The sequence below is a fragment of the Numenius arquata genome, chromosome 8 (assembly GCF_964106895.1).
Source record: "Numenius arquata chromosome 8, bNumArq3.hap1.1, whole genome shotgun sequence".
Classification (NCBI taxonomy): Eukaryota; Metazoa; Chordata; class Aves; order Charadriiformes; family Scolopacidae; genus Numenius; species Numenius arquata.
This window is the reverse complement of record NC_133583.1, coordinates 11630321-11774499: the sequence shown is the minus strand read 5'-3', so window position 1 is coordinate 11774499 and position 144179 is coordinate 11630321. Positions and strand designations below refer to the sequence as shown.

Here is a 144179-nt window from a genome sequence, read left to right as displayed (position 1 = left end):
GTTCATATCTATGGTGTCATCACAAATTCTTGGTTCACTGAAGTCCAGACTTGGTATACTTGCCTCAGAATTTAAACACAGACATACACCCATACACAAAGTGCCAGGCAACAGAAAGCCTGCCTGGCACATTTCACACGTGGTTTTGGGATCTTAGAAGAAATAGAACACGTGCAGATGACATGTCACCAAAGACATGTGTCAGATTATGATGCCTTTACTCATGCACCTTGCTATATACCTGACTTCATTTGATTTTATGGTTCAAAGCAGTATATTAAGTTACAAAGGCATCAGACTCTTGCCCTGCTAATGCAGTGTCAGTCATTTTAGGATTGCTTTTTTATTGATGAAAACGTTGAGTCAGAAATTACCGCCGCTTTCTCTTGTCATTAGTCTTTATATCCAGAGTCCAATGTAACATCAGTTACAAATACAGAAGTCTGATGATCAAGATACTAGTCAAGGAAAAAAGGAAAATTACCTGAGGTTTTAAGTGCTGCTCTCAGTGGTTGCTACACTGCATAGGCAACATTATTTACTGCATTACAGGGTATGAAGGGCTTTGGCCTGCTCTTACACTTGCTCTTTCAGATTCAGATAGGGAATCATCTTATCTCCTCCTTTTGTGCATATGAATGGTCACTGCAAACAGGCCCATTGAGGTATGGGTAAACTGAACCAGGAGCCTGTTCTGTGCTACATTTTGCCCTTGCTGAAAGAAAGGTCACCCACAATGTTAATTCCACAGTAGGCAAAATTTAATGATCATCATAGCGTGGCATATTCCTACTGTTGTTATAGTGAACCTAGTAAAAATGCTCACAAGGCTTCTCCTGGCTGTAGCTGTCATTAACAAGGATTTCCTCTTGCAAAACATTGTGGTTTTCCACTAAGGAATTCCCTAAGGAACAGTGTCAATATAGCAATGGTATGCGTGACATGATCCTGCAGGTGGTCAACATCTAAAAGAAGTAAAAATGTCTTAGTTGTTTTTATGGCTATTTCACAGTAGTGAAAAATGAAATTAGATTAGATGGGATTGGATTAGATTATATTATTTTTGTTCTGGCCTATATTCTGGGGGATTTCTCAGAGCTTGAAATCACATTATGAATCCATTCTTCCAAGTAGAAAGAGCTGGAGCAGAATTTCCTAGAGTGCAAATTGTGTTGATTCTTTCCTTTTGGGTCCTTCCTCTGAATTTGCTTAGGGAGTGTTTTGGGAAAGTTCTGCTGAGCTCTGGCCAGGCTCATTGAGGCAGGGACTGCCTGCATGTCCCCTGCCTTCACATCACCCTCACAGCCCAAGACTAGGCCATAATTCAACAAACACCACTGAATACTCACTAGACTTTTTCTAACTGTGTCATTTTCAGGTGTTGAAGTGTCCACTAATACCAAAGATGCTTCAGTAGGTTGCTGTGGGAATCAGATCCAACTAAACACAGTACCTTCACGTTTCTGCCACTGGTCCACCCTTTGAGTCAAAGAAAACAGCTGAAATGCTGAGCAAGGAGAATTGGGTCCTCTCATTTATCTATGGCACAGAGCAGTTAAAACCATAGCTGCCCAAGATGAGGAAGAATGCTTCAAAGTACCAGTGCAGCCCTGGGAGCTGTTTCACAGCAAATATCTTCATTAAAGCATGGTCATTAATCAAGGATTTCCATTTCTGGTGGTTCTCATTGCTTGGTTTTTAGCTCACAGATGTTCTTCAGAATGGTGAAGTTCTTCTCTTCCCCTGCACAATTATCCTACTTGGTCACCATTTGGAGACAAACTGTATTAGTGGAGGGCAGAACTTGGACTGCCATGCCAGAATTTTGCATTTGCAACTTTTCTGCAAGCAGATTTCTTTGGTTTAACCCTCAGGTCAGACATCAAGCTGATATATATAGAAATGACTTTCCATGGACCCAACTAAAATGAATCCGAGTGTCCAGTGAGAGAATTATTGTTTGCGACTGATTGCACTCAGAGTTGCAACACAAGGGAGAATGGTTTTTTTGCTTTTTTGCTTTTTTTGTCTCCTTGTCGCCTTTGGAAATTTCGCAACCTTCAGTTAGCCAGACTCTGAGTCTGAGCTGAGGATCTTGCAACACTGGTTTACCAATGCCACTGAAAAACAAATCTGCACAGCGTCATAACTTTCATTGATCCACCAGGTTGGATCCAAGCTGATAGCAGCTCAGATGAGATCTCAGGAAAATAAAAATCAGGCTTGTTGATTCAAACTGACATGGAATTGCAGCCTGGCAGCACAAAAGCCTTCTGCTTAGCAAACAGACTGCATGGCCCAAGACTTCATTCAGGACAAACTCTGACACAGTACAGTAAGGCAGCCACCTTCTAGGGAAGGGCTTTTCTGGTCCAGGACTTTCTCTTCAAAGTCACACCTCTGTTCAGAGTAGCCAAGAGTCCAGTGGCCAGATGACTGCACGTTGCCAGGAACATATCTCTGCACTGCCTGATTGATACAAGGGACTTAAACCTGGGGAACAGTTGTCGGATGTTGTCGTATGGGCAAGGGAGCAGAAAAGCTACATACTACAGTATACTAGTATGTATATTGAAAACAAGCACGCTACTGTATCTCACACTGAGTCTCACGGACCCATGAATCTGGTTGCTGCAGGATGTTATGGAGTCCAAAGGCATAACTGTTCAAAAAGAGGATCAGCCCACAGCTGATCTCTGGTATTAACCTGAAGACCCACAATGAACTTCTGGTTTAGAAGATCCCCTAGATGCTGCTGGCTGTAACTGGAAGGACAGAATTTATCTATACCTGTTTCTTTTTCTCTTTCTGCAAGTAACCACCACTAGCCACTATCAGTGAGAGGAGCTAAGGCCCTGATCTTAGGCAGTATGGTTAACTTTAAGTTACAGTCTAGACTTTCGCCAGTGAATCAGACTTTCCTGAAATTACTTCCACACCAGGTGCTACAGGTAGTTACCATGCTGCAACCATGAGTTTTCCCTTCATAACGTAGCAACATGTGCCAGATTTTATATGCACCTGTGTTCTATAGTCAGTGTGCCTCAGGAATGAAGACTGTACAGATGTTACTGATTTTCTTTATTGCTTCTCCAATGGATTTGCTCCATAATCCAACATTGATTTGTGTTTGAATAGTCAATGGAGCCTAGAGCACCTACTGCTCTCACTTCATGGCAATAGAGCTGCAGTGTGTTCACTGCATGTTTGTTAATATTTCCCCCCCTGCAACTTCACCAATGACACAGTGCAATGGAACTTTGCGCAGGTGGCCTGTATAGATGTGTGAGTGCATTGCACAAGCACAGGGTGCCTGGGGAATGCTCTGAACCCCCAGCCTGCTGCAGGTCTCCAGGCAAATGTGTTTTCCAGCAGATTTATGCAGAAACAGAGAATCATTATGGGCTTAGTCCTGCCTGGGACTGAGAGTTTGAGCCTGAATCTAAGAAAGGGCTTAAGCATGTGAGTCTTTTTGCAGGATTCTTGCTAAAATTTAAGCATGCTTGTACGTGCTCTTGTTGGAGCTAGACCAGAAAACTCAAACCAGCACCTCAAAGCACAAAGACACACAGCTGCAGGGCAAAAATCTAGACAATGGGAATTTTTGCTGTTGACCACAATGTTATCAGAACAAGATTAAATATCTATCATCACCTAAGGGCTCTCCTGATGCTGCCAGCACAATCAGAAGGATGGAAGCAGTGGTTGCAGCCTCTAGGAGAGATTCAGCAGCTCCTAAGGAATAGCCAGTGTCCCTCACACTCTGTCCCTCCCTCATAGCAGCAATATCCAACGTAGCCTTGCAGGGCAGGGCAGCTGTCAGACAGCCACTGTAGGAAATCGTCTACCTTTCTCATACCAAAAGCCAACCCTACGAGCACTGCCTTCCAGTCTTCCATTGGATTGGTAACTAGGGATTTACATTACATTTTCTAGCACTTCATTCCATCATACCCATCGTCTCCTTTGCTGAACAAGACACATCAGCAGTAGGTTTCATCCTTGCTCATCCCTCATATTCCATGTCATCCAGGACCAGGAACACCTTCAGAGTGCCAGAAATCATGACTGCAGCATCTAAAAAGACAAAGTTGAGGACTCCTCTTCCTTGAGGAAGCCAAAATGGCCGCATCACAAGGAGAGAGATGCTTGGGACCTGCAGGGCACAGCCAGAAGAGGCACTGCACACTTGCTATAGTGCAGGGTCTTTGAAAGGTATAGCACAGGGCCAGGGACCCAGATGCCACCCAACCAGATAACCCCATATAATCAAGGGTCACTAGTTCTGCTCATGCCAAATGAGAAGAACTTTAGAAATGCTCTCATTAATGCTTTTGGCATATGGGACCTGTGGGCTGTTGGTTTTGTTTGCATTTTCCTCTTTATTTGTTTTCTGTTATTACATTACTGTAATCCTCCCTTCATGTACTTTGCCTGGATCTGTCCCATGGTCTTGTTAGTGATGTCACAGGCAGGGTATGACCACTTGTGACAGCACATGCAAAAATAACCCTTCAGAAGAAAAGGAAGCCACTGGAAGGACTTCCAGGAAGCAAGAATCCTGCTTCTGTGTGAAAAGACCCATGTCAATAAACCATTAAAGAGGGAGAAAAATGAGGAGCGTAAGGAATGCATCAAGCATTAGATTTTCCTTTACATCTCATCCGAGGCTCAACAGAGAGACAGGGATCAGGGACCTCACATTGGCTTCATCTCCTTCATCCTGTATTCTTGACAGGAGCAAGTGAGAACGTGAGGACTGAGCTTTCCTGGAACCTCTTCCGCTTTTCCTGGAAATTAGTCTTTAGTCACATGATAGTGTTTTGCTGCTCTTTAGGAATTCCAGATCCTGAATGAGGCAGACTGTAAACAAGGAAACCTGATACCTCAGGGACAGAAGGAGAGAGAGAACAAGATGTCCATAGACACACTGGAGTGCGTTCAAGCATTGCTATGTGTTCTGTGGTTTGTTTATAAATGTGCCTGTCTCTGGGTGTACACACACACGTATATATATACTCCTACAGAGTACATACTATCATTTTTTATCCCAGATCACCCAAAGCAGCCCAGAGAGAGTCTGTCATAAACAAAGTGAGGTTCTCCAGGACAGGCACTGCTCTCTCAGCCCAGGGCTAACCACAGCCCTGTCTTTGCATCTGAAGCTCTGTGGTTTCAAACACAGCTATTTTCTGGCACAAGGCAGGGATCGCAAGGCCTTGTTTGTGGGTGCAAGCAGGTACATGAGCACCCACAAGCTGCTGCTCAATACCAGCCTCTCTTGGCTGGCTGGTTATTAAAACCCTGTCTGGCTTTTAAGGAACGTAGCTGAGTTTGTGGCTGCTGGGGATGAGACATCGTGTGGGTGCTGTAGAGCAGAGAGAATTTTTTGAGCAAATAAGCAGCGTGGTTGAAAAAGAAATGGGACAGATTCCTCAAAAGGCATTAGGAGAAAAAAGGAAACTTGGAGAATCAGGGGTAGCAGCTGGATGGGTACACCACACCACTGAGACCCTTGCCCAGAGGGAAAAAGATAACTACAGGAGAAGCCTGAACCTTTACACTAGAGCATGCTCTTTCTCCTCCCAGTCAGATGCAGTGTGCAGTCCTATGCCAAACACTCACATTAACTCCAAAAAGCTCCTTAGTCCTAAAACATTTTTAGTCTTAACATTAAACATTTACCTCTTATCAGAAAATTACCCTTAAGCCTAATACAGCTGGAACTCATCCATAAACAGGGTCAAAAATGGCTTTTTCTCCCTCCATTTATAATAGAAAACTTTTAGACAGTTGGAGACAAACCTTTGCTATCAAATCCTCCCCAAGTGAGTTAATTTGTTGCCATCTGCAAAATGTTGATCAAGAAGCCCCGTTTGCTTAATTCTTTTTTGGAGGCACAACTCTCTGTGGTACTGTAAGAGGAACATGCACAATCATAGCAACCAGGCCATTAATTAAAGCCTTATAAAACCCCAACTGAAATTACTGGAAGGATTCCCATTGATCCATTAGATTTTGGATAAGGTTTGAAATACAGCAATTGAGCTGAAAAGTGCATAGAGACCTCTTCCTTCTCTTGCCGGATTTTTCCTGTTATTGGTATTTTTCTTTCTTTGTCCAATGCCAATAGGGATCAATGATCAAAATCTCTGCCAGAAAGAAAAGGTGGTTTGTTTTGTGCATGGTGTCTGCAGCATTGGTGCTGAGGCTTGGTTTGAGCTGCTGGGTGCTGTCTCCCTGTCTCCCTAGTGCTGTGGTATCTCCAAGGTCTTGCAATACCAACTCAGCTGTGACTAACAGTACTGACCAGTGACATGGGCATAGCACAATCTCACAGAGTAAGGAAGGGGCCTTACTGGAAATTTTGCCATACTGTACTGAAATGGGCTGAGCTTTACTGTAGATGACGACCTCAGAGGATTTAGCTGAACAACTTCTCATAACAAAACTGCTTTTTCATGCTGCACATGGAGCCACTGTCCAGAGCCATTCACAGCATCTTTCCTCTGTCCCCTCTCCATTGTTACACACTGGTTTAGCCCAGAAAGCACCAGGACCAAAATAGTGGAGTGGTGTAAATATTGAAACTACTGGAAAGAAAAAATCTCACTCATCTCAAGGACTATGGCAATATAGCTTGTCGGTTAGACAGCTGCTAGGGACTCTTTTTTCTACCCTGAGCTAAGCACCTGCCAGATCATTTTTGTGCTGCAGTGTTACTTTCTGTAAAGTAGAACTGATTATTATTATTATTATATGTCATTAATACAACTTGTACCCAGCCTAAGAGGCCTGATAAATACTGGAAAAATCATGAGGAAATACACATAGAGTTGCAACACAATGTTAATACTCATCATATAATTGAAAACTTCAGCTCTCCCGCCAAATCAATGGGGCTATGACGTTCCTGCTGTTCCCTCCTGGCTGAGTACAGCTACACAAACACACCATCGCAACTTTGCCATCCTGCAAGGAACTGCCTATCTGCAGTTGGATATACCCTCAGATAAATGTCAGCGCACTTCCTTGGCCATGCAAGCTGCTTTCTGCCATCTGCAGTGTTATAGTGGGCAGCTGGGCTGTTACTGGGGAGGAACAGACAAGCCAGAAATCAGCCCCAATTTATCTCAGGCCAACTTTTTCATGCAGCCATAGCCTGGAGCTGCCGCAAGACACTTTTGGGCCCAAGTTTTCATCTCTGGATCCTCAGGAGATAATTCTAATGGGCTGAAACATCTCAGAGGAAGATTTAAAAAGCCAGCCAACAGTGATATTTTTCGCCAATCAGCAAAATCTTTTCCTGACAATCCACCAGTGTGTGGATGCCTGATGGTTTATATCCCTTCTGATATTTCCTCTTCTATCACTTAAAACTGTGAATTCTCTCATTAGTCATACTGTACCACTTCCAGCACATCATTTAATCTTCATCAAAACAGCATTTAAACAAAGATTAACCTATTTGAAATGTGGCTGCTGTCGTCACTTCCCTCTGTGCTGTATTTATTCACTGCTCTATTCTTTTTTGGGGTAATCGTGCCAGGTAGCTTTTGATGAGTAACATATTGTTCGCATGTTACTGTCACATAGCCAACAAAGCCCCAAAGACGCCATCAAAAGCAAAAAAAAAAAAAAAAAAGACCACTGCACGACACTGAAATAAGCTTTTCTGCATGAGAGTGCGCACCCTACGCCATCAGACAGCTCTTTTCCATACCATTCTCTCATTCCCTCTTTGGAAAGCATCCTGCTCACTTGCGCAAAAAAGAAAGCACAGATACCCTAGATTTCACTTTAAGGAAGCATAACGTCTCACTCAGAGTCATTTGTGAATGACTAAAAATCCTAATTGCAGGTAAAAGTTGTGAGGGTGCAGAATATTCCTGCTGCAGCTACAGCTACTGTAGAGAGGCAAATTGTGTCTATAGAGGCTAGTGTGAGTGCATGCCCATTTCTTGGCTGAACCATCGTGCACACACCATGGATGTTTGCAAGCATAAGTTAATTTATGCTAAAGTTGCAAATGTGTTTGCAAATGTAAGCACTCGGCTTCAGAAATCTGTTCTTTTGTCTTGCTGTGTAGAAGTGGCCAGCAGAATGCACTGTACGTGCAGCACAGATATCATTTGGATCATTGCTCAATGCCCACAGGGCCAGGGTTAATAAAGCAAAAGGGAACAGAGCACCAAAGCACTGTTGATAACTGTATGTGCACCAGAGACCATTTTATTGGCTTTGTGGAGGAGCCTTCTATCATCTAATTGCTCAATATTCAAAGCAATACTTGATAATGCTTATCCAGAGATCTACGGTTCCAACCAGAAAAATATATAGACTGACAAAAAGGGCAGTGTTGGGAAAGTCACAGCAGGAGTTGCAATGAGAAAGCATCTAGCCAAAGAAAAAAAATCAGTGATTCAGGGATCAAGTGCTATGAGATAAAGGTTGGTCTACGATCTATAATAAAACTCAAACTTTGCATAGCAAGGGTGTAATTCTGGAAGGAATTAAGAGGTCCGCACTCTAATTTCAAGTGGGCTGCATATTATTCCCATCACAAAAGCAGGAATGAAGGTTAAGGGTCTGCCCAACACCATATGGCAGAAGACTAAGCAACTGTGGACCCTAATTATTCCTCCATATGATATCACTTCCTACCAGATCCGATCTTATACAGTGTTCAGCACCTCCAGTTTATACACCTCTGACCATTCTCAGGTTCTTTAAGAAAGCTCTTGGAACTGGTCTGGGATGACCAGAAGTCATTATCAAGCATAAAGGGACACTTTCTCCTTGCTTAGAACAATAGTTCAAACATAATTTGTGAGAACACCAGCAAAGAAAGAACCTGTGATAAGAGGAAGATTTTAAACAGGAGTACAACAAGGAAAAGGAGACTGAATACCTGCTGAATACCCTCATGGGAGAATCGGAAGGAGCAGCCTAAGAGAAGCACCATGCGGGGAGTGTAGAATGAGACAAGACTGGAACAAACAGGTCTGTCAAAACAATTTCAACCATCTCTGAAGTGGAGACCCGGAAGATCCCCACATTCCCTTTACCACACAGGAAGTGATCTGGGGACCTGAACTAAAGGGGACAGGGGAATGAGGAGGAAAGAGAGACACTTGCAAGCTAGATGGCAGGCAGCATGTCCCCCGGAGTCAGGTGCAGCTGGAGAAGAAAGGAACCTGGCCAACCTGGGACCCAGCTGTAATTTTAACAACCAGTGGCAGGCTCGATGCCCAGTCTGAGGGCAGGAGCCTGTATCTTTTCCTCCAACAGCTAGGTCACCTTTCGTTTCTCACCCAGCACCAACAAGGTCTACTTCAGCATGATTTGCTGTCCTGGAGGCATAGAGAAACCAAGCCAAACATTACCAGATCAGAGAGCTTTGGGATGGCCACACAGTCACACTCATGTTAATAGGGGAGCAGTCTTTTACAAAGCGACCTTAAAAGCCACAGGACAGTGGCTGCTTTCTGGAGTCTCCCACTCTCGCTTCTCTCTGGTAAAGGCTCACAGCGGGTCTCAGCTGGCCATCTTGGCTGGGCAGACTTCCCCAAGGGAGGGAGGAGGCAGGACCTGACATGGTTTGTTTTGCACATGTTTTAATCAGCAGAGCAATGCTTCATGAGTACTCTCGTACATGCCAGAAACAATACTCCTACACAGAGTTGTCAGTGATATTAAACAGAGCGAGAAGTCAAGAAGGCCCAACCTCGTATGGGTCAGATCAAGGACCTGATGGCTGGACTCTGACATAGGAGAAGACCTTCTTCTCAATTCAGTTGGACGGACACAGTGAACAGGCTCTGCCCTGTGGTAGAGGAGGGGAGGGGGTGACAGAAACTCCCTCTAGAAGCCATGGCTTTTTATGACAAGCAGTTAAAGGCTGGGATTTTGCACAATTCCTTGAATGCACAAGTGCACATCTTTCCTCTGATGACTTCACATTTGTCCTTCTCAGCAGTGATAGATCTTCATTCCACTGCAGCCCCATGTCTGGCAATAATAGGACAATGCTGAGTTTGGACAACTGTAAGCTTATAATTATGTCTTTCTAAATTCTGTACTATATACATCTATGTATGTATATATATACAGAGATGAAGCTGTGGCTCACCTGTTGATATGCTGTACATCCTCTTTAACAAACAGGGAGAGGAAAATACTACTGAATAAAGAGATGCAGATTGTAGGGTCTTAACCATATCATGTTTCCACCAACAACCAAAGTCCTGTTGCTTTCAGGAAGGTGGTAAGCCAGGTAGTACTTTAGTACCATGGTGATCTGTTCCTAAATAGTCACAGATCAATAGATCCATACCCAAGTATGGATTTTAAACTCCTTTGGGCAAGAAACACTCTTTTTAGTGTCTGTAGTAATATGAAACCCCTTCTGAGCATTATAATAAATCCATTACCACTGATAGCAATTACTGTAATGATCAGTAGCAAACTCCTCTGGCAACAGAAGAATTAGCTGCAGTCTCCCCCAAAATGGTGGCAGGGAATTTCCCAGATATACACCTAGTCATATTCTCCTGTCATTTACCCCATTGGAAGCAGGAAGAGCTGCCAACAAAGCCAATGAACCACAGTCATTGAGTTGGTTGTTTCCCAAGAGTTGATTGCTCCCCAAGACCCGTACCCACCACCAAATCAGACCAAGGTGTGCTGGTGCACAAATGGAGCCTGCCATGGGAAAAAGTCTCACTCCCAGCAGCTTCTTAGGACTGCTGTGGTGAGCACAAGATTTCTCATCTGCGGGTCTGATCTTGCCCAACACAAGCAGTTTAAGCACAGGCTGCTAAAGATCCCCTTGCATGGGCTCATGATCAAGTTGTAATTGCTTAGCTATTGCATCTGTTTGCGTAATTAAAACCAGCTGTCTCTGTCCTGCTTCCATCCAAGAAATAGCTGTGCAAATACATTTTTTACTGTTAATGTAAAGAACAGTTTTGTGGCCTCTGCCCTAATTGGCCCTTCAAAAGTAGCATTGGTGTTTTAATTCATTCCAAGTTCACACAAAAATGTAACCCCCCAAACAGTCAGTTCCTGTCCTTTCCTATTATCCAGCACAAGACCTGAGATGTTTCCCACTTGTATGGATTTATTGCCTAGTAATTATAGTTCATGAAATCCATTCACAGTAAAGTGTGTCCTGGATACTCCAACTCTTCCTGGCAAACCAAATGTTTAACATCATGAGGGGTATAAAAATATAAGCAATTGCGTTTGAGTCACTTTTAAGACAACAGATTAGTTTGCAGGGTCTGGCAGTGTTTATAGCATAAATCACACTTTAGAGATGGGAAAATACTCCTAGATTATCTAGCTCAACTGTTTTTTGCAAGTACGTATTCTCTGCTGCCTTCATCCAAACCTAATTTGAGAAATATCTCTACGTATGAGATTTCCACCACTTCCCTTTGGGATTATCCAACAACTTGACAGAAATCATTATTAGGAAATATATCCTGACATTTAAACCTACAGTTTCCATTGCTCAGTCTAGGCTTTTTACTCCTAACGCTCAGACTTGAGTTAGCATCCCATTCCATTCCCTTCCTTCGGTGTTCACAGCCTCCAGATATTTACAGCTGGTTCAAACATCCTGTCATTGTTCACCATTTGTCCCAGCTAACCAGTATTGGTATAGACAAGGACATTTCTCCAGCCCTGCTTCCCTCCAGGTCAGGAATCACCCTAGAGCCCTTGAGCATGGTTTTGCCAGAAGAAAAAGAAAAGACTGCTAAGGACAGGTCAGCGGCCAAGGCAAACAGTTGCTCTCACACAAGGGAGACATTTCCAGTATTTTGGATTGTTTCACTTTTACTAGGTGTTTTTCCCCCTCTGGTAATGGTTCAATCACCTTTCCCTTAGCTGAACCACTCCTCCGACAAGAAAACAGCAGCAACCAACCGAGACAACTGTTGCAGCTAAAGGCTGCCGCTATTTACTTGCGTATTTTGCTTTCTCACAAAAGTGCATGGTACATTGTGGCCTTGACGCTGAGCGAGGAGAGATCGTGTGTATGGGGCATGTAAAGTACATATTACCCTCCTTGGCAGGAGTCCCTTGGCAGCACCAGCTTAATGCACAGTTCAGCGCCCTGACTTCCTCCTCCCCACCCCACAGCCTTATTTTGCACTGGATACACGCGAGTGCTCTCCCCTCTGCTCGCTCAGTGCCCTTGTGGGGACGTGGTGGAGCAGTGGCCCTGGCTAAAGTCAGTTCAAAATTCCCACCGGCTCCTCCGAGGCCAGGATTTCACTTTAAATGACCGTTCTTCAAAAGCAGTGAAGGATTAAAACTGTGCCACATGAGTGCGCTGGTTAAAATGGAAGACTTGCTAAGCAGTTACAGGGTCCAAAAAGAGTTACAGAGGGTCAAGTTTCCAGTTCAGTGCACCCTGTCAGCTGTCCCGGGGCACTGCCTCACTCGGGAGGAACGGACTTGCCATCCACACACACCAATGAGAATTAAAGACGAGGATTTCCAAAGCCTGCTGCCTCAGAGGCACAAACTCTGTTTGCTATTATGCTGACTGGGAATCAGACTCCTATCAGACCTCAGCCTAGGAAGGCACATGCTCTCCAAGTTCAGTTACCTGGATTTGACAATGTCTGGCATTTTCACAGCACCCACGACAAATCCACTCAACATCACGACCCACGTGGCTCCTGGAAGAGGTGCAAGGTCTGCAGCATGCCGATCCCAAGGAAAAGCCATGCTGGCACATGCAGTCACCGATTTGGTGGCCCATCTGAGTGCAGGGGGATCAGGCACTGACGTGATGCCAGACTGCATTGCTCCCTCTGCATCACTGCTTTTTGGCACAGAGGAAGCTGGCAGCAAGGACATCAGGGAGGGACTGAGATTATTGGAAAGGAAGGCAATGAAGGAGAGAATCCAAGGCAAAGAGAAAAATCTTTCCTCTCCTTTTTAGTCTCTCTGACCTTTTAGGAGGTGGGTACCTACACGTTCAAACCACTTGAATATAAAAAAGGCCGCTTAGGGTGCACATCAGGCAGTTACCTGAGATGCTTTACATACGCACAGATACCTTGCAGCAAGCACTGAACTGTTTCATTGCCAACAATTGAGCCATATTTTAAATGAATGCAGAACACAGGATCTCTTTAAAAGTGTTTGAAACAAGTACCTGGGCCAAACTACACAACCCTTGTCCCTCTTCTATTCTTATTGAGGGCAAAGCTCCTGCACGATCATCTTCCAACAGGCTGTAACCTGCGGCTGGGAGAACAACCCCTTCTGGAGATGAAATGTTTGTAAAACAATGACCTACAGCAATGGTAAAACCAACACAACAGAAAATATCAGGTTCAGCTACTTCTGTGCCCACTTTCCCTGTGTGGAAAAGTCACCAACTGGATGAGGTTAGAGCATAGACAGAGAAGCATCTCAGCCCTTCCTACAAATCCCTGTTCTGAGGCAGCTCCCTTCTTAGTCCCCAAGACTTTTCCCTCCAAGGAGATGAAATGCTGATTTCACCCACTTACAAAAGGGCCCAGGTAAGGCAGGGTGTAAGAAGCAATAGGTTCACATAATGCCACAGAGTCAACATTCAGCTGAGTTCCTGCATACACCTCTCCTGCTGACAGCCTGCTGCAGACCCAGTCCTACAAGTTCAGAACAAGCATGGGCATGTGCCAAATCCCCCCCAATTTGAACAACAGAGACCTGGGCATATGCAGCTCTACAAGGGCAAGAGGTCTTCCTTGATGCCAGCAAGCCAAATGCCCTCACGTTACCTCTGTTCTTAACATATGCTTGGCACACTGGTCATTACTCTGCACATATACCGCAAAATGCCTTTGCAGTAGTGGGATCCCAAATTTATAGGATGGAAAGGACTTAATATAAAAATTCTAGGGCTTGAAAGAACAACTGTTCTGGATGCAAACCTGAATTCAGTGCAAGGTCAGAGCAGTTTTTCTTGTTCAAAATATCAGATCATGACGTAGTTTGTAGCATGAATATGTCAGTCAAAAAGTCTGAAGCTTTCTGACAGACCCTGGCCCATCGCAACGCACAGCTGTCTCCTATGAGAGTGCAGTGTGAAGATCTACGCTGTGTCCTGTCATCTCTGCAAGGTATTTCATCAGTCACCAGGCTGTTCTGCAATGTGCTTAACAGCAAAATTGTGTAAGCTCAAAGAAAGTGAAGGCAAAGAGCAACTTTGGCAATCCCTGCCCAGGACAGTGAAAGTGATGAAGGCTGAGAATGGTCCTGCCGTTCAGTCACATTACAGGTGGTGATTAGATATTTGCAGAGAGTTTTGCAGGTGTTTGCAATCCTGAAACAAGGAAGGAGAGGCTCTGGAAAGAGATACATGTGAGCTCTTTTATTGCATCAAGCTGGTTGACTAACTGCAGCAAACAGTGTAAAGTTTCGTGTCTTGTGCTTTCTGGAGCTGATACCACAAGATAAAATTGTGGTTTATAATACCTTTATCAAAAAAAATGGTAATCAGCACTAATTGTAATCAATGTTTCTTTGCAAAACAACAGCCAAGGAAGGGAGCTGAGCTAAGCCTGAGGGAATGGATTTAATCACCTTCATTGACATTTGGCCTGATTAGTTTAACTGGAACTGGTCTCCTATCTTGTTTAACATAAGAATGTCTTGCCAAGTCACAACCAGTGACTGATCATGAGAACTAATCTTCACAGTAAGTCAGGGATGGGAGAAAAAAAAACCCCAACATCAAACCACATTTGTCTTGCACTTCCACAAAGCTTTCTCCCATTCTGAATGACACTGCAAGAGCTGACAGTGGCTTCCTCCTGCCTGCAGTATTTCAGTGAAATGCCTCATGCTTCTCACTGAGCTCTCTGGAAACTGATACGCTAAGTTAGGTCACACTAGAATGTGAGCTGGGGCCATTGCGTCCTTGATCTTCCTTTCATTCCCCATGTTTGTTTTTTTTTTTCCCATGCTGCTTTCCTACTCTGAGGGATATACACCAAAAGCCATAGTTTCCAGGAGCAGAGGCAATGCATCCAGACAGGAATCACTGCATGCAAGCAGCCTGGACAAAACACGCATGCTGCCCTGAACGGTGCGTGGATTTTTTTTCACATGTTAAACGCACATGAGGATTGTTCCAGTGAAAGGTGCTGAAGTGGCGGAGAGTGAAGTCCTGTATCGATCTCCCTAACAGGCAACACCAATGCAATGTGCCCTGGCCCTGACCCGCATGGCCGGCTGCAGGGGTAGCCACTCGCACTTGAGCACTGGGCCTCCCCATTGAGAAAGCCAGCACAGAGAGCAGGTAATGTCACTGGTCTGATGACCAGGCAGAGGACGTTTTTCTGCTGGGTATGTGCACTTATTCCCATTAGGAGATAGCTATGCTTAACACTGCTAAACATCTCTGAAGCATTTTTATGGCTCATAACCAGGCATTACATCCTACAGAGGAAATCTGCAGGGTGGGTGCTTTTTATAGAAGGGTGGCATTGAGGTCTGCCTCTAGCAATTCACGCAGCAGCATCTTGCCTGCTCCAGGGATGCCAGAGAGCAATACCAGTTTTCTGATCACAGACAACGATGCAACTAGTCCACAGAAAACCTTTCCTTCAATAAAGGTTAAGGCAATTAAAAGCTGACTCAAAGGTTTGGTGATGAGATACAAGGTCTTTTTGCCTCTAGATAACTGGTGCTAATTACGTAAGTTTTATTTTATGTTGCAAAGTCATGACAGCTCAGATTGGGGCACATTTCACTCAGCAACTTTCTCCTCAGACAGGTCATCAGCCAATGAAAGGCCAAAAGCAGTTGCCTTCAGCCAGGCCTCCAGTTTGTGATCTCACCTTCAGGGACAAGGCTTGGCAATACTGGGACAAAGACAGCTCTTCCCTGTTGAGAAGCAAACCATATTCCTGCTGTCCTCCCAACAGCACAGTGGTAAAAGGTGTTTTACAGGCAGTCTTGGAGACAAGATCCCCATAATGAGAGCTTGCAGTCAAAATAAAGTGCCAGAGGAACGAGAGAACAGAAGAGAAAAAGGGAAAAAAGATATAAAGTAACTGGAGTGCACTGATTGGGGTCCTTTGGGATGCTCTGCTGGAGTTTTCCTGGGGACTGACAGATAATCCCAGGGCTTTGACTCTGACAACTTTTGCCAGCAGCATCCTTTGGTCCTAGTAACATCATAATCCTCAAAAGGGGCTGCCGGAGACATTTGGATTCCCTTGTGGCTTATTATAGATTTTAAAGCTGTGGAGGGAGTGGGCGTTTCCCCCATTAAAAAAAAAAATATAATTGTATAACTCCACACCCCCTTGCTTTCTAATGCAACGCACATACAGAATCTCATACATCAACTACAAAGTGTGTATTGTTCCATGTCAGCAGATAAATAATTCACCATCTTAAAGCTTGGAAACGTTTTTCTTAGTTCAGGATTATTGTTCCACTTGATGCATGAAGTTGGCAGCTTTACTTTCTTCTTCCCGAGAGAACTGGATCACTCTAAGACTTGAGTAACTTCCAGACTAATAGCTCACTAAAATTTTTGTGTGTGTATGTGTGCACACACACACATTCCTATGGAAGAAGTTAGGTGGAGAATTGATTTCATTTGTCTTTTATTGTCATTCATTCTTAACTATATACTTTTTTAAAATGATAATAAAAAAAGCCTATGATGTTGCAACTGTTGACTTTTGAATTTCTTCCAGCCATCCTTAAAATCTATGATGCTCTAACAGCCAAAAGTTTCAAGGGAGGAGGAAAGGGCTGTGTGGCTGTTTGAGGGGTTGTTTTCATTTTGCTTTAAAAAAAAAAAACCAACACCAACAAAAAATACCAGAGCGAATTTGTATTAACACACGTCTGACCATGTGTATCGCTGTGCAATCATGGCTGTTCTTTACAGCAGCCTATCCCTTGCTAGACTATTCTAGCAATCAAGGAGACACATGCTTTCTGGCAGGCGTGAACTGGTCTTGTACACCATTTTTCAAATCAAGGGGAAATCCAGATCTCTATTCAATAGCCCCATTTCTGTTTTTCATTAGTGCGGAAAAAAACAAAGATCGATACAGACCCCCATCAAGAGAGCAAATCCCTAATGTGATTATGCTTTTATTCTGGTATTCTTAACAGTAATTAAAATTCTCTTGAAGATAAATGTTTTTCATTGACTTCGGCAGGCTTTGGATGAGAAATAATCTGGAGGTTTTTGACAAAATATTATTGTGATAGAAAATGCAGACTCACTGAAATTGAAACAGTTCCTGGGAATAGCTTTCACAGTGACAGCTCAGTAAAAATGCTGTTATCTCAGGTCCACAATGTACTTTGCAGAACCAGAGCAGGAAGAGAAAATGTGAAGTAGCAAAGTACTGTTGGCCAAGCTGTCCACTCTGATACAGGAGATTCAGAGTCAGGTTCAAATGGGATTTAAGTATATCTCAGCTTCTCCAACAGAATCCAAATTACTGGCACTTTAGCTAGTTTCAATGGGCTGCTTCTGCTCTTCAGTTTGGGAGCTGTCAGTCCATCTCAGCACAGAGGAGAACTATTTTTGAATGTTTCAAGTGTTCCTCAGGATAGGAAAAAACATTTCCTGCCAGCTGTACTTTAAATCAGGCCATAAAGCTTTACATTTACAAACAATTGTGGAACATGACTCAAACAACATGCCCTCTGGGCTGCACGCTACAGACAACAGCAGCTTTGCTATCAGCTTTGATGAGCACTCAGCTATACATCTGTAGCCCTACATTTTATTAAAATATTTATACCTGTGTAAGAGAGAGGGAGCATTCTAATTAGAAAGAAAAATGTGTCTCTCATTCTGGACCTCTGCTTGTATCAGAGATGGAGATGCAATTGCCTAGGCATAGAAAGAATTATTTTTCTTAGAGAGAGAGACAAGTCTTAGAGAGAGAGACAAGTCTAACAACAGCGTTAAGATTAACATTCAGAGAAGTAAACAGAGCTGAGGAGGTTTATACTGCTGCGAAAACAACTGGCCAAAACCTCACCTGACATTAAAGGGCACGTCTGCAGTGAATTCAACAAGGTGATATTGATTTACACCAGCTAAGTCATCCCACAAAGACTTTATAAAATAGGAACAGCATTCAGGGGAAATTTTGAATGCTTTAAGTCTGGGAAAAGTCCAAGAAGAATGGACATTCTGGCCAGAAGTTGTGTTTGAAAGGGACAGAAAAGAAGCAGCTGAGATCCGGCATAGTGCTGTGCACAAGCACAAGCACATGCTTTAACAGGGACAGAGATGAAAGCTGTCCTTCCTATATCACACCTCCGGCACTCCACTGGTACACAGCACACTGCGGGCATGCACATTCACGGGCCAGAATTACATCGTGTACAATGATAACTCCGCAAGAACAAACGAGTCTGTTTGCTTTCTTAAAACAACATCACTGAATGGCTTAGTGCATGTCAGAGGAGGGCACCGAATTTAAAGTTTGTTGGGTTTTTTAATTTTTTTTTTTTTTTTTTTTTTTAACAGCGCGCAAGAGCTGATAGATTGGGATGGGGTTGCGCAAGGATTGCATTAAACCCTATGGTACATTTCCAAGCCTTGTTTGTCTGAACAATTGACTACAAGCACAGACACTTATCAATAAAAGCCTAAGCAAATTTCAGGACAGGATTCTATTTTTTTTTGCTGACTTGAACATCAAGGTCTTCCAGGGCTGCAGTTGCTGTAGCAACAGGAAGGAGCTCATTAAATGATCAACCTGAAGGCCAAAGCTATCAGAGTTGAAATGACCAAAAGTTAATATTTAACCTAAATCCCTTATTTGTTTAAAAACATGCAGCTGACTTAGTATTAGCAGATGCCTTGTGAACCTACTTCAGAAATAGCTATGGAACGATGAGACCACTGAAATTTTCATACATGTCCCAAATAATGTCCAGCTCCTCAGTGGTGCAGGCTGTGACAGCTGCCTCCTACTAGAAATCCTGCAACAATATACTTGGGTAGAGAGTTATTTCCTCTGATCTTTTGTGTCAGACAATCACTTAATATTCATGTGTTTAGGCATGCTGGTTTTAGTGATTTCCACAATCTAACAGCATTCTACACTATTTTGTTTTAAGAGCTAAGGAGAACCAGTGTGATCCATTTTTAGCCTCATTAGATTCTGTCCTTTGGACAACCATTCAAGGGGTGAGCTATGCTTTGCCTTGGGCCCAGCAGGCAGAACCAAACTGAAATAGATTGCTGCAGCAAATTAAGTGACCCATCCCCTACTATTGCTTAAACATGTCTAGCCTCCCTCACGGCTCTTTCAGATGTCTGGCAGGCCACTCTTTCCACAGCTTTCAATATTAACTGCTATTTTTCATCAATGAAATAGCATCTGCGGACAGCCAGGAGGGACCAATTAACTGGGGCTACTTTATGCTTGCCCACCAGTAGAACAAGGCTACTCTAAGGAAGGACCTCATTTGGTCGGCTCCTACTTTACCAGCATAAAGCAACACATCTTCTTCAGTACATGGATGCCAAAGGAGCTCAGCAGACCATTGCTTTCAGTAATTTCCTGTGGCTATGATATGGCCAGACTAGATCCCACATGTCTCCGACAACATCCATCCCAACTGAACAAAGCTTTTAATGAAAACAACTAGGAGGAAAAACACCTCTCTACTTCCTACTACGAATCCTGGCTCAAAGAAGGGTTTTGTCTGCCATGGAAATATTCCTCTGCCTACAGTTTCTTTTGGGGAGATCTCACTGCAGGTAGTAGCTGCTGACACAAAACACTTGGATGCAACCAGAAAGTACTGTGATAGTAATTTGTCAAGTCTGCTCTGTCCCATTACAAAGGCAGAGAATATCTCTAGGAGGGATAGTGGATGGCAAGCCTATTTCACAGGATTTCTGCGGCCTATTCAAGGCTTTTAATACACAGAAGAAGTGACAGTTCACTGCCATTTGTCACATAATTAAACATAATTTTGTGATTCTGATTAAACATCAGCAGATCCCAGGCAGAAAATGCAGGTCACGCGGCCAAATACAGTGACGTACACATTGCTTTCTAATACTTCTGATCCTCCTTCCCCAAACACAGAGTTAAGACCACACCAGTAATTCAAACACACAGGTTTGGCACAGCAATGATCAGCAAAATCACTATGTAAAATAAAGCTGTGAAGCGTGATTATGTTATCCAACAGCTTCATAAAAACAATCTTTATTGCCACTGCTGATGGAGTGGGGGACCCAAAGCTTTATAAGTAAATTAGAGGAGCCAGTCCTGGGTGTAACCACCTGTCATGGGCTCAGATCACTTTTAGTGTGAACCTGACATCTTCTTTTCACCACTACAGCTGGAGGCAGTTAGATGGGAGGCTTTGTCTTAATCCAATGCAAGACTGTTTGTTTAATTATAAAGAAATATCATCCTTAATTGAACTGTTGGGTTTCTTGCAGAGCTAGAAAACAGCATACATAGACCTGGGACACCCACCCACACAGCCCCAGATTTGGTCACACATCTTAACATGCCCTAGTTAAACAGTTCTTTGCTTGGATTTTTTTTTTTTGTTGTTTTATTCTTTTGCCCCTTGTTCAGCGTGTTTCAGCTGACCCTGTGAGGGAGCAAAAATAGTATTGTGACTGGGAGAGCTGTATACCACAGCTTGCAAATAGGATTAGGAAGGCAAGAAAAGGAGCCAACAGGATGGATGCATCCATTTGGGTTCTTTTAGCTACCCCCACCTCACAGCACACAAGTGACACTTGTCATCATGACACCCTGATCTTCCCTTCCCAGAGACCCTACTCCAGGTGCTGGCATGTCCTGGGCATACTCTTCCCCCAGCCTCCTCCTGTGAGCACCTCCTTCGTCCTTTACCCCCACGTTACAGCTCTGCCAGTAAAGGACCATGAATCCAACCAGGAAAGGTTTTCCTTTGAATCACCTCTGCACTGATGCTGTGAAACGACTGCTCTGCAAGTCAGCAGAGATATTTCTGCAAGGTGAGGACTAGAGCATTCACTGAGCCTTTAAGAAGTAAACCCCGGCAAAAAAAAAGGAAAAATAAAATAAAACAAACATACAAAACCACACAACACAAAAAACCAAAACACGTGAAGGCTCAGCTTTGCTGTTGTGCTATCTCCTGACTGCTTTCTGAAGCCAAACTCCAAGGAGGAAGTGCGCTTGGACTTTACACGCATGAAGAGAGGCTGGGAAGGATGCCTGCATGTCCCTTCTCTCAAATACTCCCCCCTGTATGATCTAACTGCAATCTGCAGATCTGCAGCTGTCAGAGAGTCGGCTCTCTCTGTGCTTGGTAATCTGAGGCTCTGCCGGCGAGTGGTAGCTGCTGCCTTGCCTGCCTTCCCAAGGCAACACTTGCTCAGCAAACACAAATATGTTTACTGTGGAAACTTTGTACTTGCCTTACTGCCCTCGCTCTTTGCCAGGTGTTTTTCTTTTTATACCCACAGGAGACGCAGAGCCATGTTCTAATATAGAAGTATAGGTTCATGTGCGTGTGTTATTAATAAACAGGTGGGCAAATCCATTTGCTTACTGCCTTATTTGAGTGATTATTTAGTTATTTTTAAACCTGTTAGACACACAGACTCAAAGCAGCACCATCAGGGACTGGCTATTGTAATATAACCAAGCTACATTCACAGACTGATTTTTGGGCATCCAGCACCAGTCAGTCCTTTTTTCCTCTCACCAATTTTCAGCTGGTGTCACTACTGTCTTCTATGATGTTGCCCTGGGGATAAATCAGGAAGAAATTCAGTGGCCAGGTAGATCAGGACCTCCTCCAAGGGCTGCAGTACAGAATCATGCCTAAGCACCCTCATAGCGTTGCTTAGAGAAGCGTGGTTTTGTACTATCTATAGGTGTGTGTGTATATATATGTATACAGACACGTAAGAAATCATGTTTTTTATCTTCTGGTATAAAAAAGGAGCTTGAGAGATTGCTTTCGTAGCCCCAGCTTCAGGGGAGATCAGAAACAGACTGCATAGCCCCATGAGTAAGGCATACAATGCAGAAGGGAATGAGAAATCAGTGCCAGTGTAAGACAAGAGGCTATAGCCCCCAGTATTTTCCCTTCTTCCCCCACAGGAAGCCTGAGATACACTGGACATGAAGCTCAAACCAACCCTGATCCCACTGAGTTCAGGCTTCTTAGAGATTCTCCCAGCCAAAAGTCATCTTAAAAAACCCACTAATAAAATTTGCAAGTGAAAGAAGATAAAACACAAAACTTCCTTTCCTCTGGGGATGCGGTCCTACCCAGATCCATGAGGACACACCACACAAAGGGGACCTAAAGTGCCACAAAGTCATACAAGAAGAGGCTCATGAGATGGGCCACAAAGCAAGAGCTCCTGAACAGTTACAGGTCAGTCAGGGTCTCCCAAATGGTTTTGCACCAACAAGACTGTTCCTACTGGTTCCTGAGCCCCATCCTCCTCTAAAAATTGCACAGGGCCTCCCTGAGGTGGCTGCCATGGGTTTCATACCCCTCTCGGGATGCAGACACAGCTGAACAGGCACTTTTGCTGTTCCTAGCATCCTCCTGCTACCCTGTTGCAATAAACAGAGTTGCTTGTCAACTTCAGCCAAATAAGCAAGCATAAATGCCAGTAAAAGAAAACATTGCATACATCCCTCATCTGGAAATTATTTTTGTTTGTATTTATGTTCCCACATGTTGTCAGGGTGATGTCTGGGCTCAAGCCCACACGTGGAAAAATCTGGACTGTGCCCTCTACTAGGAAACTCTTTAGCTCAGAGGCTAAACCGTGTTGCTCCTCCTCGCCTCCCAGAAAACAGTCTGTATGCTTGCCTTTATGATTCAGAGCACAACCTTTTTTATCCAGAGAAGAGGAAAATAAAGAATTGACAATAGGTTTATTTTTACACTACGACACTGGAGCAGGAGGAAGCCCTCTCTTCTGTGCCATTAAAAGAAAAAGAACAGTTCCAGAAAGGAGCATGATCCCTTGAGTCCCACTTTGTGGCACAGCCAGATGAATTGAAGCAGGGATCAATCTTACATCCCCCTCAGCAAAACCAAACATGACCAGGATCCCAAGCTCAGACACCTTGGTCAGGGAGCACCCCAGCTTCCTCCCAGCCAAGCACAATTCATCACCACCTGGGCTCAAGCACCAGCAAACGGTCTTCACCAACCAGCCTCAAGCCTCTTTCACCCCTTCAGGGACCCTCTCTCCTCAAACACCACCCCCCACCCAAAACCACAAGAGGTTCAACCATGACAATCACAGCCTCCCTAACACAGTACCTGCTGAAGGTTTATTCCTCAAAGCATCTCACTGCACAGGCCCCTTCCTTGGTTGCTCCCTGGAGGGGTCTGCACCCAAACCATAAGCACCCCATTGCCACCCCACCCACTCAAGCTCCTCCCCCTATGGGAGCCTGGAGATGCCTTCAGGTGAGACCTCTGATTAGACCCAGACCCAGGTGAGAATACCATTTGCCTCCCAGATCAAACCAGCAAGCAAAGTCATTAACCCTGAGTGGGAAGGCTGCTTGAGGACAAGCTGAGGGTGAAGCCATGGCTCTGACAAATTCAGTAAGACTTTAGCCTTTGCTGGCAGAAGTGAGACTAAGGCAAAAAAGGGGCTCTCACCCAGTGGAAATAGTGGACTTTGTCCCATGAAAAATGTCTACAAACATGAAAGAAATCTGTTCCATTGAGTTGCTCGTGCTTTGGTCATAAAAATCACATTTCTGGAGTTGCTGAAAAGTGAAGGAAAGGTCAACTTCAAAGAGAACTGCTTAGGTTTCAATGAAAACACACAATTCTCCTTGAAATTCTCATTTGAGAAAAAGAAAAGAATAAAAATCTTTTACAAAAACTGAAATTCATTTGACAGGAAAGTTTTGACTGGTGGAAGACCTTGAACAAGAAGGAGAGAGGAGGTGCTGACAGCAGAGACAAGTAGGTTATGGAGAGCCCTCCACAGCCTTCGCATCACATTGTCCCATTAAGGTAGATAGAGATGTGGCCTCATGAGGGGTCCTCAATGGCAAACTATGAGAAGATTCCACTCCTCCTTCTCTCTGCATAGCTGCGTGACTGCCCCAAGTCCCCCAACAGCACCTCAGTTAAATAAACCCCCATCCGGCTGTGACATTTTGCACTAGAAACTTTATTTGTTTTTAACATTGGCTCATCCATAGAGTCTTTCTGGTAAAATCACAACATCCTCAGTTCACAAGGGGAGCCTCAGTAGAAAGAAAATGACGAAGGAGCATCACTTCAAAACACCCAACCCTGGCAGGTCCAGGCATGGCATACCCACACTGAGGGTCCAGTCCACAGCTCTGGGAACTGAACCAGCACAGCCAGCATCCCTGGTGACTGCCTGCCACCACACCAGCAATTCTCCTGTCTCCCTTGCTCTCCCACATCTTCTGGTGAACACATTCGTTTTTTTTCTAATGAAAAGGAATTATTTTTTTCTGGGCAGCCAGAAATGTGCTTTATTTGTCCTGCACATCTTGTTAGACTGCCAGCTGACTCAGGCTATCTCTTGCTCTGCGAATATACTGCATCTATGACACAGAGACTCTATTTGTGAGGTTTCTCTGTGGGTTATATATACCTACTTAGTCACTATGAATGACAGGTAAATACCTCTCTCTCAACAGCACATCTCTCTAGCTAGTGACTAGTTATTTGTTAAATCAATAAACTACCTTGAAAGTAGTAACTAGAACTTATCACAGCAAAGAGTAGAGTTTATTAAATCCGGTGCAAGTTATCTAGTTGCAGAAGTTGAATAAAAGATCAGAATAAACAGCAGGGATTACATTGGACTAGATCTTCTGTATTAACTTTCAAAAGGGGCACTCTTACACAATCTAAAATGTTTTGTGTTAATAGATAACAGCTAGATAGCTCGCATACAGTGCATCAGTGGACAGTCATTTTCTTCAAATGTGTTTGAGAAGAGTCCTGATGAGCAGAAAGTATCAAAGTTAAGGAAGCAAAGACTGTAGATAGATGTACAGGAAGGCACTGCAAGGTGCAAGTTGGATTTTAGTGCAAGGAAACCGCTGAGGGTGCTAATCAACCTCCTTTTGATCACACCATAAGGGTGAAGTCTCAAGCAGTGTGGAAGTGCTTTATGGGTTGATAAAGTCAGGAAAAAAAAATCAAGCTGAACTTCTTGCTACTTACTGTGGGAGCCAACATGGTCCCTGTGGAAGATGAAGAACATGAACCCTTCTGCAGAGGTCACCAAGGGCCATTGCAAGGACTCCAAAAGTCACAAGCAGATACAGCCACATTGTTCCCCTACTGCTCTGGGTTCTGCAGCAGCTGCGAGGGCCACAGCACCCCTGCGCCAACACCACTCATGCTCCAGCAGCAAAATGAGCACATTTGTTATTCCTTGTGCTTGACCTCATGCAGGTCTTAAGCCCATCCAGAGGGCTAAAAAGCACCCACTTCTCCAACAGTGTAGTTCGATTAATTGCATCTATACATCAGTGTGTGCACATCCCAAAAATCACATCAAGTGATAAAGCTCTGATTAAGGCCTGGGTCTGAGAAGGAATTGGTACATTTGGGTTTGCTCTACAGCTCTGCCACAAGCTCCCCAAGAATTATTGGTCAAATAATTTAAATCCTTTTTCTGACTTTGCACAATGAAAGTGACAACTGCTCTTCAGGGGGCTTGAAAGGCTTAATTCCCCACTGGAAGCATGTTCTGCTCCTCAGCTGGAAGATGCTAGAGAAGTGCCAAATATTAACATTAATTTAGCACAGCTAATTTGTTTCACTGAGATGAGCATGAAAATGCAGGAGCAAAGGGAGGAAGGTGGCTCCAGCTCTCCCTGGATTCCCGGTCCTCCACCCACCACGGATCTGTCTCAGGGTATCAAGTAACTCACATGAAGTCATCAGGACCAATTCTAATTTGCTAATCATTCCTTTAGGCATGACCCAGATTGATTCGCATTAAACTTTCATGGGTGTCACTGATCTCACGCACAAGCCTGGATTATCTACAAGGCAGCGATACTGAGTGAGGGGTAAATGCTCAGGCAACCAGGCAGTGTTTGACAAGAGCTGTTGCGAGCTTTGGTGCCAAAGAAAATCCACGCTCTCTTGAAGGAAAATGTGTTACTAATGTATGTTTATTTATCAGTTGTTGGAATAGCCTGTGAGGAGACTAAAGGTCCCAGGTGGCAGGTAAATGAACACCCTCCAGTTGTGCTATTAATTCCTAGGGAGCGAGAGGGAGAGTTTACCAGCAAACTTGTCAGCTGTAACTAACTCGATTATCTGAGAGCAGACAGATTGGTCATCACCCCATACTCCCCTTCCAGCCAAAGCTGACCTTCCCCGATAGCATCTGGCACTTCCAGAAGGGACGGGTCTGTACCAGAGGCCATTTCCACATCCGCCGAGGCAGAAAGGTCTCATTTACAGCAAGAGGCTCCTCATGTCAGGCCTGCCCCGGGATGCCCACATCCGTGTCTCAGCTCAATGGTGCCACAGTGTCCTAGTCAGACCTGAGAACCAGCACAGCACAGCCAAGGTCCAGCACAGGCACCAGTCCATGAGACCACTTGCTTCGGCGCTGCCGCCGTCAGTGCAGCCCGGGTGTTTTTCCAGCCGCTCTGGATTCAGGACGGCTGTTCTGACATAACAAAATTTCCAAGCCCTTTGCCCTCCCCAATGCATTATCTGCCACTAGGGACACTCGGGCTGAATGAATTCAGCTCCAGCCAACTCTCTCAGGTCCAGAACATGTTGTCCATGGAAAAACAACGCACACCAGAGAAACAAAAAGTGAGAGACTACCTGGCTGCCGTTTATAGACTTCTCAGAAAAAGTCAGCAGTCAACAGCCAAACTCGAACGTTCACGTCACTCCTTCACTTATGGAAGGCAAGTTTACTAAATGCCTGGATGCTTTTCAGCCCAATAGCCCAATCCCTGTATTTGCAACCATAATGTTGGAATAACTAGCAGGGCTTAAACTGGTGCCCGCTGGACTCAATAGGAAAGGCAGATGCCAGAGGCTTTTTTAGATACAGAACAGTAATTCTTTGTACCTTTCTTTTTGTGGACTCCACCCTCAGTCACATGCAAAACAATTCCTGGATAGATGTTTCCACTGAAGATCTCAGAGTGCCTTGTAATTATTGAGGTTCCCGGTATTTGGGTCATATGGATAAATAACATTTCTGCTTTGGGAAGTGCTAAGACTCACTCGAGGCTACTCCAAGAATCAGCTACAGTCAGGAGAAAAGCGGTATCCTTATACAAGGAAGGGGACCTGTAGGACCAACAGCAAGCAATCTTAGCCTCTTCTCTTTACGTCTGCCAACTGTCCAAGGCACAACCTACGATTAGTGCTCACTAAGCCTCCTGCCATAAAGCTGCTGTTGCTCCGGAGCACTGCAGAGCAGCTGCTCTGATGCTGGCTGTTTGCTCAGACCACCCTCCTCCTGCCCAACAAGCAGAGCCCTTTCTGCGAAAAGAGCCTGTCACTCTATTTGTGCTGGAAAAGACAGAACAGTGCCTGTTACACCATAACTTGCTTCAGTTTGTGTTTTCCGTCCTCCACTCCCTAAAAAAGAATTACAGGCCACATTCACCTCAATTTTCTCTCCCTTTCAGGATGGACATGACTCTAACATGAGCAGGGGAAGAATTAGCAGACATGCACCAGTGCAAAAGGAGAGCTGGCTTTCCCAACAGTTACTTGTCATTCATGTATTTCACTCCCATTTTACCTAACGCCTCAGCTTGCTGCACTTGGCAGAGACGCAAACGCTGTCCTCTGCTCGTGATGGCCAGAGCCTTGTCAGACGTTGCTCTAAACCACAGGATGCTTAAATAGCAAGCTAGGGCTCAGCAAGATGCTGGCCAAGGCATACACACTCCATGGGGCAGGATAGGTGAGCAGATGAAAGCTCTCCACAGCAGACTTCTCCAAGAGCTAAGAAGTTCATCCAGCCTTAGCTTTGTAGATGAAGTACTAAACATGGGGTTTGAGTCAGCCTAATTACAAAACCATTAGAAAAGTGATACTCAGGTAGGGAATGCAGCAAGAGATGAAGGACACGCTCCAGCTCCAGCTAGAGGAAGACCTGCACTGACCTGGCAGAGCAAATCAAAGCTCAGGCCTGTAGAACGCTGAGCACTGAGGAGCTACAAACCTCATGATGTAGGATCATTGACCAGAAGAGTCATTAAGTCCCATCCCTGTAGCTGTATACAAACACACACTAGATGTTCAGGCTAGAAGATTCTTCAAAATATCTATTTTTCACACACTACACACTTTCAAACACCCCCAACCCCCCACAAAAGAAAAACCAAGAACAAAACTTAAACCTATGGGATAAGAGATTGAAAGCCACAAAAACACAGCTGTCCCAGAAGAAATGAGCAAGGGAAGCCAAGGACCCATCAGGATCTGCAGTCCCTGCCTTAGCTGGGAATTTTTTTTTCCCTGGATGAGCCGTGGCAGTCACTGTCCTTGGCTTGTGCTGAAGTCAGTGGGAGCTTAGCACAACTCATTCTTTAAAAGCAATGTCTCTGAATAACAAGCAAGCAAAGCATGGCAGTCACCGGACCGAGTGAATAATGGGCTTCATAGGTGCTGTCAAAAGGGGAGAAGGAAAATCCCAGCTGGCTCCGAACAGCTTTCTCTGTGTGTTGGCAGGTCCTTGGTATTTCTCTCAGACGGGGAGGGCAGGTCTGAGCCGGGAGCCCATGGTACAGCACACGCGGGCTTACATAACCCGGGGGGCCCGGGGTAATCATTAACGCTGGCTTATTGCCACCGGCTTTGAGCTGGAGTCACCTGCTTGTTTGGATTAAACGTATAGTGGCCATTTAGGCAAGGGGAAGGCTCCCAGCAGAAGGATTTAAGTGAAAACAACCCCCCGGAGAGGGCGGGAAGCAGGGGACTGTTGCAAACATGGCAGGGGCTTAATCCAAGCTCTCCTCCAGGCAGCCAGATTTGCCACCTTTCATCACACCACCCTGCTCCATGGGCTGGTTTGCTTCCCATGAGCAGCTCCCCCCAAAACCGCCAGGAGAAAAAGCCCCCCTGTAACACAGGTCAGGGGAGCAGGACCCTTTTTAGGGCATTTTACCTTGGTAATTCCCAAGTGCAACACACCAGCAAGTGAGCTCTCTCATTCCTCTTTCCTTGGCATCCTTTCCAAAAGCCTGACTTTATCTCATGCCCCGTCTTTACCTTTCTTTGCTTATCTGATGTCTCACTTATGTGTCCTATTAGTCTTTGCATTCTATAACCCGCTGTGTGTTAATGATGTGTGGTCTGTGCCACTGGTTGGGGCAAAGGAGATTTGGGACTTCTTGCTTCTGTTCCTGTTTCCCCTCTGTGTTGCTCTGTGGTCTCAGGCACATCACTCCACTGCTCTGCATTTAGCCACAGGTCACAGAAGTCAGGTCACCTTACAGAAATATCACTTTACTCTTCTTCCTTATGCCTAGTGCTTACCTCAAGTACAATCTTCCCAGCTGATGGCTCCTCACCTTTTGTAAGATTGTTCCTCTACCCCTAGCTCTCATGAAGAGACTATGAACAGCCAGAAATTCCCATTAAAACCTTTTAGAAACTTAAAGAGATCTTTCAAGTGTTAGGAACCAGATGACGATCATTAGGTGAAAGGCTCTAACACTGCACACATGTCCATTCACACCTCAGAAACTCAGTTATTTTAAGTCAATGATAATTATGTTTAAGTCATTGGGATTTATCATAGAATCATCTAGGTTGGAAGGGACCTTTAAGATCTTCTAGTCCAACCATCAACCTAATTCTGTTAAAAAAAAAAACAAAACAAAACAAAAAAAACCAAACCAACAACCCATCACTAAACCATGTTACTGAGCACTATGCATAACGATGCCATGCTGTGTTTTGCCGTGCGGAGTTGCTGAAGCAGGGACATAATAAACTAATTTACAGCTGTGGCATCAAAGCACAGAAATATATATTTATCTTCAGGTGGGTAAAGAGTAATCAGGCTTAAGGCGAGGCCATGTTTTTCTCATGAATCAGCACACCCTAGGCAGGCCAGTAATTCCACATAAAATAAACACCAAAATCTTCTTTTCGGAATTTCTACTTTTTTTTGTGACAAATCTCTGAAAACACCATTAATTTTCATGCAGAACTAACTCTCATTTCACAGCAAACGTGGCCCTACTCTTTTTAGCAAAATATTGCAATTTTTACATAAATTTAAATTTCCTTGCAGGTATTAGCCAGAAAAACCCGCATGACCCACACTCAGAACCACACTCAAAAACCATACTTAAAACAGAAAAGAAAAAAGAAGGAAAAAAAAAAAAAAAAGAGTAAGAGAGTAAGTGGAATTTCATGGAAAATATTCCAGGCCAAAGCATAGCTTAGATGTTAGATTTCTGCAGTGCTATGCTCCAACAGCAGGCATTTTGCATTACTCCACTTCGGCTTTAAGTATCGCCTCTTGCAGAAAAATAACAACTTCTGCCCCGAGTGTCTTGCAGGGTGAATTGCCCAATGTTACAGCAATATCAGAACTCCAGACGAGATGGGGAGGAGACTGAGATGCTGGTTTAAGTAAAGCAGCTGGTTTAATGCATGATGTCGATAGGGTGAGAACAGAAGGGAATCGGAGATCCTCTTGGTGCAGGCTTGCTAATTAAAGCACGTACGCGACTATCACTCTTAAAACAGCTGTCCTTAGGACTCTGGTCTTCAGGCTACATCTCAGAAGGTAAAAACAGCCTGGAGTGAACAGAACTTACTCTGCCACATCCCTTGGTCCTCTTGTTGGACTGATAGGGGTTCTCTAGGAAAAATAATCAGGGGGCTGGAGATCCCTGGCTCATCAGCTGGCGTTTTCTGGTGGCAGTTCATCAGGGAGGGACTTTAATCGATAAGTGCCCATTAGTCTCAGAGTGATTCTTGCTGGGAGAAGATCTGGACCCACTGCACCATTGCTCCCATGGAGACTCAGAAGTGATTTTAACACTTAGTAACGTTGCTGGTTTCTTCTTCCAGTGGAGGCCAAGCAACCAAAAGCGCAGTGCAAGAGGTGTCCTGGCTTGCAGATCACAAGAGCATCATGTTCATGCCCCTGTTGTTATGGATGGGAAGCAATGGTTGTTGCAGGACAGGGTGTCTTCTCCTCAGGCCTGAGGCATGCTTTGTACCACAGATCCTTCACATCACTCTTTCAGACATGGGATTTACAGAAGAGCCAACTGAAGCGCCTTGGCACCAAGACCTCCGCCGTGCTGAGCCTCTCTTTCACAACCTAATCCTGTGACTACTGGTCCTATTGCTTGCTCCTTCCATCCAAGGATCACACAAATGTAAATTAAGTCCCATAGTATCACCATGATGCATTATCATCCCCATTTTACAAGAAAGGGAACTGCAGCACATGGCAATTGAGTTCTTTGTCCTCGGTCACACAGTGAGTCACCGTCACAGTCTCAAGCAGCCTCTGAAGCCCTTCCTCCTTCACATAAACTACTAGAGCTTGAATTCCCTTAAAATCTGCTTGCTCTAATGTATTAACCACAGTTTTGCTACAGCTGCAGACCTGTTCCACAGCGGTCGGAAACCACAGAAGGCATTTGGGTCCCAGTATGGCTGCCAGGTGAGGCGTGAGGGCTCCGGCAAAGGGAGAGCTGAAACATCTCGCGCCTCCCAAGAACTTTCTGAGATGAGAAAAACTTCTGACAGCAACTTCAGATCTGTTCCATCATCTCCCTGTTACCCAGCACTTGAAAAGCTATGTCCAGGTGAATCAAAATTTCAAGCGCTAATGTCCTGATTACAGAGCTGGCTACAAAGGAAATTAATGAATAATAATTTCAAGAAGGGATTTAAAATTTCCATTTTCATTTTATTGTCAAAGTAAATATATTTTTATGAAGAACAAAAGAAAATATACAGAATTGTAACTTATGTACACTGGCTTTATAGGTTTTTTGTTTCCAATTTACACAAATTTTGATACGTTATTAAAAGATATTTTATATAGATATGCATCTATGTACAGTTTTATTTACATACATTCATAGGATGTGATATAAACCGGTCAATAGATGATAGTTCATTTATATTAATTTCTAGAGGACAAAAGGAATGCATTCGCTTTAGCTAGACCTGCTGTTCTTGCACAGCGCGGGCCCCTGCTCTGCCTAGCGCAGTTTCCTATCGCAGTTTCCTATTTCCCATTTTGCCAACAAAGAGACAAACAGATGCCGCCTGCAAATGGAAAGGAAATGCAACATCCATTATGAAATCGTTCCTAATTACTGAATTCTATTTTCTTCTAAAGCTTCTTACAATCGCCAGAGTTCAAAAGGAAAAACAAAACAAGAAGAAGAAACACAAACAAAATCGCCTGCTACCATCTGATTATTTGTTTAATTCCCTTCTTTGCCAGCTACCACACAAATTCGTTTCTTTTGGCTACTGTTCTCACCCATTCGCCCACCCTAGCTGCATGGAGCTCTGACATGGCTGTGGGTCAGGAGAGGATTAGCACTGAAGATCACCCTTGGACAGAAGATCTCACGGTGCTGTCCCACCTGGCCTTGATGCCTACCACCCTCCCCTGGGCACAGGTACATCCTACAAGACCCTGCTGCCAGCAGACAAGTGGAGACTTAGCTCCAACCAGCAAGGCGTTGACTTGCAGTGGATGCTCAGGATGCCTGGTGCTCACCAGGACCACTGGGCACCTCCAGGGCTGGCGCTCTGGTTTCTCCCCCAAGCTCACACAAGAGGACAGGAGCAGAGACAGAAACAGAGCTCAGCCATTCCACAAATGGCTTCCTGCTGCTTTACACACTAGACAACAGCTCTTCTGCTAAAGACAGTGGGTGCTGAGAACCAAACTCAAAGGAAAGCAGCGTTTCCTTCGACACGTGTGCATCCTTCCACCCCCACAGCAGCACAGGACAGGAGAAGCATGAACACCGTACGCATTCAGCCGCACCAAAAGGCCCCACTCCAAGCCATTTCATCCAGCCTGAGCTTCTGGGTTTGTTTGGGATATGCCTTTGCTTAAATATATATATATGTATGTATGAATATATATACATAAATATTTATATATAGCCCTAGCCAAGGAAAAGGTTAATGTGAGCCAGAGAAGGCAGAGAGGCGCATTCCAGCACTCTCCATGCCTTACCTCCCCCTGTCCCCAACTCCCACTGTTCCTCCTCCTATGGCCAGCCCCTACAAATCCTTGGCTCAGGCGACCCAAAAACAAAGGAGTTGTTTTCATTTCAAAAGGAATTTGCTGTTTCCAAACTGGACAAATAGAGCAGCTTAATAAAAACTCACAATGAATGGCCTGTACATGAGCAAAGCCCTTAGGAATGCCAGGGCTATAATTAACTAGCAGCAAGCAACTCTTACATTTTCCTGTGCAGCAGAAAACAGCTAAAAATAAAACACTGTAATTTCCAAAAGAAGCAGCAGCAAAGGAGGGAAAGATAGAAGGAAAGGAAAATAATATCCTTAAAAAAAAAAAAAAAAAAAAAAAAAGGAAGAAGCACCCCCCTCCCTTGACCCAAAAAGAACTTCATTCTCAAATCATCTTCAAAGGACCTGGGACACTCAAACATGGTGGTATCAAGTAACAGCATTGACTGTTCTGTGGAGACAAATAAATTATCACTAGAAATATAGTGAGCAAAGTGCTGTCATCGGCTGTTGTAGGATGGCTGGGTGGGAAGGGGAAAGCGGGACCAATCAGTTCACGGAGCGGACGGAGCGGTTGCTTCGTGGGAACCGATGCACCTTGACATGTTTGGACAAGTGGTCACTTCGAGCAAACTTCTTCTCGCAGACGGGACACTGATAGGGTTTCACCCCCGAGTGGGAGCGCCTGTGCCGGGACAGCTCATCTGACCTGGAGAACCTGCAAGAGAAGAGATGCCTTTTCAGGTAAAAGGGTTCTTACACTCTCACAATGGAAAAAAAACGTCCCCTCAGGCCACTGGGAGACTGCTTCTGGCAAAACCCAAATGTACAATATGAAAGGGACACACAACAGGCTGGGTCTGGTCCCAACCAGCAGTCAGCAGTGGCAGTACAAACACACAATTATCAACCTTCTCCCACACCGACTCTGGGCTCAGAGCAACGTATGGAGGCAACGTTTGTACCAACCTTGCCCTAAACCAAATAACATGGGTACAGCTCAACTGAAACAGCGCTGCTCTTGATCCTTCTACCAATCCTCTTCAAAGACTGTCCCGCAACCTCCCTCCTGCAAATTCAAGCAGGGACCATTCTCAAGCAGAGATACCAACAAGCGTCCCACAGGTAAGGTCTGGCCCATGCTCCCACTGACAGGAGCACAACAGACATCCAGTAATTGCACGTAGTTTGAGGTGGGCTCCAAATAACAGACAGACAGAACTACCCAGGAGCTACATGGCTTATCGGACCAAGCTGAAAAATTGGTGCTCCTGCAGGCTAAATAAAGAGTCATTAACATCTCAGTACCAGAGATGCTCAACATTGTAACAGCTGACAACCAGGTGGGCCCCAATGGCCATTAGCATAGTTACTTCATGGGTAAACTGAAATCAAGATTCAGCCTTTAATTACCAAAGTTGTCTCCCAGGGTCATTTCAATTTTAGATATTTCCCACCTTCCATCTCCACCGAAAAATCCCCAAACAGCCACCGTGAATCCCACAGGCTTTACTGAACCCAAATCAGCTAATCCTTTGGTCTTAACAGCAGGCCTGGCTCTATTTCCAGCTTGGACCTGATTGGGAGCCACAGGGTTAATTAATAATGCCACATTAAAACAGCCCCGTCCAGATGGGTACAAAAAATTTGCTGTCTGACAAAGGGCAATTAAGTGTTTTGTTGCCAGAGCAGTAACAAAGGGTGGCACAGAAAGGGAGCTTGCAAGAAACGGTATCAGCTGTTTATTTACAATAAATAAATGAAGTCATGGGCACTAGCTGGATAAATGGGGGAAAGAACATGTAAAAAAATGCGTCCTTCTGGAGCAAAATATCACATCATCAACGGAGCGAATATGCTATTTTTATGAAAGGGGGAAAAACAGGACTGTTGGGCTCCTATGAATAAGTCCTTCATACAAGAAAAATAAATTTCCACAAAAAGGTTTTGATTAGCTCTGATCTCCCACCACCAGTTGAGGAACAGAGCGCAGGCATTGGGAAAGCTGGGAATGGTTTCCACAGTTCCGCAGCTCTTCAGTCCAGCGATGCTACCCAGAGAGCATTCTGCAGCCAGCACAAAGCAGATGCAGATACTCGCTATGGGTAAGATACGGTGTGGACACGTCTTCCAGGAGCATTTCTAATGGATGCTCCTTCATCCATTCTCTTGCTTTCCTGCCTTGTCCTTGCTTTTGTATCCTCATCGTCAAAGAGTCATATTCACCATTAAGAGTAATAGGCAGATGCCCTAATGGAGCCATCAACCTGTTCCTTGCCTGGGACACATCTCCTTCATAAAGGCTGTGACAGGGCTTTCTTGGCACCCCTAATGCCTGCGTATCTGCTTTCTCTAGCAACCCTGGTCCCTCCAGCCATGGCTTCCCAAAACCACAGTCCAGACCAGGGAGCAGCAGGGCCAGGGATTTCTCCCAAGTCCTTAGCAGTAAGTCAGTCCCAGTGCCACATCCCTGGAGGGATGTCCTTGTAGAGTTACAGATGAGTGGGACTAAGCATCTTTCTGGAGAAGGCAGGATACTGTCTGTGCACACTGCCTCAATGGGACACAGCGCCGGACCAGGAATGGACCTGTTGCCAGTGGTGGCAACCAGGGAAAAGAGGGAGCAGAGAAGGAAAAGAGCCTTTGCAAAGAGTTGTCCTCTTATATACAGGCTTATCACTCAGAGAAGGAGTAAAACCAGATGTGGCCGGGTTCCCTTGTCCCATGTCCTTGGCCATTAAGGTCACCATCTGCAACAGAAGTGCAGTACGCACATGGCTAATCCTGCACAAGAGCTCCACGAGTGCATTTCAGTGGGGATTGCATGGACGGTGGGGGAGAAAGAGGTGCATATCAGGAACGAGCAGCTCCGCTCATACCCTGGGAGCTCGGATGAGTTCATCCGACAAAAATACACTCTGCCTCATAACGATGTCCTTAGCTGAAGAGGCGGGAATGTTGCAATACTGTTCCCCAGCAGTCACAGAAAGATCAACTTACAGAGCCCCACAGAAATAAACCTCGAGCTGTCGGTGTGTTTACAAAAAAACAACGCAAAGGTTAGGAGAAGGAAGCCGGGAGGATCTGGTGGCCTGGCTCTGCAGTGAAATGGTATTTGCAGCGAAATGGTATTTGCAGCACATTCTGGCACTAAGATCGCCCCAAGAAAACTGCAAATAATCCCCAGTGGAATGCCAAATTCAAACACACACAAGGGACCCCAACACCTCACTATCCCACCACTGCCATTTCTAGAAGGATTCCTCCTTCAAAAGAAAGGAGAAGGGATCTGGGCAATCTCACAGCAACTAGAAGAGTCTCCTTCATCATTCTGTCTAGTAGGACCCGAAAGGACCTGTAACTACATCTCACTTGGAGACAAATCCTAGAGCTCCCTTGATGTGTAGGATGTGTCCTGTGTCTCCTGGCCAAACGAGGACATCACTGTGTGGCTCAGTGGGCAAGAAAGGTCAATAGTTTCAGCCTAGTACTCCATGGTCCCTACCATGGCCACCAGCCATTGAGACTGACCCAGGCTGTATCTCTCCTCCGCCGTGGAGGGCAGGCTCTGGATTCATCCTTCCCATCCCCAAAGCACAGCTACGGTGAACCAGCGCTACTCCAGCAAACCTGCAAACTCCTTTACACAGCACCAGCAAAACAGGTCACTGAAGGATGCCTGCCCTGACACGTCCCACGTGTGGTCCTCACCACGCTCACTCCGTCCCACGCATTACAAGCCTTTAAACCCTCCCCACCACACCAGGCAGAGCTTGCATCGCACGCTGTCACCTGCGGAGCCAGCTGCAGGGAAGCGCCTCCAGCCCAGCGCTGTGGCAGGGCATTTAAACGCCATTGCCTTATCCCCCAGGCCCTACAACAACTGCAGCTTTGTAGGCTGCTGCGCCAGGGCAGGGAAAGCCAGAGCTTCTCCTGCTCCGCGCCGTAACACGGCTGCTGGGGACCGGCCCACCCTGCTTTTTGGTGGGGCTGTCGCAGGAGCAACCAGAGGCTGCCGTGTGCCAAAAGTACAGGCTGGCAGGACACGGACCAGCGCGCCAACCGGTACAGCGGGCTATTGAATGCAACGGGTCACCGGCCACTTACGAACGCCTCTCTGCAGCCTGCCGAAAACAGCTCTCACCCTGTGCCAAGGAAGAGCACAAGCAAGCAAGGTTCAGCCTCCTCCAGGGAGGTGCCTGGGGCTCTCCAGCCGTCCCAGGGGTTAGCGAAAGGGTTTGCTGTGTGCGCTCCCCTACCTTGGTGCAGTTGCGGCATGCAACTTATCCATAGCAGGACTGCCCAGAGAGCTGGGGAAGCTTTAACCCCCCCACCGCTCAGCCACTTTGTGCTAGGCAACACTTTGTTTTGTTTTTGAAATGACTATCTTCGGTGAGGTCAGATCTTAAGTGTCGTCGGTGAAAAAATAAATACGCAAGCACAAGAATGCAGGCAAAGGAGGGGGAAAGCAGAGCCCAGCAGTGTTCTAGCACTTAAATTTGAGATGATATAAAACTGGGAGCAAACAGAGAGTCCAGATGCATTTGACTTAAGTCATGTGAGATCACAGCTCTCGCTGAGCTTCTGGAAAAGGTAAACATGCTTTATTGATGAAAGGGGACCGAGCAATTCCGTGCTCAATTGGGTCTGGCCTTTGATGTGGGAGCAGCGTGCAGGGGATGTGCGGGAATCTCCGGATGGTGTTAAGGATTGCTGGGAGTGCAGGGAGCAGCTCCTCAAGCACTGCCTCTCCTGCTGGCTACAAACTTTCCCCCTCGGAGCAGAGCCCTGCTGAAGTTTTGGGGTGTTGGGGATTGGGATACCAGCCTGGGCTGTGAAATGCAACAAGACAAACAGCAACAGAGAGTTTGAAAAGCCCTTCCAGCAGCTGTTTGTGGACAGGACACACATTCCTCATACCGAAGGTGATCAATTTCTCATCCCTGTTGGGCTCCTCATCTTTAAAAAGTTGTGGCTAGCTGAGAGTGAAAGTTCAGGGTGCTCCTGGTTGCGGGACCTGCCCTTCTCTTGGCCCACCTTACACCTGCATCCTGGTTTTGATCCACACCAGTCTCTGTAACACTGGAAGAAGGCATTTCCAGCTCCCGGTGTAAATTCAATCTCCATTCCTTACCACTTAATATTTTTTCTAAATGCCCTCCATCGTTTTGCACCCTGGAAAACACCAGCTCTGTAATAAGACAGACCTGGAGAAGGTCACCCACAGGCAACACTTCAGGCTCCTGATCTTGAGCCACACAAGTCACTGGGAGCGGTGGTATAAAGCTCAGTGTGGATCAGACAAACCCTCACGTGTCACATGCATTTGTCACAAAAATGAGAGCTTTGCTCACATCCCAGCACAAGGAAAGCCAACACGACACCCACAGGCACGTTCACAGGCAGGAGGCACATCTGCTCCCTGCGCACACGTACTCTGGCAACCAAATGAAAAGGAGCGAGTGCCTCTGCTGCAGGTCAGGAGCAAACCAGCCTGCGGCTTATGGGACCAGTCAGCTAAACAATATGGCTTTAATTTCCGTGCATCCTGAGCAGCAAGCCACTGAGAAGTGCCACCAGCACAAAAGGAAAGAAAAATCACCGCCAGATTGTAGAGCCATCATAAACTGAAACAGGAAAGAAAATCACCAAATTGCATTGATCTCCTCAATCCCACCGAGAGGCAAATTTCAAACTGGTCCAGTTGGGGAGCAGAGGATTCAGCCCCATTCTGACCTTTTCCCTCAAACCAATCCAGCCATCTCTAACTGCTGCGTGTCTCACATATTTGCATTTTTACACAACCCTCTCCTGTTACTTTTTACCTCGTCTGTTCCTCACAGTCACAACCCATTCCCTCATTAGACATTGCTCGCTGAAGCTCTGCAGGATATTCTTTGAAAGAAATCTGGTTTAATTTAATACAAGGTAGTTAAGATTTTGTTTCCTCCCATCATAATTTGCGGTGCTGTATATTAACACTTGCCAGCAGGCAGGCTAGTAATACAGCTAATTGGAAAGACAGAAGAAGGCTCCTGTCAGTTTCCTTAAAAGTTGATTTTTTTTTTTAACGTTTCAATTTTTCATCTAGTATTAAAAAAAATAATAAAAAAAAAATAAAAAAGAAAAATCAAGAGATGATACCCTCTGCGAACATTTTGCGTAATCAAACCTGCAATCTTCCATTCAAGCAATGCTTAACTCCACCTCAGCCTTCTGGTGATGTTGTTACATCTGACAGCTCTTTGCAACTTTGAGTGGCACCCACACATTTTTCTGAATCAATGCAGAGAATAAAACCCAATGCATGCCGGAGTGGAGCTGCCAGCATTTCCAAAAGGAGTAGGATGGAGTGCATTTTCTACGACACTGCACAGAATACTGCTTTTCTTAACCACACTCGCTTATCACCGCCCTTCAGTGACCACGTCCAGCCCCGTGCAGTTGGAGCCACACACAGTCATTCTGCCCTAAACCACCCAGTTCACTCACAGCCCTCAGCTGGTACCAGCCGAGCATCTGCTGCAGCTGGTCTGTTGCAACCAGACCGAAGGGAACACAAGGTATTGCCTGCAGTAACAAGCTTAATCTGACCCTCTAGGAACGAAAACACAAATTACAATGGACTACTTTTATTTTTTTTAAGACACTGATGCCAGCAGGTGATGCTCTACTATTTAATTTATCAAAGCCCCTGGATTACCTAAGAGGAAGAAAAAGGTCTTAATTCTCAAACCAACCGAGCAAGTTTTGGGAACAGAAACAGTTTATAAATTAGAGTGCAAACCTACTTGCTCGGCAAGTGAGGTCAAGCGAGCAAAAAGTGGAAGGGGGATTTGACAGCGCTGCCCCCCAATACTAACCTCCATCCGCAACCCGGCCAAGTGCATGCAAAAGGCTTTTCTCCTGTATGCCTCCTCAGGTGGGCTTTCAAATGGCTGCTTTTCGTGTACATCTTGGTACAACCAGGAAAAGAACATTTGTGCATTTTAATGAGTTCTGCTGCAGGGTTCTTTTGAAATTTCTGACCCATGATGATTCCCGTCTGACCCTGGATCATGCCTCCTGGCCCAATTGGCTTGGCGGCGATGGGGACGGGAGCTATGCGGACAAATTTAGAGGACAAGTTCAAATTGGACGACTGAACTATCTGAGGCACAAGGGCAAATGTCTGTCCTTGGATGTTGACTAGGAGCTGTGCAATTTTAATGTTCTCTTGTGCTGGTCCTTGGGAACTGGGGCTCGTATTGGACTCCTGTTTGATCTGTACAGGCTGAATTTGGAGCATAACCGGTATCCCATTCTCCAGGGACATTCCTCCATTTGAAGCTTGGCCACCTTCCGTTGAGCTGCTCAACTGTTCATTTTTACTCTCTTTTAAACTAGCGCTGGGCAACATATGGTCTTTTTGCTGTAGTGAAGCAACAGAAACTTGGCTACAAGCTCTCAAGTCCTTGGTCTCACTTTTAGGTCTTTCTTTGAGCTCCAACTGCATGTTCTCCTCCAGAAATTCCTCAATTTCCTCAAGCGTGGGCTGAAATGGTCCTGAGTCTTCCATATCCACAGCAAATTCAGGCAACCTAAAGTACTCCTCTTTCACTATCGGCTGAAGTCTCCTTTTGTCCCACCATGATGCAGCGGTGTTCCCCAAAGATGCCTGGGACAATAAGTAGTCTAAGATACTGTCCTGACTTTCCGCACTGGACGTGCTTCCATAGCTGGAGCTGAGAACCTGGGAGTCAGGGCTGGAACAAGAACAAAAGCTGGACGAGTCGCTGTCATCTTCCGAGAGGGGAGAGGGCAGCATTTGGTAGGACCTCACCCCTGCTGTCATGTCCCCAAAGTATCCAAGAGAAGATCTTGTAGATGAAAAGGATTCATCAGTAGGCAGCAAGTGATCCACCATTCCTGGGCGATCTGTTATGGATATCCCAACAGCATATACCAGGCGGTGAAAGTTCAGGTGAGAGCCTGAGTGTAGGAAAACAAAACAGCAACAGTCAGAAGTCGGTTTAATCATTTATCTCCATGAACTAAGCTCATAAAGCCCTCCAGCTCGCAGGAAAGTCCAAAGCATCCAGTCTCACTGAGCACACATGCTGCTACACGCTTTGATAGGTCTGTACCACCCCCTAAGGACTGTCAGGGCCGGAGCGTTTTGCAGGATTGCACCACGTATTTGCAAAAGAATTCTTTCAGAAATCATTTCCCAACTGTGCGTGCTCTAGATTTACAGCTCCCTTCCAGAATATTACTGACAAGAGAAAATAAATTATGGGCTTTCACCTAACAGTGAAACCTAGAGCCAAAGAAGGGAATGGGGAGGAAAAAAATAAAGTGTTGAAATTTTTACCACCAAAAAAACCAAAAACAAATAAAAAAGTTTATTGCTGGTGGCCATAAAATGCAAATCCTTTCCTTATCTTGTAGCTTTCCACCAACCTTATTTTTAACTTCCTCAGTTCCACAAATACAGGCTAATCAGCATAATGCAAGGATCAATCTGTCAGGAGCCAAAAATATTTACTGTGCTTCAGCATTTACTAGGCGGATTTTCCCCCTCCAGATGTAATGAATCAGTGTGCCAACGTCATCATCACCTGCACTGCCCTTAATAAGGCTGGCACTGCGCTGAGCTAATTACCATGTCCTGGCAAGCCAGCTGGTGGCTGGTTTCACCTCATCGCTCCATACTCCCCTTTCTCTGGGTACGGAGGTCGAGGTGATGTGAACCTCCCGCCAGTTGCTAAACTGGGAGGGCTCGTACGGACCCCCGCCATCTCAATCTGCCGGGACCCACGGCAGGCAGCCGTACTCCCCGTTTCCTCCCGTGTCGAGGCAGCGAGCGGGCAGCATCCGGCAAGCCCCTACTCAAATGAGCCATAATCCCTCCGCAGCCCCACAGAGGCACAAGGGCAAAAATCCATCCTTCCTAGCACAGACCACCATAACGCTTGCTGACAGCGGCAACCGTCCCACGCTTTCCCAGTTAAGACAAGCACACTTCCTAGAAAGGTTTCTGGGGAAGGGAAGGCAGGGGGGACATCTGCGTATTTCTTTTTTTTTTTTTTTCCCCCCAGAGGAAAAAAAAAAAATAAATTGCTTACGGACGGAGACTATGCCTCTTAGAGACCCAACGCAGAGACCTCCGGACGGAGCGAACACTGGCCCTCAGTCATTCGCTCAAGGTGACTGATTGAAAACAGAGCTGTATATGTGCATAATAAAACAACTCTTTCTGTGGAAGGTATGTGGACTGCAGAGATAGAAGTCATTTGATCAGCCTATGAGGTTTTGTGAGTGTGTGAATTAGGAGGCATGTGACCCAGTGCGAAGGAAATGCCAGTCAATCTTGTTACACGCTGTCATTTTCCACAGGCTCTGCCGCTGCGCTTTGGACGCTTTGCCATGAATAGTCAATAGCTCCCAGTTTTGTGCAGGGAAGGGGATGGCTGTTACCGCTATTGCGGAGCATCCTTGCTGCCTGATCTCCAAAATTTGCCCTGTCTCTGCCTTCTCCGGAGAAAAATCAAAAGGCGTCTATGTACTCAGTGCTGCAGCGAACGCAGAGATATTTTACACAACACTCTTAAGCAGCTCCATCCCATTGGCAGCATCTATTAATATTTCACAGGAAACAGAAGGGGAAAAAAACATATTTCTTAAAGATACAGCTTCCTCCTTCATACACACATGGAGGAAGCAGGGGCAGGTTGAAAGACAGACTTAAAAGCAAGATTGCACATTTTCCTGGTATGCGTGGCCTGTCAGTCAGCTATGCCTCTGAACCGATAATGAATACTCACATGTGCCGAACACGAGGAAGTTCAAACAGAGGTTAGTGGCTCTGTTTTGTGACCTTAGCCTATAATCATTTCTTATAGTAAAAGTGAAGAGTCAGAAGAGATGAACTATTTCTAACGCACAGGACTTAGAGATTTATTTTTTTTAAAAAAAAAAAAAAAAAAAAAAAGTGTTGAGGGAAAGTCCCAGAGCTGAGCTATTCCCAGTTTTGAAACAGAAAACTCAATCTGCTTCTCAGAAGTTTGTATTGGTTTCCAGTAAGAATTCACCCAAGCAGCTTGCTTCTGTCTTGCCCCAAAAACTGGTGACTGCCCTGTGAAGCGTGGGGCAGAAAGGAGGACTTGCCCTCGGATCGTTTCTGATCCTCCCTTCTATATCTGCATTGTTCCAGCTTGAAGTTCTGAAGAATGGTGCTGTGAGTGAAACCTGGACTGCTACGTGTGTTTTTTCTGAGAAAAGCTGGCGCGCTCTGTGCGTGCGGGGAAAGAGCCTGCACCAAAAGCAGTTGGTAAGGTTCTTTAACAATTAAAAAAAAACCAAACAGTTTAAGTCTTCTTTAAATGGATGCGAGAATGAGAAGGCCACATATCAAAATATCCATATATTCCATTGGGAATAGAACTATACCCTAATTTGTATAAGGGCTGAAAGGAAGGGGAGAAAAATCCAACAAACTCCTAGCAACTGCTGTGAGTGACGTCCCTCAGCAGAAAACAGCCAGCACAGTTATTTCCCCATCTCTTTTGACAAGGAGCAATGTCACTCAGTGTAACCAGAGTAATTTTAAGAAGAGAGGAGACGGTCAGAGGCAAACAGATCCAGGCACATTACGGGCCAGATCTGCTTTCTGTGCACTCTCAAAACTTGCAGAGCAGCCAAGTGGATTTTGGGGAATGCCTGGAATGCAGGATCAGGCCCGGGCTATATTTTATCCTAAAGGCCAGACTAACAACCAAAAGGCTTTCATCCCTACTTTGCCTGAAGACACAGCCAAAACCAGAAGATTAAAAAACAAAACTAAAAAAAAAAAAAAAGGCAGGGCTACACAAGCTATGAAAACTAATGATGCTGTTTACAGAAGGCACTTTCATCTCTAAGAGCCGCGAAAACACGCTAGAAATGTAAGCACCTATAGAGGGACATCAGTGCCTGAGCCACTGAAAAACAGCTGCTTCTGGAGTGAAATACAGCAGCTGTTCAACAGCACACAGCAGCACGGCCGTCTCCAACTTTTAAGAGTTCCCTGGGTTGTTATGATCTCCTTTCTGCCAGAAACATGTTCTGTTTAAAACCTGTCCATCTAATCGCCAGCTAAAACAAAACAGCGACAAAAAAAAAACAAACCAAACCCAACCAAAAACCAGAGAAGGCATATTCTGACTCAGAGTAACATTAAAATGTTAAGCCCTGGGACCTTGCTGAAACACGGGGACATATTTCCCAGCCTGTCACTTCTGGATGGTCGGTCCAGCACAACTGATAGCCCAGCAGCATTCGGGCTCAGATACACCAACAGTCATTTCCTATGTATACTGCTACAGCTTTTTCCAGTTTAGGACTAATCTCTTTAGGCTTTTCTCTTGCTCCCTAGAAGATTTTAAATCTGTTCAGGCTAACTCCTGCTCCACAGACAGAACTGTAAACCAGGCCCAGCATTTCTAAGAAGTTAAAATGAAAGTGCATGGGGGGAAAAGCCTAAAAAAATAATAACAAATAAAAAAAGAAGCCAAGAGGAAATCTATTTGCTCTCATCCCTTCTGCAAGGTGGCTGCGCTGCTCCCCGGACACGGGGAGGGAAGAAGAAAGGAGGTTTTAGGGTCTCCCCGTTGCTTTTTTCCCTAACCCACTCTATCTGGGAAGCTGCAGAAACATTCCCAAAGCCTCATATTCTGGAAACTACCCCCTCTCTACCCCCAAACTTTGGCTTGCACAAGAGGAAGCACTTTATCCGCCGCTGGCGGCGCCCCCCGGGCTGCCCGCCCGGCACCCAGTGGTGCCCCGAAATAACACGCACCATCAGCCGCCCGGGCAGTGATGCGAGCCGGGGGGGACACACACACCCAAATCCCACTCCAACCCAAGAACAGCCAGGTTTCCACAGCTGCAAAGAATTTCCTTGTTTGTTGTGGGTTTTGTTGTTGTTGTTGCTGTTTTGGGGGTGTTCTTTTTTTAAAATTACTATTATTGTTTTCCTGCTCCCTCCATCCCTTTTCCGGAGGCTTTGGGGGCCCGAGCCCCCCCCGCCCCAACTCTCGGCGGGGTCCCCAGGTCGCGATGACCGGGAGTAACCCCCCCCCCCCCCCCGCCTGTCACACCATGGCACGACACAGCTCCGGGCTGAAAAGAGCCCCCCCACCCCTGGCCGCTGCTCGACACCCCCCCTGCTGCACCGCCGGGGGGGGGGGGGTATTTAATCTCCCACCACTCCCCCCCCCCCGTGACCGGGCAACAGCGGCACAAACACCACCGGGCCCCCCCCCCGCCCCGGCTACTGATGCAGGGGGGGCACCGCTGGCGGGACGCGCACCCGCGCAAACCTCCGCGCCCCTCGCACACCCTTACCTGAACTCCTCCGCAAGCGGGGGAAAGGAGGGAGAAAATGCCAAGAGCCACCAGAAGAATGCAGAAACAAGAATTAAAAGGAAAATAAATTAAGAAAAAAAAAAAAAAAAAGAAAAGAAAGAAAAAGAAGCAGCAAAAATAATGAAAGAAATAAAACCCCCAACAAAACCGCAGAATTAAAAACAGCACCGCCAACACGCCGCAGACCCCGCGGAGCGCGGACGGCGTGCGCAGCTCCCCCGGGAGGCGGGTGCGCGGCTGCGGAGCGCGGCCCCGCTGCCGTAGTACTATATCCCCCGCACAGGACGGGCGCCCGGCGGCGGCGGGGGAGGCCGGGGAGAGGCTCGACCGCGTCCGCCGCCACCATTGGCCCCGCCGCGGCGGGGGCCGGCCCGACACCGGCCTCAATGGGAGCCCGGCCCGGCCCCCGGGGCGGTGCTCGGGAGGGACAGCACATGGGCGAGCCCCCCCCCCCCGGGGGCGTGCGGGACACCGGGAAGGGGTGCGCATCCCTGGAGAGCCAAGCCCCCGGGCGCCTACAGGGTCGACGGAGAGGGGTCTGCTCTGGGTTTCGCTGCTGAGTCGGTGGCAGCGGCTGATAGCGACGGTGTAGCTGGTGCTGGGAAAACTCCTTCGCTCTTCTGCCTTTCCTTATGTAAAATTGTGGCTATTTTGCCGTACTTTTGGAGGTTTCCTGGAAGGAGCTAAGTATTACAGAATTGTAGGGTATACCTTAATTTCAGGAACGTAGCTCGTAGCTTTAGGAATGATTAAGCCTGTCAATCAAGGGCAAGTACCTTAGTAAAAGCTGTTGATTAAATACAGGAGATTTCTTATTCTGAAAAACTGAATGGGATTTCCCTTTCAGAGGATGGAATATAAGTATCTCGTGTAAGCTATCATTGTGGTCAGGATATCTCCTCAATACAGAGGCCAGTTGACTTAGAGATCAGTTCATCATCATCATCATTTCATGGGGACAAACCTTTTAGCAGGGCCTCTTGTGAAAGAACAAGGTGTAATGGTTTTAAACTAAAAGAAAGTAAAGTTAGACCAGGTATAAGGAAGACATTTTTTAGGATGAGTGTGGTGAAACACTGGCACAGCTGCCCAGGGAGGTGGTAGGTGCCCCATTGGACAGGGCTCTGAGCAACCTGATCTAGTTGAAGATGTCTCTGCTCATTGCAGGGGAGTTTGTAAAGGTCCCTTCCAACACAAACTATTCTATGGTTTTATGATTCTAAGTCTCTGGAGATCAGCAGGTCCCTGGAGGTGTACATGTCCCACGCCCGTATTACTGCCCTATAGCCTCACACCTGCCCCTTTTCTGCCCACCTGCTGGAGCTTGATGGGGAGATGCTGGAAAGTATTGGGCTTCAGGGTACCCCTGCAGTGTTATTACAGTCATTAGTGTTTTTTATGTAAATACATGAGACCCCACCTGGAGTACCGCATCCAGCTTTGGAGCCCTCAGGACAAGAAGGACATGGACCTGTTGGAAAGGGGTCCAGAGGAGACCACGAAGATGATCAGAGGGCTGGAGCACTTCTCCTGTGAAGACAGACTGAGAGAATTAGGGTTGTTCATCCTGGAGAAGAGAAGGCTCCACGGAGACCTTATAGCAGCCTTCCAGTGTCTGAAGGGGGACTACAAGAAAGCTGGAGAAGGACTTTTTACAAGGGCATGTAGTGATAGAATGAGGGATAATGGCTTCAAACTGGAAGAGAGTAGATTTAGATTAGATCTCAGGAAGAAATTTTTCACTGTGAGGGTGGTGGGACACTAGAACAGGTTGCCCAGAGAAGCTGTGGATGCCCCATCCCTGGAGGTGTTCAAGGACAGGCTGGATGGGGCTTTGAGCAACATGGTCTAGTGGGAGGTGTCCCTGCCCATGGCAGGGGGGTTGGAACTTGATGATCTTTAAGGTCCCTTCCAACTCTAACCATTCTGCGATTATTTTTATAGAGAGTTACATACACTATAGTTACACAATGTTTAGCATTAATCAGGATCCATGTTTAACTCCTGCAGCAGCGAGGCCCAGCTGAGGAAGCATGCAGGGGTGCCAGCTGCAGTAAATTTTTCTGCTGAACCAATGTTTTTTCAAATCCAGTTTTTCATTTTCAGACCCCTGGGAAGATGCAGTCTCGTCACAACAGGTCTGTGGACATGGAACACAGCACCATCCCCGCTCTCCCCCTGAGCGACTGTGGGGCTTGTCGTCCTGCAGAAAAAAATGAGGTATTACCCTCATTTTATGACTTTATGGGGAAACTGAGGCACAGAGGGCTGAACCAAGCATCTGTGGCAGAACCAAGATGCAGCCTCTTCTCTTTTCAGCTCCAGCCCAGGGCCTTAAACTGGCAACAATATCCTCCAGCTGCGTTGCTTCACAATTGCCAGTAACACATTTCAAAGTTTGGCAAACATGAACCAGTCTCTTCCCAAGAGGATGTTCAGCCTCGACAAGTCCCGGCAGACACAGCCCAGGGGCAGCGCAGAGGTGACCCCACAGGTGCTGCCTCACCCCAGTGGGTACCCTCAAAGGACCCAGGGGTGCTCAGGGCTCTGCTCTCATGCCCAGACCTCGCTCTTCCTCTCCACATATCTCAATGAATAATGCATGAATACACGCTCATCAAATTCCTAGATACTATATTTATACAAAAACCTCAGGGCCAAATTCTGCATTAGTTTAACTTCGCTGGCGTAAAAAGCATTACAACAATAAAAATGCTGGCCTTAAACATTTTTTCCCAAAATAGTTTTCTGGCAAACCTTGCTTTACTGTTTTCTCTCAATTAAAAGCCCTTTGTTCCCTGAGTAGGTGAAGTTTAGCTTGATGCAATGCAAAGGGCATGGGATTTAGATACAGCTAAAATCCCAAACCCTCAGGACTGGGCTTAAATGGAATTTGAATTGTCAGCTGTACAGATATGAGATTCCTTTACGATGTTTATTACTGTGGAAACAACCAAAAGTTACAATTTTAATTTTATCATTATTATAACCTACATATGCATTTGGACACATTAGAGGTTTCTCTAAATTTTTTTTTTCCATGTACAAAAGACAATTTCTTTGCATTTCAGTAACAGGAGTTCTCAACTTTCTCTAAGTTGCTGGAGAGGCAGTGAAAACCCGTATCTGCCTCACATGGAAATAAAATGGTATGTCCCAGTTCTGCTTCTCAAGTTTTATCCATTTTACTCGGCCCACAACCTTTCCACTTCCCTGAAAGTACCACTCAAGGCTGGGTGCGTTGCCCACTATACATCTACCGGACTGAGCCGTTACCCGTTGCTGAAGCCAGTGATAGGAAGGTGCGGTGTTTTTAGTGGGCTCAAGCAGATCCAAACACGTGCTGCTGCCGGGGGAGATGTCCAGCCATCTTCCCTTTGGCCGGTGCCAGCCCTTGTGCGGCTGCGCATGGCGATGGAGGAGGGATCCGATGCTTTTTGCGATGGAGGAGGAATCCGATGCTTTTTCGCATCTGCAATGGACCAGTCGCTTCGACAAACAGGTGGTAACTTGTTAAATCAGGTAAAATGCTTGTGAGTCTGAGTCCAAGGACACCTGTGGGATGAAAAAGCACAACTTCGGTTCATGGTCACTTGGCATAGCCCAGGGATGAGTAACCTCAGCTGCACTGAAGAACCCTACAGAGCATCTTACCCATTCAATATAAGGCAACAGTGATCACCGCGAGGTGAAATGCAATGGAAATAATCAGGCAGGTGTAAACTAAGGCTTCTGTATTTATCCCTGAGATTTCCCTGGAAAAGACATAAAAAACGCCGGCAGGCAGCGCACAGTACTTGGGAAGCAAGTCCAGAGCACCTGGGATGAACCCCTGACCTGAGCTCACTCACGTGACAAGTTCTGGATGCACCAAACTTTTTGCATATGTCCAGATCCCCTTTGTCAAGCACATAGTATCGCCTGCACTGGGAACCTTCAGCAAAGCCCTCGTGCACGTGTTCAGTGACTGTGTCTTAGGCATTTCTGGATGTCCAGCACTCCTGTAGAAATTACTGCCCTGACCAGGCTGTTGGACATCAGGACACCCTGGACAAATATCCAAAGTCCTCTTTTTCTGCCCAGACAAAATTTCTAGGCAGAAACAAAGGACGTTACAAGCAAACAAACAGGGTATATGATAGCACGAGTTCTGATATCTCACATCAGCACAAACCTGTCACTGTACAACAGAGAATAATGAGAGAACATGCAAAAGGCACTGTCGCTTGGAGCCCCAACCTGGGGTTGTTCTTGGTGAAACATGTCCACAGCTTCATCCTCCACAGCATCTTTTCTAAGCAGGAATTTTATCTGAGAAATTTTCTTTCCCGGGATGATCACATTGTTTTACCCGTGAGTTGCTGAGAGGGCCCTGAACCACAGACGGGTTTTGGGGTCTGCAAGTGCACCTTGAGGCTTAAACCCAAAATTGAGAATTACAAGCTACAGTGGCAAGTGCCAGCCTCTGGGCTGACTCAGCCACTTCTCTGTCCCTCAGGGATACCTGAACGCACTTCTCAAGCTGTGAACTGGTTTACTGCTTAATTCTACAGAGCCCTGTGACAGCAAAAGCAAATTGACACACATCTAAGTTTTGCTCAAGGTTTTAGAAACACTATGAACCTCCACTAACAGTAGGAGAAATGCACAGTTCTAGACAAATATAACGACTTCTGATCACTTTTGGTTGCCAGCCTTTCATGAGAACTAGGAACGTCTGGGACAGGCTTTTGGAGATGAGTTTTGTGCAGTTGTGACCAATGTCTCACATCAGCATCCGTCATTTGGTACTGCAGCAAAACTGAGCCCCTACTCCCCGCTATAAAACACGTGTCTTCTCCCCTGCCCCGTGCTTTTTGTGCATTGCTAGGAGATTTCCTTCCCTCTGTTCATCTCTTTGCCAAGTTCTTTTAAAATCTATTATTGCCTCTGTCCCTTAGTCCTGCCTGGGGATTTTCCATTCTCTCTTTTGCCACCTTTCAGGAAAGAACTTAAGTCAAACTGGTTCCCCTGCCTGGACAACCTTTCCAGCATTCCTACAGCCCAGTCAAACACTGGGGCTAACGTAAAGTTAAGGTACTTTTCATTGGCTTTTGTCTGATGGCTGTGTGTTAAAGATCCAGTCAGGAAAGGCAAATAAACCTTGACATTCAAGCCTTTTATAATTTCCCTGGAGATAATAATAGCACTGCACCATAAAGTTAAAAAGAAGCCGTAGGCTGAAGTTGTTCCCAAGTTGTTATGCCACGTAGCACAGACCCATTAAAGGTGGGAAAGGCAGCAAAAGGCTGGTCTGCTCTGCACTCAACAGTTTACACCTAAGCAGTTTTGGGCTCTGCCCACACTTTGCCTTTCCATATCTGGCCATAACAGAGGCTGGTTTTTCCTGCCGCAGGTTTTCCCGTCTCCTGTAGGTTGTTTGCGCAGCTTTGTGTTACAAGTGACTTCTCATTTTCGAGGGGACTGAAAGGGAAAGCGCTTGAACTTCATGGATGGGCAAAAAGAAGGATTGTGCTGCACAGGGTAAGCGCTTTGCTGTCTTTAAAGGTCACCTGTGGTATTTCTGCCCCAGCCCCTGCTATTCTCCGCTTACTGCAAACTATTAGTAACCTGATGAGCCAGCCGCCACTTGGCAAAACAAGGGTTAGTCAGGCTGAATTGATTACTTGCACATTTCCATGTGATTCATGAATCAAGGCTGCTCTTTTCCAATGAAAGAAGCAAAAATAATCAGGCAAAGAAAAAAATTAAAAAGGAAGTTCAAATTCTATTTTGGAATTATTTTTTTTTTTAATTAGCCTCATGCAGATGGATCCCTTCTGGGTGCCCCAAAGCCGATGGCCGTGTCGGGCCGAGCCCCGCTGGGCTCCAGCTTTCAGCACCAGAACAGGTACAGAGGGAACAAAAAAGCCTGTCAGACTCTCCAATAATGTTATGATCACTTTAACTTTGCAGTCCTTGACACTCGCAGATAAGGACTGCAAGTTCTCTCAGTACTACAGAAATATTGACACAAAGAATATGTTTATCCATGACTGTGGTTCTGCAGGACAAGGTGGAAACAGCAACAGCAATCTCAGGACTTAATTTCTTTGGCCTTGCAAGGGCATCTGTGCTGCAGGGCCAACAGTTTATTGATTTTATTATTATTTTTTTTTCTTTCCTTCACTAGTTTGGAAATTCTGTTGTCTTTTCAAGTCAGAGTCATAGGTCTAGGGGGAGATGAGTTGGAAGAAATTCATTTTTAGTTTTTTTTTATGTTAATAAAACTTTTAAAGACAGTGGGGAGCTGGGGAGAGTTCCTGATTTTCTCCCAAACTTTTTGTTCATTAAAATACTGAGAGAGAAAACATCAGCTGATTTTCTGGCTGGTATTTCTCTAGGCTATCTTTAACTAGGTCCAGCTCCAACCTCAGGTTTCCATGCACAACCCCTGCGTTTTAATCTTTTAGCAAAAACACACACGAGCAGAGCTGCACCTGCTAACACTATGAATGGCTTGGGGAACCAGACCACCTTCTGCAGGGATATGGGTGTGCTGGGTGTGTGACAGACAGTTGTCCCATCACTGCCTCCCCTGACTTGATGGTGAGATATGGCAGAAGAGCTGGGGCTCAGCTGTTTAAACACCGGGTTAAACCCTGAAGCTGGACAGAAGCCGATGCCCTCAAGGTGACACATGAGGCTCACTGCGAGAGGTTCAAGAGCAAGGGGAGCAGCCTGGTCCAAGCTACCTCTCCTGAAGATGACTCAGGGACAGGCAGGTCTGTAAATGTAACAAAACCCACTGACTCACTTGGAGGAGATTCAGCACCTACCTCTGCTTATCCAAGTTTAGGAAAGCAAAATAGACTGGAAGACGTACAGGAAGACCTGGGACATGACGAATGTTGGCTCCAGTTCAGGAGTGGATCTGCAATAAACTGTATTCCCCTGCCCTCTCCTGGAAGGAATACGCCAGAGCTGGGTGTGTTTGTGCAGGATCCTTGTGTTGAGCACTCCAGGGAAGCGGCTCAAGGTGGTGAGAGGAGATGGTGATTTTGAAGACAATGTTTACAGGAACTAACAGCTATGACCATGTTGTGTCCATCGTGCATTGCCAACACCACATCTGCCAGAAATGGCACACCTCTCAAGAGAATCTGAATGTTCTCAAGGAAGAACTGCCTGCCTGTCTGGCCATTTGCATTGAATTAGGAAACAGAGGGGATGATTCAACCAATGGAATCCAGAGCCTCTTGCTCACCTTAAATAGCTAACACAGAGCCTACATGAAAACACCGGTAACCTTCACTCAGGTCACATCGGTGCATCACTAGAACAGAAATACAACACTGTGGCACCAACAGACAATGCTTTTGGGAGTACCGGTGCAGAATGGGCAAGTGGGACCCCATAGCTTGACCAATGATATGGTGAGAGCCCAGCAGGGAGGTCAACTCAAGCTCTTTGGAGGTCATAGAGTCGAGACAGCGCCAAAGTCCTCAAAACTGGGAAGACCCAGGTCTGGGGGTCTGGTCGTGAACCTTCAGCTGTAATGTTACTGTTAACCCTTCAGACACACAGTTCAGTGAATATGACCCATTTACACAGATTACACATGAATATATTAGATGCTTTTGCAAAGCTTCCTTCTTCTACAGTCACATGAATTACATTCTTCATGTTTCTGCACATCAAACATCCAAAGCAATACTAGTTCTGTTCTATGAAGAGGACTGATTAGCAAATTGCTGCTGTTGAGACAATAATGGGAACAATGAACAACAAAAGCTGAGTGTAAAAACTCTACAAGTAAGTCTATAGTTCAATAGTACCAGCACAGGACTATGAATCAGGAGCCCTGGAAGGGAAGGACCAGCCACACGTACACTATATAACCTCAGAAGTGTCTCACATGCTTAGAGTTTTCTTTGCAGTTGTATTTCATCAGGTCTTTGTACACCCAGAAAGAGCACATCAAGATGCTCCGACATGCTGGGTAGGTGAATCACCTCCTTGCAGCTGGGGTGCTGCTCAGCACAGAGGAAAATGAGATGCGATTTGTAGACAGACTGCAAAAATACTTATTTTGGGGGTGGGAGGAAGAGGGGAAGGTGGAACGTTATTTTTAAAACCTTGGCTAATTGCTCTGCCTTCATGATGGAGGAGTTGCTGAAGACGACAACAGACACTACATAATATCTCAACCAGTTCCACAACTGGTTTCTTTCCCTGCTCTGCCTGAGGTCCTATTTGCTGTGTTTGTGGTATCTCCAGCATGTTTCTTTACCCTCCCCTTCACCCTCTTATCAAAGAGATTAACTTCAATAAAGCAGTTCCAGCTGCCTTAAAAAGAGAGAGGGTTCTTATTTCCTACTTTGGTACAGGGGTTAAGAACAACGTTTCTGTTCATCACAGAAATAAACGTTAAATGAAAGTTGAGTTATATCCCTCCTGTGGCTAATGTTCTAGCTTGTTTTTTAAAGTTAATTCTTCATACACTTTTTTTCCCCTCTTGTTCTGTCTAACATTTGTCCAGACTCCTGTGTTCCTGAGGGACTAATTACCCACTCAGCAGTTACTCTGAAGTCCAATTGTAATAGTTGGCAAAACTCCGTTCTTCCATGCAAGCTTTCAAAATAATTCCTCAATTTATTTCAAATAGCATCACTCTCTGGAGCTTCTTCCCAATTTGCATTGCCCTGGGCTGAGATTTATTTCGCTGCTGTTGAGAGCTGACTGCTTTTCTTGTCACAGGGCAGATATTCTCAGCAGAATCATTAAAAACAAACAAAAAAACAAACAAAAAAATCCCAAAACAAATGGATTTTTCATTTAAAAAATGATTCACTGTGACGTAATCTTCTATTTTCTTGTCTTAGTAGCAATGTAAGCAATGAAGAAAACACTGATTCAGAGCTGGATTATTCTTCCTCAAAATACAGATGTGATCATAGCAAGTGTTTTCATTCACACCAACCTTAGACCAGTCAAAAAGTTTTGGGGAAATTTAGTCATACATCCTGTGGTCTAAAGATGCACACTTTCTTACTCTGTAGATGTTTGGGAACAAAATATTCACCCCTACTGGTGTCACAAGAAATAACGGAGAGCTAAATTCAGATTACTGGCATATACTTTTTTCCCATAAAGGTTGCTTGAGAGGAAACCATGTCCTTTCCCAGTTCTGCTGCTATTTAATTGTCTATACAGCCAGAAGTAGTGCACCTCATCTCCTTGCTCTTTGGTTTCTCCACCTGTTCGCTGAGGATAATAATCTTGACACTGTGCAACAGTGAACAAACAGATGTTCATAAAACGTACTTAGTTTGTCTGGTGAAGATTATAGAGAAAAAAAAAGATGACACCAAAGCCTTTTTTTTTTTTAGAATGCCTGAATTATGCCAGTGGCACAGAGAATATGGCAGCTCCTATGAGGAGAACCTGTAATCACTGAATGGGACAGAACATTACATCTTATTTAATCATTTCATTCATTCCACAACCTCTACTTAATGACATGCTAATTCATTTTTTTTTCCTAGAGAAAAGATAGCTCTAAACCTCTGCATATCACCCAGTATTTGACTGAGTGGAGCTGGGATCCGTCTGCTGCGGAGGCACGGCACAGCAACTACCCTTGGCTCTAAAGCCCACGTACTTGCTTGTGCAACATTTAGATCTGGACCTTTTTTTTTGTTTTTTTCTTTTTTCTTAAGCTTGCATTTGACTGTGATCATCCTGTGAACAGCAGGCAGTAGGGCTTCTCTAGATAGCATTACAGCTCCTGTCAATCAACAAGTATCAACTCTCTTATTACAGTTAAGCATTGATCATGCAAACTTGTCAGATTGTAATTCTCTTTGGAATTCTTGTCTAAATATCACAGCCCCTAAGGTAAATACTGGCTAATTTCTGCCTTGCAAAGAGCAAAGCATTGTCACGTCAGCCCTTCTTCTCACACCCTCACTAGCCTCACCCTCAGTCAAGAAAACTAATTTTGCTTTTGCACCCAGAAATAAGATAGTTACCACGATCAGAAAAGACAAAAGGGATGTTGGTTCCGGGATACCAAGTTTTTCACTTTTAGCATGCAAAATCAATTGTAATCACAAGTGTAAGTTATTTGCTGATGGGACACACAGCAACACCAGTACTTACCAGGAGTTTCATTGGCAGGCTCAGCAGAGGCTAAAGAAATCAATTGCAAACACTGGGTCTTTATCAAAATTGATCTGGTAATTAAATATTTACTTTCAAGACTTGTCTCAGTCCTATTTCCAGTTCAAAAATTAAAAATTTTTTAAAGATACCTTACCTCTGCTCCTACATATTAAAAAAGCAATCTCTCCCATTTTTGTAAACCTAGCAATTTTTTTTTAATAGTTTTCTACATCTTATAGTTTCCTCACTTAATGAACCATCAAAAATGTTGCTGTTAACATTACAGATTGTCTTTTTTTACTTTCCCCAGGGCATTCACTACGTGCAGCAGTGCCCAGGGTGCAGCTACCACCGAAGAGCGCTGGGCTGTCTAACAGAGAGGATGCTGTACGCAGCCACAGCCACGCTGGAACTCCTCCTGCTGGATTTACAACTTGGAAAATCCCAGTATTTCCAAAATCAAAAGTTGGGAGCTGTTCTTAATCTGTCAGCGCCTTTTTAAGAAGGACCTAAGAACTGCCTGGGCATTCATATAAAAATTGAAATCGTCAAACACTCCTTCCTTCCCCCTGAACTATGTACAGAACTGTCAAAATGGACCGTAGCTTGGGCCAGCACACAGCCAACCGAATCAGAAACATCGCTTCACCCATCTAGGGCTGGAATCAGCCTCCTTCAAACTGGGTCTGGCAGATGTGAAATGTCAGCAGCCGCCTTACCAGCGGGTAGGTCCGGCGAAGGGCCGGTGAGGCGCAGGCAGCGCTTGTAACGAGGCCAAGAGGCTGCAATGAATCACGTCCCGCTGAGCCGCACAAGGGCATTTCACAACTCTCCTGCCTGGCCGTAGCCTCTGGGGGGTGCAGCAGGCTGGGGTGCCTCGGGGAAGTCGGTCTGCGCTGCCCCGAGGATGTGCCAGTCTCTTCTTTCCCTGGGGAACCTTCCCTATTGCAAACAGCCAGGTGTAGCAGTGTGTCTGTCACCCCGATTTCACCACGGCCGGTCGGGTACAAGCTGAGGCTGCTGCTTTAACTGTCGCTGTTGCCTCCAGCAGACCTCAGCAGCGAGCGTTCAAAATAGCTGCCTATACATCATGTACTCTTATTCTCTTAATCAGTGCCACGGAGATGAGCGCCAAACCACAGCCAGTGATTTACTGGCACCCTCTGCTGTGCTGCCGGCTGCAGCTCCATGATAAATGACATTTGCCCGTGCCAGCCCAAGTCCCAAGCACGGGAAAGGCTGTGAGTTTGCTGGAGTTTTATCTGCTCACAGGTCAACATGGGAGGATGCGCCTATTAAAAGCAACTTCCATTTGCTTCCAAGGCAGAGGTTTCTGGAGCAGCAGGAGTTTGCAGGGAAGAGCCAGGGTGTCTAAGAAGCCCTCCACCGTGCAAAGCAACACGGGCCACCTGTGCTGTGAGTTTGGTAACCTATTAATTGCACTGCGCGGATGGGACCAGCAGCAGCCGCATGGCTCCAAGCGCGGCTGCAGCCGCTGCAGCAGCTGGTGGCCAGGCCAGGCTCTGCCAGCGCCGGGGAGAGGTACAGCATTGCAACCTTTGACGTCATTCCAGCGGGATCAGGCTCAGACGTCTGTCCTGATGGGAGATTGCGCATGGCCCCCCCCTCCCCGGAGAACAGACAGGTTGTGCAACACCGAAACAGACTTTGCTGAGGACTTGGGCATAACCATGCCTGGCAGCACCCCCAGGACCTGGCTTTCAGTGGTTAGAAACAGCAAGAGGTTGGCAAGGAAATCAGTGCAAGCCTGCTCAAAAAGCTGTTTAATAATTTGCCTTCAAGCAAAACCACTTTAAAATAGAGGGGACATCACTGTGCAGCAGCAAAATGATGGAGAAAAGACCTGTTTGCTCTCACAAGCTGGGCTGTTTGCATGGGGTGGAGGAGAGGGTTTGAACATCCTTGTTTTTTTTTCAGGTTTTTTGGGCACTGCCTAGTACAAATGGGCTTGGGCAAGTGAAATAAAGCCTAAAAGAATGCCAGGAACTCATTGGTCAGCATGAGTGCATGGAGATGTTTAGGTTTTTCATGGGGAAGCCAAAAGACGGTGATGTTTTTGGGGGGGTCTTGGGAGGGAGAGAAATCAGAGCACATAGTGCAAAAAGGCTCCAAGGCAGCCAAAGGAGCTGGACACAGGCAGAAAATGAGGGCTCCCAGGCAGCTTGGTTCAATGCTGGACTCTGGTGTGGGATGTTACCTCCAAGGAGAACACTGACAGCCAGCATTTTTGTTAAGACAATAGAAGATGAGCAACAAAAGGGTCATTGGGCTCAAAGATGGACCAAAGAAATCAAGAGAGATGGAGACTTTGCAGAAAGGGGATGAGAGTCTGCAAAAGTTTTTCCAGAAAGGGCTGAGCTGAGCTGCTGGTGGATCTGCAGCCTGACGGGGCAGAGACAGACCATGTCCAGGCGTCCTGGGTGAGGCTCAGCTGCAGCAGGGCTCTTCTGGAAAGAGGGGATGGGAAGGTGGCCCAGCCATTAGAGCCCAATGGGCGAGATGAATCCTCATAAAAATACAAGCCAGGAGAAAAGCTTCAGCAACCCAGAACAAGAGGTGCAGAAAGGAATAAAAAGTACCGGAAAAAAAAAATCACTGTGAGCAGAGGCTCCTGAGCCACACTGGAAGGCAGCCTCCACATGGGACAGGGCCAGCCCGAAGACTTGGCACTTCTTGACCCTCTTTTGGAGCCCGCTGAGACCCAGACAGGAGACCAAAAAAAATTGTCAGCTCAATTGCTGCAGCCTCCTCCTCCCTTATCCCCACTTTACAAGAGGAAAATGTGCCAGGAGCCTTCTTTGGCTGCCTTCAAGTCCATGTGCCTGCTGAGGAGCCACACGGGCTGCTTCAAGGGGTTGTCTTTAGCAGCTATACATTAATGGAGCTACAGGACTTACCCTCTGAAAAGAGATCAAGCTGTGACCCAGGATGAGCATAGCACGAATTTCTGGGTCTAACACAGTGTACTGGTAGTGGAAGGTAAATCAGGCAAACTGCTGGAGATTTCATTGGGCTTATCCCAAAGTGATACTATATATTCAAACAGGAAAACTTAGAACAACTTAAGAAACCTTCAGTTAGGAACTGGGCTCTGTTACTTCTGCTGTAACAAAACATAGATATATTATAGTGGTAAAACTCCTTGTTTCACCATTTAACAGCGCCAAAGGCAGAAGATGATTTACAAGATGCTAGAAAAAGTATCAAGAAAGTAAGTCTTTTAACTAGAATGGTTTAGCCATAGGCCAGGCTCAGAAAGCACTGAAAGGATTACAGGAAACGAAATATGAGGATAACAGAAATCTAAACATTCTCATTTTACAAGACCCTTTCCCACAGCCACTGCCAATCTGAACAGCCTTAACAAGCTTAATTAGATTTTATCTGGGAAGTTTAAAAAGTGGGAACTGGCAAAAGGGGCTGGATCTGAAGGACAGGCACCGTATTGCTTTCCCTGCAGGGCACAGTCTAGGGAAACCAGGACTAGCAAATTTTAGCCCATATAACACACAGGTGTGGCAGGCCATTACAGAGGGTACAGCCTGACAAGTGTTTTCAGCCTGTTTTCCATACCCAGATGGTGTCCTGCAGCTATATCAAAAAGGTTCATGGTAAGACAGAGGCTGCCAATCTGAGCTCAATCCAAAGCTGTTCCGTTTACCTTGGACGTGTTATTGCTGATGGGGAAAAGCCACAGCCAGGCACTGAGCAGAGTCCCTGCTGAGCCAGCCAGCGCCCGGAGCACCACAGAGCCACCAGTGCTGGGACGGCTGCTCCCCTGACACTGGGCTGACCAGTGGGTTTGCCAATGTTGCACAACCCCTCAGGAGATGGGGAACCATTGCAGTGGGCACCTGAACGCAACCGAGCCTTTCAGCAGCAGAAACGGCTCTTGTCCCTGTGCCTGACAGCCTCCCAGTGTTGCAAAATCCCTGCCCATATCATATGCAGGCGGAAGGGTTTCTAATTTGGAAGCTGCACTGGAACAAGAACAGAGAAGGCATTCAAGGGTGATGGCTTAACCTGGCACAAGTCTGCTTTCAGCAGGGCGAGATTGCTGCCGGACCCGAAGGAAACTCCCACCAGAGGCTCTGAGCGCCGCTGCCCCCTTTCGGCAGAGAAAAGTCTGGGGGCTGGGATACAACCTTCGTCTCTGGGGCCTCCAGTTAGCAACCACAAAGAACAACTCCGAAAGCAATCAAAAAATCTGCCCCCAGCCCAAACGCAGAAACGCTTATGCTCTCTGCTGAGAGCTCAGCTGCAAACACTGCTCTCGGAGACCGCAAGGGAACGGCTGCCCCAGGGGATCTCCATACCCAAGACAGAGGGGGTTGTCCTGCAGAGATGGGGATGGAGTTCATCATCTGCTGGAAGAAAATGGGCAGAGTCTGAACCAGAACCTGGCTGAGAGGGAAAACAGAGCAGGCAGCAGACCACGACGGAGAATTGGAGAGCAGAGAAATTGGAGTGGGTGCTGGTAAGGGGAGATGCTGGCAGAACATGGAAGGTAAATATTAGGAGAAAAGTTTCCATGAACTTCATCTCCTAACCTCTAAATGTCTAAAAATCAGACATCTATCAGTGTGTGAGCCATTCAGCGGTGGTTGTCAGTAGTCAAGAAGACACATCCAGAAGGAAGACAGGCATTGAGAGCTCAGTGCAATGAGAACTGAGTCAGAAGGAGCGACTTACCTAAGCCATCAGCCTCAGGAGACACCTGCCTGCAGCTGAGCTGGGGAGAAAAAAAGGATTTTCTTATAGACTGAAGGGACCCATGGGAAACAGGTGTCATTTAGTAATGACAGCATTCACACCTAGGAAAAGAAAACAGCCAAAAAAAGCAAAATTACATTAAGACTAGTACTGGCAGCATTGCTAAGAGGAGGAAGAGAGTTTTGGGACAGGATGCTGGCTGCCCAAAAGGCCATAGAGACTGCGAGTACTTCAAGCGCGATGAACTCAGCATCACAGGAAAGGGACCTTTGCCTTGTCTTAGGAAAGAGGGTCACCTCTCAGAAATACCCACCTCCTCCACCCTCAGTGGCTCTCAGGAGCTAATTCTACCTGCGAGCGGTGATGGAGCAAGTGATCTGCAGGTTGTTTTCAGGTGAGAGGCCTTTGAGTTAATGGCAGGTAGAGGCAGCTGCCCACTGTGTTAAGTGAACTTTATTCCATTTGCAAAACAACATGAGCTCCACATGCTGCCACTCAGCTGTTTGCCAGCCACATCCTTCAGGTCAAACTGTGTCGGAGGGATCTGACTCACTTCTTGCATCAGACCTGCAAGAAAATGAGTCAGGGATAATCTTAAATAGCCCAATCAGTCCCCTAAGCTTCCACTGATCTCCTGCCTAAATTCATCTCTCTCTGGCAATCTCTTTGGGAGCCAAATCTGAGGCTCGTTCAGTGCAAGTAAGAGGTGAGAAATGACCATAGTTACCACTCAAGGAAGTTGTAGAAAAAGGGGTTAAAGGATACTGATGAAACAGAGGAGTTTGGACCAGGGGCTGCTGTCTTTGCTGCTCTTGGTCCACTGGAAGCCAGAGCGTGATGCGTTTAGATGGGAGCACTGGTGCTCAGGAAAGCATCCCAGGAAAAATCTCAGCAAGGATTGGCCAGACTTGTGATGGACTTGGCGAGCTCATGGAGGGAACAGGATCTGGCCCTGATGGAGAGGGAGGAAATTGGGGGTGCAGGAATGAAGGAAGTAACAGGAGCCTGGAGGTGGCGTGTGAGCAAAGTGGTAGGAAAAGACACGGGCTTGTAGTTTTGCCACAGGAGCTGCTGCCTGCAACAGGGGACTGGAGCAGGGAGGGCAGGGAACAGAGGAAGAGCCTCGTTACTCGAACGACGCCTTTGCCTCGTCTCTTAGGGAGGAACTGGAGTCTAGGACAAGACTGAGGAACTGCCAATCTGGAACAGACCAGTGGTGCCTGCAGTCAAGTACCCGGCTTCCAGCAGAGGCCAAATTTGGATGCTTTAGAGGAAAATCTTCGATAGCATCCCAGTTCCAGGAAGAGTGCAACACGTCAAGTGTTTGCTCTTCTTCAGATAGCTACAGAACTGTAGCAGGGCAGGCAGGCTATTTATAAGCATATTAGATGTCAGCTGAGCTCTTTGCACTTTCTATAGATCATACATCAAGTCTAATGAGAAGGCACACAGGCTGAGGGGAACAAACGATCACAGGTTAAATAAGAGGTGTCCCCTTAATACAATACATACAGGCAAGAACGGCACCTGGCCCTGTGCCCAGCACTACTTACAAGGCCTCTGAAAGCCGAGCGAGATCACTTTACTAACAACACCGTGAGAAGGAAGGGTTGAGAATGCTGGTTGTGATGATGGCTCTGCATTATTAGACAGAGAATTGTTTGCTCCTGAAAAAAAAAAAAAAGGATCCAAACCTATTCATAGATGTTTCATTATGCTCTAAGGACGTGCTGTGCCTAACAAAATAATAAGCCAGCTAAGGGGTTAACACTTTCTTTCTCCCATCCTACGACAAGAGAGCTAGAATACAGATTTAAGCACAGACAAAAGATGATAGTTGTTCCAATTAATGTTCCAGCTAGCATCTGCTCTTTTTAATTATTTGAAGTCTGGTTTTGTCTGGAGACAGAACTGCTGAGCAGAAGTGTGCTGGCTTCTTTTCTGCTTAGCCGGCTATTCTGATCTCTCTTGGTCTTTGGAAACTTCTCTGTTTCACAGAGGCCAGAGCCTATTGTGTATTGATACTTAGTACGTGCCCACAGGCTGTGTATACGTTTCACTGCAAACAGCTTCAAATCTCTGTTTCCCACTGGAGGGAAAACTGACACAGGAAGATATTTTACAGATATCCTCTCCCCCTTGCAAACACATATCTGTGCATTGCTTCACGTATCAGCAACTCATTCTTCTGCAAAGAGGCATTATTGTAGGGTAGATGCAGGTGGATGGAGGTTTCCCCAAGACCTGTTAACCTTCCTGTTTTGCTCGAAGCTCGCTGATCCCTCAACCTCACCCTTTGTAAAAAGACCTTTGAGGATCTATGTGTTTCAGTTACACACAGATGAATAATTTACAAGTCATGGCTGTTGCAATAAACAAGTCCTTCTGCTCTGTCCAAGCACTCAAGGGCTTGTCTTAGATTTCCCTCACTTTGCTAAAAACTCCACTTAAGCAGCATTCAAAAACTTTCAAAGGAGAAGCTGATGAGGGAAGAGCAGGGTGGCATATCACAGCAGCAAACAGCACTCACAGCAAGTATTCCTCTTATCACTGAGCAGGGCATTGACCTGTTGTACAAACTCCAGGTAGGAAAGCCACTGGCAAAGCAACTTCAGATGTAATATTTACCTAAGAGGAGATATTTCAATGAAAAACAAGCTACAGGATCTGCTGATATCCTGGTGGGGACAACAGCGGGCATTCACACAGGTGCAGGCAAAGGAATAGGGACAAAATGTGGAAACTTTCTAGCATTTCCAAGTAATAAAGCTGTCACTGCATGACAAGCATGTTTGTGCTTTTCATGATTCCAGCTAAACAGCTATGAAAAGCTGTGGATTTGGGGCTTTTTCTACCAGAGACCCAATGCGTGGCATTGGCAGAGTCACTTTGCTTCTCTGTGCCCCGGTACTCCATACGTAAAATAGAGATGCAAATAGGTGGATCCTGCAAGAAAACAGCCAAGCTGGCACCAAAAGTTCCTGAACTGTTGCAGCTGGTGCCCAGTGATGCCTCATTTTCTAGCAAGGGGAAGTGGATCCCATGAGCTACCCTAAAGGTACAAGCCAGTTTTGTATCACAGATAATAGATCCTGTACAAGCTTCCCTGGCAGGACTGAAAGAGCTCAGGAGCAAAGACAATAACAGGGTTGGTTTTATCTTTCATCCATTCCACATGAGCAGAAAGAGTTTAGAGCCATGTGCTCCCTTTTGCAGCTCTTAGAAACCAGCATGACCCATAACTTTATGAATCCTTTTTGGTCTGCTCCATACACCCCTGTTGAAGGAAATCTGTATGTGGGGCTTGCAGGATCAGCCTGTTTCACCACCATGAAGCTGCAGTTTCATTATCTCTCTCAGGCGACCAAAGCACAGGCTGTCACTGAAAGGGGCAATTCCACCTTCCCCCAGCCCATGTGTCCTTCTTCCTCAAGCCATCACAGTGACCATAAGAAAAAGGGTCTTTTCCTCAGGCATGGTATTTTTCAGCTGGATCAGTTCCCATGCAGTCACAGCAGCTGTAGTTTTGCTACAAAGCAAGGGCCAGGAAAAAGGCTGGAACTGTGCCTTAAGAGCTTAATGCAAAATCATGAAGTTGCAACCTCAGGTTCCTGGGTCATTTGTCCCTGCAAATAGCATGGATTTATAGCCCTGGTTAGGAAAGTCTCCTTGGCTGCAGCTTTGTGGCTCTTTTTACAATGGGCCAAATGCAAACTCCTAGGTCCCAAAAGTACAGAGCTCTGAGGGAAGTCTGGAACTAGTTAGAGTTTTCAGTTTGGGATCAGGTCTAAACAGTTATTCAGAACTGGCCTTGAAAATGCAATCATATCATTTATTTGTATCTTCACCAGAGCAAACCAGTGGGGCTGCAGCTCAGCCTCCCAGATCTCACCTTCCATTGTCTACAGAGTTTGTGAAATCTCCATCCTTAGAGGTTTTCAAAACAGCTGGGTAAGGCCTCGAGCAGCCTGATAGGACTTTGAAGTTAGCCCTGCTTTGAGCAAGAGGTTGGACTAGAGACCTCCAAAGGTCCCTCCCAAATGGTATTATTCTGTCATTCTGCCACCTTCCGCTGCATTTGCATCAGGCTCTGCTACACCACCACTCCTTGACTGATCAGCAAGCAGTTCCCACATTGACTGATACAGAAATCAAGGAGCCTGAGTCGACCAACTCTTCATGGTGTTGGCTGCATTAGCTCAGGAGTTAGAGGACAGCACAGAGCTTATCTGTATGCAGTTGGCTGAGGAGAGCACTGAGGCTGCTGACAGTCACTGCAAGAAAGACTCCTTGCCACCACAGCACACACTAGAATAAGCTTTGCATTGCAAAAGAAACTGGCACAGATCTGGCAGGGGTCCCAAGATTAAGATTGCAGAACATCATCTCTTCTTCTCAGCAGGAAACAGTCTGCATTCTCAGCAAGAACAAGCATGAAATACAAATCACTGAGCACTTGCTGCTTTTGGTCCAAGTCATTACACAGCACCCATGCTTACCCTCAGTACAAGGACTGATGACAGGGGCTGTCTTGTCATTTCCACATGTCCCTTCAGAGATTTTAGCAGCTTTCATCCACTAGATTGAAATCAGATCAGTTGAAAGAACACTACAAATTCATTTTGGATGAGAAAGCCCAAGAACACACTGAGGGCTGAGGTTCAGCGTTAGGACACAAAGACCTGGGGGAGTCCTGCTCCATCAGCCTGTTTGCAAAGATGAGAGTTGAGCTCACTGATCTTCTTGCAGAACACCCCTCTGGGGACAATTCTCCAACAGCCAGAAGATGGGCCAGATTTTTTCTTGATGCTCGTCAAGCCTGGAGACTTCATCTGTAAGGCAAAACGAGCATGGTGAAGCAGGAGCAGGAAATGTGGGTCACTGAGCCAAATCCCCAGCCCTGGCAATACAAGGTTGCTGCCATCTCGTGGCTGGCTCCGGCCATGCAAAGGTAAAGGGGGACATCTTTCTAGCAGAAAAAATTTGCGTTGAAATAAAATCTCTCCTGGAAGTAAGTTTCAGCTGGAGGCAGTAGAGGAACAAACAGGATTGCCAGTAGTTAGACACCATGGGACCATGGCACTTGGATATCATAGCTTTGCTGTTCACGGGAGGTCTCCTGCTTACCTTCTGCACTAGCTGCTCGCCCTTGCTTGGGATGGCTCCACCCCAAGCCAGAGTAACCATTTCTTTGTCAGGCCATCACTTCCATGTCCCCCATAACCTAAAGAGACAGCAGACATCTATGTTACTGTCGAGAGCCCGTGATTTGCTGCGCACAGGCAGCATTCAATGTGTGAGGCCATTCAGCCTGGACTTCAGGATTGTCTGGTGTTGGAAGGGAGAAGATCTGTGGGGAAACAGAGACATGTTATGGCCCGATGCTTGGTCAGACAGGATGGATACAGTCTCCAATACTGTTTCTTTTGGCATCTTTCATTGAGCTGTGGTGCTGATGCAGGAATTTGTACTGTGAATAAAGTACAAATGGAGGAGAACCACATGGTCACTGTTTCTTCCTCTTTCAGCCTTTCTACAGAGCTCAGCAGCATGCACAGACCTTGCAAGAGATGTGTGAGCAGCCATATATTCCCCATGGGATCTCCACAGCCAACGTGAAGCTGCTTCCCCCCAGGTAGGAGAACAATGTCCCAAAAAGACCCACCAGCAGAAAAACAACTCCTGGCAGCTCACCAGAGACCACACTGAAGCACAGAGCTGGCTGCACTGCCTTCAGCAGAGCTCTTGTAGGTGATGTCTTGCAGGCGCTTGCGGATCCCTCCTCCTTCCTTGTGTCTAAACCTGGGAATAGGGTCCAACTTCCCCTTCTCCCTCCTGGGATGCTCGAGGTTCTGTAGCTGCACAATTCACCGGGAAACAGAGGACCAAGGGCTGCAGAAAAAGAAAAACTGCCAATCCATTCAGTATTTCTGTGGTTTGATGGGTATTTCCAGGCTTTTGTCTTTGTGTGTCTTATATTGTGGCTTGTCTCATATTGTGGCTCACGTCGCAGAAACTGAGGTGAAATATTTAAATAAATTAGTCCCCTTGAGAAGACTCCAGGCAGCGGGGAGACGACAGCTCAGTGCCCTGGGCAGTATCCTCGCTACACAGGGAGCTTCCCGTAACGATAAGACTACAAAGGAATATTTATTTATCTAGATACTTATTCAGCTTTTATCTTTGGCAGCATTTCTCAATCAGCTGTTTCAAAATGTTTTGCCAACACTAATTAACCCTCACAGCACCTCTGCGGTAGGGATCAGCGCCCCCACACCACAAACAGGGTGACTGAACGGAGAAGGCAAGCAACCCCTTCACATCACAAACTGGGTGACCAGAGAGTGGAGAAGACAAGCAAGAAAGAAAAGAAGGGAGCAAAGAAATAACGATATCCTGAAATCCCAATCCCATATCCTAACAAAACCACCCCCTACAAGCCTCCAAATCTGCACAGATCCTTCTGTTCGAAACGCAAGCAGCAGCCTGCCATTCCTAGCATGCAAACTGCCTGTTTTCCTCAGCTGTGTGCCGAGGAAGCACTGTTCGGACGTTTAATAAGCCCCAAAAATGTGGTGCCCTGAAGCGACATTACACAACCCAGAAATCCCTCATGAGGTGCAGCCCTGGTCAGCTGCACAGCCTGTGCCACCGGGCGGATTTTCCCATGATGTTGCACATGATACTTATTGCATTCATTAACCAAGTTAACGGTGGCTAAGAATAGACCCCAGATGTCCTCCTGGCCTTAAAAAACTTCTTTGCCCTCAAGGAAATGCAAAGCCTAAGCGGCTTACGGCACGTGCGGGATATGAACAACAAACCAAACTTATGAAGAGCTTGCACATTTCCAAGAATTCACAAAGTACATCTCTGCTTTTAAATAATCTCTGTTCCAGTTTGGGGAAATAAGTGTTTAGCAAGGATAACACAGAACAGAGCAATGAATATTCAATTGTATCATTCATTGACACAGAGATTATGCCAGACAGAGCCACGGCTGTTCAAATGTCTTAGTTTTCTTTTATCTATTTCTGTGATGTTACCACTGCTGCAAATTCGCAATTGTGTAATAAACTGAGATTTCTGAACAAAGACCATTTGATATTATGCCTTTAGAAAAATGCATCTTAAGTACGATTTATTCCTGAATTATTTTTTTGGTAATGGAAATTATTCTATAGTCTCATTTTTAATACATACTACCCGATACATTTGAGAAATTTCCCAAAGCGTACTAAAGATAGCACTATGGTTTTCTGCATCACTGCTAAAAATCAAAGCATTCATGTGCAGAATAAAGAGAAATTTCTTTCTGTATAAGCACTTTCCTTCTGTTGCCTGAATCCAGTCTCTTGATAATCAGCAATTACAGAAAAGAACTATAACAATCAAATGGGAGTTTGCACTTACAGAAAATCGTGCTATTTATTGCATGATTTATTCAGATGGAGAAAGCTGTTCGGAAACCTAATGGTAAATGAAAGAAACTGCTATTTCAGAAAGCTGAAGTTGTATTAATAGAGAGTCTAAAGAGTCTAGAGAAGAACACAATCCATTTGGAACTGACTTGGTCTTCTCAGAAAAAGGAAAGAGTAAATACAGGGATTTAAGGATCTTTTCCTCCATTAAAATGTATTACTTTTTTCAACTGATATTTTATCAAATCATCTTTTAAATTATATGATATTTTGGAAGGTGATATTTGGGTTTCTATAGCACTATCGACTTGGGGAACCTCCAGTAAATGACAGTTCATTCACCTATACCACAGCTGTGACTGTTCAGACTTTACAAACAGAAAGACCCAGGCAGAGGTTATGAAATGATAAATTACAGTCACTTCCACAATCAGGGGCTCCAGCTCCCATTTCCTCAACCTGCTGCTTTTCCTGCAGAGATGGGGTTAAGTACCCGATTCCCAGGCCCATGTGGACTGAAAGAACGAATAAAGAACCCCCAAGCCAGGGAGACCTCTTACACCACAAGTTTTCTTCCTTTTCCACCCCGATGTCTGGTTGGAACTTCAGCGAGCTGCCTGCTCAGGAGATTCTGCAAAGCCTCCCGTGGCGGCTGAGCTCCAGGAGGACCCACCTGCCCCCCCACCCTCCCCTCCATCAAGGTAGGGACACTTGTCCTGGTCGCAGGGGACCCAGGAAGGGATCCCTTCATGCCTGCTGGTCGGCTGCCGCCCAGCAACGGGAATGCAGGTTTCCATGGCAGTGCAAACAAGAGCCGGAGGAAAGCCCAGGGCTGAGCCGACAACCACATCCATGTCCCCATCTGACCACTGCCTGCCTGCAGAGAGGAGCCCGGAGGACATCTCCTTTGGGTGAGAAACCAAAAAATAAAGGGTTGAGGGCAATCACAGCAATTTCGTATCTGTTTTTGACATCAGATACAGCATCTCACTCAAACAAGTGGGGATGCCGGCGTGTGTCCCCGGGAGATCACACGCACTAACCCTCTCCTTCTCCGTGGGCGAGGGGGTGGGGTGCTATTGGGAAATGGGACACATCTGTCCCTGGAAGAGTTGCTCTGTAGCTCAAAACTCGGAGTACTTTCCCAGTGAGCATAACAAGCATTCTCTGCAAGCGATGGTATCATTTAGATCATTTGAGTGTATAAAACATACGCTCATCCAGTGCTCTGGCAACACAGTGGATGTATTTTGTTGTATTACTTTTTTAGACCTGTTGGCATATTTACTTTGGGATATTTTTTTCTGTGCAGCAGCTTGGTGCTAGGGAAAAGCATTGAATAAATGTTTCAGTAAATTAAAACCATGACTGCCTTATCTATTGGTTCACATACTACTGGCCATTGGATGTAGCTACTGAAACATAAAAATGTCAGAGGCAGTGAAATATCTGCCAAATGATTCTAGCAACAAAGCATTTCTTATTTGCATTATTGAGCTTAATAATTATAATTAGCACAACTAATGCTTCTGTAGCTTTTGGCATTATTTGCAAAGTGATGTGCAAACAATCTATTAAAAAAAACCACAATCACCTCAAACAAAAAATACCTTGATAAAATGAATATTTATAAGTTAATCTTAGAAGCAGCTTCCTATACTTTGCTAAAATTATATTACAAAACACTTTTTATCCCAGAGAGTTGCACTGACAATTACTTTCCATCTGCCAGTATCCCCTGTCTAGTCCTGCTTTTCAGTCCCATTCCCTGTAGCAGGAATTTAAATCAACCAAATGAACAGGAAGATTGTTATGAGAAGGGGTTTAGATTACAGAAGTCAAGGTGTGCGCTAAGGGGGCTGAGCATCCAGGTGTTTGCTGCAACTGCTCTGCATATTTCACAAAGTATATTCAGCCGCACGCTGCAGGCGTTGGACTGCTTTCCTACCCCTGGCCTGATGGGGTTTTCTCCAAAACTCGTATCATCAGCAGGGGTTGTGTTGTTCCAGGACGTAGATGAGGGACCCCCTAGAGAAAATTACCCCATTAAGTTATGCAAAATTCAGAGGGACATGAAACCTAAGCAACCAGTCAAGGAGGCTTTTGGAAAAGGTACTTCAATAACTGAAAAAGGGAGAGAAAACTTTTGGGATGTACTCAAACAGCCTAAATTCTACCTCAGCCTCTGTGTCTCATCAACAGTGAAAGTTTGACACCTCCAAAGAATAAGATGCTAATTGGGCAGCTGCAGAAACACAGTCAATAGGAAACACAAAGCGCCAAGGACATACATAGAAATTAGGCCAGATGAGTTTAGCTCAAAATACATAAAAACTGGAGGCTGTTCAGAGCAAAAAATGATGCTCTAAAATAGCCTTAAAACTAGTGCAAGCGGAAGAGGACATTTTCTGCTGTATCTTATAACAGTGCAGATCAGAAATGGTCCCAGCAGCAGAATTGCATCAATTGAACTAATACCTCACTGGACCCAGCTTGCTGCCTTTGTTGATTAAAGGATAACTTTAACAATGATCTATCTGTTCTTTGTAAGTGAGATCATTACAATTATGCCTTTTCCCCTAGAACCCATAGCAAAGACTACAAAAAGAGACTGGATCCAGAGAAACAAAAATCTAACCTTCAACAGTTTGCCAGCCTAAAATTAAACACGACAGAGTTCCCTACAGCATGTCTGTGCTGTCCAACAATCGTTCAGCCTTATCACAAGAAACCCACAGTGCCGAAGCAATTACTGGTAAGAGCTTTAGGGAGTAAAAATGTTGCTTGTGAAGCAGCGATAGGAGGATGAAAAAGTATGGGTGTGGATCAGAACTGGAGATGTGGATGGAACAAGAGGCAAGGGACTCGAGCTGCTTGTTATCTCCAGATTGTTCTGTCTTTGCTTTCCCATCAGTGTGTGTGTAAGAAGGACTGTGTTTTACACAGCTTTCATGTAAGCCAGGGATGAACATCTCCTTTTTGGGGTCAGAACACAAATACCTTCCAGTTTACTGAAGCTTTTTGTTAATTCCTACAGACACAAAAGGCTCAGTGGTTAAGATCCAGGAAGTCCCTAGGCCCATCACCGCTGTAAATCCTACCGCATCAGTTATCAGCAGGTCCCAACTGATTGATTTGTTTATGGTTTTCCTTGGACCAGGGTCAAAGATGCCATCTCCATGTACAGAGTCAACATCTCAAAGTGTCTCTTCCAAATCTGGAATGCAAACTGAGCTTGTGCTGTTCGGTAAGGTCATGATGCTCTGGCAACTTTTTGTTGTTAGGTCAAAGGAGAGACCTGTATTCAGACTTTTCTGCCCACAACCAGATGAGGTGGGTAAAATAGCTCCAGACATACAAAAATCCCTGGCTGAAATGCTGAGTTGATCAGCAGATATGGTCAAGTGATGTAAACAATACAGAGGTCTCAGTTATATCACCGGCTTGTTATAAGCCCTACCCAGCTCTCTGCTTCTGATTCAGCTTTGTTAGACATCTGCAGCTGTGAGCACAGCTGCCCACCCTTCAGGCGTGATGCAGCAGACCAGAGTCCCTTTGCACTGAGTCCTGATATTCTGCCTCACATCTTCTACACCCTTATCCATTTTTTTCAGACAACCCAGAAGAGGATGAAGAAAATCCAATGAAAAATCCATTTACAATTCCTCCAGAAATAGACATTTTCTCAATAAGGAACAAGGAAAGAAGAAAGGCTAAGGCGGTATGTATACGTGCTTTAGGCCAATGTATATACTAACAGTTCACTAGGGCAGGCAACCAACCAGTATAATGCCCAAATTTAGTGCATGAGAGAAATAATAGCTTCCAAATTCAGCTGAGATTCCCCTAGATCAGCTTCAAGTCCACTGAAGTCCACCATGAGAGATTAAATTTCCCACAAGCAAATCTGAGCACAGGCTTGCTGGTTGCTTTTGCAAAATCTGGATATTGTCACTTTGTTTGCTTCAAGGTAGATTTGCCACTCATTCCTGTTCCTGGAAAACACACAGTGCTGTTAGCATTGACTTCTACATAAAGCTTTGGTACAAGATCTCTTGGTTTCCACTTCAACAGGCTTGACTTTCTGCTTAGAAAGCTACATTCCCATGTTTGATGTGATCTTCTGAGCTGCCAACAAAATGAATGCCTATGAAGAAGGACAATATGGGTTTCATCCCTTAGGTTTCTCTACATGAGATAGGGTAAGATAGGGAATTGCAAACCACCAGACCAGAGAGCCAGGTCTCAGGACTGTCTCTCTCTCTTTCTTATTTCTGCGGTGGACTTTCCTTAGAGCATACAGTTCACAGGAGGTGGGAAGTCATGGAAAGGTTGTCGCATCTCAGAGAAGTCTGATTGTTGCATGTGGCTGCAGAAGCCAAGCAGTAGTGTGGAAGAAAGAGGTCTTTGTTTCTGAATCACAAAGGGAGGGCTCCAAACAAGGTTAAGCAAGGCTCCTCACCTCACATTGATGACTGATACAGTCTGGTTTTTGCTTGGTTTGAAGGTCACTATACAAGTATGGGGAAGGGCTTCAGAAGAAGTGCACTAAGGATGTCTGCTAGGTGATGTCCTCAGCCTAACCCATGCCCAAGCTGTGCAGACAGCAATGAATTGCACTTCAGCCCATGTGAAAGCACTGAGCATAAAAAAAAAAAGCTCTGGAGTGGGTTTAAACAGATCCTTTCAATCTAAACTTAAAGGTTTACATGCCTTTGTGAAAGTTGGACTGAGTTGGTACTGAGTGTGGGCTGACCTGTTGTTGTTCCCTTTTACTAGGGAACTTGCAGGATAAATCTCTGAAAATTTCCATTCTCTCCCAGGAATAATCCAGGAAGGAAAAATGAGGACACTGAGTAGGTACAAACTGGCACAGCTGGTGGCTTGATGCTGAATACAAATCAACAAACTAATGAGAACAAATGCTAAGAAATTTAGTGTTTTGGTTGACTCAAGACAATATAATTGGGATTAGTCAGATAAACCAGGCAAACGTGCATCAGCAGAGTATCAGTAGCCTGCAAATTTCTAGACTGTGAATAACCACTCATGTCTTTAAAAACCATAGCAAACAAAGCACATAATCAGACTGTCCGCATAACTGAGTTCTCCTCATAGGAACGTGAAAGGATGAAGACCATGAAAATCCACGAGAAAATGACTTACTCCGCTAAAATAAAAGCAAAGCAAAAAGGGTGCAGGAAAGCTCTGCAAAAGGAGGAAGAAGAGGAGGCCAGAAAAGAGGCAACAAATGAAGAGAGACTGAAAACTCTTCAGGATACTCTGTCATGGAAGATATCCACAAATAAAGGCAGGGAACAGTTACTATCTTTGTAGTGGTGCTGCTCAGCTGGGTAACAGCCTGAAGCAAAAATCAAAGAGGAGACGGGAGGAGCAGTTAGCTCTAGCTGACTTTGGTGAGCTGTTGCAGACACAACAGTTGTGCTGCATCTTGGCAGCCCCTGTGTGGCTGGGCCATCTCCACTTCATGCATTTACATACGGAGCATGTGTCATCCCCACCGCAGTAGGCTGGGTTCCACCATCCCCTGTGGCCTTCACAGTAGCTGGGAGCTCTCAGAGTCAGCTGTGAGTTTGCAAGACCTTGTGTTATGGAGACATTTCTACTAAGCTGACCTGAAATTGGATTTTAGTGGATGTGGGCCTAAATTTTCTGCCTCTGACATGAGGAGCAGCTTTACTATTAAAGTCTAGAGGACATAGACCTTTGTAAGGACCAGATTCTCCACTCCATTCTACCTGGTGTTACTTCATGAAAGCCCATATGAAACTCATCATAAACAAGGTCAAAACTATAATAAAACAATCAGTATCGCTGGCTCCAGCACCAACCACATCCGTGTTCACAGCAACCTACATATTCACTGACTTTTGTCTTGGCTGTATTTCCTCCACTAGTCTGATCAACTTTACATCCTAATTTCAGATAACTTACTAGAAAAGGAGACCTTCCATGACTACATAAATGACAGAAGAGAGATATTTTTACTTGAGGTACTTGACTTAAAGAATGTTACTTTCTGTTAATTTAATTATTCTTCTCTGTGTCACTTTGCTGTGTTGTTTTTTTTTTTTTTTTTCCCCCTGGGATCCATTGCCTGGAGATCACACCAAGGAGGCACACATCAGACCTCATGAACTGACTGTCCAAATTCTGTGTTAAAGACGCTCATAGCCTATTGCCCAGCAACCCCCAACCAAGAAAGAAATGAACACAAGTCATTTGCACCATCCAGTAGCAGCCATGCAACTATTTCATTTGTGAGATGCACAGATATACCAACCTTTTGGCTCTTGCTGTCCCATACATAAACTATAGCTGGGAGCCATTCTGAACTCAAAATAAGGGAGTCATGCTGGAATATCCCAATTACTCATCTCTATTATTGTGCTGTAACACAACTGAATCAATCTTTGTCAGCCAAGAGTTAACACAATGCTGGGCCTTCTGGATTCTGTCTTTAGTTTCCCTGCTTATTTGCTATGTTACTTCTGAAACATCTCCTGGCCTCTATGTACCCAGTTTGCACTGAGACACATACCTCGGTTTGAAATCCTTACCCTCTCTGCCAACAACTATAAGGCAATAGGGTAACCAAGAACAAAGCTAAACCAATATACCTTGAAAACCAACCAACTGATGTGACTGTGTTGCCTTTTGGGTTCATTTCAGTATGCCATGACAGTAAAGCGAGATGAGATTCAAAAGATGGAGAATGTAGCAAAAATCGAGGAAAGAAAACTGGAAAAAGCTGAATACTACCTGGAGAAGGATGCTGCCGTGTTTACTGAGTTCCTGAAGGAGAACCATAAAAACTCTGTTCAAGCCCTGAAAATGTAAGGGAAGTTGAGGGAACCACCTGTGTGCTCTTTTGTGCTGGACACAGCAGGTCTCTTGCTTGACTTCCCTGCAGGACCTCTACTAGCATCCATCCTCAAATGCTCTATGTCTGAGTTTTCCCAGAGTTACAGTCCTGGTGGCACTTTCTCCCCACACATGCAGTGAAAGAGAGGAAGGAGACCAATAGCTGGGGAAACCCCTCATTGCAAAAGCCCTTGATTTGGCTGCAGCAAGGAACCTGCTGTTGACCCCACCACTTCTGTTCTTCTCATAACCCCCTTATGTGAGGGAAATGTTTCTGCCCAACCCCTCACAGCAGAACAGTGAAGCAAGTTGAGCACTTTGGCCCATCACAGGTGGCGCAAGGGCAAAGCAACAACTGATGCTCAGCAGCAGCCAAATTAGGAAGGCCCTAACCTGGAAGTGTTGCTGGGACCCCATACTCTCTTTGCCAAGGCAAGCAGGGCCTTCAGGCAGGAGCCAAGCATCACTTGGGGTACATCTATAAGAAAGATTTCTAGCATTTCCCCCACGTCTTTTTCTCTGTTTTACATGCACCTCATTTCACTACCCACTTACCGTTAAATTGTTTTATGGCTTATGTTTATGCATTCTTCCCTAGTGCCGAAAAAGAAAGCACAGCAAAGACAAAGAAAATGAAGGAGATCCAGGCAATCACTTCCCAAATCGAGAACCTCCAGAGGTAACGGTTGCACACTACTCCTGTTTTTAACAGCGCTATACCCTCATAGCCCTTGGGGAAAAAGATTTCTCAACATGTTCAATTTTAAGAGTCAAAATGTTTCAGCTTTTGTTTTCCAGATACTGGCTTTGTTTCTAAAACATCTCAACTATTTTTTTAACGATTTTTTTTTTAAAAGTATGAATATTCCAAAACTAAAATTAAATGCCTAGTCTCAGATTAAAAACCAAACAAAGCTAAGTAATGCATTTTAATGGTGACCTGGGGAAAGAAGAAGAAAAAAAAACTATAATTTCCATTATGAGTTGAGCTGGCAAGATTTCTCATTCATTTTCAAGAAAAAAATTCCAAATTAGCAAGCCCAGTGCCATAGGAAGGGCCTGGCCACAAAGATGTGACCAGACAGCTTCCACGTGAGGAACCACAGAGAGTACATATGGCAGGTTCCTGTTTGTCTTTGCATGCTCATGAAGACATGCGCCCTCTTGTTGCTTCTCTGGGTGAGGCTGAACGTCGAGAGTTAGAAAGAACCTGTTAAAACAGGGGCTTTCCTCCCTGCTAACCAACTTTGTCCACTTCTCTCACCCCAGTGATATATCCAGATTCAAGAATAGTCTGCAGAAGTACAAGACGTACAGGGACTTCCTCTATCAACTATCTCCAAAAGAGTGGCAGGAGGAACACGGAATAAAGCACACAAAGGAAAAGGACTTGCAAAAAGCATCCAAAGCTACTGAAGAAAGTGCCTCACCTCCCACCACTGCAGAGCAGGGAAAGTGCCAGAGAAAAACTACCCGCTTCTCACTGGGAGAGCCCCAGGCTCAAATGGGACATGTCTGCTTCTCTCCAGACCAGAGTCTGACAGCCAGTCCCTACAGTACCAGTCCTACAAATGTGCCAAATTCCCTGCTGTCTTCAAAAAGTCCAGCACTCATCTCATTATTTGAGATCAGGCCACATCTCAAAAACCTCCTGAAGCCTCTATCAAGAAGAAAAGTGTAAGTACGAGAAAATGCAAATGACAGACTTAAGCACAGCAGAGAGCGCTCAAGTGAGTGGGAGTCAGTATAGAGGAAACCTGCTCCTCACCTTCACTGTGAGCATACCACGACCTCGCTCTTGCTGGAACAAATCTACAAAACCAGTAGAAAGCCATCAGGTGTGCAAGTCAGTACCTGTGTACGTACTCCAACAGAGCTCCATCCTCAAATCCTCTACTGAGATCGCCTGCCCAGAGTTCGAGCCTTGATCCCAGGAGGAATCATAGACCTTGGGCATTTGCAGCAAAGCTTCTCTGTGGCCTATTTGTGGCTGAGTTACTGGTTTACTCTGCTGGTTCCAGCTGCCATGCAAATAGCTGCCTGTTGTTTTGCCATTTAATGAAGGTCCAAGGTCACCGTAGACCCACATTGCATTGATTGTCTACTTTCAGTAAGAGCCTTCAGGCAGCGTATGGTGGGACACGGGGAGAGTAACGCTGCTGTAAGGTAGGCAGGGCCAGCCTGAGGAGAGGAGGGGCAGGTAGGAGTATAAGATGTGTATGGCCAGCTCCAGCTTCTTGAGGCACAGAAAGAAATTGCCTGGAAAAGCAAAGCCTGAGTGGCTGGTGAGTCTCCTAAGGCAAAAAAAAAAAAAAAAAAAAAGAAAAAAAAAAAGCTATCAATAGAGTTTGAACTAAGTCATTGCTTGCAGGGCCATTTCCTCTGCCTCTGCTCAGAGCATTGCAGGTGCCAGGTCCTCTCAAGCAGGGCTGCCATGTGCCACCTCTCGTGAAGCTACTGCAATTGCTGGGCTGCTGCCACATAGCAGGAACAATGCGGACGCAAGTGGGGCTGACGTTAAGATGATGCAAATGGAAGTTTTTCACCTCTCCATGGCACAGGGCGTCAGGTGCAAGTGAAGGTGATGAGCAGACTCTGCTCCCAGCATCAGTCAGGCACCTCTTGCCTTGCTCTCCCAGCTCTTGTGCTGGCTTGTCCCTGGGGCTGAGTGGGAAAGAAAGAGGACACACTGCTAGTTAATGGTAATAGACTGTGCAGATTAAAAAAGCACTCAACAACCCTCTCCCAGGGCAGGTAAAAACTGCAGATTCCCGTGGTGGCTACACCATGTTGTTTAGGAGCAGTACCACATCCCACATGGGGCACAAGGCCTTCTCTACACTTGCCATGCTGCTGCCCGAGTCTTTTTAACAAGGCTCCTGCCTTTGCCTTCTCATTGCCCAAGAGCCCAGTCTCCCATCAACTTTAAAGGCATTTGGATCAACACCCTCCATTCAGGCTCGTGCGTCATGTCCTGACCCTGCTGGCCAGCAGAGCCCAGAGTAGCTCCCACACCGCGTGTCTGTGTGACCCCTAGCTCCTCTTGACCCCCAAAAAGCCCACAGCCACGGGGGGCCAAATGTGTGAACGTGCAAAGGACTATTCAGGAGCAAAGGGCAAACAATAACAGTGTTCATAATTCACTAACAAGGTCTCCTTTGAGCTATCCTTTCTCTAAGGGCCTGATACACAAAATGCTTTTTTCAGAAATATCCCGGAGGGCACAGAAAGCGAAACCTGCTCGGATGAAGATGAGGTCAGAAGTCTCATGTTGAAATACTTACATTTTCTGTTTGTCCTGTGTCACTTATCGATGTTACTAATGCCTCTCACCTTCTAACCATTTATTATGGCATTGAGGGGTTACTGCAGCCACTAATTATAAACGTATGTTTATACATTCATAAATGTTCATGTTTTAGCAACATGTATTATAAATAGCTTAGTTTAACTTTCCCCCTCCACTTTCCAAAAACCTACCATCATCTCAAAGCTTGCTATCCCCCAATGATATGACATCATATAATAGGAGATTTTGAAATTAGTGAAGTTATTGTTTTATCTCGGAAATTGAAGTTTTCCCACTCACAGATGTTTGCGCCACTTTTTACTGCCCCAAATGCAACTTGTTTTGGTGGTGAGTTACCGAGGTTGTATCAAGCTATACATATGTCAGGAAGGTGGGAGACATTTGTATGTGGACACTCGTGGACCTCTCTACATGGGAGAGCATTCGAACAACCAGGGCTGGTACAGACCAACCTCCATGTAGTTCAATGGAAAAGAAGCTAGAGGACAAAAACTCATTGCACTTGTTTTCCATTCCAGGAGCCTGAGTTGTATTTTACTGATCCCCAACAACTGCTGTCTATTTTCACGGAGATGGAGGAAGAGAACTTGTCCTTCATTCAGAATTCCCAGGAGACTGAAGAAAGTTTGGACAAGGTCCAGCACACTTTCATCGCCACACATGAAAGCACGTATGTGTGACCCTGCAAGTGGCGGGAAGGAGTCTCTGTGCCCCAGCTTTCAAACATAAGCAACCCCTCTTCCCCCCACTAGCACCTCACCATCAGGCTGCAGGCCACACGTAATCAGCCATCAGACTGCAGCACACAAGAAAGAGTCTCTTTCTCATACCTGAGAGCCCAGCTGCAGCCCACGCAACTCACCATCTTGTGAGCTTCTGGGAAAGCGTCCCTTCTGCATAATTTAGGAGATAGGACTTGAGCCTGGGACTAGTTCCTTAGTCCTCAAGGCACAGGCTGGGGGACTGACGCATTAACATCCTGGAGTGAACATAAACCAGAAGTATCCTGTAATTCTCATAAAGAAAGATCAAAGGAAGAAACAAGGCATGTTCTGGAGTGATCTAGACCAGCGCCTACCCTGACTCAATGCAAACCCTTCCTAGAATAAGCCAGCAGGGAACCCAAGTGTAATTGCAATATAGTATTCCAATGGCAGGTAGACACACATCTTCCCATTTAAAGTGCAGCTTGTCCCCTTGTGAAAGTTTTTAAATGGAATCTACTGCCCCCATTGACTTATTAAAAAGTGAAGGTTTAGCTATGCCACTTCTCCCTCCCCCACACCAGCACAGTAACTGTTACTCCAGTAAAGTCACAAGGTCCCTCTGCTCTCAGAGATGTGGGTGCAAGTTCCCCAGAAATGGCATGAAGTATTACCTCCATCTGCCGGCAGCAGGAGGGACGGTCCAGGATGGAAAGCAGCAGAGGAGTAGTGTGTTACAGAGACACATTTTTCAAAATAACCTCCTTTCTCTTCTGGCCTAGGGAGAAGAAGTTAGCAGAGCTGAAACAGCAGGTAATCACACTCAAATCCTCCATCGCCAAGGAAGAAGAGAGAGCAGCAGATCTGAAACGCAAAGTTCACCTCTTTTCCTCTGGAGAATATGAAGCTGATGACCAGGTACAACCTGAGATCAAGACAAGGGGGTTTTAGCACACACATACGTGGTTCCTCTCCACCAGCCATATCCATCCCGGGAAGAAAGTGGACAACAGGTTGCACTGGGGAGGGATCAGCGCTGTTTCTCAGCAATGGAACTATAGAAAGGGCAGGTTTGGGGCACCGCTGAGGCAACAAACTGGGGCTAATGTGTCTACTCCATACAGCTACTATGAGGTGGGAGTAGAGCTCAAAGAAGCAAGTGGGCAGCTGCAACCTGTCCCAGGCCACAGCAAAGCTGGGAAGATGAGACCAACAGAAGAATGGCTCAGTACAGCCATCTGTCCCAGGCACTGGTGCTAAGCAAACCAGCGAACAAGCAATTGAGTCCCGTTGAGGAAATTAGCGTGCTAATTTCCTTTGCTTTTGGAGGGATGATATGGTTCTACTGGGTAGAACCTAGCAGTGTCTCCCACCATATCTCCTCTCATCTCTAGGACAAAATTCTCACAAGCCTGAACAAGAAGGTGTTGGAAGTCTATTGCCACTGCACTGGAGAAAATGAGACAAACCTACAGACAGTGCAGATGCTAATGGTGATAGAAAAACAGCTCAATGATTTACTGGATAACCTGGAGAGAATCCCGCCCGCAAAGGTAGAACAGGCCAAGAAGGCCAAAAACATGGAACGGAGGATGTGGTAAGACAAGACCCTCTTCTGGAAAGCCTGTTTCCAAAAGTTGACAGCCAAAAGCAAAGCCACTGAAAGAGCCAAATTTGTCAGATCAACCCAGGACACCGTAAAAGCAATCTGAAAGCCCACATGACCAATACATCCCATTTTACCTCTGTAATGGTTTCACATTCATAGTACTCGCATCTCCCAATCAGCAAGCAGTAGCTCATAGCTACATTAGAAAAGGGCAAAATCTGGAAAAAGAAAAAAGAAGAAAAAAAAAGAACAAATCTCCTGAGCAAATTAAATGATGAGAATCACCATTTTAAGATGACAATTTGCAGTAACAATATTTAAGCTGATTAAATAGAAAATTGCTCCTCTGTAGTTATTTAACACCCTCAAAGTCTGACATGCCCTGGTATTTTGTCAGCCTTCAATAGGTACATAAGGGCACTGGTCAGCATTGCCAGCTTTCAAATGTTTCTTCTACAAAACTGCTAACTTTAACTCATATTATTAAATTAAAATAGTAACCAATTAACACAGTAAAATTAGGTTCTGAGATGAGACACATTTCTCTTTGCTCAGTTGCACACATGAAATTTCTCCTCGCAAACAGCAGGGATGCAACTGGACAGCTGGTTCTGTCTGGCCATCCCCAGGTGAATCAGATCCGGCAGAGGAGGGAAAAAAGAAAAAAAAAAAGAAAAAAACACACAACAAAAAGCAATGCGAAGATTTAAAGCCAGGACAGTGACATTTCCCTCTTACTTACTCTCTTTCTCTGCATCTTTCTTCACCTTTATAGTAGAAAGGGTGCGATGCTTCTTCCTGATGTTCTGTGGATGGTTTTGCACTCTTAACTTACCAAAGAAATAAGACACACATTTATTTCACTCTAGGGATGGAGGACAAGAATTCAGGAAGGAACTTGACACCTCCCTCCCCACCCCTCCCAAATAAAAAGCAAAACCAACCAAACAGAAAAACCTTGAAAGTGCATTTAAACGTTTCCTGGAGATCACAAGGTTAAGAATTCCTTTCCTTTCCGCTCAGGCGTTCAATAGCCTGAGCCCATTTCTGTTCCAGGGCTGCATTTCCTCAGGGACTCAGAGCCGCTTAACCGTAGCTCCATGGGTGTAAAACCCTCCGACCCCCTCTGTACGTTACAGACTTGGGTGCACTGGTGAGAACGTAAGACACAATAAGCATCATTCGCCCATAAAGCGAGCATCCTAGTCCACTCTAGAGGCATACGTCACCTCCTGAAGGTGGTAGAGAGAGTTATCTGTAACAGAACCCTCCGACACCTCCATTTGCAAAGCTTGATGTGCTTTCTCCTCCCCTCACACCAAGCGTTACCCTCTCACCAGCAGCCCCTGCTCTTGCTCCAGCCCCTGCGCTGCGGTGGCCTTGCGCCGTTAGACAAGCCGTGCATCAAGGGCACATCTGGTGTAGCTGCACATGGCATCTAACCCATCCGTTATGTGCTCCCTTCAAAAGGCTCAGAGAGGAAATGCTCAGAGAACAGAAGCAGCAGCAGGAGGAAAGACTGCAACGGGCCCTGGAAAGATCGCAGGCAACTATAAAAAAAAAGGTAAGTGCAGTAATCCACAGGAACACCTCGGCCCAACAGCCCGCTGCAGAGAAGCTGGGGGTACTAAACGTGAAGGGTTTGAGTGTTACATGGGGCCACCACAGGCAGGTGGGGATGGCACCCACACGCAGGGGCATCAGTCCTGTAAACTGGGCTACAACTTCAGCAACTGCTGGGAAGTCGGTTGTGCCAAGAGTTATTCCAGCTCAGGGTTTTTCGATTGTCCTTCTCCTATCCTTGTGTCTTGACCACGAAGCCCCTCTATTTTTGCCAATTTTCTCATTAAGCTCATTTCAACTTGTTAACCTGGCAGTATTTTTTAAAAAAAAGCATGAAAATCAGCAAAAGAGGAACTGGGCAGCAGCAGGACGCTCCCTACAGCAGCAAGCCCCTTGACCAGTTCAGCCATAGCATCAAACCGCTCCTTTTTCTGGCATGTGCCGCATTACCCCAAACTGAGCTTCGGCCCCTCGGGACGCATCGTGCGGAGCTTCCAGCCGTGGCTCCTTCTGCACATTTCACAGGCCAAGAAGATGGCGAGGACAACCCAGTTCTCAGTCACGCACCAAGCTGGTGACAGCATGGGTGATTGAGGACGGGCACCATGAGTCCCTGCCCTTCTACCCAAGATAAATTAAGAGGATTCTGCAGACTCTCAAAGATATTTCTTCGGATTTCCAACTTCCCATGCTCTTTAGATTATATAAATGAGGCTTTAGTCAGAAAACAGTTGCTGGTGGAATAATACTTTGTAGAAGCTGAAGCGATAGCACATGCACGGCCTTCAGGTGTTTGACACTCATTTTTTTAATAGAGAAAAAGGCGCTTAATAGACACATTGAAACCTGCCTAGAGAACAGACAGCAAGGGGGCACGGCCCCTCGCAGCAGGAGAGCCCAGTAGCACAGAGCAGCTTTAACAGCAGCTGCACCATCCAGACACGTGGCTCCAACACAGCACTGACACAGGCATCTCCTCTTCCTCTGCAGAGCGGCAGGAGGCTGGTGTTTCGCTCCAACCCACCCGCCAGGAAGGAGAAGAAAAAGCTGAGCCAAGAACAAACGGATAAGGAGAAGGAAGAACAACTCTATTATTTCACCTGGCAGCACAGCCCTAACCACAGCACGGAGGGCTGATGCTGCTCTAGAATAATAATTTTTTCATAGATGTACAGTCTGTTAGTCTTTGCTCATGGTCCCATGAAATTCCCGATCTCCTACCCCAAGATGCCAGAGAAAGCTGTTGTGTTAGGCACATCTGCCTAAGAAAAAAAATTAAAATTCTCTCTCATTTTGCTTCTCGGGCTCCTGCTGGCAACAATGCTTCTCTCGTTCAGTTTTTGACGCAAATAGCACTATCCCTACAAACCCGACAAGTGAGATTTATCGCAGTCCTGGGTAACAATCTTTGTTATGGCACCTGCCAGACATTTGTTACAATCACAAATCTGTTGCAGGACTATAAAAAAAACAAAGGCTCTGCTTTAATCCAAACGATGGGTTTCATTATAGGCTCCACCCCGCTACTGTGGAGAAGAAAAAACCAAAGGAAAAACACAAGCTTTGCAAAAATCAGTATCAGAAGTGCAGAAATCAAAGCTAACAATTAGCTTTATGTCAGATGCATCCATACAAAGAACAATACCCAGTGACAAACTGACCATAAAAAAAAAAAGCTTTATTAACCCTTTTGCACCAGCAGGTGCCCATTGCCAGCAATGGAGTTCAAGCCAAGTGATCCAATTTTCGGCCCCAAGAGGTTAGCACTTTACATTCACTTACAAAGCTGAGTGAGGTACATTTTCAGAAGTAGAAAGATTCGGTTCAAGTCCCATAAAAACATGGAGTGTTCCTTGGCCATTTTAATAGATGAAGAACTGGTATGGTCCTTGAGGACAGAATAATGCAGGCATTGGGAGCTCGAGGTGTCTCAGTTTCCAGGAAGAACGTGGTGACCACTAGCACAAGACCGAGCAGTCCCCCTTCAGCATGATTCCTACTCAACCTTTTTACGTCTTAGGAGTGGACTCCGTGCTGCGGTCACAGCTACCAGGCAGGAGATCTCATCTACCAATTAGTTTAGTTTGGAAACCCAACCTGAGAGGGTTAGGAGGTTCCCTGGACGTAAGCTGTAAACTCAGGATGAGAGGAAGAGAGAGACCTCAATGCTCAGTTAAGCTCAAGATAGAAAAAATAAAACTGGTTCAACCAGAGGATAAAATACTGCCTACAAATCGGGATCTGAAATTGAATGTAACCTTTATACTTCTTTTTCCTCCCCAAGTCTTCAACCAAAAAAGCATTTATCTGGACACATACATAGTTCAAAAGGCACAGGAAGTAAAAGCATTTCTGAATGACCTCGTGTGAATTCAACATCAGTATAACTGTAAAATAAATAAATATGTGCAAGATTAGAAAGATCACAACGTTCTGCATGACATATCTTAATTTGTAAAAAAATTACACATACGTGCATACACACACACCTCATTGAGAATAAAAAACAGTACATACACCCTTTTATCAAACTCCTATACATAATTTTATAGGCATTCAGTACATCACCATAAGAAACATTTAAATTACTACCTTAAAACGTAACCAAAGGTGGTTTTTTTTTCCTATACAACCCTATACTTATTTAGTTGTCTGCAATCCAGTAAGTACAGTACATACAACCTCTCCCCCTGCCCCCAAGAGAAACTGCAGTTTTTCAGTGGGGCAAATCTTCCCAGGTGAGAATTCTTTTCCTCTCCTAAAATACTGTGAGAACTGCATATTCTGTAAACCAGCTGGAAGCTCCACGCGCATGTGACACTGGGATAGCAATAAAGAACAAGTGTTAACAGTGTTCAGTTGAGGGGGGGAAAAAAAACAACACCAAAATAAAAAGATAGTGGCCAGCTTACAGGTAACTTGGCAGCAGTTTATACACGAGATAAAATCAAGGTGCTTAAATTTACACGGCGGTCAACATTCCTCCCAAAAAAAGGAAACGCAAAGATAAAACGAACCTCTCTCAGATGCTGTTGGGCTCTCAGCTAATCACTTGCAGTCAGCACAGTTCTATTGCAGTTTTCTTTTTCAAGTTTTGCTGGAAGAATTCAGCAAAATATTTGGGACGCAGGAGCAAGGAAAGGGAGAAACTCAACATGAGCTACAAACTGATTCACAGCTAAGTTAACATTTAGAATCTAGCTTTCTAAAACAAAGATTTTAGAGCATCTCATTTCCATGGCATAGGATATTAATTTTGTTACCTGTGGCACTTTATTCCAGTTTTCTGCCAAAACTGGGGCCAAAAACATTCTTCTTTTGTGTGTCAAAAATACTTGCAAATTTTAGCTCAATTCCTTGATGCCACTGGCTCCAGCAGGAGCCCAACGGAGGAAAAGTTTTAACTGTTGTAAGCAGGATTATAAATTTGTACTTGTTAGCTGTAGAATACTTACTTTCCTGTGAAAACAGTAACTATCACCTCAGTTTGAAGTTTAATACAGTACTTCTCCCTGAAACAACACTGTACAGCAGTCTGCCTCGGGCTCTCCAACCGCGAGACTGACAGGGTATCTTACACAGGCACATCAAGTGGGATTGACATTTTTTACAAAAATCTTTCAGCTGCAACTGTCCTTAGCAAATTGCAAAGCGTGCAACCATAATCCAGTACTCCCAGTTTTCATATTCTTCTTGGAAAAAGACCCACAGTTATCTCACTCTGTCAAGACATGATTGCCCAATTTGTTTTCAAGTAGCTGTTCTTAATAATGGTCATTCCAGATCCTGTAAGTTTATTGTGCTTCCAGTGAACTGAGAGTTATCAGAACCTGCATCATCTTCAGTGGAATTGTGTGGTTCCTGTTAAAGCAAACGGACAGCATGAAGAGTTCAGAGCTTGCACCTCTAGATGCTTTTAATGCTTATCAGTAAGATTACCTTGATGTTTACCCAAGAGCAGAGAAATGTTTTGAATGGTTTAGAGGAAACCCAAAGCTCTCCTACTTTGAGGACCTGCTCAAACACTGCCGCTCCAGTTTCCCTTTGGAACACTTCAGATGAGCATTACTAATGGAGATAAATTTAAAATCACTGACTATTTGCATCTCTTCTATTAACTCTCTACCATAGCCAAAGATCCTACTACTTCTAGGTTTATCATAGTAAGGTGCTCCTCTCAAATATAAAAGCTTTATTTTCTATCCAGGAGAAGCACACTCGGTAACAATAACTGCACTGCAGAGTTTGTCAAAACCAAAGCCCCACATGGTCGAGTAGAAGATGTGCTTTATGTACATGCTAATCATTCATTGCTCCTTGGTTCTCAGCTGCTCCTGCTCACTAACATGCAGTTTACCAGAACAGCAGATAACAAAACATTTACACGAGAAGCTGTATGAAGCTTTCCGTGTTCAAACAACACTGACACTCAGTAGTTAACGTTGGCAAGTAGTGAAACCAAAGACTGTAGAAGCGAACAGGCATTTTAATCTAACTGCCATCCCCGTACGGACACCGCTCTGAAATCTAGGCTCAAGATTTTATTCCCCACTTCCCAGCCTTCCTGTAGCCTGTTGCATATCAATTCCAATCCTCTTTCTTGATCCACATAATATTTGCAGGATGGGATCAGGAAAACAAGGATGGGGCACTTCAGTAATAAATGAGTAACATTTAGTTTTCATTACTCAGTAACAGAGGAAGAAAAACAACCACCTATGACATGTCAAAGGTAGGTAACATACAGAAGATAAACCTTGCAGCACAGCACCCTGTTTACTACTTCTTCTAAGTGAAATTAAACTCCCAGTGGAAAACGAGATACTTTCATTAGGCAGAACACCAGTGTTCACAATAAACTGTCTTCACTTTCAAGTGAGGCAATAAAACCCAACAGCTCTGACATGCTGTACCTGAAGTATGTGAACAGGTAAATCCACTGTAAGCTGAGAATGTGACGAGGAGGACTGAGAGCTCAGTTGAAAGGGCAAGTCTCCCTCACCCGGGGAATCATCCTGTGAATGCAGAAACACGATGCTATTATAAGACCCCCAAGAATGTCAGCACAACATGGCAAATTTCTCTCAGCCTCACAAAAATCCGATAAAGCTACTGCACCTCACTAGTAAGGCCTAGATTCACAAAGATACGTGAAAGCTAACTGCCACTTCAATCTGAACCCAGCTCAATGTACAACATATTATCCCATCATAATCAACTCCAAAAACCAACAAGATCTGAAAAGGGAAGGAGGGAGGAATGGTTCATCTTCCAACAAACATAACACTCCAAAACATGTGACAATTTTCATCATATTGTGTGAAGCTGATACGTAACAAAGGTTACAAACATTTGCACCCATCAGAAAAACAGATGGAAAACTGCCCGTTGCTTCCTCCATATACATTGTTAGGAATAAAGTGGAATGAACATACCCTCTTCTGGATACTACACAGATATACACCTGGCCAAAAACATATTACCCACTATGCTCCACTAATCAGCCCACACAGATGACCAGGTATTTTTAGAAAAAAATCTTAAGCTTTATTTCAACAGTTTAGAGAAGTAGGAATTTAGGCCAAAACTTCATTTTGCAGGAATCTTTTCATGTCAATCTCACTTATCTTGTAAATGAGAGAGAAGTGGAGTAATGTAAGAATTTGGGGGTGGTGTCAACGAAGATAAAGACTGGAGGAAAAAGTCACATTCCCATGCAAGCCCTAAGGTAATGCATGCTAGAAATCCTTTGCTTTTGGAAGAACAATTACCCCATACTTTGGGACAGGAATGTAGCATCTGTTTTGCTGCTCTCATAACTGCTTCTCCAAACTGGGAAAATCTTAAGTCCTTGAAAGATCACAACTCTCACGTGCAAAATGGAAGTTTGCTAAAAGTCTTAGTTTCATCACAGCGCTTCCTGCATCAAGTGTATCCAGCCTCAGAAGCTTACAGGATGTTTCAGTGCCCATATGTTCAAGGCTGGAATGATTACTAGTACTAAACCAAATATAAACATCTTACCCACTTCCACAATGCATCTGTTTGGGCCCCTAGCAGTTGTATGATTGACCCAGCTGTTTTCAGGCATTTCTAGACCTCTGTAAAGCCAGTTTCACACAAACTTCCCAGGAAAGTGCTTCTTGCAGGCAATTGCCCTAATGGACATGGTACATACTGCAGATTTCAAGATCCCATCTACGGGCAGCGGTACCCGAGTTCACAGATTCTTCCATAAATGTGCCAGTTTGGGTAACAGAGAAGATGAGCATGTTTTTCCTCCTCAGCTCTTACCTGAAGAAGCTGAATTTGCACATACTGGGCTCCAGTGGCAGGGTCCCTTATTGTCAGCCCTCCATTTGGCAGAACTATGTTGCCACCCAGTCGACTGCCTGGATTGGATGACGAAAAGTTGGTAGGGCTTACTTTACCACCCTTGCTTTTCCTCTGACCAGAGCCAGATGCCCCTAGAAGAGAGCAATTTTCATATTTAGATGGTCAGAAGCAATTCGCCCAAATTTCCCACTAGTATTTTTCAATTTTATGCAGTTATTTACACTACACAGCAAATGCTTGGAACAGTGCAATATAATTAAGAATCACTCGCTAGCTGCTGAAAGGCCCGACGACAATCAGCTGATGAACTCCAACTGCTGACTGAGCATCTTTTTATATGAATGCCATTAAAACCACATCACAAACTGCTAAGCCTAGGGCTCTCCCTTGTGGTAGCACAGAAATATCAGCATATTTGTGGAGTTACAGAAAGAAATTAGGAAGCAGAATTGCATTTTCTATTTTTAATTTTGCAACTCATTTCCTGAGAAATCACGTACGTAATTTTTCCAAACTGTAAAAAGAGCACAGTGAAGCTCATCTACTTCCAGGAGGATTTCAAGGACTGTTGGGTAGAACGGACTACAGAAGTACTGCTATGAGAACCTTAAGCATTATTCAGTTTAAAACAAGACGAACCAGCTGCTCGTATCACAAGCTGAAAACCAATAACCTAATCAAAATCAATGCAAGAATACAGTCCTGTCAGCTGTTTCAGGTTGGTTTTTTTCTTTAATTTTTTTTTTTTTTTTAAATTTATAGTAAATAAAAGGGTTGGATAAGTTATTTTTAAACACCGAACTTCCCTCTACATTCATTCAACCTAGTTAAACCAATTAGAAATACAAGACTTTTAGACCACTTTTGAGAAGCACATAGTAGCATTAAGGCTAACAGCTGGTGAAAGTGGACAAACTGGGAGTCTTGAGCAGGAACAGAAATAGGAATTTTCTGAGGTCGTTTTAGGAGACATGCAGACTAAGTGCAATCACCTTTTTAAACTAACATCCAAAAGACATGTTTGATGATACAAGCACACTTAGAACTAGCTTCATAAAGCAGTTATCCTTCCGTGTGATGATTCGCTGAACCAGACAGAATTTGTGCAGGTATTGCCTTTTACAAAATACAGAAACATGACAGTGCTCAATTCAGAACTAGTCTCTTAACTCACCTTAAAAATTATGACCTTGATTTTCAGAGATGGAAGGTATTAAGAGACAGCAAAGAAGAACTAAACTATATAGGTATGTGTGATATTCCACCCCAGCCCCAAGGGTACACACCACTCAAACGTCTGAGCTCGTACAGGTCTAGTGAGCCACAGACCATGTTTGATCTGACAAAGTAACGGGTGTCTAATTCACATCAGACAGCTCTGAGTCAAACTACAGTTTAAGAGAAAGAGGATACATATGAAATCGTGACCTAAACCTCGCCCTGCACAAGAACTCCCTACATGGCTAAAATTTAAAAGAGAGGTTTGAGAAAGAAATAAAGAACTAAGAAATAAATTCATTAACACCATATACATGCCGTTACTGAGTGAACCACAGAAGCAAAACAAATCCAGCTGATGTTTTCATTGTGCTGAGTAAAAGAGAACCTACTCAGTAAGACCAAAAGCATAAACAACAGAAAGCAAAGTGACCTTAATTTTTTTTTTAATAAGAAAATAAAAAGCAGATGAAGAGATGAAGGGGTAGTGTTTTGTTAACAATCATGAAAGACATGGTGCAGATTTCTTTGTAAACTTACCATGATTTTGATATTCCACAGAATGTGATTACCCTGAGTAACAGATGGTATACCACACGCATAATTATTTTAACTAGCAATAAACTGGATGGGATATTTAAGAATGTGCTCAGATACCTGCTCCTATTTCACTGCCAAACCCCCTAAATAATTGTATTTATTAAACTTAACAAAATTAACGGCTTCTCACCTGTGCTGTTCCCATTCCCTTTCTGTTTTCTTTTCTTGGCCAGCTGAATGGCTCTGTAGTCTGTTCTTGCAGACCCACTGCTCTCCTAGTAAAAAAACACAAACCAAAAACAACAACAAAAACAAGCCAAGAGATACAAAGTTTTTTGAATACAAGAACAAACCAAGACCATCAGCACAGACTAATGAGTTCTCAGTTGCGCTTATCTTTTACACAGCAAACACCGATTTCTCGTTTCCCATGCTCTTCTGATTAGGGTTTCAGCAAATTCCCTGCATGTACTTATCTGGAGTACTTATCTGGAGTTCACCAGAAAAGGAAGTTGGCTCCACATTTCTAAGTGTTCAGATTTGAACAGGGTAAACATTTACTTTGTAATGTAAATAAACAGTTAAGTCTGCAGTACCACACTAAAGCAGAAAGAGAAAAGTACTTAAAAGGAATGCGGACTGAGATGAAAACGTTGCAGTTACTCTACCAGCCCAAATCTTTCCCTGGAATGAAATGCACAAGACACACCACCTCTTCTTGGGTATTCTTGTAAATTCCATTTCACCCTCAGACAGATGGCCACTTATTTGTTAATCCTTCATTTTGAAAGGTTCTCCCTTAACTCTCCCCACCAGAATTCCAGTATTTCTTAAAAGAACTTATCACAACACTGAATCTACTCTGACAACACACAATTCAACGTAACGTTCTATATCCTTCACCAAAAAAAGCCAAAATGCATGATCTACACAATCTGGAACAAAGGTCTCCCTATAAGGTATAAGTAGCAACAGATATCCCCAAAGTCAGGGTGTCTCAGTCATACAGGGGTAAAACAAATATAGTTATTGCGTACCAAAAATGAGCTGCCGGTCACTGGGCCGAGATCCATTTCTTTCTGTGCACTGTAGCTCCCTGGAGGGTTGGAGAAGACAAACTGCGTCACTACTTTGCTGCCCTCTTGTTGACCAACAACGTCTGAGCTAGGAAGCAAATTCCGTTCCATTTTAGTTGGTGTTAGTAACTCAGGCACAGTGGTACTGCCGAGGCTACTAGAAGGAGTCAAAGTGGCCGTGTCGATTGTTAAATTATTGCTGGACGTCAAACCGTGCGCATCTTGACTGGAATTCCTCACCGACAGAGACGCTAGCGAACCCAAGGCTTCTGCATTGACAGTCTGTACGTCATCCAAATTTAAAGTGCTTTGCTGTAGAACTGCCGCGCTGGTTCCCAGCAAGAGAGAACTGTCCAGGCTCTGCGGCATATCGCTGCTCGCCACCAGTATCAAGGGATCGACAGCCTGGCTTAAAGAACTGTTACTGACAGGGAGGTTTCCTCCCAGTGTTGAGCCCACCGAAGCAACGTCAATAGTGACAATTCCAGAGTTCACTAGCGCCATGTCTGTTGCAATTCCAGAATTGTTACTAGACACGTTGGAGAACAAGGATACGAGGTCTATGTTGCTGAGATCGCTCTGTCCCGGACTAGTGAGCTCGCTGCTGGGTGTGAGGGAGCTGGTTGCTTCGAGCTGAGTTAGGAGATCTGGAAGAGAAGGATTTGGTTATAAAACAGACCCTTCATCAGACGACAGGGAGGAAAAATACGAATGATCAAGGGAGGAAGCTTAAAACTCTAGATTCTGAGCCTACTGAAACTTCCCGGATTCCCTGAAAGCAGATTTAAGCAGAAGCAGCTTACTGAAGTAAGTTCACTCCTTCACTGAGAAATTTCAGTTACAAATGCACTTGCCAAAAGTTAACACTAAGGCAGTCCAGACTAAGTTAGGTTGTAGAGGAGGAGGAAAATGAGTGAGTGCAAAAAGAAGTGCTTTCAGTCCTCGCTCGTATTTTATAGGTGGCATGGAGAAGGGCAAGCTCTGCTTCATTCAAAAAAAAGCCGCAACTTCTCTATTTCACACAGGTCAAGCTTAAGTCTCACTTTCCAATACTCAGTTACAGGTCCCACTGAAACTTTTAGGGGGGGGACAACCAACTCCAGTCTTGGTGAAGATTCTGCTATTCGTATCAATGGGGTTTGAATTTCAATATCAGTAAATACACATTTTCCTTAATAAAACATTTAGTTTTTCCATCGCAGCCTCCTTTAGTTTGAAACAAACAACTTTACCTGGGCTGAAGTTATGCTGTTTGACCATGTGCGTCTTCATACTGTGTTTGGAAGTGAACAACTTATTACAACTAGATACAGGGCAACGAGTTTTTAAAGAATCCACATCCTGAAGATGTTTTTTGGAGTGAATATACAGACTACTTCGTGCTGAAAATTTTGCACAACAACCTGCAAGAAGACATACAAGGCTTTAAAATTTCATTTAACTTCAATCTGATGTTCCTATTTAGTATCTTAACAAAACAAATTAGAGTAGCTCTGCAGAACTCTGTCGTTTTGCAGCACCTGTGCATACACTGAAAGCATCACAAGAAAGTCAAAAACCTGTCTGAAGAAGTTCAACAACCTGCTTCTGACAACACAAAACTCTTAAATCATTCACTGTAATGCACAACCTTTCCCTGGTATAGCATCTTAAATGTAAACTCTTCGCAACAACTGCTGGCAAACCCATTAAAAGAGGAAACAATCACCAAGTAGAGCTGCTTTACTTTATGAAACAGAGTATTCCAGATCAGACCCAAAATCTTTGTTCCTGGAGTCCTGCTGAAGTGATGGAGGTAGTGCTAAGAAACCCATGGAGCATCAGTGAGGCTCTCGTTATGACCATAACAGATGCCATTCACACGGCCATCCACCATCCCAGCAGCAGAGACTACCACAGCGCTGAAACACTGAACACTCGAGATGACACGTCACAACAGTAAAACGTGGCCTTGAGGGTGTTGGACAACTTTTCATTACTTCTGATGAATCAAGTGAAAAAGCTGAGCTACAGAAACTAAAAATCAGAAGTAGGATTTTCCAGAATAAAGTAGTCCCACTCATCATAAAGGGAAAAAAAATAAATATAAATCGAGCCAGAGCATGAACCAATGTTTTTTCTGTAATCCATACATCTGAGAGCGATCACTCAATCAGTTACAATGTCTTCTGTTTAGCTTTATCTCTTCAAACTCTGTTAAAAGACTCACTCTAAATTGTTCCAATCCTGTAATAAGCTTACATTTGGGGAAAAGGCACAGAATCTTCAGGCAACATACACACCAACTCCAGTTAACATACACAAGAGTGGAACAATACCTTCTACGGGACACTCAAATGGTTTTGTACCAAGGTGAGTTATACTGTGGCCTTTCAAGTGTTCTGCTCTTGTGAAGGACTTCCCACAGCCTTCTACAGGGCACATAAACCTCCTGTCATCTTCGTGTTTCCTACAAGGGAAGGAAATTGCTGTTAGACTGATTAAATCCACTGCTGCTCAAGTACTGGAATTCAAACAAACAAATAAACAGCAAGTGACTTAGGACGGTATAACCAGAAAAGGCTACCTTTTATGTCTCAGCAGCTTGGACATACTGGTGAAAGACCAGCCACAACCTTCGAAGTCACAGATAAAAGGCCTTTCACCTTAAGCAAAGAAAGGTTACATTAATAATATAATACAGAAATGCACACCGCTACTGAAAAATCTGAAAAGCTGCTTAAATTGAATTAATTTAAGACCAGAAGACTCAACCACCCTCTCCTGCAATTCACTGCAGAGTACTGTGATGCCCCATCCCTCTCATACAATCTGAGCCTTTTTTAACCCAAGGCCATTGCATCTTTCCCTGTGCATCTGGGAGCACAGATAACTATCAATCCATCTCATGTTAACCTGAGCTACCTTGAAAGTGCTTCAATAGCAGCATTATTTAAAACAGAAACATGACTGAAATGTTTTTTTCCTGTTTTCATGACCTATGAATTACAATACGACTAAGTATGTGAAGTCAGTTTCCATCGTCTCTATGAACTTTCACTTAACAAAACTGACACTTAAACCCAAAAAACAAAACCCCCACTGTACAGCCATGAAGCCAGGAAAACAGGACAGTAGACAGCACACACAATTATTGTCTTAAAACATTCAAAGGCTGGATTTCAGCTCACTAGTTGTCCTGGCAAGTCAGGAGCACTTGCCTGAGTTAAAATTTATCTTCTTGCTGTTCCAAACCTTGGTACATACATTCCACGTTCTGAGAGATTTTTAGCTGTTTGTTTTGACCAAGATTAGAATTTAGACAATGTTTTGAATGTCTATGAACTTGGGAACAGAGATGGGATAATTTTCCTGAACAGAGCTCACATACCAAAAGCCAGACCTTTGTGCATCCATAGCTACTTCGCATTTGGCGAGTTTACTCAGCAGACTCCTACTCCTCAGAAGGCCACAAATCAAACATTTACACTGACTCCAAATAACTCCCTTTCTCCCTTCGTGACTTTCAGTTTTTCCAGTAAACCAAAGCCCGTTCTTCATATATACCTTCCATGCGCTTCCCCATCTTACAAGTCACCCTCGTGAATACCTGTGTGACTCCTCATGTGGATTTTCAGCCGGCAGGCTTTGTCATACTGCTTGTTACAGCCAGGGAACGAACAGGAGAACTGCTCTTGCTCTCTGAAGTGGGCTCGATTATGGGAGAATAACGCACTCACTGTAATAAATGTTCTTTCACAGCCTGGGGAGAGAAGGGAAACAGCACATCAGTTTGCTACAAAACTGAATCAGGAAAACTGGATTCTTTTCTCCCTCCCAACTTGTAATGAGGGACTTTTATGATCTTTTTCCCAAGATATTACATCCTGGCACATGGGAAAATCAAACACCGCAATCCTAAACGACAGTACTCCCAGGGATTACAGTTATTTAGACAAGGTGGGCAACCAAACCACACACAGCCCGGTTTAAGGCATAGCACTGAGACTTGTGCTGTGACCTTGGTCGTTTCCCTAAGCCACGTGTAAGCGAAGGCGCAGCATCCTCCATCTCCCAAACTTTCGCTCTTGATAACTGAGGTGGCGTGGAGCGGGGAGGTCTTCCTCAAGACCCTGGGTGCGACCCGGAGAGGACGAAAGGGGCGGCGGGGAGGAAAAGCGAGCTGAGCCGCTGGGATTCCCACCCTTACCTGGGCGAGCTCATTTGTTTTTGGTTTTTTTGGGGCCCCCGAGCCCCGGCAGCGCCTTACCGGGGAAGTCGCAGCGGTAGGGCCGCTCGGGCTCCAGGTGGCTGCGGCGGCGGTGGGCGGCGAGGCGGGCGGCGCTGGGGAAGCGCTGCCCGCAGGCCTCGCACTTGTGCGCCGCCTCCTGCTCGTGGGCGCGGCTGTGGGCCCGCAGGTTGTAGACGGTGGTGAAGCGCTTGGAGCAGCCCGGCGCCGGGCAGGCGAAGGGCCGCAGCTTGTCGTGCGAGTGCAGGTGCCGCCGCAGCTTGTAGGCCGTGGCGAAAGACCAAGCGCAGCCCGGTACCGGGCAGCCGAAGGGCCGCGCCGCCGTCCCCGCCGCCCCCCGGCCGTCCTCCCCGCCGCCGTGCGCCGAGAGGCGGTGCAGCCGCAGCTGCTGCTTACGGGGAAAGGCCTCGCCGCAGCGCGGCTCCGGGCAGGGGAAGGCCGGTGGCGAGCGCGGCCGCGGCCCGCCCGGCGGCTCGGCGGGGCTGGCGGCGGGGGGCGGCGGCGGCGGTGGGGCGGGCGGCGGAGGCGCGGAAGCCGCGGCCTGCTCGGCGCCGGGCCCCAGCGTCAGGACGCCGTTCTCGATGCGCACCACCAGGCTCTGGTTGTTGATGGTGATGGTCCCCGAGAAAGAGCCGTCCTCCGCCCCGCCATCGCCGCCGGCGGGGGGCAGCGGCGGCGGCGGCGGGGGAGGAGGCGGCGGTGGTGGCGCCGAGCCGGGGGCCTCCTCCGGCGGCTCGGCAGGCGGCGGGCCGGGCTGGGCGCGCCCCGCTTCGCCGCCGCCCGGGCCGACCTCGGCCGCGCCGCGCACCACATTGAAGACGAGCAGGAGCCCGTCGTTGTCGGGCGCGGGGCCCGCCGGCGGCGCGCAGGGGCCGGGCGCCGGGCTGGCGCCGGGCTCCGGTTTCTCCTCCACCAACAGCACCGGGAAGCTCACGTAGAGGCCGGACGCCGTGGTGCTGGCGGCGGAGGAGGTGGAGGCGGCGGCGACCGCCGGCTCCCAGTCGGGCGGCGGCGGCGGGCGGCGCGGAGCGGCGGGCGGCCCGGCCGGGCCGCCATGTTGGGCGCCGGGCCGGGCCCGGGCCGCCTCCGCGGCGGGCAGCCCCTGCGTTTCCATCTTGGGGGTCCCTGTAGCAGCGGCTGAAACCGGAGCCGCGGGGCGGGGCCGGCGCGGGCAAGCGCGGAAACGCGGAGCGCGGCTCCACGGAGCGGGCGCGGCGCGGGAGGCGCCGGGGAAACCCGGAGCGCGGAGTCAAGGACGGGACGGAACGGGACTGGGGCTGGCCCGGGGTTACTCGGGCTCCCCTCTCCCGGCGAACGGCTGCCCCGGTGGGGGCAGCTAGTGCCCTCGCAGTCTAGCGAGCTGCTGCACATGGGCTTGTACCTTTAATTCCACTCGCTAGCCGAAGTGGCATAATTGGAATTATTTCAGTATTCAGGGATTATACGAGATCTCGGCTCTGGTGAGACCCCACCAGCTTTGGAGTCCTCGGCACAAGAAGGACATGGACATGTTGGAGCGGGTCCAAACGAGGGCCATGGAGAGGGCTAGAGCACCTCTGCTTATGAGGACAGATGAGAGAGTTGGGGTTGTGCAACCTGGAGATGGGAAGGCTCCAGGGAGACCTATAAGCCCCTTCCAGTACCTGAAGGGGGCTACAGGAAAGAGGGGGGGGAACTCTTTATCAGGGAGCGTGGCAATAGGGCGAGGGGTAATGGCTTCAATCTGGAAGAGGGTAGATTTAGATTAGATCTCAGGAAGAAATTTTTCACTGTGAGGGTGGTGAGACACTGGAACAGGTTGCCCAGAGAAGCTGTGGATGCCCCATCTCTGGAGGTGTTCAAGGCCAGGCTGGATGGGGCTTTGAGCAACCTGCTCTAGCGGGAGGTGTCCCTGCCCATGGCAGGGGGTTTGGAACTTGATGATCTTTAAGGTCCCTTCCAACCTAAACTATTCTATGATTATTCCAGTACCTATCTATTCCTCTTAATAGCCAGGAAGAAGCTGTGCCAGAGCAGAGCAATTCTAAGCTCGCAGCCACACTTGGAGAGTTGCAATAGATAAATACTTTAGCAAAATATCCTGTTCACCTGCAGTGGAAATACAAAAACAGTGTTACGAACCAGCCTCGAGCAAAGTGAATTTCCTGTTCGGAGCGTGGCTGTGCCACCGCATCACCCGAGACAGCCCGACTCACAGAGCACAGAACCTGGACCTGAGTGACACAGGGCAATGAGGAGTCCCACACAGAGGGGAATGGGCTGCAAAGGAGGGAGGGAAAAAGGACAAACACAGACAAAAAGAGGCTGAGGGTAGGAACAGGACCCCGAAGTGCCATACTGTTGCTGAAGTCAGTTGAGCCTATGCAAAAAAAAATAATCCTACAAAGTCAGGTAATGCATAAAAGCTTTTTTGTTTTTCATTCTCAGCCAAAGCTTTCTTTGGGAGAACATTCAGCTGCCTTCTGATTCTCCAATACTTAAGGAAAAGGGAAGATTATCCTGTGTTTGATGTGGAAATGATACCAGTTCCCTCCTGCTGTGGGACCCACGAGCAGTCCCAGCAGATGGTGCTGTGATCCTTCACTGGGCAGATTATTTCTCTTTTTCACTGAGCAATTTAGCATCACATCTCCAACATCAAGGATGGGAAACTGCTGGCCAGGCACCCTCAGCTCCAGGGAAGCTGGTACTTTTTGCCTTGAGCACGCTGGCAGGTACCACAGTACTAAACAATACAAAGATGAATAGTTCATAATAAATATTTCTTCGACATTTTGTCCTTAGTGGATTTTCCACTCGGAGTTAAGACGAACCTATGGAGCAGCTCTACATCCCTTAGTACAGAAAAGCCAGTGTATTTTCTGTTTTTTCCTCATGACAAAACAGTACCCCAGTGCTTTTGGGCTATGAAGACTAGAGTGGTTTTGTACAATAACAAGATAGTAACTTTGGACCCAGTCCAGTGTGGTTATTAATAATAGGTAATGCATAACATATGTCAAAGCAAAGGCTGTCAAATCTGGCTGACAACTACTCACATCTCAATCGCATAACTTGGCAATGTGGGTGTTTTTTCCATAATATAAAGCAATTCCAATCAACTGCAGATTGCACTTCACAGAATGTTCGGTTACAAGCAGATGCCAGGCTCTCACTATTCATCTGGAGACATGTACAGTACGTGAACGGAGTAAAGAACTGATTTGTGATTCAAAATAAATGGTTTCCTTTACTTGGCACCAGAGGCAATACAGAGTTGCAGAGTGTGCTCGCTGGGCAAGTACCGCAGGGTCTAATGGTTGTATAGTTTCTTGACACCCCACAGTGCTGAGCACAGCAGCTCGTCACACCCCATCTGCAGCCGCCAGTGCATATTTACCTGTGTAACCCCTTTTCCTTCCAAGGGTGACGACACCGTGCCAAGGAGACTGAGTGACAGGCCACATCAAGCCCCGTTCCACGTTCGCAGCGAGGCAGGGATTGCTGATGCTCTGTGGTCCTGTCTGGATGAGGGCCACGTGCAAGGGCCAGGCTTGGCACGAGACGCGATAGCTAAGAAGAATTATTTTTCTACACACACATATATAGATGTGGGTGTAAAATATGTTTCTGTAAATATATACGTGTATGTATCTGTCAATACGTATGTGTATAGGGGGTTCAAAGTAAGCCTCAACTTTTGGTTCAGCGTCACAGCTGGTTAGAACAAAATACTCCAGTGAGTTGCTGTTAACACAAATACAAGAATAGGTTCAGGTGCAAAATATGAGGTTTCTTTCAGTTGCATCTAGGCACAGTGGGTTGTGTGCCTTCCTAACTCTTCCCAGGAAGAAGAGGGGGGAGCAGAAAGACCTTTCTGTCTCTATTTTACTTTATAATCAACCTCTGTGTGCAGGAAACTCACACTGTCTTGTCTTTGGTGCTTTAGTTTGTTTCACATCAGTTGTGTTTTATTTCAGAAGGAAAGGCTACATGATCATTTTGTTATAGTGCTTTATTAATTGCACCACTCACACCCAAAGGGGTGAGTAGCCCATGTTTTTGCATTACAAAGCAGCAGCCAGTACTAAGGATCTAGATTTTCTGGAGGTTTCCATCCATTTAGAAGCCGCTTAAGTGCAATGGGCTTTTACAGAAGAACAAACTCTGTTGTGTGGCAGCAAAGCGCACACAATGTGAGATTCGGCAGAACAGCACCATCTCAGACTGATCCAGAATTTGGCTCACACTAATTTATAGTGAGTTGTTCCATATTTTCACAGCCTTGCTGTAAGATCTTTGGAAATGGTCTAGTACTTACTTCCCTCGGGCTTTTCCACCCACTTACCTGGCACTGTATTCTGCTCCTGCTTGTAGTGAAAATCTTGGGTGAAAATTCCAGGGAAAAACACACGCAGGCTGGCTGCACTTAATCCGTTACAGCTTATCTGTCACTTTCTACTGTGATCACCAAACGTTTTTATGGCAATATAAGAAAGCTTGAGTCTCGCACATGTGATATCAGTACATCCTCCACCAGCTGAGGAATAAGTTTGTTCACACACTCACATGTTTGGCTACTGGATTTCATGGCTCTTTGCTGATAGCAGCGGACTGAATTAGCATGAAGAGTTCCAACTTCCATTCCACATTTGATCTATCAGACCCAAGAGTCTCCTTAATTTATGAATTACCCTGAATAAGTGGATTTTTTTTTAATTTTTATGTAATTTTCAGGGACAAAATTCCAGTTCCTTTCCTTAAAATGAGTAGTTTCTTATTGCAAACATTGTTCCAAACGTGTTAGTGAAAAGACTGTTCTTGACATCACTGGATCTGTCACAGACAGATACAGCTTTGCCTCATCAACAAGTCAAAGGGGAAAAAAAGAACTCACATGGAGAAGACATTTGCAGGGCTTTTATCATTTGACCAGAGAGCAAAATAGGATATCAAGGAAGCAACTTCAAATGTATCTTCAAGGACAACATTGCACTAGGAATACCACTAACGTTTCAGGGCTTGCTCCAAGATGTTCTCGTCCACCACCTTGTGAGGGAGAGTCACCTTCAATGTGGTGTTCTCTTTCATTGCCTGGCAGATAGTTTCATAAGCGTAGTCATTACCCGACCAGCAGCGTCTGGCGACCTGTCAGACCAGAAAATTAATGGGTGTAAAAATCGTACATTTCTCTTGCCACATCCATCTTGCACAATATTTGCGCAAACACTGGCACCGGATTTCATGCCAATAAATCTTTCAACCCTCTGCCAGTTTCTAGTTTCCATATTGATTTTGGGAGTAGTTTTTGTAATACCCACTTCATTTTTATGAGTAGTATTGGGATAGACCTGGTACATTTTCATGCAGATACATAACGTTAGACAGATAACATTGGTAGAGCCAGGTACCTTAAAATTCTCTCACTAAAAATAATTGTGCACTCCATCCCAGCTCTGTAAAACTAGCATTTGCTCTAGATAACAGTATCATTTAAGCAATCAATGCTTTTGTATTGGGATAAATATTTAAAAAGGAAAATATCACTCAATGTGTTTTCAAACTATAAAATCAAGGACCCAATTCTCTGCTGTCACATAAGGATGAAACTCTATGGACAGCCAGGGAACTGGCAAACTCCTCTTCCAAGAGCAAAGCTCTGCCTTTTGATCTGTGTACAAGCAAGATTCCCCAGATGAAGCCTTTCAAGATACCTAGATCTCGAAGTTAAGAATAGGCAAGACTAAAATTCATATAGTTGTCAATTGTATTATGTAGGCAAACAATAATGTCAACATACCTAACAAAATTATCATAATCATCCTTCCCTTTCTGCTCAATAAATAACAAAACACACACTGAGATATGTGGAAACTGTTGGGCTCCAGTATATTGTAAAGTCAGAAGGGTGGTCCTGCCACTTTACAGTAATTTCCTTACCCAAGAATTATTTAGCCTTTTTTATTGACTTAAAGTCCTTTAAAGTTGGAGGAAAAAACCCAAACTAAAACAACTCATTGGCTCTAGTGGAATCAGGCTTATAACCACCCATATTCGCAGCAGTGAACAGAATGAGCCCCTCTGCACATTAGGACTATTCCTGGGATACAAAAAGACAGATCCCAAAAACTCCTCCCTGAGTGCTCATACTCCCATTCAGATAAAAAGAATAGGAGCATTGGAACCTGAGTACCTAAATAAACATAGTCCCAGAGGCAGGAGTATGCTTAGGCAGGAAGATACTAAAGTGAAGATATATAGTGAGTTTTGCTTACTCCATTGGAAACATCCCAGCTGAGCATCATCTTAGCCCGTTCTTCAGCCTCTGTGGACCCATCCAAAACCAGGCCAAATCCCCCATTGATCACTTCACCCCTAAAAAATATAAATGTAAGAGAATTAAATCAAAATATCTCAAACTAATCCCAAAAAATTCACAGAATTTGTTGAGTTCCACTGCAAGAAGGATGAGAACATAGAAATGGTGATGAATAAGAAACACCAAAAAAAAAAAAAGGAATTTAGCAGGGCAAAGGCCTCATTTCCTGACCTGCAGCAAACCTATTCCACCTTTCTTGTAATGCCCAGCCAGCAGTCAATATCTGCTCTAAGCAGGAATCCAAAAAAATTACGGTTGTGCTGCATCTCCTGCAGACTGCACACTGTACTGGCTCTAGAAACAAGTAAAGAAAGGTTAGCACTTCCGAAGGGCTGGAGAGTTACCTATCTCAGGGTGTTTTTAAAGGTTAAGCTCTTCAAGTTTGCTACACTGAAGCCTGCCATATAGATAGGATCATGAGGAGGATTGTGTGCTTATTGAAGCAGACAGATGGATCTATTTATATTCCCTCGGGACAAATGAGAGAGCATAAGTATTTTATTAAAGAAGCGTTAACCACCACTTAATGCACATCTGCCTCAATCATTTCAAAAACAGTCGTTCATTTTGTATGAGACACATAGATGTTTAAAGACATCAGTGCCAACTTTTCAGGAAGCAGACTTATTGGCAGAAGAAGAACAGAAATATGTTAAAACTAACAGATTATACTTGGGAGAAATACCAGTCTGGTTCTAAAAGGACAGGGAAAACACGTAGAGCAAAACATCTTGTCTGACTTCAGAGTCTGGCCTGCTCAAGTTCCTGTTTCGATGCATATGGTGAGTAGCGGTGAACGCAGTCGGATAATTATCTGTTGCTGTAAATCCATGAGAGTTCTGGCATTATAACTCAGCATCAGCAATACCTGAGGGATGGGGCAGATCATACACCACATGGTGTGAGAGGCTACTAATGCGGATCCCTGGAGGCAGGATTTTATCCTCTGTGGTTTATAGTTAATATAACGAATAAGCTTATAAAATTTACATAGAATAACATCAGACATATCCCTGAATCAGACAGGAATTAGGCGTCTTCCAGTCCAGAAAGGAATCATTTATTACTGTATATTTTCTAGTGGTAACATGAGCTTCTCAGGATATGGGGAAATGAGGCTACACTGGAGCCTCACAGACCTGAAATACACTTCCCGAAACTAGAACTCGCATTTTCTTGTTTTCAATGTAATGTTGTTACTTATGTGATGTTAATTCCCTTTCACTAGTTACATACACTACCTGTCACAAATCCGAGCAAGGAACTTCACTGTGCCGTTCTGTGAATTCCCTCCACTTTACCATTATTGGATATATTATTATTACAAATTTCTGTTGAAAGGCACAGTTTCCGTGGAACTGACAGTTCTCACAGCAGAATGTCAGTGAATGAATCAGTTTCTCATCTTTAACAGGAAAATTTGAAACAAAGTTATGTTTTCAATTGAAATATTTGGATATTGTAAGCTCTCTTCAAAATAAAGTGTTTCTTTTTGATTGACACTTTTCAGCGCGGAATTTAATTCCCAGGATCTTTTTACTGTGTGAAATCTTTCATTAGTTCTGCTCTTAGTCTCATTTTAGGATGAAAACAAACATCTAAACACCTGCATTTCTTGCAAATTCTCCTTTTTGAATAGCTGATGTTGTTACTGTCTTCTCCAAAAGAGGGGACCAGACTGGATGACTACATTACAAATATAATTGTATCAAGACCAGGGCCAGTTACTTCACCATCTCTGCTGTATCTGTGTACAGAAACCAAATTAGCACTATTTTTTGCTGTCAAAGTACCAAGCTAGAGTACTCTTAGGATGTCAGCGATGCCGTGGCAATGTAATCGGGATCACAGTATGAGCACACCTCAAGACAGCCTATTGGCAATATCAGAGAATAAGAAAGTCAGACCTCTGGAACAGTGCTTTATAAAGATATTCCACATGGGAAGATGATGGTCTTCCAGTGGCAAAGATCCCCTCTGTGCACAGCATCTCAAAGAGCATCCTTTGAAGCTTAAGCATGAACAGCGAGTGTCTGATCTCACTTGCACTCCATAAATTTAGAGCCTCTCCATTGATTTCCATGGAGTTACTCCAGTGTAAATCAGAATCACTCATCAGAATCTGTCCTACTGTCTAAAAATCACTCATAAATTAAATGCCAATGTTTGTTAGCATGGATTTTTTTAGCAAAACCTCTCACTTTTAAATGGGAGCTCTCTACCTTCATTAGCATTGGGTCACATTTTCAGGTAATTAAAGAAACATGTGGCATTTTGACCTAAGCTACCTCCTATAATTTCCAGATGTCTCCTTCGAAGGTGATCAAAGAAAACAAGGCCTCTCTCACAATCAAGATGTCACACTGTCAACATTGCAGTTCAATTCTTAAATTGCTTCTGCCTTTTTGTTACTACAGGTTACTCAGGCTCCATGCTAAATATACATTCTCCTGCAAATAAACAGGCAGCAAGAAATGAATAACATTCATTTGCTGTAATTACCATCAAGACTATGTTAATCTTCAGTCTCTCAAACAGCACATGTGATGCGGATTCCAGCTAAATAAATATTAAGCCTGCTTTTTTTCTGTTTGTCCCACAAGGCTACAGCAGAGAAAAATCAAAGCAGGTAAAAGGCACTTCTCCAGTCTCACAGGAAGACATGGCAGATCCATCAGCAGTTCCAGGCAAGCCCAGCCTCTGCAGGGAGGGCTGGCAGGTGAACACAGCGCAATTGCCTTTTCTGAACTCCCTGAACAGAAACTTGCCAAGAACAACTTGATTTCTCTCTAATCACGTGCATATTTGTTTATAAATATATATATAAGCTTCCACGTGCACTTTCACATTTCCAAATCAGCTGATGACAAGAGGATTTTGTCAGGCACGTGGAGATTTCTTTATGGCAAACTCAACTGAACTTTTAACTCTCCAAAGAAAAAGAAAAATGGTCCTAAAACCTAAAGGCATCTGTCTCTTTCAGGCAAAGAAAGTAATTTGTTATGGTTGGGAGTTGGTTTTTCTTCTTTTACCAGATTAAAATTATTCCTCTCTTTCTCCTAAGAAGGTAAAGGGATGCAGTGTTTTAACTAGCCAGGGTGGTGCCACGATTAGTTAAGTGGAGCAGAACTACCTGTCGTGCTGTGGCTCTCAGGGGCTTTCCAGACCACAGCATCTAATGACAGGACATCGTTACCACATGGGAGACTCAGCATGGTGGCTGATTAAGGCTCATGCAGAGACAGGCCTAATTTTCAGGCTCCGCATTCTTCACTAAAGCACGGTAATTTAATCACAGAGGGCTATGACTGCTCCTGAGAACAGGGTGAGCAGATATAGTTCCACGATGACAAGCCACTAAGCAGCCATAGGAAATGTGAAAAAGGATAACCAAGTTCTGTTTTTCCATTGATACCTTGATTTCAGAGAACAGCCAGATGCTATTTTTCTGATGCATTACATAAATGACAGGATCTCTGCTCTGCCTTGGGGAAGAGCTTCTTTCTAAACTCCCCTTAAGAAATAACTAAAGCAACACAACTGAAATTGCAGTGTCGTCAGTGCCGGTTTTCCAGAAGTAAGAGCAGTCTCACCATTCGGCCAATCTCTCATTGAATTTCTCAGAGGGCTAGAAATGTGCAGGAGGGATTTGTCTGACAGAGGCCAGAGAGATAGGGTACATGATGTTTTGTATCCTTTGAATTAAGTATCACCAGTGCACAGAACGTTTGTGGCACAAGCAATTATTTTAGCAAGTCTAATAATTATCATAAAAATATTCCAACTATTTTGCACAACAGATAGTGGAAAGATATTTTCTTTGCTTGTAATTCATAAGCAGATATTTTAAAATGTTAAACTCAGCTAAGGCCATTTAGACAGATCTATTCTGCTGCTATCTCTGGAGTCTGAGACTGAGATGTCCAAAGTAAGTAGATATTCTGATACATATTTTCCATTCAGAATGATGAAAGTTATGAATAAAATCCTGGCCATGGTGATTATCACCAAAAGCAGTAAAGCCAGATTTGCACTCCGTGTGTCTAAGCCCTCAGAAAGCTTTTTTATCCCACTGTTTAATTTTGCTCTCACATGCCTTCTATTCAGTAGTTACTTCACTGAAATCAAAGGAGTTAAAGTACAGGAGAGGGAATTCTCCATCTGACTTGAAGGGCTATTTTCTAGATCCAGCTCATCTGGATGAGTAATAATTAAGTATCATCAAGTGTCTCTGAGAATAACATCTGCTACAAGTTTTTCGGCTTGCAGTTGTTGGCATATTCCAGAGCTGGATGGAACAGGGAAGTGGGAAGATTCACTACAGAATTTAATAGAGCGTTGTGCCCCTTTTGACTGGCAACACCACAAAATGAGGATATGACTATAAATGGGAGAGACTTTGCTGGACTGTGCTGGAAGAAACAAACCAGAACTAAAGACTGCACCGTGGCCAAGCTCTCCTTTTCCCAGCACCCCCGCCAATCCAGAGTAACCTTTTAGTGGCAAAGGACATCAGTTTCCCTCTCCATACACGATATTTCTTTCATTCTGCTTCTTGGTTTAGGCATTTTTTTTTCAGTTCTGCATCTTACGTGAAGGAAGCGTTCAATCCAGTTCTTGCTTGGCTGTGGTCTTTTATCCTACCAGGGATGAGCAAGGGCAGAAAGAAGACTGGGGGGTTTGCTGGCACCTGGGCTGCTTTGTATCAATAACCCCTCATTGCACTTTAGCACATGAGTATTTATATTGGGGTCCTAAGGTCACAGATTTAAACACAGCTTAAGGGGAAACCTAAACATAATCCATCCACTAACACTCTGGCTGTGCATGTGTGAAGACAACTTTGGAAGCAGGATCTGTTCAGAAAGGCCAAGGCAGACTGTCCTTGTTTGGCAAATGAAGTTCTCCAAACTATGCCATGGCCAATGTCCAAAACTCTAGACATAGGGGTATTAATTAATAAAGCTTTATACAATACCACACTTTACCTTATAATAGATCCTTTCAGCCCTTGTCTTCAAACCCATCATTCCCATGATCATGACATTGTACTACCCCAGTAATAGACACATCTTTTCTGCAATTCCCCTCCTGTCTCTCCTCCCCACATGTCTACACAGTGGTGATAACAGGATTCAGAGTCCAGCTTTAGAAACACAAATAAGTTCTTACCAGCCAACTCCACCACCGTTGTGCAACGCAACCCAGGTCGCTCCTCTGAATGCATCTCCTACAAAATTTTGTACCGCCATGTCTAGGAGAAGAAGAAAGGTGTTATCGTGGCTCTGACATGCCGCATTCATTTTTATGTTGTGGTGCTCACTCCTTCCACTGACACCTTGATTATGGCTGTGTGAAGGCAGTGTTGGAGGCAGGGTTCACTCACAGCTTCTCTCGCAGATATACGGTGAACATCTCATCCTTGGGAGGAACAGGCAAGAGAGATTTTGCTCCCACTCTTTGCCCCTACGCTTCAAATGCCAACTTCACACTGTGGTTTGCCAGGACTCTGGTGCTTTCTGCATTTATGATCCAGTTCAAGCAGTTGAAGAGCCTAACTACTCAGCTGGGAGATACCTCCTGAGGGTGGAAGGAAATACAATCCTCTCCTTGGGGAAGCCTCCATCATAAAAGACCAGGCTGGACACATCCATGTGGAGGGTTTCAAAATGGGAGGGATACCTGGAAAACTACACACCTTGCAGTTCTCAGAAGCCTGAAGTATTTTCAGATCAGACTGCAGAGTTAATTCAGAAAGACAGTATAAAGCTAAGGAGTTGCAGTTTGGTAACACAGTTGTGATGAAAGTAATATGTGCCCTGATTCTCTGGATATGGGGGAATTTTATCCTGAACATGAACTGCTGAAATCACACAGGAGGTTCCTTTTGTTTAAAAAAAAAAAGAAAAATGAAGAAGAAAAGTAATTTAGCAGACAAATGTCATTTGACTAATGTCAAATGCCTGATTTCTACTGAAATGTTCACTAAAATTTGTGCTAGAGGAGATAACCAGAGAGGTAGAAAGAGGTACATGCAGAGGATAATAGGGTAAAATTTCCTGAATTTTGTAATTTTCTGTGCTTTTAACAGCAAAAAATAAGAGACAAACAGCAGTATTCCCACCAGCCACATTTGCAGCCCCACAGTTGTTACATGTCTGATGGAAAAATGAGTTTACTTGAGCACTAATCTATGTTAAACCCTGTCAAAAGCCCCATTATGGCATCTTTCATCTGGCATTATGTCACTTTAATAACCCAATTATCATAATTACAGTGCTGTCAAGAGGGAATGGGAGAGATCAAAATCCCCATATTCTAAAAATGCACAGATTTCTTCCTCGGCCACTAGCATGGTAGGAGTGGAGGTTGGACAAGAAGCATGGCAAGTGGACTAATGATGTAATAACGTCCTGCTCCTTGGCTTCGATAAAGGTCACAAACCGTGTAAATGTCTGTGCTGAACTACGCTTTGCCAAGCAGCAGTGACCCATGTTTGCCAAGGATCAGGCTGAGGTACTACTGCAAAATAAAATAAGACAGGCAAACACTCTGGAAAATTCCTGCATGCTACAGAGGAGCCAATTTCAACTGAACCAGCTCAAATACGGTGTTAAAAGAACAGGAAAGAAGGGAGAGAAGAAGACCTAAGATGTTCTTTTATTACCTCCAGAGGCTCATCTGGTAAAATAGAGTTGGGCTTGGCTTCAAAGACCAGTGAAATCAGTGCTCAATAGGCTTTAGATAAGCCCTTTGAGAAGGCAAATGGTTCATGTAAATCAGAAAATGCAAAGAAAAACACATAGCATGGTGAGCAATGGGGTTTTAGAAAGCCTTGTTTCTGTCGCCTTCTTCTGAGGTCATTGCCTGAGGTTTCCTTACATTGCTAAACTCTTTGGTGGAGACATTACTTTGGATTGCTTTTCTCTGCCCAGCTGCACCATTTTCTCACAGCTTGTCAGAATCAAACATCATTTGAGGCATTGATCCATCTGGCCTATTAGAACTAGCCAACATGCTTAAACAGTGTTGAAGTGGGGCTGACAGACACAGCTAAAAGCCTCATTTCATCAGGAAATCCAGTTAAGATAGCAGGGAACTCTCCTCCTTAAAATTGAGCCATAATTTGGTTCTATTATGAATTCCCGTAATGGAAGTAATTCAATATGCTCAGCTATCTCTATCATAATTTCTCCTTCTGCAGCAGTTTGTATCCTCCAATCTCAAGCCACTTTGTGATTGTCCATTTGTGACATGCAGAAACACTACTGGGTGAAAGCCATTATCATAATTTCCACTTTATGGATGGAAAATTGAGGAAGATTTAGGTTACAAATTGCTTAGTGCTTCACGCATTTTTTTCAGGTCTCCAATCTGATATTTCTTGGGTTTATTTTTCTAAAGCACCATTTCACAAACTTAAAAGCAGAGACTGGTTAGCTCAGGTCAGGTGTGCAGAATTAAAGGCTCCTTTTCTATAGCAAACCTACGTGATTTGCCCACAGTCACACTGTAAGTGAGCAACAAGGTTTGGAGTCTAATCCAGAATGCCTGACTTCCATTCTTATGCTTTTACTATCAAAGTATGTTCCCTTATGACCAGAAAAGTTCCTTTCAGAAACTCCAGACTGTTTTCCTGAGTCCTCAGGCAATGAAATGAACACAGCTGTGAACCTTTTTGCTTTAAGCAAAATACTATTATACACCTGATTTTGATTTTGTGGATCCCAAGGAAATAGAGATGTAATTCTGTAAGATCAGCTCTTTGAAATAATGAGGTGCAAAATTAAAATCAAACAGAAGATACAGTCCTGAGATAGACTGCTCTCCATTTACATTCAGGTAAATCTGGTGCATCTTCATTGAACTTTCAGCATTCTCCTGGACCTCTCCTATTTAACTAGCTGCACATTCATGTTTGTATCACTATTAAATCCCACAAAGCTTCTCAAGAAAACACCTTAATTGGGACTAAAGGGTTAAACAAAAACATTTTTAAAATGCTGCATAAAAACCCGATTTCTGTTTTAAAACGATTTCCTTATTTGTCCGGACAGACAAGACTCAGGTGCTCTGCTGACCTGCGCAAAAGGCTGATCCATCATAAATGTTTGACGTTTCTCTGTAAGGACTGTCAGTCCCACTCACATCATGGTGATCTCTGCTGAGGACTACTGGAGCCTGCAGAAAGCCAAGGACAAGAAAATGGAATCCTTCACAGACTGTCAATGCTACTAAGTATTATCATTTGCTGAATTCATGTCTGTCCTTTCAAACCTCAGCTTTGTCCCCTCTCCTAAACCCCCTGAAATAAATTCTCTGCCTGCTATTATTTATTATAAAACTGTTGTTCACATACCAGCCACCATCCTTTCATAACTAGAAACAAGAGCTTGTTTTTACACCAATGGCATCCTCAAAGGAGGGCAGGGAGGAGAGGGGAAGCACTATGGTTATTTCATCTGAGCATTTCTTTGCTGAAATTTCAAAGACATTTCAGTATGCAAAAATCTTCATTAAAAAAGCATTTTGTTTGCTGTTGGAAATGAAAACTAACAGTAAGAAATTTTACACTGGTTCATTCTTCTGGAAGACTTCAAGACTAAAAATAAGTTACCAATGAAAATCAGTGGTTTCATACAGCTCAAACAAGTCCATTCTTGATCTGGAATTTACTTGACAGTACGAATCTAGACCAGCTTGCAGGTCTTCATTATCATTTGCCATGCACAGGGTTTATATGGGAGTAATTCACTCTTGGCATGGTGTGGTCTGGAATTAGCTGGCTCTGGTTTATGCTGGCAGTGAATTAGAAAGTCATTGAAAATAGACAGGAGCACCCAGCTTGTGAGAGGGGAATGGAGATTTGCAGAAATGAAAAAAAGGACGCAACAAAATCTAAAGGGCCTGGGAGTGTGACCTTGTCAGTCATAGCTCCAAGGGAGTGCTCTGTCTAGTCAGGTTTATTTTTTAAGACTAGCTTGCAGTGACGTTCATTTTAAATCCTGAAAAGGTCAACAGTATTTGAAATATTTTAACAAATATTTTCTAAGTAACAAAAATCAGACCTTTTCTAGCTAGAATCCATTGTAAGTTTTACTTGAGTTTACCCCTTTAAAGAGGGTAATTTTAATTCAGCTATAAAAGAGATGGAGATGAATGGGTGAACATGTCTTGGTCTGATGCCGCAGTATAAACAGGAAGTAATGGGTATAATTACTGAGTGGTGCCTTCAGGATTTTGGTCCCTCAGTATGTCACATTGTAATACTCATTGTCACCTGCAATACTCATGAAGAACTTAGAAAATCCTTACACAATCTTGCCCATAGTATGTGCTTTTACCACCACCACATATGGTCAGTGGGATTTTATTCAGATGATTAAGATATTACTTATTACAAACTACAGTGGCAGCATCAAGCCTAATGATTTTCTTCATTCACATATGCAATGCAAATGAAAATTGATTGCAGGGCTGGCTGTAGTCTTAATATGGCCGAAGGTGAGGGACAGAAGCACTGGGCAGTGGCACAGTCTCTTGTACATTTAATGTTTGGGGCACACTGCTAAGGAGTTACAGTCCCTGCCTTGTGTTTTCAGCAAATCACAGCAGGATTGTTGTTTGTAGATGCCCAAATAGAAAATAAGGCAGATTCCCAACATGAAATAAAAGGTAGCATATTTCAGAGAGTTCCTAAACCTGTCTCTCTTCTATTACGTAGCACAACAGTAGTAACAGGCAGAGAGGAGGACTGAGCTCTAACACATGCTAACAGAATATTGGTCCCATATAAACAGCAGGCACTTCTGCTCTCACTGGTTGAAGCTTTTTCTCCTTTCCCACCTGCCACCCCAGTCTCAGACACTAAACACATTTACCGGACCATTTCAAGACAAAAAAGACAAACCTTAATCCTTCCTTCGGAAATCGCTCGATTAATAGCCACCGCGATAGACACACGACCTCTCTGATCAGAATATAAGATTCTAGCTTGAGAGCCAACAACCTGCAAAATAAAAATGCCACAGTGATAAGGTTCTCTGTGCAACTGGCTTATCTTCAGGCCCCAGATAAATGGAGTCACAGGATTGACCCCTTCTGTAGGAGAAAGTGCAGATTATTTCTTCGACAACATCCAGCTTCCAGAAAAAAACCAGGAATTAAAGTCCCTCTTTGAACTGAGTTTTATCTCCACTCACACAATCAGCGAGATGTATTTCTGTATTCAGCTGCTACTGTCCAATAAATCCCACTTTTTAAATCAACCTGATTACTAGTCTATAATCCCTCTATCAACAAATCCCTTATCAACAGCAGAGAAGCAGAGATTTGGAACTGGTGGTGGTGGGCTGGAAGGGAAGAGAAATATGGAATGGCAAACAACGGCAAAGAACATCTGTGCTGCACGGCCACGCTCCCCTCCATCTTTTACCCCACAGACCAATCTGGCTTCCAGATGAGGAGAGCACATGTAAGCCCTACAGTGTTACCCGTTATTGTCACAGTGAGAGCCTGCCCTAAAAGAAAACCAAAGGATGCTTCACTGGCATCCTGCTTCCCACAGCGCAAAAGGGCGGCAGTTCTTTGGCCTCATCACCTGTTTTAAAAAGTGTCCTGGGAACTGCAGACATGGAGAGGTTGGGCCAAAGCAATGCCATGAAGGATATTTTGAATAGTGTTCTGAAAGAAAGGTAGTTACAAATGAGGTGGAGGGTGAATCATTGGCTTGTTTCACTCTAGACTAGATATTGCTGGATTATTTGAACACTTTCAGATGAGGAAGAGAAGGTAAGAATTGCTTCAGCTCACCCTAAAGCCCTGCTGTGGAGAGATGTTTAAGTTCTCAGCCCTAGGAGTTACAGCCCGTGTTTTCATTCACGCCCATTCCTGCTTTTCACTCCAGCATTCCAAAACTGCATTCTGGACCAGGAGTAGTCACATGTGCTGAAGGAGGTTGTGCACTTACCAAGCTGTGCCTGCCAGCTTCCCGAATCCAGCGGATGTTGTCATGGTACTGCTGCTTCACAGATGTGCTCACTTGCAAGAGAAAGCAAGAAAAGAAAAGAGGTTTTGAAAATGAAGGCAATATGCTCTAAATTTAATTTAATTCATCTGACAGCACTAGGAAGTCAAATTCTACTCTCAGATACAAGCACGCATATAGGAAATGCTATATAGAAACTTCTGTGCAGCTGATACAGTAGCTGGTACCATATATTTAGAGAAAGGTATGAGATGTCACCCAGGAGGCAGCTGGTATGATAACTCCCATACAGATCTTTAGCAAACTAAATTAAACCTTGGAATACAGGCTACATGTACTGTTCATTTTTGGTCACCTGGCTTGCCACCTTCTAAATGCCCGAACCCTTTCAGAGCCTATGTTAAATTAGTAGCTTTAGGAAACTCCATCACAGTGGGTACTACAGTCCAGTTTCGCATCAGGTAGTGAATAACTCCTTTGAGTCAGCCAGCAGAAATTCTCAGCAGCAGCTGGCAATACGTACTTGCAGATAAGTTACACCAATGCTGGGATATAGATTTATAGCATAGCAGTTGCTCTGTACTAAATGGCGCAAGCAATTGTTTTTATCCCAAGACAAAACTGAGGTGTCTTATTCTACAAAGTGAGGTGTGTTGCCTTGCATTACTACAGAGCACAAACTGCACAGAAAAACTTGTTAAGGAGTAGCTACTTTATGTGTAAGTCCATCCTCCACCTTGTTTAGATATATATGTTATTATATAAGAAGAGAATTACATATTTTTATATTTTATTCTTTTTTATATTCTTCAGCTTCTCTTCACAATTATAGCTGTGCCATTTCATCTCAACCAGCCAAACCAGAGTGAAGTGAAACATAAGTGAAATATGGCATGTATCTGTCAGATACGTGGTGAGCTCAGTACAGTCAGCTGCCTCCAAAGGCATGGCACCATCTGTAGCAACGAGTGACAAAAGGGAAATGGGGTATGGAACGGGACAGAAGCATTGTCTGTCAATTTTGGGGGCTTTTACAGTTAGGCCTTTCCACGCAGGCTGAGTGTGATCTCAGATGAGGTTACAGTGGCTGTAGAAGTTACTGCCTGCAGGCTTTTTCTCTGGGGGCTAAGCTGTGTCACATTGCCTTGTCCTGAGAGATATGGCCAGTGACCAGGGCTCAGCTGGCGTGTGGCAATGTGCTGAGACACAGTGACTTGCTCATGCATTGGAGCTTCAAGTTGTAACCATTTCTGCAGACACCAATATAGCATGTTTCCCACCACTTCCATTCAACTCTCACCCATTTTCAAGTCAAATTATAACGTACATATAACTTATGTTTGGAAGTCAGTCAAACTAGAGAAACTGCACGCTGCTAACTTGAAATTGTCCCTGGTAACTGAGAAGAGTGTTTAGACTACTGTCTTTCCACTAGGCAATGTGTCAGCAGATATCCATAGTAAAACTAGAAAAAGGAAAGAGGAAAGGCAAGATACTCATATTTAATCCAGGTTAAACATGTTGTTAAAAGGAAATGTAAAATATGCTCATGCCTGCAGAGGCAGGCCTTCCATATAGAGACTTCCAGTGATCCTAAAAAGACCTGTCACTCTTAGCTTTGCAGGGAGTGGAAGATAAAACACCTGCTAGTGCTGTCCTAGTAGGATTGTGCTGCCGTTTATAAGCTTTAAGGAAACATCTTCTAGAAGGTAATGGGTAGCACTCACTTAGGTTGTTACAGATATTTAATGAGAGTCTACAGGAGTTACTCTAGAATACCAAACAGAGAACGAGTTCCTTTCTATCACCTGTATAAGGTATCTCAGAGACTACTTATCATTCTTTATACTTCACAGTGCACAAACTTATAGAAAAGATCTTACTGTCTGTTAATTCTATAGAACATATTCAGAAGAGAAGCCAGATGAGAATACTGGCTACAAGGACATATCTCAACACAGCACTTCTGTCCCTCCCTGCCAGCTCCAATAAACAGTCATATTCTCTGTCTTAACTGTGGTGTCTCCAAAGTTGGATTTCATCAATTATCCCTAGGGAAGTGAAGAATCCTCCCCTTTACTTAGTCTTACTTTCTGCAATTGAAAAATTATTACAGCTCTTTCTAGAAAGATCTTAACTTTGGAGTAACTCCGTGTGTCTCCTTTGCTAAACTGCTGCCTCCACATCCCCACCCCAACAAAAGTATGTTTTGAAGTCAGGCAAGCTACTGTGTTGCTTCTGGTATTTCATTGCCCCTTGTACTTATTTAGTGTTTAAAAGATACTAGAAGCATTGTGTACTCAGAGGAATAGTCCTCATCAACACAGAGTTTAGCTCACCTTGCTCTTGGGAGATCTGTGTCGTTATGCATCAGCTCAGCCTTCAAACTACCACAGAGGTCATAAATCCAAGTTACACTCCAATCATCAGTGCTGCATCTCTCCTGCAAAGGCTAATTTAGAAGCTCACATTCCTTAGGAGTGGAAGCAGGTAATTAAACTGCATAGGACCTTTTCAGTTTGTGAGGTTTAAGCACAAAAATTCATCTCCACAAAAGGAGAAGAATGGTTAACATTGGACTCAAGGCCAGGTCAAAAGTTTAGACTTGGAATGCAACAGACTTCAGCTCTGTGGAGTTTTCGCTCAGCCCTCATAACAGATTCTTTTATAAAATTCAAAGGTAGGTTCAGATTTTAGATGTATATCTGTGTGAGGATATCCAGACCCTGCAATTTGGTCCAAGCCCAGGTCCCATAGGAAGTGGACAGCAAGTGGAATACTCAAGAACTTGAATCCATGAATGGCTGTTTATTTTCTGGCCAAATTCTGTTTTCATTTCTCTTTGAAATCCTATCCCCATTGTCCTGCCAAAGTCAGCAGCAAATCCAATAATAGCCTTGCCCTGTAGCCTGTTTTCACCTGTTGGGATTTTTTTAAATGTCATTTTTCATTTAAATGATGAATATGCATGCAAGAGTATAATGCTTTTTGTCTGTGAAAGAGACCTCTCTCCCCAGCTTTACATTACCATCTATATAAACACCCACATACAGCACACACAGTAACTGATTTATTTCCTACTCTTGCAATGCAAACCATCCAAAGGCCATGCATCACTTCAACCTTGAGAGAAAACGACTGGAGATTGCAGTACATGGCAAAAAAAAAGTACTGGAAATTTTTGAAGATAGATCCAGCACCACACTATTGGATTTCACCCTCCCTTCAATTAAGTCGAGGGACCGGGTTTAAAAGCATGAAAGTTTCAATATGCATAGAACACAGTAGGCACTTCTGTGTCATTGCATTAAAACACTTCATGCACCAGTGCTGTTTCTTGAAGATGACTCCTAAGGAAAGTTTAGGAAAATAGAACTAAGGACCTTGCAGGGACCAACCCACTCTAACAATAATTCAACTCTTGGGAGGAAGAGGAGGCTGGACACCAGCCTTACATTACAGGAAGATAACACTAGGTTTTTTTCAAATGAGAGGCATATCTGAATGTGGTATATCTTTTTCAGAAATACCACCCTAGAGCCTTGCAATGCAAATTATTCCAGAACAAAGAGGAGGGTATTCAAAGTTTTCACACTTCCGTCCATATTTCAATGATGTCTTTTATGAAAGAAGCAACAAACAGTTCAATAGTATGCTCTCCTCCCCATAAAATACACTTTGGATTTGTGATCCATTTCCTTCTGATCCCTTCCTTGATTCTGAGAAGCACAAAGCTCCACTCTCTGGAAATGGAAGAGATGAGGACTTCAGTGCTAGGGGACAATGACACTTAAGGCTTGAGTCTGCTCCCCTGTTACTGTACAAGCAGACAAAGAAAGGGAAAGTAGTAGGGCCTTCCACTACAACTTGGGAGATCAGGATTCTCGTTTGCTGACACAAAATTATCTTTGTTTCACTTCCCATTCATAAACAGGGAATAACAGTAATAGTCCACTTTCAGGGATGTGGGAGAGTGTAAGACAGTGTAATTCCTAGACACGCAGGTAGCATACAGAGCCATGAAGATATTCCAGATTGGTTCCACCAGTGAGTAGAAGCAGCTGTCAATTTATTAACAAAGGGCAAAAGAGACAGACCTCAAAATTGTAATCACAAATAAATGACACTGGATGGAGCACCACACCCATGAAACCTGAGTTTCCTGCCACTGAGCTGCTTGTTAGCCTCTTAAAAACCTCCCTAAATTGCCATGCCTCATTCACCTGTGAGACAGGGACAAAGCAATCTGACTTCCTTTAAAAAACTCCTGCAGACCTGCTGATGAAAGATAGTGTTTGCCCTAAACTTTCAAGGTGACAGAGTGCAGGAAAACCTGTAACAAATTAAAAGAAAGGCTCTTAGCCAAAATTGCAGCAATAGCCTTGGGATCAATAACCTCTCTACACCGTGTTTTTACATTTTACCTACTGGTTACACTCCTTACAGGAGTTTGGAGAATAGCAAGATTTCCTGCCCACATGGAAGAGGCAAGAGACTGCTTTCTATGGTTTCTGCCAAAAGCTAACACACGTTACACAAGTCTCGGTCTTCTTTTCTCCTCAAAAGCACCCCCAGTGATGGGGGCATGGGTTGGCATCTTACCTCCCCGGCATATAGAGTCTTCCAGCACAGACATGGCAATTGAGTCAGTGGTAGCAAGATCCTGTGGGTCACCTGAGGTACAAACCCAGCGGAATGGCCCAAATCCCAGGGAAAAAATGTCCCTGGGAAGAGAACATGTTTCATTAAGAGATAGTTGAAATTCTTTCCTTATTTATCCTGGCTGCTAGCGGTGCTTTTCTTTCATTAGCTGGAGACGGAAGAATTTGAAACATTTTCAATGCACTAATCTAAACAGAAGCATCAAGGACCACTAATTGAGAAATTAAACAGTGCTATTTCACGCAGCCATCGACTGGTGTATAAAAATACAGTCAGGCCAGAATTCTGATAGAAATGTTGGGCGGTTCAATCAAACAAGTACATCATCCAATGAATTGTAATTTTTCTGTTGTTTCATCAAATATACTATCCCTGCTTCCTGGTCTTTTTGTCCTTAACCAGGGCTAGCTCTGGGTACTTCTACACCACCAGACAAGCATAGGTTGTGAACAAGTGCCAGAGTCTAGACTCATTTGCTGTCCGCATTGTTTACACACAATAGTAAGATGCACTTCAGTTGAGTTCCAGAAGAAGAGATCTAGTCTGGTTGGTGCAGAGCTTGAACTCTATGTTCAAGCTCTTATTTACATGGTACAGGCAAGTTAAGCATGAATCAGAGGCAAAAGGCATTATAAACCCAGACCCACAACAGATCTCCTGAGCTCAGCTTTTCCTACAAGCAGTATGCAGAGCTTGGGTAGGAGGTTCAGTCAGTGAGATGGGCAGAAGAGTGTCCTACTTCAGACATGATTTTAACTTCAGTGTAGACATAGCCTTTGATGAGTTGGAATTGAGCTCTGCTGCTCTGAAGAGCTCTTTGTTTTTAGCACCTAGAAGTGAAGTTGCATATATTTACAGTTTGAAGCTGTGACTTGGCTATAATCTTGAGTAGAACTGCTTAAGGAGAATGGATGCAACAAAAGAGAAAATGCAGCAATTCACATAAAGGAGTGAAGAGCTTTTATTTGGCAATGTTTTAGCTTACTGTTCACACATCTGGTGTCTGCTTTCATAAGACCTTTTAACTCTAAAGAGGATAAAGCTTTACACCAAATTATCAAGACGTGCCATGCCTTTTTGGAAAAAATATTAGCAAAGCCTCTGCTGTCAGAGTTTACTTAAGTTAATCACATACAACACATCCCTCCAGGTCTGCCTCTTCTTGTCCCCTGTATGCAGGAAAATGCAAGTAGTAATTCTAAGGAAGCCAGTACAAAATATAAGCATGATGCTTACAGCCAATGGGATATCTTCCTAAACCACACTGGGCATTACTGCAGAGTGGAGAAAAATAAGACTAGCTCTGGCATAACACCTGTGAGAACAATTTTTCTACTGCTACTGTTGACTCCTTTTCATCCTTTATAGCACACTTCAAGATTTGCACTGAGTGGACTCTCTGGTACTCTCCTCTTAAACAGAGGGAATCACACGGCACCTGAGTGCTTTATTCCAAACTCTCCCCAACGTACCCCATGATGTGCTGAACATAGGAAGGGTATCGAAATTCTGTTTTATTGGCTCCTTTTTTCTCAACATCAGCACCTATAAAAGAATTTTAATAGTCAGTGACTTGATGAAGAAAAACTATAAAATGTAAAAGCAGACTGCACCTGGGTTCCCATGAAGGCTCTGCCTCAGCCACAGAGTGGGTGAGGGGTCTCAAAGAACAAGAGAAAGAGAGACTAAAGGGTGAGAATAACACAGTGGCGCACCCTATCCTACCAAAATATACAGCTGGGAAGATGCATGCAGGATTGTCCTTGTTTCCACATAACTCCAGGATCTACTCACCAGCCCTTTGAGCTTCCAAGAGAAAAGCATTGCCATAATCCCAAAAAAACATGCCCTTATCAGCTAGTCTGTTAATAGCAGCCACTTGTCTCTTCAGACTGAAATAAAGAAGGAAAAAATTATTCTTGAGATTGATAAAATATCAAAAAGAGTAATTTCATGAACTCACTAAAGTCACTGGTGTAGAGGGAGGCAGATGGAATGGAAAGATTCCAGAGAAATTCAGACATAAATCCATAAGATATTAAATGAAGTGGTTTCCGTCTCTGCAGAACCTGTTATCCGCAAATCTTAAAGTGATTTATAGTCGTTAAGGGAACTTCATTAATTTGCAGAGAGGGGTCATATCTTTCAGCAAACAAATGCAGCCAGCTCTGAGGTTGGATGGTAATAACAAAAAAACAGCCTACACAAAACCGCAAAACAGTTTAAAAAGTTCACAGAGAAAGTGAGCAGAGACAGAAAAACTGAAAATGGCTGAACAACGCTGTTCTGGCCTCTCCCTTGGCCAAAACAGCTCAATTTTCCCTTTGTTTCCATAAGCAGACCATACCCCAGGACTGCTCTCTGTGACAGCATTTCCACTTAATATTATCTAGTCCTAATCTCAATGTGCAGTTGCATATGGAGTTGTACATGCATAGGTGTAACCTCTTGGAACTTTAGAGAGCTAAATCAATGCCAACTAATGAAATTGCCTGTTTTTTTGAGGTCACACCTAGCTTGTTAGAAATTAGTCCCTCCCAGAAATTTACCTTTCTGTTACCTTTGTCTTAGAGTAGTATGATACAGAATTGAGGAACTGGAAAGGTCCTTGTAGGTCCCTCATCCAAAGTCAAATAGATTATATGCCCATGTTCTACCTCCTAGTGGAAAAAGGTCTTCAGCAGGAGTATTCAAGGTGAACAAAACCAGGGTAGGAGCCATAAAGTCTTGAAAATGCCAGTTGAGAACAACACTACAGCTTGCTGCCTCTGTTCCACAATTCTTTATTTATATACAAGTTATGCCAAATTGCTCCCTTTATAACATCCAGTTCCAACTTCACTTGAAAACTTTTAAATAAGGAGTAGCTCCCTGAAATCAAGATGCTAAACAGAACTTAGTTACAGTTGCAGCAAGCTGGGAGCAGAGATTGGGAGAGATTGTCCTCTCCTTATGTCCTTCCCTAAAGGACCGTTACTGGCCCCAGCTGGAAGCATGGTAGGCTAGATGAACTTTCTGGCTTACCCATTGGGTTTTTATGCTCTATTCAGTGAACCTAAACCAACTGGGAGACTACATGGAAGTGTACTTATTGTCCCAGATTTTTAAAACCTAATGCAGTTTAGGAATTTATAGAAGTGAAATAAATCACTAGTGCTCAGACCTCTGATCTTATACACTAGAGACTATTCCTAAAATGGTGGGTAAGTGATGTCTGCCAGATTCTGAGTGATAGCTGTATAAGCACAAAGTTGGGAGTTATTAGTGCTGTAGCTCTACTCCAGATTTCTACTGAAATATCAAAGAACAGGAACTTTTTGCAAGAAAGACAAAGATCTGATCACTTGCAAAGCAACTAAACTTAAAGGTTAAAAACATGTATCTCCAAAACATTTACCTCTCTTGTACCAGGATCCGGAACTTCCCCGGATTGGTGGAAAGGAGCTGCTTTGCTTCCTCAAAGCCAAGCTGTACAGGATAGTATCCCCCGCTGAACGGGTTATGACATGAAGTTTGGTCAGACCCCAGATCAACTAGCAGCTCTCCTGTTGTGTCCAACTCATGTACTAACCTCTCCCTGGGGAAGACAACAAATGGAGTGAAGCCATTGAACAGAAGCCATCATTTCACATTCTAGCTCCTCTTTAAGGTGAAATTCCTCCATCCCAAGAGGTTGTTTATGTATGCTCCTGGCAGGCTAAGCCCTTGTTTTAGTGGTCAGGAGGTGGGAAATGATGGTGATGAAGATCTAGGTGCAACTTTTATACTTCACATTTACCTGTGCAGGAATGCTGATAGATAAGTCAGATACCAGTATGACATACTTGTCTTATTGGTCAGTCTCAGCCCTTTGCATATGGTGCGACAGCAAGGTTTACTATTAGATAAAGCCCTGAGAGTGCCAGAATTTCTATCCATCATCTGATAATTTTTATTCAATCAATACCTCAATACTTCTATTCTTCACTGAAGTCAAAGACATTTTCTTGCTATCCAATTAGCAAGAGGTTAGAAGGAAAGGGATTCTTTCTTCATCCAAGGAAGAATCTTAGAGATTTATTTCCCTAAGAAATTAATTGTTCCATAAGAAAAGGAGAAGTTGCATGGGAAGCAACTGGGAACTGGAACTGCAGGATGAAGACGCCTCTTTTGACAATATAGTATTTCATGAGCATTTGGAGTAATGAACTCAGCACTAGGTTTAATGCCTCTTCTCTTCCAAGTTTGAGAACTAATTCCAGGTTGACGAACATGCAACAGCATTAATATATCCATTATCCATACATACTACTTACCATAGATCTACCACATTCCCATGGTAACCCAAACTAAGGGCAATTTTATTCTTCCTTGCATCTCTAGAATAGATTAAAAAGACCGGTTGAAGAAAATGTACCTCATGTAATTCCATCTCGCAATGTACAAATCTCATACAGAGTCAAACCCAGCAAAAAAGCCTTTATGTAGTTTCCAACACTCATCTAGGCAACGTAATTGCTAATCTCTGATTCCAAAAAGCTTGAGTGATGCTTCAAGTGTAACTTTATTGATAATTGCTCTATGCATATTCATGAAACTGAATGAAGACACTTAACATATATAATGATTTAAAGCATTGGTAGTGGCTTGCAGTGAGCATTGGTAATCACTAATAATGACTGCTGCTGTTTGGAAGGATGGATTCACATTGAAAAGCAGACCTGGAATAAGAAGAGGTGTCCCTCAACCCCTTCTATACGCACACTAAAATGGCACAATGCAGAAAGGTGTAAAGCAAGGATTAGGAAGCAGAGATAAACCCACTGAATTATGTTACAAGACATACCTAAGGCGAGCAATGCAATGGTCCAGGTTGTTAGAGATTTCCATCAGCCATCCCTGCTTGTGACGTTTCAAAAGTGCTGCTTCATCAACCTAAGAAATAGCAGAGATTTTAAAACTCCTGTTTCCCCTGTCCAGTCACTTTTACCTTTAGTTTTTCAATTTGCCTGCCAGAAAGAGTAGCAAATGGGTAAAGGGGATAGCCCTGCCTTGACTTTAAGAATATGGAGTGATTGTTCAAATACTTATTTTTCGCCTCTGATTTTTTTTCCACTTTATCTTCTCTTTCATTCCAGGGTCGAAGCAAAAAAAACCAAAACCAAACAACTTTTTAATACATCACTTCCCAAAATATTTTATAAACCAAAAATTATCATTAAAATTGTGCAAGAGGTAATATTTTTACACCAAATTTAATTATTCTTATTGTTTCTTTTCATGATTACATTGAAAAAATGAAAGCCAATTTTTTTCCAATTTATTTTTCAAATCTGACTATTTTTAGTGAAAATAAAATTTCTATTTAATTAAGGAAATATTTTCTTTGGTCAGCTCAGAGACAGACATTTCTGCCAGACTGCCCAGGATGATGCAATGGTTTGCTGAATAAAATTGACCCTCACTTTTGTTCTTTGACTGCTGGCTGAAAATCTCAACCAAATATGGAAAAGAAAAGAGGAAAGCATTTTCTTGTCCCAGTTGGCTAATGCCTCTGAAAAATGGAATGGATCAAAACAAAACTACATCTTTAATTCCTTCTTGTTTGAACTTTGAAGCTCCAAACAAGCTCAATCCCAAATCTGTACTCTCCTCTGGGCCCAGCTTCTGCGTGTGACAGTGTGTATATGCGTAGGAGGCAGCTGGATAAAAATATAAATGGATAGACAAACTGTGGAGGTTTTGGCACAGGTTCCATATTAATGGCTTAGTGTATAAACTTGCACATCGTTAATACTTTTGTAATGAGCTATCAGCAGCATAAAGCAATTGGCAAAATTAATTCGAGCCAATTTTCTGTGGTAGCAAGGGATTTAAACACCCACAGTGGTGTGTGTGCATAAAACACATAACCTGAGTATCTTCTAGTATTCCATTAAAGCATTTTTACTTCTTCATAATCCACCCCCATCATTTTCATTCTATTATTTCTCATTAACAAAGTATTTATATGTAAATTAAATAAGTTCTGTATTCAGGAGTCACTTGAACACCAGGACGCCTTTTCTTTCCTAATTATTCTTCGTATGAGAAACCTTCCATCATTTCCTACATCAATAATAAAGACTATCCTTCCAAAACCGAAGATTATGATAATATCAGTGTCACTGCCAATGGAATTATTCAATAAAGCCAGGTGCCCTGGGGGACAGCTTCTTTGGGAGTTATTTAAATCAGCACAGGAGGAAAGATTAAATGGTCTGTATGAATTACAGGAATTGGGTTCATCTAGAGCTCAGCATAACACAGATCAGATCTATTTAAATCTGTACCACATCCTATCTCTGACAGTCTTTCACAGACTTACTAGCATACTCAAGAAAACTAGCTTCCTTTGAACCACAGTTTCAAAAATATGCGCATTTTTTGATCAGCATCTCAGTAGTTTAAAAAATTGCACAAATATGATGAGCTAATGTCACCTCCGCTGTAACCCTAGAGAGCTTAGTGCAGCTCAGAGGAGATAGTCTGGCCCTCCACACAATTATTTCATAAAATTACAATCTGCTTCGTGTCAAACAGACGAGGTAAAAGACTTGCACCATTAATCCCTTCTGTCTGAGCTTCGGAAGCTCTGGCTGACAAAATGACATCTCTTGCACAATTCATCAATGTCATTTGCATAAATAGTTCCTTAAATAAATAATATGTACATATATATAGCTGTCCACATGTGCTCCTGAGACTCATTTCCGACAAGGATCATCTCACAGGAGATAAAAACCAGGCGATTTTCAGTCTCCTGAACAAAATCATCTGTAGCCGTAGAGATGAAAAGGACAAAGGACTGCTGTGAATCGCATTCACTGGAATCTTTCTTTTGTATTTCAGCATTTGAAAGATCATGATGACAGAGTAGAAGCCTGAATAAAGACAATTTATTCAATAATAAGTCCATTAAATTTTTTTCATCTGCAGGGAGTAATCGATGAGATCTAAATTACATGCAGAACTCATGTGCTAACAAAAACACTTTTGCACCATCATCGTAAAACAGATGAAACAGTAACCTTCCATGAATAAGACCTGAGCTAGCCGGAGCAGGCCACATTTACTGCATGCCACGGGGGCAGTCTGACTCATTATGTTTTGAAGTTTAATTATAATTACCATCGGTCAGACTGCAATATTCTTACCCTTTTCAGCGCAGCAAGTGACATGCCCACAGCAGATGTCTGCCAGCTAATTCTCTCTATAAATGACTTTGGCTGAGAAGTCTGAACTCACACTCCAGTCAGCTCTGACTGGACTTCTCAAAAATCTCGCTTTCACTGGAGCAGTAACCAGAGCTCATCAAATGCAGGTAGTCAAAAAAGCTCAATTCATTTTGGTTGGTCCTATATCTGCTCCACTAAGAAAGTTTCCCCAGTGTATTGAATCCAAAGGTAGTCACGAGGAAAGAAATGCATGGAAATGTTTATTGTTTCTCCATAGTCAGTATCATTAAAGATATTCACTTCCATTTTCACAGAATTGCAGATTAATTCTGTTAAAAATTGTTGCAGTGTTTTTGTAGCCCATCCTTCCATCTGATTTGTCAGAACAGAACCTTATGATAGGCATAATAGCTGAAAAATGCACATATTAGGAGAACATAATCACGGAATCACAGAATTTTCAGAGTTGGAAGGGACCTCTAGAGATCATCTAGTCCATCTCCCCTGCTAAAGCAGGATTGCCCATAGCACATTACTCAGGACTGCATCCAGGCGGGTCTTGAAAATCTCCAGAGAAGGGGACTCCACAACCCCCCTGGGCAGCCTGTTCCAGGGCTCTGTCACCCTCACCGGAAAGAAGTTTCACCTCGTATTTAAATGGAACTTCCTATGTTCCAGCTCGTGCCCGTTGCCCCTCGTCCTATCACTGGAAACCACTGAAAAGAGTCCATGTTACTTTGTTATATGAAAATGCATTTCAATCAAAACTTACAGGGACATATACTTAACCAAGATTATGATGTTGGTGTTCTGCATTATATATGAGACTTAAGGATATCTGTGGATCCAGTGGGTCCTATCACACACTATACTGATTGCTTGGACATTAGCAGTCTTTGAATCACAGATGGTTATCAGATTCTCTTTGTTTATGGGAGGAAATAGCTGGGCTATTTTAATATATTTGGAACAGAGCAACATTACATCAGGATGAAAGACTCTCTACACAGAATATGTGCTGTGGGTGAGCTTCAGGGAACAGGGAAAATGGTACTACAGAACTTCTCCCCCATCAGCATTTTGCCTTAGAAGAGCTTCCTTCATTCTCTACGAACTGTGATTCTCGTAAGTGCTTGTAATAATCCTCACCATCTTCATACTGAAGCCAACTTTAAAATTCCCGGTTTTACAAAATCCCATTGACTTCAGAGAATCACAGCACTGAGCAACTTTGTTAGTCCCAAACTTGATGAGTGAATCCTACCAACATTTTTAACAGGTACTTTCCATTGCACCTGATAAGGGTGCCAGAGGCATTGAAGATTAATCATAATGTAACTAACACCTTTTTAAGACAGACTTTTTTGGCAATGAGGGTTCAGTTCCCATGGGAATTGCCTGTGGATGTTGCACCCATTCACACATGAAAAGAGGGTAGCTCAGGCACTGAGAAAGGCTCATCTGACACCATTATTCTTCATTATTTGTGAAGCAATTATAAGATGATACAGTTCATATCCGTACAGTGAGTGAAAAAATAGAGTGTGAAATAGCGGTGAAAAATGCTCAGCAAAGAAAAGGACAGACAGATCTTAGAAAAGAGTATCTTTTTTGAGTTTGGCTTGTCAGACTTGCTTGAGGAACATGCCAGATCAAGAGAAAGAGGGTTCCGATTCAGCACAAGAAGGAGAAATGACAAAATGAAAGCAGCATTGCTCTCACCTCTGCAATGATCCCCACGCAGCCAGCAATGACCGCAGCCTTGGCTTGAGCCCCACTCATCCCTCCGAGACCAGAAGTAACGAACACCTTTCCAGACAGGTCTTCTGCCTTCAAGTAGCGACGGCCTGCATTGAGCACTGTCAGCTGCACACAATGCAATAGAGCAATTATCAGGAGCTATTTTTCTTAAAGTCCCTAAAATTTAAAGATCTTCTGTCCCTTTTGCAAACAGAGCCTGAGACTCAGGGGTCATTGGGACCATAAAACTGTTTTAATCTTTTAAGAAGGAAACACGTTACAAAGTGATGTTATGAAACCATGATTATGTTTATTTCTCTCACCATGAAATAGAATGGAATAATCAGTGGTTCCCAACATTCTGCTCTTGGGGTATAGAGACTTATTCAGGATGGTTGCAAAAGACAGCTGAGCTAAGCAGCTAAGAAAACAAGCTAAGAAAATGTTTTTATCTAATCCAACACATTTGGTTAATTCATACTTCACTTATTGTAGCTAGATATGAGCTCAGATTGAGATCTTGATTGTAGATTCCTTCAGGTCTGTGTTCTGGATAAGATGCCATGGACTAGCTGAGTGGAAGGACACTTAATATTTTAAAGAGCAGGCAATGAGAATTTCTTTGCTAGCCAGAACATCCTCTCACAGCAATCCAATCCACGCCACACACCAGTCACTGTGGGAGACATCCTCCTCCAAAAGGTATAGACACACAGACCTCTCCCCAGTTTCTTACCACAGTTCCATGGACTATTCCCTGAGGCCCAATGTAGCAGTAGCTCCCCGCAGTCATCTGGCCATACCTAGCGATAGCAATGAACACAATTATACCACGTTACTCAGGCAGGAATGAATTCTGTGCACATCTACATGTGTTTCTAGTATAACAAAAAAAATGTTTCTGCTTTGATTCATTGTTAAAGATCTGCTATTATCAAATGCACCAACATATTTTCAGAGGATCATTTTGCTCTTTAAATTGAGTTCAAAAATGCATGGATCAAAAAACTGAGTGTAAAATTTTTCTGGAATTTAGCATAGTGACTTGGACACAAGGACACTCCTTTTCACATTGTTGGTGTCTTTATGTCATTGTATTTCAGTGGCACTCACGCTTCTAAGTAACATAGTCACTTTTGAAGTTGTTGGCCCAAAATGGTTGTCCACATTCCTATGAAATTCCCAGGAAAGTGGCAATGGACATTCTACTCATGCCCGTTCTTCCGGCTTCCTTATCTGTACACACTCAGCTCTCCAGTGGTTTTAATTTATTCTCTCCACGGTACACAACAGAATAATAGTCCTGCTCATCAACTAGATGAGCAGTTCAAAAGTAGGTAAATAATCATTGAAGAAAATATAAAAAATGGTAACTTTCTACTTTAAAGCTTTCTCTTAGTGCAAAGGAATGTTTCATAAGTTGTGTTTTCTGTAGATTGCAAAACAACCACTGAAAAGTGGAACCAGCCGGTCCTATAAGTAACTTATGATTAAGGCTTCAGACTCTAATTCAGCCAAGTCCCACATATAAACCTAATTCCTAGCAGATTTCAACTACATCCTTATATATGTGGCTGAACATAACTCAAACTCCTAAGTAATTCCACTTAAGTGTGCATTAACGCTTTGTAGCACCAGGACTTTATGCAGCACAGTAGAAATCCATCTACATTAGAAATTCTAACCAGCCACTGCTTGATGTATGAATTGCATTTTAGCTAAGTATTTGATATATTTTAATAGTGAGGTATTTTCTTACATTGTTACTCCCAAAGCAAACATCTTTTCATATTCATCTCTGGTGGAATAGTTGGGAATAACCTAAGAAAACAATCAAAAGAAAACCCAGATAAGCAAATTAGAGATTTAGACAGATCTTTTTAACAGCCTACATTTCTCTATGTCACACGCATAGAAAAACTGTGAAAAACAGGAAGAGCAATTCAGGTGTTTTATTTCATGTTCATTCCGTATTCTAGGATTAGAAAAGAGATGTCTGGTCTTTCTGGCAGCGTGACTGTCATGCAAATTTTAAGGAAAGCAGTCCTCTAGCCACAAAACTGGCCTGCAGAGAGACAGATATTGAATGTCTCAAAAGACTGGCGATGAACCAGCATGTTCACTTGTCCAGCTTTTCTTCCAAGCAAAGCACTCCAGATATCTGAGCATCTGATGAATAGTCATCTGTTTGCCTATTGAGGGCTTTTAAATCTTCCAAACTGAGCCTAGCTGAACTGTTTTGATCAAGAACATGTAAAGCTGAGGCTCAGTTAGAAAAGAAGTTGTCTAATAAGAAGAAGGCTGTTCCTTCCATCACTGCAGATCAGCACATTTGAGGTGAGAGCGACTGTACTGGAATAAATGCTGCAGAATTTGGATCCCAGATTCTCCCTTGTGGTGTTGTAAGTTCAGGTAGTATAAATAATATTTTAATTCAGAAAACACTTGAAAATCAAACAGAAGAGGAGAAAAAAGACAAAACAAGATACTAATACCTACCATGCCATTAGTAATGATTAATCGAGGAGCATACTTATGGCTGGGAAAGAGCCCCAGAGGATGTCCGCTGTACATTACTAGTGTTTGCTCTTCGGTCATCTCTGACAAATAGTGCATTACCAACCAGAACTGAAAGCAAAAGCAAGGAAAGTGAGGGAATATGTTTCCATCTTACATTTATGTTTCTTTGTGACTCTGCTAAACTTTGAACATGAAGGCTGCTATAGAGATAACAAGGTGTGTTCGCATACGGAATAAGAGCCAGAGCTCTCAACACATTTTTGCTTTTAATAAAGTCCATTAAGAGACATCACTCAGCAGGAAAAATAAATCACCAACTAGAAACAGTCTGAATAAGTTCCAGAATAACTCTCCAGTACAAATCCCAGAAATCCTTCATTTTTAAAACTGTTCTAATTTTATCTTGAGGTTAACCATTTGGATCTGGCACTTTTCTGGCAATCCTTCCAAAGCCAAACTGTAAAATTTTCCCTATAAAGTGATTAAAATACCCATGCATATTGTTGATCCTAACCTGAAATGGATAATTCAGCATCTTTTGGAGCTTGTCATCTTTTCAACGGATGGATATTAAAGTGTGCATTAAAAATGAAATAATTTTTCTTTTTGAAGAAAAAAATTCAGTTTTCATTATCGACAGTGAAAAGAGTCCTTGAGGCACCCAGGAGTACACAAACAAACACATCTCAACTTTATCTGCGTTATTCAACAGTTACTCTTGATGTATGCCAAAAATAGGCTTTGACCATCTAAGCTGCCTATACATTTGACTCACATCCATCATTGTCTATCACAAAACCCATTATATTTTACGGGACTTTTAGTATGTGACAACTTGGCCTGAGAGGAGCTTTCGCATCAATATTGGAATTCAACAATAGCTTGAAACTAGAGTTTCTGTAGGGACACAAAGTTTCGAGAAAAAATATGGAACTGCTGATCAAAGAGACAGCAATATCAGTTGTCATGGGCACTTAACCTCTCTGTGTCTTTAATCTGAATTAAAAATTGACAGATTTGAAGCCAGTCCCTTCTAACCCAGCTAATTTCCAAGTTGTAAGTTAAGTTGAGCAGGAAAGAGTTACTAGAGTCACTGTCTTGCTTTTTACTTTTTGCTTTTGTTTCATGAAAAATAACAAATAATCAAATTCTGTTCTTAGAACAGGTAACTAACTGAACTCTCAATTCTTTAGCAGGCTGGGAAAAACACTGTAATAAAAGTAGAAGCTGTAAGATAGATCTTGTTGCATCGAAAGGCACAATTAGGAAAGCCTTTCCTAGCTTAACAAACAGTTCCGTTATCTGCAGGCTTTTAAAGATAGGTCTGGACACATTTCTTTCTTTTAAAATTATTCAGAAGAAAGCACAGGTCTGTGTGGATGATATAAACCAAACTGAACCTTTTCACTAGGAACTTTGCAATGACAGATTTCCAAAAAGCATGTTGTTTTGCAAGCCACAAACAGAACAAAATGTTCTGTCATAACCAAATCATTCATGTGATTCCTACTCTAAGTAAGCAAAAACAAAAAGGTTTTGTTTGTTCTGCTGTGAACCAACTGCAGGTCATAGCTCTTGGTTGGATGAGAACAAGAGAAAAGAGTATTTCTGACTTTGGCCGGGCTTCTACTTCACCTTGCAGCCCAGCATCTGCCTAAGGGATGCCAGTCCAACACAGGCTACAATATAAACTGCTGCACTGCCCACATCAGAAACGCTGCAAAACTCATGTGGTTAACAGGCATTAGTTAACTGGCATTTAGTAATTAATACACAGAATAAAGAAATGGTGTGCAATGCCATGGTACTTTTCTTTTTAAAGTCAGAATAGTTTTGCCTCAAAAGCTGCCTAAGACTTCTACTTAACTCCCATTTACTAGATTAGGAAACTGAGTTTTCTCTCAGCCACAAACAAAAAATCACAGTCAAACTGGGAAGAAAATCCAGGTTCCATTCTACAGTGAGGGATCCATTCCTCTCCCCTAGTTGGTCCTCCATTTACATGTTAGTTTTGCTTGGATTTTTTAATAAGCAAGAGGCCAGATTCAAATAAAGCCACAACAATGTGCATACATGATCCTTTATGACAGAAGTTTGCTCCTTAAGTCAGCTTTTGCTTATGTAAGCTACAGAATCATAGACTCATAGAATGGTTTGGGTTGGAAACGACCTTAAAGATCATCTAGTTCCAAACCCCCTGCCATGGGCAGAGACACCTCCCACTAGAGCAGGTTGCTCAAAGCCCCATCCAACCTGGCCTGGAACACTTCTAGGGATGGGGCATCCACAGCTTCTCTGGGCAACCTGTTCCAGTGTCTCACCACCCTCACAGTAAAGAATTTCTTTCTAATACCTAGTCTAAATCTTCCCTCTCTCAGTTTAAAACCATTACCCTTGTCCTATTGCTCCACTCCCTGACAAAGAGTCCCTCCCCATCTCTTCTGTAGTCCCTTTAGGTGTTGGAAGGCTGCTATGAGGTCTCCCCAGAGCTTTCTCTTCTCCAGGCTGTACAACCCCAACTCTCTCAGCCTGTCCTCATAGGAGAGGTCTGATCATCTTTGTGGCTCTCCTCTGGACTCACTCCAACAAGTCCATGTGCTTCTTATGTTATCACTGATGTGCCTGTAGAAGCTTTTCCTGTTGCCCTTGATATCCCTGGATAGATGTAATTCTGTCTGGGCTTTAGCTTTCCTAACCTGATCCCTGGCTGCTCAGACAATTTCTCTGTGTTCCTCCCAGGCTACCTGTCCTTACTTCCACCCTCTGCAGGCTTCCTTTTTCTGTTTGAGTTTGTCCAAGAGCTCCTTGTTCATCCACGCAGGCCTCCTGGTGGTTTTGCTTGACTTCCTCTTTGTTTGATTTGCTTGGAAAATGACTCAAGATTGCACTTCCTTAAATCAAAGCCTTTTTTTTTGTCTTTTTTTTTTTTTTATTCCACTACTTGTGAAAAATGTTGCAAAAGTACCAGAAACAAGCAAGCAAAATATACACTTTTTTGTTTCCTAGAATTTATTTTGACTCTAAAATTCTCTCTCCAAAATATACAGGCACATACAAATGTGTCAGGGAAAGACAAAAAACTGGTCTTTACATCATCATACACAGCTTGGTATGTTTATGGTATTATGTTTAGTATTTCTGTTGGGCTGTCTCAGTTCTCCTTACTAAATAAAGCTCTCACCATCTATGCAGCTCATAACTGAGCATTTCTCTATCCAGACAGGATGTTTTGGAGCTTTTTGAGACAACGACTGCCAAGAATTATCACAAACTGCCTAAGCAGAACGTGCGTGGGGGAGGGCGAAACTGGTTTCATCAAACAAGTTGCAAAAGCAGCAATGTCCTACCTGCGCCCAATTGCTGAAGACCTGTCCATTTCCTCCATAAGTGACAAGCTCCTGAGGAAACTGAAAAAGACAATTTAACAATAAGACAAGCACTTTTCTGAAACATTTCCGTGTATCTCCAAGGTATTTTTTTAATCTCAGTAATAAATCTTTACTACAGCTTATTGCATCAACACTCCAGATTCTTGAAATCAGAAAATGCCATCATAAAAGCGATCATTTAAGAAAAAAAAAATTTAAAATTCTTTTTCAAAATGAGTTGTTTGTTATTGTTACAATGGTATATTGGATGCAGTGTGATCCCTGTAGTTTCTGTAACAGACAGACATCCCAGTAAACTCCCTTAAACAGGGACTGAGTTTACAGTTTGGTTGCTACTGGCATTTACAGTTGGAAGAGTCTGCAACCAGCAGGGCATAGATATATTGCTTCTCCCCTGCCATTTGCAAAAAGATGCGTTACACTGGGTAGTGCTTGTAAGGATCGACCCTGGTCCTGTAATCATCTGGTAATTCTGTCCTTGAGGGATGAGCTTTCAAAGATACAGGAAGCATCAGCACTAATTTTTCAACATATGTTGTAGGAGGAGTGTACTAGAGCTGAGCTCTACCTATCTCACAGACAGTGACCAAGCTCCTGTACATCATGGGAGCTGGAGTGAGCCTTGGTGGTGGTGCTGGTGAGCCTTGAGGTCTGAGTGAGGACCAGGACCCACCGTGCAGGATTAGTACTCTGTGAGGAGGCTGCCTTGGCACTACTGGAATGGGGCTGCTGAGCCAACACACAGCAAGCAGCTCTATGAGTACAGGAGCTGGCATGTACCTTGGAGCACAGAACCAGCAAAATGCCTATGAACAACTAAAATGCTATTCCATCCATGGAGGAAGGATTCCATCCTGCACAAGGATTAACTTCACCTATATGCCTAAATTCTTTAGGTTTTATGTGAGAGCACACAAAAGAAGTAACTTGCACATTTGCTGCTGCCCTACGAATCCAGCTTTCTTATTTTCACTGTACCTTACCTGAGCCACTGAGGGATCCAGATTATTCATAATCATCAACATAATGGCAGCAGCTGATTTGGTCTTGCAGGGGTAGTCTCCTATGGGGTACGCTCTGAAATGGTAGGCACAAAAGTTTAGGAGAGACACTTTGACTCACAAGGGCAACCACAACAACACACCCCACAGAAATATCCCTGCATGTCCACACACCCATTTGAGTTGCAGGCTTTTATTCAAAAAGAAAAAAAAAAAAGGAAAAGGTGCAGCTCTGAAATGACATACCTTAACAAGCAAATCAGATTTTAACTACTATCAGAACTAAGCAAAGAAAAAAATTGTATTCAGCTTATTATTTGCTGAATCAGTTAATCACAGTTGGTTATAAATGTGGTGGCCAAGAACTCTCACTGCTTTTCTAAGTGGATTTTTATGGGGATGCTGGAACTGGCCTCTGTAATGCAGTTGCCAGGCCAAGCAGCTGAGTCCTGCAATGCCAAGGAAAATAGCATCAGTGGAAGTTGCCTTCAAGCTCATCAGCCCTTGTTATTTAAGATCCTATCTAAGAAAAACACCCAGCTTGAATTTCAGTCCCAGAAAACTCTCAAAAACTGAACTAGTTAGGAGAAATATGGGTCTTTTTAGTGACTAAGAAGCATTTCATCCAGAAAGTTGAGAGGCGAGGTATGGGAAACCCTCACAAAGGTATTCTGAGGCAGGTTTCCTAGCCCTAATATGCTTCAATGCCAGCTGCTGTGATCATTTTACTGTTATCTTCTCCCCCGCCATCTGTTTGTTAGATCAAATTGCTCTAAAACTTCTAGTCCTAGATTTATACTGTAGCTCTTCAGGGCAGGGATAGTTCCTTTGCTGTGTTGTGCTGATGCCTCCGAGGTGTGACACCAAAAGGAAGTATAACCATTGATCAAGAGTTTTGCTCTTTCCCATTCTGTGAACACCACCACCGTTGCAGATGCTGAAAATTCCTAAAGGTAGATAGGATCATTTGACATAGTTTCTAAATTATCTTCCTTTTATTGGACCATAGATCTTCAGTGACTGGACACTTGCTTTGTACAGGGAAGAAAACTGAAAAGGTTAGGCTAAAGAGTGCTAACTACAAAAAAAAAAAAAAATTGGACATCCACTGTCCCATTCCAGATCTGAGCCAAGATCTGGAATGTATATCCTACAGATTTAGTGAATGGGCTCCTCCCCTGATCATATGCACTTTATCCCAAGTTCTTACACTAGGATACTAAAACAAATGCCTTGTAGTTATTGCCAAACTAGGAGGGAAAGTATTTGAGTTTTTCCACAATACTTTTTTTATTAGTGTTTTCTGCTTTTCTAAGCTTGATGTGATAAAATAACAGGATTTCTGTGGAATGATAACAATTCATCAAGAGGAGTTATTTCCACATAAAGTAGCTTGGAACTTAAGAAACCCAAAGTTCAGATATCAGCTGAGTGTGCTGGTACGGTGACACGGCTGTCAAATGGAACAGAACCAAGATGGACTATGCTCCCTGGGACATACAGAACAAAAATCAAATACTACCAGACTACAGAAAACAAAAGGCATTTTCTTAATCTGAGACTGCAGGAATCTATTAGAGTGATCAGTGAAATGATCACAAAGAAAAAAATAATTGAAACTGTCAAAGAGTCACTGATGCCAGTGATGGAAACAAGTTGGTGGACTGCCTCATTCAAGCCTACTTCGAAGGTGCCCTCATCCGCACTTCAGGACTTCGGTCCTATGGAGTCCAGCTCTGCAATATCTTTCAGACAATCTTCCAGTTGTCCTAGCCTTAGCTGAATTCTGTGAGAGCTGACCCCAGACTAGAATGGACAGCACAGGAATACGGATGTCTGTGGAAATCAGAGTGCTTTCTAGCTGCTTGCTTTATTCAGATTTCTGTACAGACATTAACCAGGCCCCTGCTGTATGCAAAAAGGAATCAATCAGTCTGAAAAAAGAAGCTAGCCCCTGGCAGCCCTCTCTAAAACTGTTCTGCTTCACAAACATTAGCCCCTTTAGCCCTAGAATGAAGTGATGCTCCAAGATCAACAGGCAACAGGCACAGCATATTAAAAACTGGGGTCAGATACAGGTTCCAATGATGGAAAAATGTACTGCCTTTCTTTTAAGCCCAGAAGACCTTCTCTGGGACACTGGAAAACAACCAGCCACTCACAGCAGGTCTCAACCGATCCACTCATCTGATCTTACCTCTTGGTTCAGTTGAGAATTCACTTGCAGCAGCTCAGGACTATTGCAAGTTTTCTGTCCAGGTTGCAATCAGGGGTCTTTGAGTAACGACTGGCCTCTAGAAACTAAGATTTGCCAAGGGGCAGAGCATTTGGATCTCTCGGTATGGTAAAACTGGTGTTATCAGGCACACAACCTTGCACAATCCTTTCCCTGTGCTGAGCGGTGCTGAGCTTTCCAGCAGCAAGACCGTCCTGTGCCTATCCAGAAAGGTTCACACTGTCTCCCTGCTAGATCCATGGGACTCTCATGAGGACAGAGAAAGGATGAAAGCTGGAGGTTCGTTGTTATGCAGCTTTACAGAAGAGCATCCCAAAACATGCAGTATCCCTCACTGGAAATGCAACCACTGCTATCTAATGATACGCAGAACATCCAATTTATTCAGATGATGCAGTTCATTAATATGTTATGACATGACTCCTGCAAGAGGCAGCAATGCCACTATTTAAGGGTCGGTTTCACAGGTGAAATCTGGTAAGCAAATGGCAGTCAAATACAATGTGAACCATCCAGTCCTTACCTCATCTCAATATCTGGAAAGAATCTGTACATATAGATATGGCCGTACAGCCTGAGTTCTTCAGCAAATTCGAGTGCCAGCTTCTTTTGTATTTCAGGTGGGAAATAACGCAAGGCATTGCGCAAAGCCAGCTGCCAAAAAAAAACAATGAGAGACAAAAATCGAGGTAAAAGAGAAATGGAGGTAAATGGGTGGCCCTGAACGATAATCAGACTCAGCTGGAAGCCTGCCTAAGCTATCACAAGGATGATATAATTTAAAAGGCCAAGCTCACACCAGGGGAGCTCCATTCCTGCTTTCCTATTGAAGTGTTTCCACCTGCATCCTTCCTTGTAGATTCAATTGCTCTACACATTTAACCCTCCTCTTCCCACCCCTTCACCCCTGAAATCTTCATGGAGAGACCTTGGAGGTTTGTTAAGTAGTGCTTAATCCTATCAATATCAGACATGGATGAATTCCCTCTCACAATGCTAGGGGGCACTGAACTACCAAGGAAAAAATTGTTCATAAATCCTTAAAGTGAGACCCTGAACTCCTAGAGACACTGAAGATGCTACTGTACTTTCCATTCAAAAAGGGATTTTTGCCCTGCGTTATGTGACAAGCTCCCAGATGAAGATGTTCTTGGGCTAAGTTTTATTAAAGATGCACTACGTTTAGCATCCTAATGTATTACAAAGGGTGGTGGTTTACGTTATTTTACTGACGCTACATGTATCACTTCCAAATTAGCTGAAGTGATTACTAGACACTGAATTAAGTTCTGCAGATGATACTATGTGTCTTATACTCCCTATTGCCTTCAAAGACATTACCCATGGTTTGCAAAGTACAGTATGTCCTTTTGGACAAAAGAAACCATAAAAAAGTCACTATATTTAGTAACAGTATGTTAATTCATGTCTCCGTATTCCATGTTCTATTTGATTAAAACCATAATGAAAATAAATATTTCATAATCTTTAAAAAGCCAATTTCATGCAAAGATATAAAAGATCTTATAAGTTCCCTGACAAATGGTGACACTATCCAAATGATGTTTAGTTGAAGACATTCACAAGTCATGTGGAATTTCACATCATCTTTAGGCTGATTTTTAACAGCTGTGGAAAGAATAGAAAGGGATCAAGTTTGCTTCCAGATCTGGTAACAGTCTACAAAACAACCAGGAAAACCCAGTTTCAGAGAGGGCTGAGTATAGTGAGGATACCCCATGTTTGTGACACTTGCCAGTGGCAGTTCAAGGAGTTCTGGAAGCAAGTATTTTCTGGAGAAAGTGAAGGGGTAGGATGTAGTACAAGAAATAGGTATCTACAACAAAGGCACCTAGAACCATCCAGTCTAGGTATCATCACCATCCATCCTGATAAGAAGTGCTAAAAAGCTCCATAAAACCCTTAGCTCAGTAATAAACCTCCTCATTCAACATGACTATGGTCTGGCTCTTACAGCTAGAGCTCTCCAGCCCTTTCATCTGAGCATGCTGGTCTCACATACCTCAGAGCAGACAGAAAGAACAGTATCTCTAAATCTAAAAATGCCCTATACTAAGAGAGGTTTTTCTTGGCATACTTGCTGCTGAGCAGGCTTATGGGTCAGACCTTTTCAGATTAGTGAAGCTGTGCTGATTTACACCTGCTGAGAATCAGACCAGTAAAACCCTACAAATTAGATTCGCCACTCCACACAGAGAATGACAAGGGGGAAAACATATTTACCAGATAAGCAAATGCAACTTCCATCTCCAAATACCACCTTGTTCTTCTCCAGTTAGATAAGCAGTCATTTTTCAAAGGCATGTTATTAATAAACACAAGAATGCCAGCTACATCCACACCATGTCAAAATATGTCGGGATTTTCAAAGTCAATCTCAGCCATCACAGTGGGTTCTAGACATAAGAAATTTCTAAAATAAGAATAAAATCACCTGCATCACTTGCAACAACAAAATCAAGAGGAAAACACTGCCACGTTTGGCTTTTTGCCTGCCTATGAGAACTAGAGAGAACTATTAGGATGAGTGTTTTGCTCCCAGTCTGGCAAGGATAACCCAGTCTTTGATTAATATATTATTTGTATTACAATGAAACTAATGGGCAAATATTTTTCTTCACTCTAAAAATACAAGCAAGGAAAATCTGGTTGGATTTTCAAATAAATTCACTTAGACCGAGCCTCTAGCCTATTAATGTTACACATTAGCAGAAGCCTGAATTTTGATGATGCATACATTAATGAAACATGAACTTGGATGTTACATGAAGGGTGGGAAGGGTGCCTTGGTTGCACAGACAATAGAGAGCTGCTCTTGTGAAAGAGGACTAAGACTGGGGCTTGTTTAGCTTAACGGAACAAAGGTGACATTCGATTGCTGTCTCACTGCAGGATAAATGTCAAAGCAGGAAGGAGCTTCAGGGAAATGCTAGAAGAGGAATAAATAGCTGTGAATTAGCCATAAAAACGTAGTCTTGAAATTAGAAGAATTTAAATATAAGACATTCTGAAGCAGTCTCTCAATAGAAGAGCTAGGGCACTTAAAATTGCTTGCATGGAGCCTGACTGCTTTATGAAAGGGCAATTGCCATGTGCATTGGAAGAATTTTGCATGTTCATTATTGAGTCATAAACTGAATAACCTGAGAAAGGAACTCAAGAAGCAAATTCAAAGAGGCTGTACATCATGCTTTTGTGGAAAGGCAATACAAGACCATTATTCCTTACTTATCACTAAAGCACCATATAAAACATTCTGACCTTCAAGTAGGATTGATGCTACCTGTAACTGGCACATTGCACTCTAAATATTAGACATTGTGCATCTGATATTTATATGTTCTTTCTTTTCATAACTTCCACTGACAGAACCTTAAGTTGCATGTGCTCAGCATCTCTGAAAAACTAGGTCCAGAGTTCCTTGGTGTCTTATAAAAAAAATAGTAATCAATTGCACTTATACTCCTGAGCCCGCTGGTTGTTTTAAAAAACCCACTCTGAATTTGCTGAGTTTCTGATTCAGTTCAGCTCAGTGCAGTACAAGCATCAGATGCAAAATCTTCCTCTTAGATCTGCCAGCTGGATCTAACATTTGATTCTTGTGTTTAAGCTCTAGTCATGGGTAGGGTGTCTTTTATTTTTTTTAATTCACTGGCATTCATACAACAAGAAATGATCCTGCTGCCATTCAATCAAGATTCACACCTCCAAATGTCAAGGAAACGTAGTCAAAAGAACCCATGAAATCCTTATCAGCTGTAAATATCTTTTTTGTGAGATTGTTGTGAGACCAAGAATACTAGCCTCTGTTAATTGATGCTTGCTGAAGAACCAGTGCCTCTTCAAAAGGAATGACATTCATTCATTTCCCTTTTCTAATAACATCATCAGGACTTCCAATTTAAGGATCTTGAGACACTCAAACTCTAAGATTTGCGGTTTACCCGTTTACTGATGGAAAAGAAGGCATAAGGCGAGGAAGTGATGAGCTAAACTCTACAACAGTTTCAATCTTAGTTCTTCCCTTTCCCAGTGGAGACATTGCTTGCCTCCCACTTGTCCTCTTCTGCCTGATGATATCCATGCCCAGAATCTTTGCTGGCACTATTCTCTGAACACCAGCTGTAAAAGCAAGACAGTTGTTTTGTGTATTATTCTTCCTGATAGGTCCCAGTTAAGATCAGCTCAACTGAGAAGTAAACATGGTGATTTCTGACCAGCCATCGCTGTAAATGCCCCATGGGCTGTGAAAATTTAACCAAGTTCTTTATCATCCAGACATTCCGGAACAGGAGCCAACAGGTTGGCATTCCCAATCCACATATAAACTTTTAAAAGTGGTGTCATTTCTGGATGTGTAAAGCAACTGTTAAGGTCCTGCTTCTTCTCCAGAAAGTTCAGCAAGAACTTAAGGAACTATGCAACTTCACAGGCTCTTGTTTTCAGTTCTTTGTGCTAGGGCGTCATGAAGCGGCATGACTCAGCTGCTTCCTAAGGGATATGAAGCCAGAGTAACACAGCCAGCAGGACAGTCACCGTCCCACCTCATAGTACCTGAGGGAAGTGAGCAGGTCAGCCCAGAGGTGGCAGTCAGGTTCCACCAGTAGTCCAGGTCATCAGGCAAGACCATGGCAATACACAGATCCGGGGCCATGCCAGGAGTGCAAGTCATGATCAGGCCTGGTGATGGTTGCCACAGAGAAATAAGGCTCAGAAATCACCAGGAAGTTTCATAGTGGCAAGTCAGCTCACAGGCTGGAGACCAGACCAATACCCATGGCTAGGCACAGAGACAACCTGTGACAGAACTAGAGACAGACACATCTCCAACATAACTAAGATAGGAGTCCCAGGCCTGAGCTTAAATGAAGCCCCTAAGCCTATGGGCAGAGGGCATGGTTGGAGATCTCAGTTGAGGCTCATCAAGGTCATCAAGGCCCATTAGTGTCCTCTGGGCCCTGTGGCAGAAACACAAATGATACTGCAATCAGGTAGCAGATGATCATGCTGGCGTAGCAGGAAGACTGTAACATCACTTAGCTCTAAGATAAGTAAGGGAACTGCTGCATGGATGAAGACATACCATTTTTTTCTGATTCTGAGCAACACTGAGAAGTGCACGTTCTTCCCAAGCTGCACCAGCTTTACTGGAATGTCAATGAGTATTGAGCATGCAACATCCTTGTTCTGCAAAGGATACACCACACATAAGATTTTAGGGGTAGTTTCCTTGTAGCATATTTATATTAAGATACAGATGCTGAGAAACAGAAAGCTAGGGTTTCCTGAGCTGTGGAGGGAAAGAGAGAGGACGTGGCTGTTTCAGGCCTCAGGCAAGAATGCCAAAGGAAAAGAACTCAGGAAACATATAAACAGAATCAGTTCTGAGAAATGACTTGGTTTATCCAAGAAGGTTAAAGTTGGTATGATGGGAAGAATTATATACCTCTTCAGCAAGCCCCCAAACACACAGAACTTTATAAATCTCACTTACAGGATTTCTATTATAACCACAAAATGAGGCCCAAGAAAATAAAACATTGGCAGTGCTAAGATTTATTATTGTAGGAAGGGCTAGAACTGGAATGAAGGCATATGAAGAGAGCGACAAATCCTGAGGAAATTAGCAGAGCATTATGAACTTCACTTCTATCAAAGCTTCCCCTGAGTACTTCAGTGAGAAAACGAACACAGTGTCATATATAAAGACAAGCCTCACAATACACTCAGCATTACACACTGCCAACAAAATCTGGAAGCTTGTCTCAAGACTTTAAAAGCACCTTGTAGACACAGACAGAAAAACATAGTTGTCTGTCTACATGCTCTTCTAAGCATGGAACACCTCTTAAAAAAAAAAAGAGATCTGACCTTTCAGATATAAAATAAATACCAGCTGAGCCTCTAACTCTGTTAAGAGTTTAAGGTGGAACATTCAGGAATAAAATAAATCAGAAAGGAAGCTTTTAAATCTTTAACAGTCTAATAAAAAACCCAGCTACCATGACCTCTTATCACATGTGGTAGATAAGAAGGAGAGATGAGGGTAGGATGTTAGATAGTAGACTGGGACCAGAAAATCAGTCTACTGCTGTCTCCCTGCAACAATTAAAGGAGGCAGGAAACTATCTCAGTTTCTACATAAAGAGTGAGGACTTCATCATTACTTTTCTCTTCCCAGATAGAGAGTAAGGTTTGGCATCCTTTTAACAGATACCATCTTCTCTCCTACAACATGGACTCCTTCATGCTATAGCAGACTTCTGATGGGGAATAGTGATTTAGCAAAGGCAAAGGATAAAATGGAGATGATTGGCAATGTTCTGACAAGCAGTGAAACTTACTCCCTGCTCCTTTATCTTTACAGCCATCACCACACACCACAGCCCCCTTCTGCACACTTAGTAGCCACACTTCCAAGTGTCTGAGCTGTCCCAGGCACACATAGGATGCCTCAGCCATGAATGCTCCTGACATTGAAGTATATCCTCTTTGGATATCTCACAGCTGTTCCTCTTTCTACCCTTCAGCTGGGCTCTCCTCTGCTTGTGGAAGTGGACTTTGAAAGAATTTGGCTGTTGATGCCAGTGGGGAACTCCCACAAAGGCAAGGAAGTTGCGTGCAACTTGTTAGTGGGGAAGGAACTTCTGTGTTCTGACCAGAATGTCACACTATAAGCGATGTTACATGTGATGAAGCACAGACTTTCAAACTAAGGAATCCACCTTATCCTCTCCCACACAAATTCCTAAAGATGTCCACACATTGACAATTATTTTCTGCTGCTGATTTTTTTTAAAAATCTCTAACATGAAATAATGCAATGATTACTTTAGTGTGTACGTAGACTATTCAAACAAAAAGAGACAGGAAAAGAATTACACAACTAAAGACAAATAATTAACTCAGCTCCCTACAAACTTGCCTAAATTCCAGGACACTTCAGACTACTGGTTAAAATAAATTATCTTTGGATCTTTTATGCAAATATACAGATGTGTAGCTTGTACTGTGATGTTGATTCACCACATTTGATGTTTATTGTATTTGAGAGGTTAGCTTTCACTCCCATACATATGCAGTGTTTTTGCAAGAGCATTCATAATTTCACCTCCAAGGAACAAGGCTGGATTGGCAGCATTGAAGTCTAATGCCTCTTACTTAGCCATTTAAAGTCACAGGAGATGTTGTGCAGCAAATCTCTCTCCTATCAACCTGCTTATCTCTGGGGGAGGAAGAAAGCAAGCAACCAGAAGAGTTCCAAGTACTTTGTTCCATTACCCGCTGGAATTATAACACCAAGGAAATACATTTGCTGCAAAGTTAGGTGCACACTCAGAAAAGCGTTTGAGGCGATCAGATCTGCTGCCCCGAGCTGCATTTATCTGAAAGGAAGAGAAGTGAGGCCCTGTGAAACCCCATGTTACCTTTTTCTCCTGAGCAGTGAGATTAGGGGTTCTCACGGGTGCATGGGGTATTCCTTTCCTCCGACCTCTGTTTTCAGGCAAAGGGTGTAGAGGAAGGCCACGACAGATTTCCTTCAGGCTGGTCATAGCTGCTGAGGAAATGTGAGGAGGAAAGAAAGGCAAACTAGAGAGGTACAGGAAACGAGGAACAAAGGGTGCAGGCAAGCAAGGTGCTAAGAGATTGAGGTGTACCACCACTCCAGGGTGATCTCAAAGAGGACAGCCTGTCCTCTGGCTTTTGCAAACAGGCCTGTCAAGCAGAGAGGGCAGGCAGCACAGGTGACACACCTCTCCCCTCTGTGCCATGCCATTGGCTCTTCCCCTCTCCCCCAAAATGAATGATTCACAGTTTTGCTGTTTATTCTCTGGGTGCTTTGTCAGCTGGTGCTGTGCTAAGCCGCAAGAGCAAATTCAGTCACTTTCCAAATCATCTGATTCCCCCAGTGTCCTAGTAAGAGTCATGGCCTGGAGCACGCACCTTGCCTGAGACCTCAAGGATTGTGCATTTACATTTCTGTAGTCTAGGAACTAAGTAAAGTTAATCATTATTATTCACGTCACTGTTCATACACACACTGTTCAGCTAAGATGGGCGTTCTCTGTTTGACACCTCTAGGTATGGGCTGTTCCTCAGATCTCATCAGTTAACAGCAGTTGTCAAATGACAACAGAAAAATTTCCCCCTTAGGTGTCAGCTCCTCTTGGCTCACAGGCACGAATGGATGCTAGTAGCATTTAACTGGAAATGTACTCATTAGCACTGGTAATGGTTTTCTCAAGATGGGCAATTATTGGGAGGAAGAATTAAGACTTTGAGTTCTAAATCACCTTTATACCCTACAGTCAACAACAAGTAGAAAATCTTATGGTACTGCCATTCAGACATCACAAGTAAATGAATATACTTCATTTTGATTTTCGACTTACAGTGCAACATGAACTTTGCTCTCCATTTTGAGTCGTTGTTTAAATTATACAGGAGCTTCTTGACCTTTATTACATCCATGGAACTACAACTCGTGGCCAGGAAATTTTCTCAAGTGCCACAGTTTAAGCCTGGTGAAATTAACTGGGAGAAACATTTCAGTTAGGAATGAGCCTAAAACCTAGGAATAAAAAATTACTGCATTTTCCCACAAAGGCAGCAATCAACAAGCGATGACAACAAAGCACAATTATTAAATGACAGCATCTCAT

At 44.0% G+C, this 144179-nt stretch overlaps 4 protein-coding genes across 4 annotated transcripts; 1 reads left to right on the top strand and 3 right to left on the bottom strand.

Moving 5' to 3' along the window:
- Positions 1–33798: 33798 nt before the first annotated feature.
- KLF15 (KLF transcription factor 15) lies at positions 33799–41269 on the bottom strand. Its single transcript, XM_074152549.1, has 2 exons — positions 40113–41269; positions 33799–33967 (listed from the first exon to the last, which is right to left on the bottom strand). Exons 1-2 carry the CDS (start codon positions 41267–41269, stop codon positions 33799–33801), a joined length of 1326 nt encoding a protein of 441 aa, XP_074008650.1.
- A 29356-nt stretch (positions 41270–70625) lies between these two features.
- On the top strand, positions 70626–83145 carry CFAP100 (cilia and flagella associated protein 100). The gene is made up of 14 exons (XM_074151679.1): positions 70626–70692; positions 71098–71184; positions 71561–71658; positions 73056–73248; positions 73884–73951; positions 74631–74794; positions 75421–75501; positions 76092–76499; positions 78030–78078; positions 78651–78802; positions 79619–79754; positions 80231–80433; positions 81916–82009; positions 82999–83145. Exons 1-14 carry the CDS (start codon positions 70626–70628, stop codon positions 83143–83145), a joined length of 1947 nt encoding a protein of 648 aa, XP_074007780.1.
- A 521-nt stretch (positions 83146–83666) lies between these two features.
- Positions 83667–96520, bottom strand: ZXDC (ZXD family zinc finger C). The gene is made up of 10 exons (XM_074152169.1): positions 95428–96520; positions 94768–94920; positions 93745–93823; positions 93497–93627; positions 92411–92581; positions 91140–91825; positions 90293–90377; positions 88303–88475; positions 86922–87023; positions 83667–85869 (listed from the first exon to the last, which is right to left on the bottom strand). The coding sequence occupies exons 1-10, from the start codon at positions 96518–96520 to the stop codon at positions 85783–85785; spliced, it is 2760 nt and encodes a 919-aa protein (XP_074008270.1). The 3' UTR covers positions 83667–85782.
- A 3770-nt stretch (positions 96521–100290) lies between these two features.
- Positions 100291–143069, bottom strand: UROC1 (urocanate hydratase 1). The gene is made up of 20 exons (XM_074151842.1): positions 142944–143069; positions 136019–136149; positions 133242–133335; positions 132217–132276; positions 128849–128977; positions 128109–128170; positions 127086–127152; positions 126332–126475; positions 122239–122327; positions 121709–121771; positions 120811–120990; positions 119208–119305; positions 118886–118958; positions 117354–117475; positions 112734–112804; positions 111675–111773; positions 109846–109945; positions 106937–107018; positions 101661–101760; positions 100291–100533 (listed from the first exon to the last, which is right to left on the bottom strand). Exons 1-20 carry the CDS (start codon positions 143067–143069, stop codon positions 100393–100395), a joined length of 2031 nt encoding a protein of 676 aa, XP_074007943.1. The 3' UTR covers positions 100291–100392.
- Positions 143070–144179: the final 1110 nt, after the last annotated feature.

Excerpts from the sequence above, each read along its gene's own strand:
- UROC1 (XM_074151842.1), bottom strand. The coding sequence starts at position 143,069 with ATGACCAGCCTGAAGGAAATCTGTCGTGGCCTTCCTCTACACCCTTTG. Across the intron at positions 128,978-132,216 it reads TCTTCAGCAATTGGGCGCAG|TTCTGGTTGGTAATGCACTA; the intron begins GTAGGACATTGC and ends TTTTGCTTTCAG. Across the intron at positions 119,306-120,810 it reads CGGATCCTGGTACAAGAGAG|TCTGAAGAGACAAGTGGCTG; the intron begins GTAAATGTTTTG and ends TCTTTATTTCAG.
- KLF15 (XM_074152549.1), bottom strand. The coding sequence starts at position 41,269 with ATGATTAAACCGACTTCTGACTGTTGCTGTTTTGTTTTCCTACACTCA. Across the intron at positions 33,968-40,112 it reads TGGCCGGGTTGCGGATGGAG|GTTCTCCAGGTCAGATGAGC; the intron begins GTTAGTATTGGG and ends CTTCTCTTGCAG.
- CFAP100 (XM_074151679.1), top strand. The coding sequence starts at position 70,626 with ATGTCTGTGCTGTCCAACAATCGTTCAGCCTTATCACAAGAAACCCAC. Across the intron at positions 70,693-71,097 it reads CAGTGCCGAAGCAATTACTG|GGTCAAAGATGCCATCTCCA; the intron begins GTAAGAGCTTTA and ends TCCTTGGACCAG. Across the intron at positions 75,502-76,091 it reads CAAATCGAGAACCTCCAGAG|TGATATATCCAGATTCAAGA; the intron begins GTAACGGTTGCA and ends CTCTCACCCCAG.
- ZXDC (XM_074152169.1), bottom strand. The coding sequence starts at position 96,520 with ATGGAAACGCAGGGGCTGCCCGCCGCGGAGGCGGCCCGGGCCCGGCCC. Across the intron at positions 93,824-94,767 it reads CCACATGAGGAGTCACACAG|GTGAAAGGCCTTTTATCTGT; the intron begins GTATTCACGAGG and ends TCTTTGCTTAAG. Across the intron at positions 88,476-90,292 it reads AGGGAATGGGAACAGCACAG|GGGCATCTGGCTCTGGTCAG; the intron begins GTGAGAAGCCGT and ends GCTCTCTTCTAG.